The sequence below is a fragment of the Psittacula echo genome (assembly GCF_963264785.1).
Source record: "Psittacula echo genome assembly, chromosome: 3".
In the NCBI taxonomy this organism is placed as follows: Eukaryota; Metazoa; Chordata; class Aves; order Psittaciformes; family Psittacidae; genus Psittacula; species Psittacula echo.
Window position 1 is genome coordinate 50628981 of NC_137736.1, and position 144179 is coordinate 50773159.

At 40.2% G+C, this 144179-nt stretch overlaps 1 protein-coding gene across 1 annotated transcript; it reads left to right on the forward strand.

Annotated features, from left to right (window-relative positions):
* The first annotated feature begins 23035 nt into the window (after positions 1 to 23035).
* On the forward strand, positions 23036 to 87477 carry ARHGAP6 (Rho GTPase activating protein 6). The gene is made up of 12 exons (XM_080612753.1): positions 23036 to 23189; positions 46512 to 46583; positions 56725 to 56981; positions 61184 to 61379; positions 64223 to 64278; positions 67737 to 67887; positions 69031 to 69179; positions 72277 to 72456; positions 77776 to 77873; positions 83956 to 84215; positions 85742 to 85822; positions 86550 to 87477. Exons 1-12 carry the CDS (start codon positions 23051 to 23053, stop codon positions 87254 to 87256), a joined length of 2346 nt encoding a protein of 781 aa, XP_080468879.1. The 5' UTR covers positions 23036 to 23050; the 3' UTR covers positions 87257 to 87477.
* Positions 87478 to 144179: the final 56702 nt, after the last annotated feature.

Here is a 144179-nt window from a genome sequence, read left to right on the forward strand (position 1 = left end):
TCACACTACTCCTTATCTCTCTCCCTGAGCAAAAGAACCTTTTGATCAACTGCCCCTACCAGCAGTGATAAGGCACAGCATTGGGAACATCATGGGAGTGCTGAAGCTTAGCAGATGGCTGAGCTAAGGTAGCTAACCACACATGTGCTCTTTCACTGGCAAATGCTTTCTGCATACAGTCATTTAAACTTTCATCACATTCAGAAGCTAGCACATGGGGTCTTTTGTTAGCTGCAAGTTAACAGTGCTAACACAGTAACTACACTGCTGTTGACGTGCTGTCACTTGTTCAGCTTCATAAGCTTGATCACATACATGCTCCTTGATTCTGGAGACATATGTCTTTTCCCTTTGTGTGCTTAGCTGCTGGAGGCTGCAGCTGTACCACCAGACCATGGTCACATCTTGGCTCCCTTCCAAGGATGCTGGGGCATGGTTTGACTGCACACCTGCCCCCTCCCTGCAAAGAAAGCAAGGAAAGTGGATCAGATAGAGCCTTTGTAAGACCTACCTGCAGCTTCTCCATCAGCACTGTCTGAGTGGGGTGGGTGCTGTGGTGTGTCCCATTAAGTGTAGGAACAACCCTGAGGGTCACACACTTTCTGATAGATATTTATAAAAAATAAGCATCTGTCATTAACATATGTGAAGCTGTGCTTTCTCTTCGGTAAGGATTGGCTCCTGTTTTGGTGACAGTGGGATCTGTCTCTACCAGCTCTCTCAAACCTTCCTAAAGATCTTCAAAATGCAGTGCTGTACAAATAGGAGCAGTTGGGAATATTCACTATCACAGGAGCAAGATGAGGTTAGCTCTTAACCTGCTTGGAAAACACTCCGCCTTGTAAAAGACCATGAAACTACATGGTGCTCTTTATGCTCAGGCTGGGTTGGTACCTTTATATGGAAACTTGTTAAATATGTAGCAAATTAACATAGGTAACAACTTGTTACAATGTGTTCCAAGTTTCAGAAGGTTGTTTTGTTTTGTTTCAGTTGCCTTTGCTAATGTATTAGCTGGGCACCGGAGGAAGTTTGCAGGCTGCTCTAGCTCACCCCCGGGGTATAGGGTAACAGCCTGAGTGGGAAGTGAGGGGCACAGGAGGAGGTTGCAAGGTCTTCATCCTGGTAATAGCCTTTTTTCCCTGCTTCTCAGTCTGTAACAACTGGGTATTCTCATTCTGTTAACGCTATTTTCGATAATGAAATGTTCTAAATGTACAGTATCTTTCTCTGAAACTGGCTTTGCATTGTGGATATGAATATGCATGCACGCACGCACACACACATCTGCTTTCAAATTTTATGTTAATACCCTCACAGCTTCTGCAGAACCCCAGCTGTATCTGTGTGCAACACTGGTTTCCTCTGCATTGTTTTACTGGGGAGGCAGAGTCCAAGATTTAGAAAACAGGTCTAGATCCGACACAGCATAAAAACCCACAGGATAGCTTAGATGAATGATTCTTGGCTTGTGGAGTTTGAGAATCTATGGTAGCTGTCAGCAGAGCCAATAAATTCTCCATCCTTGGCTTTAGGTAGTAACACCGTGCTATTGCTTAGGTAAATGCTCTCTGGAGCTTATTCTCTATCTAGAAGGTACCGTCTATACAAAGAAAAGTCTGTGAGGAGGTGTGTAGGATCACTGAGAGTGAAAGAGCAGATTCTGACTGTGTCTCCATGAGGACAAATGCCAAGTGATTTAGTATGCTTATTAATTCAAACTGGAATGAGCAAATCTAGTGGTAAGGTCAGTGGGAAACAAATACTCAGTGTAATTTTTTACCTTCAAAATGTGGGTCCTAAATTATGAAACAAGATACTTGTTACCACATGGTTTTATCCTGATTAATAATGTTTTCTTCAACAGCAGTGTACTACAAGCTAGCCTTTCAATCATTTTGTTATAAAATATTTTCCTGTATCTATTTCAAGCATAAATGTGCTGATTTTATGCCAGCATAATGTGAAATTAAGCAGCTATAGGTATATAGATAGAAGACTATCAAAAGCTTTTTGTGCATCTTGTGCTAGTAAAGGCAAAGTTTTTTCAGAAACAGGTTTTCATGGTTTTTTTTTTTTGGGGGGGGTAGGGGGAGGTTGGTTGTTTGCTGTTTATTTCTTTAATTATTTTTATTTGGGGGTGTCCTGGGTTCAGCAGAAGCAGTCACACAACACACACACAAGATATAACACAAACCACTACTGCTACCACCAATAATAATAATGATAAGGGAAATAACAAGGGAAGAGAATACAACCACTCACCATTCACCGATACCCAGCCCTACTGAGCAGTGAATTTGCCCTTCAGGGTAACTCTCAGTTTACATCCTGGGCATGATGTGCTGTGGTATGGAATACCTCTTTGGCTAGTTTGGGTCAGGTGTCTTGTATCTGCTTCTTCCTGGCTTCCCTTCCTCCCTGGCAGAGCATAAGACTCACAAAGTCCTTGGTCAGACTAAACATTTGAGCAGTAACTAAAAACATCGGTGTTATCAGCACTGTTCCCAGGCCGAAAGTCAAAACCACAGCACCGCACCAGCTACTAAGGAGAAAAATGACTGCTACTGCTGAACCCAGGACAGGTGGTTGCAAAGGCAGTCTGTGGTGTTGTCTTGAAGAGGTCTGTATGGCTGGCCCAGGGCTACATTACACAGCAAAATAGTCGTCTGGTGAGAGGCTGTGCTATTTGACGACAGAAGTGTTTTGGAGCAGGACAAAGTCATCCCTCTGGGCTAAGTCTTGCCTGGGATGCAGCCTGGACAGCAGTTTTCTAGAGTTGCCTCAAGTAATTCAGCACAGGCAGGTTAAAAGGGAACACACAGCTTAAAAAAGGCGATCATTTTTAAAATCATGCTGCATCTGAAATACCATATGTGCTTGTAATACAAAGAGGTATTTAGCAGAAGTTAAATGACAGTCCTTTTCCTGCCTCATCCCTCTGATTTATTGTTATATTCTTTTGTGATATTAGTAAGTGTTTAGTTTCTCCTTTGCCTTTGTATTGTACAGCAGTTGTTTTCCTTTTGTACAAGTCCTGCAGGGCTGAAGGGGCAGAGGGGCGAGTAGTTACCACAAAGCAGTAGGACCAGAGAAAAGCACTGAAGAAAAATAGGAAAACATGGTTAGAACTGGTGATAACTGAGGCTGACTGTGTGTCATTACAACTTTCCACTCAGCTCACTCCTGAGTCCCAAGGGTGGAGATGAGCATCTCTATAGGGAAGGACAGTGGGTTGAGCTGAAGGCTGTGGCTACAGGCCTACTCTGACAGCTCTCTTTCAGGAGAGGAGCTGTGTGTCTCTTGCAGCGACAGTGTGGTAAGATGGATTGTTAGCTCATTGCTAAGTTCAGTAACATTTATCATATAATAGTTCCTCTTGCAAAAAGTGCAAGGCAAATTTAAATTGGTTGGGTGAGGTGATACAGTTGAAACAATAAGCTAGTTTGGAACATATTCCTGCTATCTTCTCCAGTGAGATAAATGAGCTGGGTCAGTGCCTCTTCCCTCTCCTTTCCTGTTCTTTCTGCCCCTCCTGCCCTCTCTCTCTCCTAGATTTCTGAGAAAGTTTTTGTATAGCTAATCTTAGGTTTTAGAAACTGTTTATCTTGTACAGTCTGAAATGCTTCTTATCCTCTCACACACAGTTCAGTGAAAAAACTAGTAGGTGCATTTTATAAAGGCATCTTTATCAGGAGACATGATGAGTGACTCCTAGAATTACTTCTGTAACTACCAGACAAATTGAAAATAAATGAGAACTTGAGACATGTGGTCACGCTGTAACAGTTGGCATCTTAGTGTTTTACCTAAGAGCTTAAGACTTGGATACAAGAGTTTACTCCTCTCTTATGCAACTATTTGTATAAAACAGCTAATGTAAGTAGAACTTGAGTATCATCAGGAGCAATGCTAGGAAACAGTAAAAGTGCTAGGAAACACTATAAAAATACCCCAAAACAAGCCCCTGGGGCTTTCTAGGTTGGTAGAAAATCTTTACTGTTTTGGAATACTGTACTATAAACTTGGTCCTCATATGTAGACATGTCAGATATCAGAAATTAATATTTCAATGTGCTTTTAAAGACTGCATATTGTTTTATTGTGTGTTTTTTGCACATTCATAGATGACTATGTGGGAAGGAAAGGGTGAAATTAATTTCCAGAGAGAAGTGTTTCAGGATACCGGGCATTTTTCCACTGAACATCTCTGTGGAAATCTGGAAAAAGTGTTATTTCAGTGCTCTACAAGAAAATAGTGCTGTAACTGTACTTCTCTTTCCCACCATCAGTAAACTTGAGAAAATTCTTCTATAATTATTAACTAGTAGAAAAAAAATGAGCTTATTTTGGAAAGCATTTTAGGAGATTATTTGCTTTTAAACATAGTACTCTTGGAAATGTGAACCATGGATGGTATTTGTACTGTTGTCTTCTGGTTTGCTTTCAGATAGAAGGCAGTTTCAGCCTTTTGGAAAAGATGGGGGAGGAGAACAGCATTAACTATATCATTGCCATCTATGGATGCTCTTTGCATTTGTCTTTTTCATGCTTCTCTGTGTAGTCTGCTGCAACCTGAATGGCTTCTGTATAGTAATAACAGAAGTCTCTAATGGACTTGAAAGAGCCCTGGCTCTTTTCCTGTTCTGGGTTATAGGTGGGGTTTTTTGAGAGAAGACAGTAAAAATCAGGGAAGTCTAAGGTCTTGTTAGTTTATATTGTTTCTAATATTCTGTTAGTTACGTAATACCACAAAGCATCGCAATTCTAAGTTCAACACATCACTGTTTATGATGAATATGTTGCTGCTGCTTCTGGCATTCTCTATACTGCAGGGGGAAAACCCAAAACAAAGCATGATCCTACTTTCAGTGAAGTTACTGCAAATCTGCCACTCAGTTTTGTGGGACTTCACATCCTCAGTAACTGAATTTGTTGGGACAACATTCAGGGTGAATTTTTGTAGTGCCGGAAATTGTTCTTTTAGAGGTTGGTACCAAATTAGTTGAAAACCAGTAGTAGTATGATTAAAAAACACACCCGACTGTTGCTTATTTTGTAATAGCACAGCCTGTGCCCAGTTCCTAGGGGAAAAGACTCTTGCAGCAGCTGAGGAATGCAGCCTGTGATCTCCTCCTTCCCAGGGATGCTCCACCCAGCCCCATCGCTATAAATGGCAATTGGACTCCAGGGTATTACAGCAGGCAACGAGCTAAGCAAAAGCAGGTTCATCTGCATCTGACATTTTCACTGCTAGGCATGCAATTAGTAAAATGAAGGATAACCTTGAGCATCGCAAGGGCTGCATCTTCATCTGCAGCACGGTCTGGACTCTGTAAGGATGAGTTGGTGCAATGCATGTAGCTCTGTTTGAACTTGGTCAGAGTCGCTTCTTTTAGAGGACTTATGGAAGTGGCTGCAGCTGAACGAATGCTTGTCCTCAGGAAATTTGTGGCAAGCTTGCCACAAAAGCCCGTGTTTTATCAACCAGCTGTGGAGATGGCCACTGATAAGCATGTTCATCATGTTTCTGTTGCCTTGCTAGCAAAGGTCACATCAGGGGAAACTTAGAGGTGCTCAGTAGGCCAAGGACAATGGTATTTACGGGAGGAATTCAGCTCGTCTCTTACACGTCTGTGCTGGCCACCTTACACTCCCTCCCTGCATGGGAGGAAGTGGGGAAAAAGGCATTTCTGGGCTTTCATTCTTATCTCTGTAAACCAAATGAAATTAATTGCTTCCCTGAAAGTTCCTGTTTCTCACCACTGGTTGGAAGTGCTACTTTGAATGTCTAGATAGATAAAGATGCCTGCATTTCAGAAGCAGTTGCCCTGTAGGTCTGGCCTACCCCACAGCTCATCTGTCAGTTTGAAACGCCCATAATTACTTTGTACTTTTGTCATTGTTGGCTTTAATTACTGTGTCAAATGGAAAGGGTAAAATTTCACGAATTCTAATGGATTCCTCAAGGATAAGCTAATTCGTTGTGTAATGAATGAGGTATGGGTAATAATAAAAAGAGTAATAACACCAGTAACATACTCTTTCATTAATTCTGTGTGAGAAGTCAGAGGAAAAGCATGTTTAACGTTTATTCAATGGAAGGTTTGAATGGAGAAGTATAAGAGAAGTAGCCTTCTGTGGGATAATGAATATAAAGTTACACATTTAGCAGATGATTCATTCTTTATTATTCCCTCAGCTTCCATTTGCAAGCATTATGGGATATTTGTATCCATCTTTACCAAAACATCTCTTGTATACAGTGTATATAATTTATTCAGCCAGACTTATGTGTTTTGTCAGTTGTCAGTCCTGTAAGATACTGAATGCTTCTGTATGACCCAGTGCTGTATTAGGAGAAAATACTACAAGGCAAATTTCCATTTGCATTGTGTGGGTAGCTGGGGACTCAACTGCAGAGGTTCAGATGGGGTGAGAGCAGTCGGGATGGTGTTACCCTAGGTATCTCCCACAAGCAGTAATGTCCCATCTCCATCTTGTCACAGTGCAGTTATCCCTGAGGAAGGAGCAGCTCAAGGAGCTGCCCATGGTTTTCATAATGCCAGGAACTTTAGCTGCATGCTTCCAAGGAAGAACCACTCGGGTCCCAAGAAAAGCAGAGTGAGGAAAATTGCTTTAAAATAATGAGATAGAATTAAAAAGTGCATTTTAATTCTTTTCCTCACATTCTTACCTTTCAAAAGCACAGAAAGCACATCTGCAGGCTTCTTTCTGCAATGGCTGGAGCTTTACATATTCCGTATGTATTCCTTGTGTAAATATGTGCACTGATATGTACCTATACTTTTCACATACCTCCTGAAGATAAAGCTGTAAACCAAATGCCACTAAGTTAACTTGTAAAAATACTGTAAAATGTGAGGGTTACAAATCCTTTTAAACTCAATGTCTTCTTTTAAAAATGTAACAATTTTCAACTCGGCCCCTGGAAAGTTATTCTTGTAGCTGAGGATATTTATTCTATTCCATTTTTTGAATGGGATGCAGCTGTTGAATTCTTCAGACCTTAGTAAAGGCTCTTAAATGGGCTTTATTTATATCAGGGTTTTTTTTCTGTCCTCTGGTTCTGAACAAATAGCCACAATGTCAGCTAGTGGGTCACACTGCAGCTAAGCTTATGAAATTCTGCTGCTTTGCCAGGGTGACTCTTCTGAAGAGCAGAGCCCTTATGTGACAGCATATGTGTAATTATATTGAAATGTATGAGTGTAACTTCCAGGGAAGTTTGGCACATGGTAGACACACCTCTTCAGTGCAGGAGATCTGGACAACAAAAAGCGCAACTAAGGTGATCAACTAAAATTAATCACAGCCTGTTAAAAGCAAGTTGCAATGATACTTAAGTGTATAATCCCTCTTTTTTCAAAATAGAAGCTTATGGCATGAATTTCCCTTGAATATACTCTGTGATTATAAATGACCTGTATCAAATAATCTCCTCTAAGTCATTAAAGGGCATAATGCAGATAAGAACTCCTGTAAACCTCAAAATTAATTTGCTTTCTAGACCTCTGTGTTACCAGAAAGCTTTGGCAGTAAGCTGAAATGCTGTGATATTTTGATGTTGTTAAGAGTTTGATAGAAGTTCAAAAGCAATATGCTGTGTTGCTATGTGTCTGTGAGATGGGAAGCTCTTTGCAGGGCACTAGTATGAGACCCAGCAGCAAATGTAACCTGGCAAGCAGTTGTTGATTTTACAAGGATATTGTAGTGAAAGCTCTCTAACTTCCTGCGTCTGCATGCCTTTTTTTAGCAAGAGCTTCCTACTAGTTCTTAAAACCCATACTTTTGGTTCCTTCTTTTTTTCACTAAGCATTTCCTCAATTGATACTGAAAAGTAAAATTCAAAGAGGTTTATGTGAGTCTTTCAGCTGACTAATACATATTTTAATAAAAGTATTAATAATGTTGATAAAACGATGTGAACAGCTGCTGTGGCCACTTAACACAGATTAAAATAATTGGATTGGGCATGTCTGGTAGATTGCCATTAAAAATTTTGAATAGGAGCAGAGAGCATTTGGCAGCCACCAGCAAAAGCATATAGGTGAGAAGAGAGGGGAAGGGAAGAAATAGAAGAAGGGGGTAAGAAGAGGATGTTGGAAAGCTTTCATGCTGTTCACTCACCTAAAAATGGGTTTTCAGTCTGCCTCTGAGTTTGTTTATGTTTGCCTTTCATTTGAAGACTGTGGATGGAGACGTGTCTTTTCAAATGCTTTGGGAGCTGGACCTGTGCTCTTTAAGCTTTGAGTTTCAGAAACAAGACTTGGAGCCTTGGTTGTGCATGTGGGGAGCTCCTGCCCATGCTGCTTCCTCTGAGGGCTGGATGGGGTCCTTGTTTCACCCTCTTCTCACTGAATTCTCTTCGAATCTCATGCACCATTTTCCAAAACATCATTTGAATCTGTAGTTCTGTGTATCCTCTCTTTTCTGCTGGTGGGAAATCTAAATGTGCCCAAAGATGGGAGTTTGCCGTTGTGATTCAGTGATTGGCGAGATGTGGGCTGTACCTAATGCTGCTTGTCGCATGTAGATTTTAGAACTTTCCTAAAGGGAAACTCCGATGTACAGCTTTTATAAAAGCAAAGCTGTTAAGTGGGGTTTTTGGGACTCAGAATATGTTTGACTGCTTTTGAAAGACTGAGGAAAAAGTAAAGCATACTGTTCTCCTGCTATTCAGAGATTACAGCAGCAGCACAAGCATGTTGTTCCTCCAGGACTGCCTTTCAACTCTCCATCATTTACCAAAATCTCTGCAATTCCTTCCCAGGTTTTCCTTTTCTAGAAACAGGGATGATGATGTATGTTCTCTCTTAATCTATCTCACTGCATGGGCTTTTATTAGAGCCTAATATAACTTTTCAGAGTACTTACGTCATCTCTTTTAGACTCATCAGTTTCTGCTAATAGGTAGCACTTAAGATCATGAGACTAAAAGTGCAAGTTAAATATATTTAGTTGGCTTTTATTTGCCTTCTGCTTTTTAGAGTTTGTGAGGCACAGGGAGACAGTCTCTGGAGCAGATAGGATGTTCTGTGATTACTGGACCAAACAGCTCAGATATTATTAAAGTGCTTTTTTTGCATATACAACTTGCTACTGCTTCTTTATTTTCATGGGTCACATCAAGCGTAAATCTAATAGAGGTTATCAATTATCATTATATCATTAGATCATTATATAATTTATTTTTTGAGTGAACTGTGTCACCTGAGCTTAATGCGTATAACCTTGCATGATTCTGGATGTCCAGTCTCTCTGTTGGCACCCCCAGTATAGTTCAAAAGGAATTCAGGAAAGGCTAAAGTAGTCAGCAGTTTTCTGTTACTTTTCATGGAAATACAAAACTGGAATGTGTTTTTATTCAAAATAGCTCTGTTGTGTCTCCTGGAAGCTATTCTGCAGGGGTTTTGTGTATCCCAGGTTCTTTTTAATGAGCTGTAAGAGACTTCCAGTGAAGTGCCATCCATGAAGGTGGAGGAAGGAGTCTGTCACAGGAGCTCCTGTTCATGACCGGAAAGGTAGCCAAGCACATAAGGCGCTTGAATCACAGCTCCCGTGAGGCACACCAGAGTGATTTGGACTGAAAACATCTCTTCTAGCTGCAGACTTCTTTGAACGTTTTGACCAAGCCATCTTCTTTCTTTATTTTTTTTTTCCACAGAAAACCTATCTTTCATGAATATTTTTTAAGACAAAACCCTGATTTACTTTTTAAAAAAAAAAAAAATAAATTGAGATTTTCAGTCAATTCTGTTTCTGAAGCTATTTTTGACAGTCCCATGAGGCTTTTGTGGCCAGCATTGGTCAGTGATGTAGCAAGAGATCAGTCAGTGGAATTGTCTAATTTGCCTGCTAATTTGGTTCTCTTAATCCTGTGCTCCTCTGGAGTGCGAGTCAAGTCCTTGGAATTTTGCATAATTAGGAAACAAATGAGAAGTCCCATACTGCTTATCTGTGAATGAAGTTAAAATATCAGAATCACTTAACCAGTTTCTCAGTGAAAGTTTAGGCCAAGCTTAGTTTAAGGATTTATGATTAATATTTTGAGTGCTCTGAGAAGGAATTAATTTGAAGTAGACAACAGAAGTTTTGGGGTTTTTTCCCCGTTTCATTGCTGATGAGGGTATATTTTATATAACTTCTCCACAAACTGTGAACATTTTAATATTATAAAATTTCCTCCCAGATAGCATATTTTTTAATATAGAGCTGTACATGACTGAAAAAAGAAGTTTGAAATGGAGAAAAATAATTCCCCAGGTGCACTGGTAGATAATGGAAGTGATAAAAAAATAATATCATCTCCATGTAGAGACAGTGTATCCCAAAGGACACTGAACTTATTTATTTTTTTTTTTAATATTTTTTTTTTCAAATAGCTATCAAATAACCTTAAGAACCCTGGTTCAAAGCAGAACTCAAAAAGCATTGCTAGACTGTTCAGTTTCTGAGAAGGAAACCTTTGCTGTCAACCTATGGTTTTAATAAGTAGGAACTGGAATCTCTATTTTATGATATAGTTCTATTTTTTTTTTTTTTCATCCAAGGTAAAGGAACATAACCGTGTCTGGAGCTCATAAACACAGGGGGACAGGCTAGCTGGCTCTTCACAGCCACTCTATTTTACCTTTCTGCAGGCCACCAAAAAAAGGTTAGTGATTTTTAGATTCTTTGCAGGGCAGCTGCTGTGCAGAGCCTGGAAATGGCAGTTCCTTCATCAGGTGGATATAGAATGAGTGGGTTCATGAAGGGCCATGTCCCTCTTTCCAGTGATATAAATAGCAAAGTTTTGCTTGTTAGGGGAAACTCAAAGGATAACGGCACAAGGAATATGTGGGCTAAAGAAACTTATTTTTGATGAAAGATTGCAAGAACAACAAATTTAAAGCGTAATTAGGAGATGACTAGCAGGCCACTGATCTCTGGCTGCAGCATTTTGACAGGGAATGATAAATCTAGCTTGAGTGTTCTGGGTTTGTGTTGGGATGTAAGCACAATCAGTGACAGTACTTTTCCAAGAGGTTATTCAGCTCTCTTTGCAGCTAAAACAAGACTTTTTCCTTGGAAATCTGGTATGGTAAGATGCTTAGTGCGCAACATGCTGGCTATCCTTAGGACTGCTCAGCCTCAGGGGGTTGTGTGGAAAGAGACTGGAAATGGAGTTGAGGAGGATTTGATGTCCAATCTAAGAAGCACTGAAAATGCTGAGGCCTGTGCATTGATTTCCCTGGGGATTGTATAAGCCTCTGAAGCTAGGGACATGCGATGTCTATGTTTGCTGCTACTGAGCAGGCAGTGGTGGCCAAGGTATCGAGGAAAGGCTGCATGCATTTCTGAGCTGTGAGCACAGGCTCTCATACCCAGCAGGTGGGAGGTCATTCAGCCTACCTCAGTTTCATGGTGCATGAAGCATCTGAGCGGATGTATGAGGAGAAAATTATTTACATAATCTGCCTTGCTGTTCCCATGAACTCTATCCCATGGTTTCTCCTGTTCTGTGAAGCACTAAGTAGTGCCAACTGAGAAACAAAGTTGTCGCTCTGAATGATGACTTGGTGAAATGCCACTTAGGGCAGAGCTGCCATCAGAATCACTGGTGATTCACTGTTTGTTTTTCACAAATTTCCTACGCTCCCTGCCCACGCTGTATAGATGACAGCATTCTGTATGGGGACTGTGAACATGACAGACATTATTTATGAAGCCGGGCTTTTATCAAGGATTGTTTTTCCCCAGCACACTGTGTAAACTGCTCAGTCTCTGTGTTGCTGTTGTCAAAACGATGTTATAAATATAGCTGCCCTGCCTCCTTCAGTAGAAAGCTTTGGAAGTTGTTTTAAAAAGCTTCAACCTAACTGCATGTGAAGGTCAGGCAGAAGCCACAGAGTGCTCCTCACTGTGCTCCAAGGAGTCATGGCAGCTGCATCCAGCACTCTTTCACCTTCTTCTGATAGGGACAGTTTGGGCAGTTACAGTTCATTTAAGCTTGCACAGCCACTGGGGAGAAGGATTTGTGGAGGGGAGGGCTGCCTCTTCCTCACCAATCTTTGCACTGTCTCAGGATATCTACTCTGGAGTAAGAAGCGGGGAACCCAGTCATGACTTGTCTGTGTGACTTGGCTTTCCCCTGGTCTGGGCTTTAGGCTTGCTTTGAAGCAGAGGAAGGAAAAAGATCATTTTTTTTTTCTCCCCCGAAGAATTATGATGTCTGGCAGCAAAAGGTGTCCTGGGAGTCACAGCTGCTCCAGCGGAGCGCTCACTCTGCAGATGCTCACTATGCAGCTTCAGGTCAATGATGCTATTCTTATTCCTGTGTAATGAAACAGTGTGGGTGAATTCAGGTCCTTAATTTAAATCTGGTTTGATCAAATACTAAAGGGCACTGAAGATGCAAGAGAACTTAGTTAATGGCAAGCACACTGAATAATCTTGTATGTAGTGGGATAAAGGTAAGCTGTGATGGAGAGCATAGTGCTGAATGTGGTGCTCACGGTAACATTAGGTGACATAATTTTCCTGCTTTAGCTAAGTTTGAAGAAAAAAGGTAGCTTTGATTCAGTGGGAGAAAAAGCTGGCACTACCAACTATTTACCAGACTCTGGAGATCCATCAACAAACTGAGAGCCCTCAAATACTGTTTATTTTCAGACCAGCTTCATGACCTGGCCTGTTTTCATAGTTGGACTGAGAGGAATGAACCTATGGAATGAGAAGTGGCATTAACATTTTGAAACCAAGCTGCATAATTTAGGCTGATTTTATGTGAGTGGCTTCGTCAGGTGGCTTGCTTTGAAGTCTGCAGTTAAAAGTTTATCCTTTTCTGTACGCTCTGGCCATGAAGGGCATATAACACAGGCAGTTCTGAGCAAAGCATGCTGAGGGTAAATGGTTTTTGAAGGCTTGATAGCATGGCAGCTACACAGGTTCAGTTTGGCAAGTAGCAGTTTCTGTAAGCATCAGGTTTTATGGACATGACTCTGTTATTGTTGCATTTTTTAAGTCAGGTTAGCAGCGTAGAAGAAAGTAGAGACCAAGAGCTGTTCATCTTCTGGCTCAGTCCTTGAGGAGCTTGTAACTCTAGCAATTGTTTCTGTTTTTCATAACAGTGGGAACTTTATGAGCTATTTTTCCCTTTCCCTGTCCAAAGTAAATGTGCTGCATAAAAACAAAGAAGTTGCGGGCTGTCTGGCAGGCACACAGTTTAAACTTGGGGTGCCTTAGATTGGAGGGGCTGTTTACAAAATGTGTATTTCTCTTGAAAATTGATGTTGCAGTGTTTTTGTGTGGATCGATTTTACATTTCTTGCTTTGGAATGCCACATTTTTAATGAGCCTCTGTATCAATAGACAATGGTGACCATCAGGGTGATCTTTAGTGGTCTTTCCAGGTTTGTACCCTGATGCATCAATCTGACCTATAGCTATATATGCATTTGGAGCAGTTTGTATAGTTCCAGTGTAGCTGAGATGGTTTAAAAAAAATTAAAATATTTAAATTCTTGTTTGGTGTTTAAATTAATGTCAGCAGATTCATGTGTGCAAACAAGAGACTTTTCATAAAAAATGCTAAAGTAGGCTTCTCGATAAGCTGATTGTACTTTGCTGTGCATTGCAAGAGAGGACGCACTGTTTCAATACACAGAAAACAGAGGAAAAGTAATTATGTGAATGAAAAGTAATGATAATGCTGATGAGAGCAAAGCCACCTCTTTGTACTTACAGTATTTTCCCTAATTATTAGGCTTTCTGTATTGTCTGAAGTTTTCTGTAGAGAATTGTCTTTGCAGGGTCTTCAGGAAAGTGAGTGTCATCAAAACAGCTGCCATCAAAAAAACAGTGCCATCAAAACAGGTGGAATTTGATATTTGAGATTTTAAAAAAACACCATCAAAACCAACAAAACAAAGCAAGAAACACAGTTCTAATAAGCTGGAGTAGATTGACAGAGCACTGCACCTCAGTGGTACACTTTTCCTGCAGGCAGCCTGGCATCAGTGTGTAAGACAGGGTAGTGTTTGCACACATGAACATAGTGTGAGACAACCAAAATGGAAGTGTGGTATGATTATGCAGCAAATGAAGTGAAAACTTCTAATCCCAAAGAGCTAGTTGCTTACTTGCTGCGTGTTTTAAGTGTTCCCATAGGCATGTGTATCCTGTGTTGCTCTCACCTGCAACACTGCTGGCTGGTGATATAAACTCATAACTCAAAGAAAACTTCCTTAAATGAGAAAGTGCCTCCGATAACCCCTTTATTTCAGCCCAGGTTGTGAAAGAGATGATGTGCGTGAGGGAACACGCACAGTCACAGCACAGAGTCAGTGGGCAGTCACTGCTGGAGGTGTCCCAGATCAGTTCAGAGAGCACCATTTACATAATGAGCTTGCAGTTGTTCTGAAGAGGGCTGACACTCTCTACCAAGGTTTAGTATAGTAGTGGGAGTAGATGTTAGTGGTCAGTAGCCTCCCGATTAGGATATTTGCCAGAGATGGAGTCAAGCACTGGTACAAGCTCTTGCGCTAAGCCAGGTAGTGTACAGTCTTCTTCCCGAGTCCTCTGTGTCCTAGCTGAGTAACTGAGAGCTCTCACTTTGCTTCCAAATGTAAATATTTGGAGAAGTCTTGCATTTTGTTCCTATCAACTAAATCACAGCCACCCCCAGAAGAAGAAAAAAAACCCTAGAACTCTTTTCCAACCAAACCTGGTATGTAAGCAGTCAGAGTGGTGATTTTCTACATCATAGAATCATAGAATAGTTAGGGTTGGATGCACAAAAGATTTCATTTTCCTTAGACCCAAAGCCCTTTTCTGTAAGTAATACCAGTTTATATAAGATACCGATTTTGGACCACTTGAAACAATAGGAATAGAGGTTCAGTTCTTGGAGTTATGTGACTAATTATTTTATTTTACTTCATGATCAGATTCTGATGGTGGGCTCAAGACAGGTATTGTAATCTGCATGCATCTTAAAATCTCAAAATCCAGGTGGTAAACTAAAGTACTCCAATATAGATTTTTAGCCTTGTATATAATACTCAGGCTGATATGGTCTTTGCATGCTTGGAAATGACAGTGTGCATTCTCTCTTTCAAATAGCGGGTCATTTTCTTCTCTCTGAAATGTAATTTCTTCTTTTATACTGAACATAATAAAAAAAGATGCCACTCATAACTGTTTAAAGCATTGACTGCAGTAACATTAATACTTATTATTGTATGCAGAAATCGTTAACTTCTGTGCTGCGCTACTGGAGATCCTTATTGTTTCACTAGGGCATTATGTACTACATCAGTAAAGCTACAAATAGGACATATGATTATATTTGTTTAATCCAAATCGTTTAAATGATTTTAACGTATAGTTTTTTTCTTTCATGTGCTTAACATTAATAACATTGTTAGGCTTAGGAGAAAGAGCATTATTTCATATTTGAAATCTCATTGAAAATCCTGAACATTTACTAAGAGTGTAACAGGAATGGATGGCATTCATGCCATAAATGAATACTGCAGCCAGTAGTATCAAGCAAGGTTGTCCTCAGGATGGAACCCACCTCCTTGACTTGGGGCACAAGAGAACTCAGAGGGCAAATGAGAGGATGTGCCATTCTTCAGTGTATCACAGGCTATGGTTCCTTTTTCAGCTTCAGGAGCAGCTGAGCATTGAGGGCTGTTGGGAGCATGTTTGTGTTGGTCACAGAAGCTGAAGCAGGGTCTATTTAAGGCAGCTTTGCCACTAGAAATAATACTGGTGCAGCTATTATGTTTGATTTTGAGTCAGCTGCTGTTAGCTTAGAGAATTCACGTTATTTCTGCTGAAGGAGGAGACTGCTTTAACACTTGAGAAAAACGTAGCACCAGCCTCTCAAAATACATAGTATAGGAACTGATAAAAGAGATAAGGATTCTCCTCTTAATAAATCCAGGCTATCCCAAATCTCTTATGCTGAGATGGATGAAGCCTCTGACTGTTGTAGCGTAGCCCACTACTGTGGTCTCAGTTTAGTTGCTGCAGTTAAGCCTGTTACTGCATGCTATCATGGTTGTGAGAGTCATGCATGTACTCTCAATCTATGGCAAAATTCAGAGTGTTGCAGCAAAAATACACAGCAATGTGTTCACCTGAAGACTGACAAAATTTCAACTGGAATTTTACAGTTACATCTAGGCTTTTTAAGGTGTTCTGTCTCCATTTTGGCACCTTTAAAAAAGTACTCATCCTTTTCTGGCTCTAATTGTGGTGCTTCTGGATAAATTAATTAAAAAATACTGATATCTGCTGAAGTAAGAAATTCAGAAAATCTGAGCATGTATTTTGGTGCATTTTAATAGAGTTTGCTAGCTTCTGGAAGTTAGTTTTCTAGATGTATAAAAAAAGTTCACTTCAGTACGGAGTGGGTATGTTAGATATGCGCTATATTAGGATGTTTTGCCAAGCAGTACCTTTGTACATAATTCATGTTTATTAATGTCAGAACAGGAATGAAATGCATCTCAGTTACACATCAATATTTTTAAGAGAATGCTTTTTAAATATTCTAAACAAGAAATAGTATCCTGAGGCATTTGGAAAACTTGGAGAGGTTGATTATAGAAGAACAGGAAATATTTTCCCCTTTATTTTAGTAACTTTAATACTGCTGTGAAAGCATGCTCATTCTTCCGCTCCCTGTTTACCCCTAGACTAAAGTTAGAAGTACTTCCACCCCCTGATAAATGGAGATCACCATTGTAATATTCTGAAATGTGTATCTTTACATGCACACGGGTTCGTGCTAGATCGAAGTGTTCCTGCTGTGGGTGTGAATTCTGCCTCCCCTGTAGCGAATACCAGCTTTCCCGTGTCCTGCAGGAGTTGTCTTGTGGTACTGATCTTGAGCACATGGATTTCTAGCGTGGGGAATGAGCCAGGGTGCTAGGGGGGAGAAGTTGAAGTATTGTCTTTGGCAATGCCACGGCTATATTGATTGCCATTAAATAGTTTTGATATCTAAATTGCTATTTTCTAAAGCGTCATCTTTTTTGACAAAACTAATAGCTTTTTTTGTACATACATTACTTCATACACACAAGTACAGTATAGCACAAGATGAGGCAACTTTAGTGCAAGGCTCTGAACTGTAACACAGGATCATATGGATGGTACTTATGCTCTCCTAGTGAAGGCATTATATTAATAATTTTGCTATTGACGTCAGAGGGAACAGGATGTCACCCGAGATAACAACCATAATGAAGTCAGTCTTCTTAATGAAGATTAATTGTTGGGGCCTCATACTTTATGCATCCATGTTCAGATAGCTTCCTCTGAGTGCTTCGATGTCACACAGTAAGTTTTGTGCGTCTTCACATTTAAATGCCATTTCATTAATGTGAAAGACTTGTCATCTTTTGTAATACTAGCAGTCCCTTGGGAGCAGCTCTGTAATGCCAGAGAATCCTAGGTTGCAATACTTTGTAGTGCCAGCTGGAAGCCAGTGGGCTTCCTGTCATGGGCTGTGCTGGCTACGGAGGAGCATCTTGAAATAGGATGGCAGAGAGAGTCAGGCTGTAGCACACTCATACCGTCTAATTGTTTTCTAACTCTTCATTAATCTGCAGGTGGTTATCTAAGATGGATTAGTAAAAGACTTGCCATGCAGTCCTTAATTGCATGTAATGCTAAAATGATATTTAACGTAGTTTATTTACTCCTTCTCCTTAACTTTCATCCTATCTGGGAACACTATTCTGCACATGGATGTCATATGATAGATTATATAGCTGTAGTGAAGTAACTGGCTTTCACTGCAGAACTGGTTTTGATTCATACTAATGCCTGGAAGTGAAGAAGAGAGGAATTACCTATACCAACAGTCAAATTGTGAGAGGTTATGTCTGAGGTGTCTGGAAATAATTTTAGCAAGAGTTGAAATAAGTGACCAAAGTAAGTGAAAAGTTTATAAATGGGCAATGGTATGTAGTTAATGAAGCTTAAAGAAGTAATGAAGCAAACAGAATTTAGACATTGTGATGCTATATTTTCTATGTTATCTGCAATATAATCTTTTTGTGGGCAAAACCACTGAATTCTTTTGCAGTGGAGACCCGTCTAAATAAAAGGTCATAGGTAGGTGTTGCTAGAGTAGGAGACAAACAAGTAGAGATAATTGGTTTTGATCTCAGTGTTTCAAATGGATTTGAGCAAAAGACTAATGAAAAGTAGACAGCTAATCTGATAATGGCATTTACCTAAATGAGTACAGACTAAAGTCATAAACAGTAACAATAATGCAGTACCATAAAAATTGATTTCTCCAGGTTGCATTAAAATTTGTATTATCTAAAACTGCTGTGTGTGTGGGTTCTCAGTTCCCACCCTGTGCATGATCCTTACTACTCACAAAGGCTTAAAATTCTGCAGAGTTCAACAGAGGTCGATCATCACCGTAGATTTACATCTGCATGCAGGATTCCTTGCAGTACTTGTCAACTGGTTTCCATATTGTACAAAGGAAAGAAGATTGAGGCTTCACTAAAAGATATGTGAAGGACTGTGTAGTGGAGGCTCAGGAGAAAGAGGTCAGGTACACCAGAATAGCTTACACATGCTTAAGAGTAATTTAAGCCCATAGAGTTACTTCAGTCGGGATGTACCACTTAATGTTTACTTTGGAGCCACTGAACATCCAAAAAAATTATTAAAAAAAAAAAAAATCTTTGAAGAATATTAGTAAAACTGCTGTCTGCATCTTATTAAGAATGTGCTTATGATTGTGGACAAGAAATATGGGAACAGTGGACAGATTTTTCAAAGGCACAACGTGCAGTTAATCAGTCATCTGCTCTGGTATTTTAGTTACTTACCCGATAAGTGAACTGCTTGGTTGACTGGAGGAAAAATGTTAGATGTTGGTGGGAGGGCCAGGGAGAAAATGGAGCTGAAGCTGGAGAATAGTAAAGGAAAAGAAGTGACTGGCTGGTAGAAGAAACAAGAGAAGCGTTTTAGTCTGGTTAAGGTTTTGTAAAAATCAGTTTCAAAAGCACCCATGCAGTTAGCTGTTTGCATCCTTTCAGGCTGGTCATTTTACCCACCCCCTCCAGCTTCTTGGTGGTGAAAGAGCCATTTGCATGTCATATTCTGATCTATAATCTAAATAATAGAGAAGAAGCTGTGTATGTGTGTCTGAACACATATGCAGGGCATGAACTTTAAAAACCAAGTCACTCTGGGCTTAAAGATCATCTGCTGTCCTTAAGCTTCTGCAAGGAGGTATGTCAGGCTGATGTTGAAGCTGGAGTAGGTTGAAATGTTCCTTCTCATCTGGGGAGAGAAACAGAAAGTATTCTCTGTGTCTGTCCTGTCCTTTCCCTTCCCTCCTTTGGTAGCCTCACAGAGTGGAGAATAGCTTAAGGCAGATGTGACTGATGTAATTGCACCAGCACTCATTCTCCAAGGAAGCTTGACTTTTCTGAATTCTCACGAGCGTGGTTAATTTTGCATTAATTTACAGGCTGTATGTAAAATTGTACAGTGCTTTAGGAGGAAGATGAGACTTTTGATTTACCTTGTATCTTGCAAAGTATAGGAGTCTGAATAGGTTAAGTTGTCAAATACTGTGTTTTGGCTCTTAGAAGACAGTGATGTTTATTTGCCAAATAAAACAGACTTTTCCATTTCTTGAGCCTCTCACTTCTTTAGCAGATTAGGAGACTGCACTGGCTCTAACACATGATTTTCCAAAAATATTTTAATTAATTAGTCATGTGTTCCATTAGCATAGTAAAAACCCATGTTAATGTGACCTAGCAGAGATTTTATCAAACCCACCCTGTGTAAGAGAGGAATGTCTTTTTTCACTGAAGAGCAACTGGACAGAATGATTGTACTTTCTTTATTGCTGTGTGGTGACCTGTCGTGGTGCTGGAAGGTGCAGAGCTTGCATCCTACCACTTTTAGCCGGACAGACCTGACCCAGTCAGCTAAGGGACATACTGTGAGCTTGCAGACTGCCAGAACAAACAACCTGTTTGGAAGGAACGGGCCGTATAATCTTGTTGGGTGCTTTCTTCTTTCCCTTGGTTTTAAACCCTTAACCTCCTATTAAAAAAAATTAATAAAAGTATTAGATGGGGTGCTTCCATATTAAGGTGAAATTAAGGAATCCTACCTAGTAAGCCTGGGTATGATTCCTGAGCCAGTGCTGAGTTGGCTGCTCTGCTCGTATAAAGGAGCATAGCTCTGTGCGAAGAGGTTTATTGGGGTCCCCAAATCAGAATATGAATAGAGGGCTGTACCACAGCTAGCAAGCAATGTCTTTCTGAGTTACAGTGGTTTGGTAGGGCTAATGATTGAGCTGGACATTGCAGTGGTACAGCTCACAGCATGCAGTTACAGAGCTAATGCAGAGATAAAGCTGAGAATGCAGTTACATCCAGAGTTAGATTTGCCGTTGGTAATTTTTATTCCCAAAAAAGAGCAATAATTCATGTCTCCATGCAAAATTTAGTTAAGGAATGTTTATTTGACTTGTGATGATTCCTAAAAGCCCCATGAACCCCTTGTTTTTTGTGCTCTATGGAAAACAGGGCATAGAATCATAGAAAGGTTAGGGTGGGAAAGGACCTTAAGATCATCTAGTTCCAACACCCCTGCCATGTCCTAAACAGGATAAATATTCTGTTAGCTCAACATTTTCTAATGAGTATCCTTTTTGCTTCCCATTCGTGTTTCAAAATTGAATATTTCTGTTTGAAAAATTTTATGGTAGACATGTCAGTGATACTTTTGTTTCTGAAAATACTTATCTTAAAGAAATAGATAAGATAAATTACCCCCAAAGTCTACATAAATACCTATATTTCTCTCTCTCTGTACCGTTTTGACTGTGGAACATTTTTTACATTGTATGTTATGAGGATTGGAATGCGTACTTCTGTACTTGTAAAGTTTCTTTTGCATTATTAGAGTTGGAAAGAAATTGGTTTCTTAGTATACATTGTCTGGTTGTGGATTCTGTTCTCCATCATTTTTATCTATAAATGACAACAGCTTTTTAAAAAATGTAAATGTTTACTTACAGTTTTACAAATAAGGTTTATGTGATTCTTGCTGCTTTGATTTTGTTTGAGTTAAACTAATCAGCTCAGCTTGTAGTCTCCGTGCAAACCTTTAGTTTGAGTTTACTAAATCTAGTTAATCAACAGTAAGGCACTAGAAGAGCAAGAAGAGGTGAAGAGGCAAAAAACAAAGGAACAAATTCCAGTAGTTAATACTGGGCTAGTGCAGAAGTTTGCACATGTGGCCCATGTAGACATAAATATCAAAGATATTGAGCATAGTATGTGCACTGCGTGTACAGATGTGCAGTTGTTCACATTGAAGTAACAGCTTTATCTGTTATGATTGCCTAATGACTTACAAAACCTACTAGGAAAAGAAACTTCCTTGATGAGCTCAAACATACTTCATGCATCATAAGAAACCTTTTTAATGTGTAATTCCTTTGATTTTTATTGCTAGATATGTGCATATTTGTGTGTATTGCATATTTGTGAATTTGTATTGCATATGTATTGCATATTTGTGAATGCTTTTTGGTTTGTATGCATATGTGAATACGCACACACACAGAGCTATGCATATATACATGTATGTATACACAAATGTATATAGAGGTTGTATGTGTGCACTTGTATGTATGCATCCACATATATGCAAAATATATGGAAATGTGTAAAGATGTTTACATACAACAGGGTGTATAGCTGATAAATTAAGTCAAATTTTACTGATTTTAGTAATAACGAGCTTCAGACAATGTCTTTTAAAGTCAATGGATGCCCTTCGACTGCAAGTGTTTGTGCAGAACAAGTGAATTGTAGGTGAATGGTGAAAAAAGCATGCAGTCAAGGTACAGATGTTGAAGTTTAAAACTGAAAATGAGAACTTGAGAGTGAAGTTAGTTAATTGTAAGTCTGTCATGTTGTGAAGAAGGACATGTTGGTGGATTTGTCTTTACAGCTCAGCTGATATACATCGGAGTTGTTCCATTATCTACAGGTTCACCAGGTTACACCTACTGACAAGTTTGTTGTTTATTTTTTAACACAGCTAGAATGAAAAACAAATTTTTCTTTCTTTCTCTGTAGTGCTAAAATGTGCTCTTTGATGCTCTGACTAATTCTGAAAGTCTTGAAGTTAATTGTCATCCTTCCAGCTTGTCTGTGTGCTTGCATTTCTCTTTGATGATTACTTCACTCGCCCAAGCTAAATACTAGCTAAGAATGTGGCTTTTTGTATATGTTATCAACGGTGGGAGATAGAACAGCTAAAGCTTTTGATTTGTTTTCCAAGCATAATTGGTACTTTACAGAGATGTACCATACCTCATGTTGTTTTCCTGCATAAATTTTAACATGTACGTTGTTATTAGGCTTTTCAAGAACATGAAATAGCTTGTGTTTTCGTCAGTCTTGTTCTAAACACTGTATAGTCATAAGGAAAGGATGGGATAAGGAGATGGGGTATGTCAGAAAAGAGAAGGTGGTCTGCCCATGTACTCTCTGAGTACATTTTTGTGGAGTGGAATTAGCAAGTTGAGGGAGATAAGAAGTGGATTGTCCGTGGACCTGGGCAGTGGAGGTCTGCATGTCTGACTGTGTGGGGAAAGGAGTGATGACTGAGTACTGTACAAAGAATGCAAACTGGGAAAAGTAGACAAGGGGGTTTTTTTTCCTGCTTTGTGCTTTTGGTTACTGGAATCCTAATGTTTTTGCAACAATACTTGGTTAAATGGTTTCAGACAGAATTGACTTTTTGTTTTGCATGTCTGTACTCCTTTAAAGGAATTCTGCTTTTAAGAAAACAAAGATATTTGAAAGGTTAGAGATGTCCAAGAAAATGGCCTTTAAGAAAAAAGGACCTGTGTTGTTTTTCCTAGCAGTGGAAGAGATGGTTCTGTTTATTAAACTGTGCATACCATATGATGCATTGTATTTTTCCATTTGATTTCCTGTAGGGTGATTTCACTTGGAACAGCATGTCAGGGCGCAGTGTTCGGCTGAAGTCAGTTCCCGTTCAAAGCCTCTCGGAGCTGGAGCGTGCTCGGCTGCAGGAAGTGGCTTTTTATCAGTTGCAGCAGGACTGTGACCTGGGCTGTCAGATTACCATCCCCAAAGGTAAGGGCTTGATAAACCATCTTTGTTTAGATTGCTAAGCCACTGACTTCGTATCACAGCAATAAAAGGAAAAAAAACAGTAGCTTGTTTATTCCACAGACAATGTCTTCTATTTCATTCTGGCTTAAACATAGTAACTAAGTAAAAATGACTGGTAAAGTTGTTTGTATTCTGTGTCCAACTCAGGCCACCTGGGGTGGGATCATCTGATCACGGACAGATGTCTACAGGGTAGATAATCTAAATCAGACCTGTTCATGCTAGCATGCCTTGATATTCAGTTGAGAGAGAAAGGCTTTTCTTAAACTTCCTGACATCTAAAAGCACACATCTATGTAGCTTGGGTAGATCATGCCTTAGAAGTGGCTTTTTCACTCTGTATTTTATTGTCTCTGGAGGAAACCAAGTATCGCTAGTTCAGACAGACAGTGAAGACATCTGCATCAAATAAGAGGAATCCTACCAAAGTTTCCTAAAGACAGTGGTGCTGAAAGCAAGTTAATTTTCAGCACAAAACATTGAACTCCTAAGGGACAGGAGTTTAATTGAGACAGAGAAGCTCAGTTATCAGAATCCTGATGCAGGAAACATGCACATTGTAGATCTGTGCTTAGGTTTCTGTGGAAGAGATCTAAACCTCGCTAAAGGCCATGTGGAAGGTTCCAGAGTTTCCTGTGGACTGGAGATCAAGCTGTTGTGCAATCTAAAAATCTGTGTTTCCTATTGTTTCTTTCCAGTTGTATACTTATTTAAGGAATAACAAAGGACCACTGAATTCTTACCTTTGGCTATGAGCAGAGGTACTGTGTGGTGTCACATACACAGTGATTCCACCTGAACACTTTTTGTAATTATTCAAAGTTAAACAGAGAAAAGTTGTCCCGTCTGTGAAAATAGTTGTGTGGAAAAGAGCAAATGTGAAAGACATCAGCTTGCACATTCAGCAGCTTTTTATGATCTGCCGAAATCTCCTACCAAAACCAATGAAATCAAACTTACCCGTTACAGGAATCTTATCAGTTTGTCGTGAGGTGGATACAATCAGCATCTTCAAGCCTCACCACAGCTCCCCTGATCCCTCAAAAAATGTTTCATCAATATGAAAACAATTTTACAGGACATTCATGGGAGGAACTGGATCACTAAGGGCATGCAATATTTTCTGGCAGTTTGAGCTGCTTACTGGCAGTTCCAGTAGGAGATGAATATATCTACATGGAGGTAATACCATACCAGACAATAGAGTATACATATGCACATAGAATCATAGAATAGTTTGGGTTGGGAGGGACCTTTAAAAGTCATCTAGTCCAACCCTCCCTGCAATGAGCAGCACCATCTTCAGCTGAATCTGATTGCTCAGAGCCCCATCCAACCTGACCTCAGATATTTCCAGGGATGGGGCATTCAACAGCTTCTCTGAGCAAGCTGTTCCAGTGTTTCACCATCCTCATTGTGAAAGATTTCTTCCTAGTTTAAATCTCCTCTCTTTCAGTTTAAAGCCATTACCCCTCATCCTATCGCAACAGGCCCAGCTAAAAAGTCTTTTCCTATCTTTTTGATAATCCTCCTTTAAGTACTGAAAGGCCACAATGAGGCCCTCCTGGAACCTTTTGTTCGTCAGGCTGATCAACCACAACTCTCTCAGCCTTTCCTGATCGGAGGTGTTCCTGCCCTCTGATATTCATGGCCCTCCTCTGGACCTGTTTCAAAAGGTCCATGTCTGGCTTGTACTGGGGACCTCAGAGCTGAACGCAGTACTCCAGGTGGAGGTCTCATGAGAGCAGAGTAGAGGGGCAGGATCACCTCCTTTGACCTACTGACCACCTTCCTTTTGATGCAGCCCAGCATACGATGGGCTTTCTGGGCTGTGTTTAGCTCATGTTTACCTTTTTGTCTATCAGTATCCACTAGTCCTTCTCCATATGGCTGCTTTCAATCCCTTTATCCCCCAGCCTGTATTGATACCAGGGGTGCCCAACCGAGGTTCAGGACCTTGCACTTGGCCTTATTGAATCTCAGGTTCACTTGGGCCCACTCCTTGAGCTTGTCGAGGTCTCTGTGGACCTCTGTCTATCTTGAGGTGTGCTCTTCAGCTCTCTTCTACTTCAGAGAATGCCACATGAAAATATTGAGGAGCAGAAGTCAGTGGGATAATCCATGTATTAGAAAATACAGAAAACTCTTTGGGATTCTTTGTGCTTCTTTTGACAGCTTTTCAAAACTTGCAAGTGAATGACGTTAGAACAAGTTCATGCCTGCTGGGCATTTGCTTCCTACAGGCATTTGAGTAATTACGTTTACTGGCGTAGGTATTGTGGAAACTAAAAATTAGTTGTTAGGTAATTAAGTGTTTGTGCAAACGTGCTTGCTGGAAGTTAAGTTAGAGTACAGAAGCATCTCCCTTATCTTTACAATCACAATCATGCCGTTATTGGTTGCTTCTTCATAAATGCTTCAGTTCTCCCATGCTTAGAAGCCCCCTTTGTCTCAGCAAGTGCAGTTGGTTAGCACTTTAGGACATAGCTGGCTATTCCCACATTTGTAGAGGAATGCATAGAATGTAGTGCCCCGTATGTAGTCCCTCTTCTCCACTATACTGCAGCCATTGCCTTTAATGAAGTGCATTACTGACATTTGTTAGTTAAATGTCCTGTGGTCACAGAGAGGGGACCACCTCCCACAGGAATTTATTTAACCAGTATGTAATTTAAGATATCCTACAATTGCACTGCAGTAGACAATTAGAAGGAATGCAAGTTGATCAAGAGTTACTATTTTTAGATATGACAGAGTTAATTCAGGTCTGTTTCTTGTTCTCTTGGTTTTTTTATCTCATACCTGTCATTCGGATTCTGTAATCAACATATTTTTCCAGCTCCCATGTTACTCTCCCATCTGCTACCAGCAACTAGACCAAGAACTGTTTATGCTCTCTCTGGGTAATATGTTAAGTTGCAAGAGGCTATCATTTCCGAGCAGAGCATTACACAGTTTCTCTACCAATGCAATTATTCTGTGGAAGGTTTTTATTTTGCTGTCTGACATTCTGAATGGCACAACAGTACAATTCTGGTGACAGTTCTTTACAGCTGCTGTTTAGAACAGACTGTATTTTTCTCATTTCAGGGAAATCAGCCTTCTTGTAATAGGAAAAAAACCCTATGGTGAAATTCACCTTTTGTTTTGATGACTTTCTAATTTTGTGACGTTGCATGTAACTAGCGAGAAAGATGAACCTTTTGCTCATGTCTCTGCAATATATGGTAAGTCAGGTAGCTTTTTCAAGTAAAACAGATTGGAGCAGAAGAGGACTTCATTTTCTTCTGTTCGTAGGCTCCAGGTATCTCTTGAGGAGAGGAGGCATTGGATGAGGTTTCGTCAGATCAGTTTCCTGAACACCTCATGGTTATAACTCTCCTCCTTCGCAGTCCTGTCCCACTTCACTAAGCCTGTGTTGTGAAAAGTAGGGAATTATCTATCAGAAAAGAGAGAAAAATACATAGGTGCCACCAACGTTCAGAGAAGTAGACATGCTGTAGCAGAATTGTTACAAAAGACTTGAATATCCCATTAAAGCCCTTAAAAGTATTATTTGAAATTGGCTTAGCCTATGATTGAGCTCTTCAGACTGTAAACTAGACAAAGACTTGTAAGCAGTGGCTCATGCTAAATGATAGGGCATCTCAGTGAAAATAAGGGCCAAACTTCATACATTTGGCCTGGATTTCTCATATACTAATTTCTTCTTTGAAAACTCATTTGTTGGAAGGGAAGGACAATGCAGGGATGTGGGTGCAGGAGGAACAGGTAGGATCTGTGCATTTGTCCTGGTTTAGCAGTAGCAGTCATTTTTTCTACTGGTGCAGTGCTGTGTTTTGACTTTCGACCTGGGAATAATACTGATAAAGCCGATGTTTTCAGTTGCTGGTCAGAATGTTTACCCTGACCAAGGGCTTTGTGGGTCTCATGCTCTGCCAGGGAGGAGGAGAAGCCGGGAGGAAGCAGGGACAGGACACCTGACCCAAACTAGCCAAAGAGGTATTCCATACCATAGCACGTCATGCCCAGGATGTAGAATGGAGAGGGCCCGGAAGGGCTGGATCACTGGGGGGTGGGGGTGAGGTACCGGTCGGTGAGCAGTTGTATTCTCTTCCTTGTTATTTCCTTTATCATTATTACCATTGGTGGTAGCAGTAGTGATTTGTGTTATACCTTAGTTATTAAACTGTTCTTATCTCAACCCGTGGGAGCTGCATTCTTTTGATTCTCCTCCCCGTCCTTCCAGAAGCAGAGGGAAGAAAGGTGGGGGGGGGAAGTTGACTGCGTGGTTCTGATTTACGCCCTGGGCTTAAACCACGACAGTTCTTTTTGGCACCCAACGTGGGGCTTGAAGGGTTGAGATAACAACAGATCTGACCAAGGCACAATGCTGATTTATTGGCTCTCAAAGTTGCTGCTCTTGATGTCACAGTTTCAGTATGCTGTAGCTTACTTAGAGCCGGTATTTGCTGTGTTAGTGCTTATCAAGTGTGGGCCTTGGGCTAGGGTTCTTGTTTCATTGTATTTTACGGTAATGGCTTGTAACGCGGGCGGGCTCCGGCAGCAGGGCAGGATGGACGTGGCTGTGGACTTGTACCTGGCCGTCCCGCTGCTCTCCACTGTCCTGGCCCTCGTCCTCGCCTCCGTCTTCGTGAGGCTGCGGGGAGCTGAGGGGGAGCGGCCCCGGGAGCCGGCGGCCGCCAAAGCGGCCGGGGAGAGCGGCCCCGGGGACCAAGCGGCGGCGGGAGCGGGGCCGGAGGCCGGGAAGGAGGCGGCTGCCGAGGAGGGGAAGGAGGCGGCTGCCGAGCAGCGGGAGGAGACGGCGGAGGAGCCGAGCCCCACGGCCGAGCCCAGCCCCGCGGCGGCCGAGAGCATCCCCCAGCAGCCGTCTGCCGAGCCCCGTGAGCCTGAGCCGCAGGAGGACGCAGGAGACCACGCAGCGCTTTCCAGCAAGGCAGAGGAGGAAGATCTGAACTCAGAAAAAGTGGAGCTGGTGTTGAGAGAGCCTTCAAGCATAGCAGCTACACCAGCCTCAGTGACAAGTACAGCAGCACCATTTGAGAGTTCTGAAGGTTTTGAATGGCCTTTGGGTACCCTTGGAACCTGCCTGCTGATTGTGATGGGGATCACCATGTTGGCACACACACAGAGTGTGTTTTACCCACGGCCATTTTGTCTGATCCCAAGAGTTAAGCAGAGTCAGGTTTGAGTCTTGTCTGGGTTTAAACAATACAGGGGGACCGAGAGGTTTTCCCCAAGGCTGGACAGCCATGAGTGTCACGGTGTGTGGGACAGCATGGGCGAGTATCTAATCCACTGGGCCCCTCCAGTGCTTTGGAAGCGTCGGAGATGGAAGGCAGCTGTGTGGAGTCCCCGACGACAAGTTGCAGAGACTGCTGCAGGGGAGGGTGAATTATTTTGAGCCTGATGGGCCCATGACACTTCAGGCCATCAGGGCAGAGATGCAACATAGAGATGGACTCATGATCGAGGGGTGGACTTTGCAATGGGCCTCTCCTGCTCTGAAAGACTGTTACAAGAGATGGAGCCCAACATCATGGACCGGATGGACTCAGCAGCTTTATAGGGATTGGTCTGTGCACTAAGATAACAGTGCACTGAGATGAGAGTGAGGGTATATTGAAAATGTGGGATCTGAGCATGGCGTGAATGGTATGGAATAAGGGGTGGATACTGTCCTGGTTTAGCAGTAGCAGTCATTTTTTCTACTGGTGCAGTGCTGTGTTTTGACTTTCGACCTGGGAATAATACTGATAAAGCCGATGTTTTCAGTTGTGGGTCAGAATGTTTACCCTGACCAAGGACTTTGTGAGTCTCATGCTCTGCCAGGGAGGAGGAGAAGCCGGGAGGAAGCAGGGACAGGACACCAAAGAATATGATACCGCTCGCCGGAAAAGAGAGCCCGACCGAAAAGAGGACGTGCCCTTCCGGGTAGCTCCCAGTTACCTCCCCAGGCATGAGTTTCAGGCCCAGTTCCCTACAGTGCTGTGTGTCCTGGGGCTACCACGTGCCACAGAGCCAGCTCCTCCTCACCTCTGTGAAAGATGCCTCTCTGCTGTCATAACAGTGCTGTGATATCCATTGTCTGCCAAGTCCAGCTATCTTTGTTATTCCTATTGGTTGGATGAAATCCTGACTTTTCATCTGCGTTTTGACCCCTCCCGATGTTGATGTTCATGACAGCTACTGCACTTCTGAGGAACTTTTGTTGATCTCAGTAGTGCAGAAGTATAGGGGCATACGTTTGTTTACCTGTACAATGACAAGCAGAAATGTGGCCAATATTTCTAGTAACTCAGATAGAAATAGCATCTTTGCTTCTGATCTTCCTGACAGCAAGTCTTTGACTTCTGATCTTCCTCTGTGTAAAGAAATAGCCTCGTTCAAATCATGTGTCAATGATGTTTTGTGTTTTATGGATTTTCTAATTTGTCATCACTTTGTCCCTTATGACAGCACAAGTGGGACATGTTTTCTTCATAGTATCAACAAAGAATAATGGAAAACGATTGATATTTTCACATGAATAAATCTCTTAGAGTTCCAGAAGTTGGTCAGTTGTATTTCCCGCTGGTAATACTGTACTATGCTGTAGTCACACAGGTAAGGTTCCTGCACAGTAAACATCTTGGTATGATTAGGTAAATTGCATTATTACTGCAATAACAATCCAGCTGCCTGCATAGTCCTGGGATACAAAAGAAACAGGTATGTGTCTGTGCGGCAAAATAGAAAACTCATGTGCTGTTATCACACCACGTGTAATCTCCAAAGCTCTGAGGAAGGGTTGTGGATAGCAGAAGACTGAGCACGTAGACGTCTTGTGGGCTAGGAATTTCCCCCAGGAAGTTTCCATCCCCCTTCCTCTTGCCTCTTCCAGAGCCAAATACAGATGAGGTTCTTGATAAAGGAGGAGCACTGATGACTGAATTCAGATCTGGGAAAACAATCTAGGAAGTGCTGTTGACTACTCAAAAGTGTATATGATATTCTTCTGTTGAATTTCTTTAAAAAGTTATAGACAAACCTGGGGGGATTTCTAGAGAAGTGCCAAAAAACAGCTGTATTCCTACTTATATCTATTTAATACTGCTTTTACTTATATAAAGCAGAGGTGTCACAATAGTGCTTGCTACCACAGCACTGCCCAAAATGGCTTTTGGAAGAAAACATTCCACTTATTCTTGTCCAACCCTATCTGCTAGGGCTGGGAGAGGACATCAGTAGGAACTTCTTGGGAAGAAGGAGTGAAGACATTGGTTCAGTGGGGAAGAAAGAGATCTTAATAGATGATGGGGAAGAAGTAGATAAGATTTTCTTCTTTTACACAAAACCACTGTAACCTATTCTAAGGCTTTATATCTGCATTATAAAAATGATGCTACGTATTGCCACTTGTAATTATTTATTTTGCCTTTTGTGGGTAGGTCATAATTTGTTACTGATTCATGTGCGGCCTCCCACTTTGGGAGCACAGGCTGCCTGCCTCACAGTCTCAGCTTCTGTAGGAAGAAGAAACCAGTAGGTAGGTAATCATCCTGGTAGGTGCCAGCCTTTGTCACACAGAGTTTATGCTATGGTTGAAGCATAGCAAGTGAGAGCACACAGACCAAACTGGTCCCTTTTTCTCTCCCCACCTTTTTAATTGCCCAATGACAATGGTGCATCTGAGAGTTAACAGGCTAAATTAGCAAGGTGTTATAAAGGCATGTTCATTACCATTACCCACGCAGTACAACTTGGACTCAAAACTGAGTCCAGACACTGAAAAGAGAGAACAGGCACACAGAGCATATATCTGCTTGTGTGTTAGCTTTGTTTTGATTTGTTTTGACAAGCTTGGAGCAGCCTATGATTATTCATAAAGACATCAAACAAAAGTTGTGAAGCCTTTTAATATATACCAGCCTGGAGACTACTGTTTTACAGCTGCAGCTAAATATTGCAGCCGCATGTTTGAAATTACCTGCTGGAAAGAAGTACCTTTCATGGGCTGATGATAATAAAAAATAAAAGGAGAAGCACGATTATTTTTTTCTGCTGAAAGGTGGTCATTGCAGCAGTTACAACTAGGACAAGTATCTATGTTTTTATTGCACTCATACATTATAGCTCCAGCTATGAGTCAAGGCTCTGTTTTGATGTACACAACTGTGCAGTGGTTTTGGCCACCAGAACTTATTCTCAGCACAAATCAGGGGCAAGGAAACAGTGAGCAAGACCCAGCATGTGTGTGGATGGGTTAACCACTGAGGGTTTTAGAGAGCTGCACCCTGCCTCACTGATTTGCAGATTTAAATGTCCCCTGAATCCTATAATAAGAATATGGGCTCAAAGAGTGGATCATTTTGTAGCTGTGTTTAATCTTAGTTTAGCAGATCTATCAGTTTAAGGTAGCATCAGCAGATTTGTAGCTTAAGATTGCAGAATTGATGAGCCCTCTTGATATCCTAATGTTCATCCTTAAGTGGATGACACATTCAAAGTAACTTTTGAAGATGGGGAAGGTGAAGATACTGAAAGGACTTGAAGGACCAGAAATCTGAATGGGTTCTTGTGCTGAAGGCAGTTGTAGCACTAGTCAGTTATGAAGCATTGAGGTAGAGGAAAACTACCTAGAAAAAAGTGTTCCGTTATATTCCCGAAAAAGGGAAAGAAATGAAAGTTTATGCTGAATTCTTCTCCCTATTCAAGTTCAGAAAAAATAATATAGTGTGGTTGCAGTAGAATTTGAGTAAGCAAGGGGAATATATTGTCTAGGTTTTAGGCATTTTAGGTATTGCTTTTGTTTTAGGTCTAACCCTTCCCAGAATCTCACTGTTTTCCTTATTAAACAGTTGGTTCTAACCTCCTAAATTATTTCAAAATTTCAGCTGTGAGAAAGTTAACACGGGATCTTTTGTTTGTGTGTGCACTAAGTTAGATTTCAAAGGCTTGGGCTCACTCAGTTTATAAATTCTACTGGGCAAGAACCTTAGAAGTATCTTTTTATTTTTCGTATGTCATTTTTTTCTTATAATTAATAATAATGAATCCCAGTATTAACCATCTTTCAGTAGAGTATTACAGGGATATTATCAAACTTCAGTTTGTATAGGAAGACTATTAACAAAACAGCTCAGCCCACTATTTTCAAATTAACACGGTGAAATATGTTTGTTCAGTCTTATCTTCAAAATACAAGACTGATGTAGCTAAGATTGGATATTGAGGTTATGTGTTGGCCTGGGACTGTTAACAGATCAGATTCAACAGACTGCAGTACGTGCAGTAGGTTGGGGTAAGGCCAGGGAATTCACCTCTGCTGAATTATCTCACTTTTTTTGGCTTGGGTCACAATAGTAAAGTTATGTTGATGTAGTGTTTTGGTTTTAACGTGAAGTATATTTTTGCCTTTGTACAAGTGTTGCATACATTCACTCTGTGCCTTTGGGTTTATTCTAGCGTTTCTGAAATATTTGGAATGAAAATTCTAAGCCGAGACAGAATTTGTCTTTACTTACCAGAACTGGCAATAAACATGTTACCCAGCTATTTTAGCAAGTGTACCAAGTGTAATAAAAGAGATTAACTGCCTTTACTAAGAAGTCTGTTTACTGAGTTGATGCCACCTATGACAAGAATGTATATCCACACAGTTTCTTATTGTTAACAGCAATTAGGTCATACACAGTAGTTTCAGTAATTACAGCAAGTGTTCCAATTTCTGGGCTTTTTTTTTTTAGACTTACTGGGACATCTGTAGAGAGAGAAGGTAATCCTTCATTTTACTGCCAAGTCTTGTTCTCAGTTTGTTCAATTAGTTGTAATGAATATAATCTAAGGTTGGGTTTAGAAACCTAAATGTAGTCCCAGTCATTAAAGGGAAGATATTGCTTATGCTGTTTGAACATGTGCTGTTGTACATCTTGCACGCAAGTTTTGTAGCCAGTTCTACAAGTGTGTGATGCTGTGCATCTGTTCACATGAAGTGAACATTACTTTCCTGTATGACTTACTTTAGTAAGGTGAATTTAAAGGAGTAGGCCTGGATAAGTGTGTGATTACAGACTGAGTACTAGGACAACCTCATCTCTGAAATGGGAGAAACATGCATACTTGGGCTTTCTGAATTTTTGTTGTTCATTGGTGCACTTTGCCACCAATATATTCCAGTTAAGCTTTGAATAAAAATGGGAATTCAGAATTATGCATTCTCTGCTTGTTGCTTATTTTGGCAGAGAACAGTTTTTTGGATGTGTTTTTTGCTTGCATTACTCATCGCTGTATTTCATTACCCATTTTCCTTAACACTGAGGGTGACTGTGATTTTTATCTGGACTTGCATTTTTGTGAGGGCTCCAAACTGCTCATTGTTTTTGATCACTGACCATGTTATATACTTCACAGGCTGTTGTAACAGAAAGCATCTAAGTAAACTGTAGCCTATACTTTGTGGAGCTATGGGACTATAGACTGAATACTTTTGAGTTGGCATCGGTATATCTTTTAAGTGAAAAGGCTTATTATCACCCCTCTTAATGCCAACCTCTGCCAATTCTTTTCTTGAGCCCATGGATTTTCTTTCAATATTGCAGTGTTCATGAAGATTACATTAAAGACAAACAAGACTGTGAGCTAAATTCTGTTCCTTTACACTACATTAGTAAATCTTGGATATACTGTATCAGGCTTGTTGTATCCAACTTGGTCAGAGGTGAAAACTGTATATCTTGCTGATTGTTAGATTGCAGCTTCCCCTCCACCCCTCCAATTCAAATTTTCCATGGAAGTATGGACTTTTCTGAGAATTCTTTTTCCTTCTGGGAAAATAAAAACAAAACCAAAACCTACAATTGACTAAATGTTTTCAGCTAGGAGAAGTCCCAGATGCTGCAGGGTAGAAGTTGGAAGAACATGCAGCCTTGCACTCTGCTACACAGGAGTTTGTCAAAGAGAAGGTGACAGGAGCTTTTCCAGGCAGGGAGATAAGCAAGCCAAAAATATGATTAATTTTTTTTCCTCATAGTAAGAAAAATTGCAGAAATTTCTTTTGATTTTTTTTTTTATTATTTTTTCTCAACGTTGAGACAAGAACAAAATGGAAATACATAAAGCTTGCAAGAATGTAATTTTTCTAATGATAGAAAAGGGGAAATAATTTATTATCTAAACAAAGTTAGTGATGTGTTCCTTTTTAAATTTTGCTATGAGACACTTTTTTATAATAGATTAATGCTCAGCAAATTGATTTCTAGGATTTTCTTGTATCTCATAGCAGGTTTTACATGTCTATTTGCATCAGGAATACTTTATTGAGCATATCCTACCAGAGATAAGCTAATAGCTTTAAAAGCAGGTGTTTTTACTTACTCAAAACTCACTACAAACAAAGTTTTTCTTTTTAATAATTACTTGGGTTTTGATGAATAGCTAGGAGCTTTGATTGAGAAGCACAATGAATTTTCTTCAATACTATATGAATAGAAAATGGAAGTAGAAAATGCAAGGCTTCTTAGTGAAATCAATGGCGCTGTTAATATGAACGTGGAAAAACCAGTGTACAACACAACACTTTTAAAAGAAAGATTCATGGAACTGCCAAGAATCAACCTTTTGTGTAGGTGTGTTTTCTGAAGACAGAGGAAGGGAGTGGGAACAAGGATGGATGTTGAAGGAATGATTTGCTGTGGAGCTCATTGGGCAGGTTTCAGTAGGTATCACAATGAAGGGAAGAGATCTTGCTGAAACTCCGAAGATAAATAGAAAAATATTATGATTCACATTTGTCATGGTTTAAGCCAGTCGGCAAGTCAGCCACACAGTTTCTACTCCCCCCTCCCCCCCCCCCCCCCCCCCAAGGAGGAATGGGGAGGAGAATCGAAAACATGTAACTCCCACAGGTTGAGATAAAAACAGCCCAGTAACTCAGGTATAACACAAATCACTACTGCTATCACCAATAATAGTAATGATAAGAGAAATAACAAGGGAAGAGAATACAATACCACCCACCAAAAATGAGCCCGACTGAGCAGAGAGAATGCCCTTCCGGGTAACTCCCAGTTACATCCCTGGGCATGACGTGCTGTGGTATGGAATACCTCTTTGGCTAGTTTGGGTCAGGTGTCCTGTCCCTGCTTCCCCCCGGCTTCTCCTCCTCCCTGGCAGAGCACGAGACTCACAAAGCCCTTGGTCAGGGTAAACATTCTGACCAGCAACTGCAAACACCGGCTTTATCAGTATTATCCCCAGGTCGAAAGTCAAAACCACAGCGCCGCACCAGGTACTAAGAAGGAGAAAAAGGGACTGCTGCTGCTGAACCCAGGACAGTATCCACCCCTTATTCCATACCATTCACGTCATGCTCAGATCCCACATTTTCAATATACCCTCACTCTCATCTCAGTGCACTGTTATCTTAGTGCATGGACCAATTCCTATAAAGCTGCTGAGTCCATCCGGTCCACGATGGTGGGCTCCATCTCTTGTAACAGTCTTTCAGAGCAGGAGAGGCTGTGCGCAGTGTTGGATCATTGCCTGCTGATGCTGATCGTTCCTTTACCGCAAAACTCTTCTGGTTCTATCAAAGTTCATTCTCTGTTGGGATGATGGTCGGAGGGAAGTCAGGGCCAGTTGCTGGTGCCCTGCAGAATTCTAGTTGATGGGCTATAAAAGTATTACATAGCAGGCAACAGCATACAGTTGAGTTCATTGGCTGTTTTCCCCTAAAATCAAATCCCCTTTAGGTATACACCGGACTTCCCCATCTTCCCGCATTACCCACCAAGTATATCCGCGTCCCTGAGCAAAAGCAATCCCACGAGTGGGTTTGCCTTTACCTGAAGCAGGAATAACCCAGACTGTCTTCCCCAGCAAATTCTTCGTGTGCACCACAGGAACTTTGTCCCCCTCTACAATATGTAAAAGTTTTGACTGGGCTGGGCCAGCCCTGTTGGCAGATCCTCTGGTGTTGACCAACCAGGTGGCCTTTGGTAAGTGTGTATCCCAATGCTTGAAAGTTCCCCCACCCATTGCTCTCAGTGTAGTTTTTAACAGCCCGTTATACCGTTCGATTTTCCCAGAGGCTGGTGCATGGTAGGGGATGTGATATACCCACTCAATGCCATGCTCTTTGGCCCAAGCGTCTATAAGGTTATTCCTGAAATGAGTCCCATTGTCTGACTCAGTTCTCTCTGGGGTGCCTTGTCGCCACAAAATCTGGTTCTCAAGGCCCAGGATAGTGTTCCTGGCAGTGGCATGGGGCACAGCGTATGTTTCCAGCCATCCGGGTGTTGCTTCCACGATGGTAAGCACATGGTGCTTGCCTTGGCGGGTTGGTGGGAGTGTGATATAATCAATCTGCCAGGCCTCCCCATATTTTTACTTCAGCCGTTGTTCTCCATACCAAAGAGGCTTTAACCGTTTGGCTTGTTTAATTGCAGCACGTTTCACACTCATGAATAACCTGGGCAATAGTGTCCGTTGTTAAGTCCACCCCTCGATCATGGACGCATCTATATGTTGCATCTCTGCCCTGATGACCTGAAGTGTCATGGGCCTACCAAGCCAAAAATAATTCACCTTTATGTTGCCAATCCAAGTCCATCTGAGCCACTTCAATCTTAGCAGCTTTATCCACTCGTTGGTTGTTCTGGTGTTACTCAGTGGCCCGACTCTTGGGTACATGGGCGTCTACATGGCATACCTTCACCACCAGGTTCTGCACCCGGGCAGCGATATCTTGCCACAGTGCAGCAGCCCAGATGGGTTTACCTCTGCGTTGCCAGTTGCTCTGCTTCCATTGCTGCAACCACCCCCACAGGGCATTTGCCACCATCCATGAGTCAGTATAGAGATAAAGTACTGGCCACTTTTCTCGTTCAGCAATGTCCAAGGCCAGCTGGATGGCTTTCACCTCGGCAAACTGACTCGATTCACCCTCTCCTTCAGCAGTTTCTGCAACTTGTCATTGAGGATTCCATACGGCTGCCTTCCATCTCCGATGCTTTCCCACAATACAGCAGGACCCATTAGTAAACAAGGCATACTGCCTTTCACTTTCTGACAGTTTATTATATTTATTATTATTTATTATATATATTATATTTATTATATTTATTATTTATTGTATATTATCGGTGGCCTTCTATGATGGGGCTACGAAACTGATGGACGGGGGCAGAGCAGTTGACGTCATCTACCTGGACTTGTGCAAAGCGTTCAACACTGTCCCACACAACATCCTTGTCTCTAAATTGGAGAGACATCAATTTGATGGGTGGACCGCTCGGTGGATAAAGAACTGGCTGGATGGCTGCATGCAAAGAGTCAGTGGCTCGATGTCTGACTGGAGACCGGTAATGAGTGGTGTCCCTCAGGGAGTGGTGTTGGGACTGGTCTTGTTCAACATCCTTTTTGATGACATGGACAGTGGGATTGAGTGCGCCCTCAGCAAGTTTGCCAATGACACCAAGCTGTGTGGTTCGGTTGATACGTCGGAGGGAAGGGATGCCATCCAGAGGGACCTCGACACACTTGTGAGGTGAGCTGATGCCAACCTGATGAAGTTTAACCATGCCAAGTGCAAGGTCCTACACCTGGGTCAGAGCAATCCCAGGCACAGCTACAGGTTGGGCAGAGAAGAGATTCAGAGCAGCCCTGCGGAGAAGGACTTGGGGGTGTTGGTCGATGAGAAAATGAACATGAGCCGGCTTCAGTGTGCGCTCACAGCCCAGAAAGCCAACTGTATCCTGGGCTGCATCAAAAGGAGCGTGACCAGCAGGTCAAAGGAGGTGATCCTGCCCCTCTGCTCTGCTCTCGTGAGACCTCACTTGGAGTATTGTGTGCAGTTCTGGTGTCCTCAACATAAAAAGGACATGGAACTGTTGGAACAAGTCCAGAGGAGGGCCACGAGGATGATCAGGGGAGTGGAGCATCTCCCGTATGAAGATACGTATTATCCCCAGGCCGAAAGTCAAAAACACAGCGCTGCACCAGCTACTAAGAAGGAGAAAAAGTGACTGCTGCTGCTGAACCCAGGACATTTCTGTATACAAATGTCATGAGACATGATTACTGAAATGGCATCGTGACCGGAAGTCTTCATTGTTATTGCAGTTGATTATTTAGATGCTGACTGTTGTGAGTTTAGGGTACTGTTCTTGTCAATCCAGATACAGAGACTGCTGCATGCATTCATTTCGTATGAAGTCCCGTTGAGCTTAGAAGTTACTTCTGAGACACAAAGAAAAATCTTAGCTAATGTAATTTCCTTAATAGTACCCTTGAAATAGTTGACTGTAAGTACATATAAATACATTCACTATTTTGTTTGTATTAGTGTGCCATGTGGAAATCTCAGCATCCATTTTGAAATGTTACTCATGACCATTTGCTGCATTGAAAAGCTCACACACACAGCCTGAGCGAACCAGTGTTAGGAAGCAAAATGCATATACAGAGGTTCTGAAGCACTATGTTTTGCGACATAGTTGTATTTGATTCTTTTTCTTTGTTTTCTAAATCTGTATGAGAACACTAGCATAACAGAGGTATTCTGATTGTACTCAGCCAAATCTGTCTTTAGTACTTGATGCAGTGCTGGCCTTTTGTTGCTGAACAGTAAACCAGGCTGACCTGTGCTTTGCAAATAATCCACGTAAGTGTGTGGTGATTCTATACTGACTTAAGATTTTGTGCTTTATTACAATTCAAAGCCAAAGAATAAATACCAATAAATATATTCCATGTGAAAAGGTTTTGAACCATTATTAATAATACTGACTTCGCAGCCTATTAATATCCATGTTCTACTTGGCAGAGCTTTGCTTCAACATTGTGTTCTTCTGGTATACGTCTTTTAAAAATTTCAGTTGAAAATCAGATTTATTTCTGTTATCTTACGTGTATTGCTCCTTTCAAAAGTGCATTATGGAAGTATGTCTCACGAGGGTTTCTTCTTGCCTTAAGTAGAAGAGGGAGTGCACTGGCCTGAGGCAGGACTGAAAAGCGGCTGCTTCCTGGCTCTTCTTGCAGGGTCGTCTGTGCTGACAGCCCTCTCCCTCTGACTGTGGCTTCTGCAGACCTGACCTTGCTCCAGAGCCTGAATCCTATATACCCTATCTAGTAACATTTGGTTCTCACCCTTCAACTACGTTCCACTGCACTTGCCTACTGGTTAACTCAAGTCCCTCACAACATATAATCGTGGAAGAGTATATTTGAAAACACCAAAGCAGTTATTTTCTTTTAACTTATATACTTGGAGACTCTTTAAAACCTTGTATACACTCAGGAAGATGTAGGCAAGTGGAGCTGAAATGTGTTTTCTTATGATTCCTCTATCCACAGGAATTGAGTAATATTTGATATCTGAATTAGAGCATTGCCTAAAGTAAGCTTGCTCATTTTTTTGTGAAGAAGGGTTTGTACCTATCTTCTTACAGCTATAGTCTCTATCTCTATCCTGCTGCTTTCCAACACGTAACATTTTTTGTTCAACAAGGTGGGACATGACTCTCTCTGATAGAAATAGACCTTGAGAATAAGCTTCAATAGAAATGGTTCATTTTTCACTCTAACAGATTTGATTCTAGTTTGGAGCTACACTTTTTAGATGTGTTTCCCTAAAAGACAGGACAGTTTACTGGTAATGTGCTCAGCTGCTATAAATTGGTATATCACCTCTGTTTTCAGAATTGATGTGCATCATTGAAAATCTATTGATAACTGGAAAGCAAACTGTGTATTACAAAAGGTTATTGTAAAGTGTTATTTGATTAATAAAACTCAGGTGTTTTGAAGCAGGTGAGGTTTCCAACAGTTTTGCCTTCTGGACAAGTTCCGCGGCAACTTACAAATACTTCCTAGATAAATAATTTAATTCATATACCAGCATGACTGAATTCTTACTGTTGTACAGTAAAGAGGTAGTGTGTAACGCAGGATTTAAACTTCCAGCAGCTGCACCACTTAAACCTGCATATTTGGGTTTTGTAATCCCTGCATCCTTCATTTTAACTATCAGTAATGGCTTAGCCCAGAGGGATGGAAGCCTGTATCTGAAGAAGATGCACTAACCCCAGGTCACCAAAGACAGATGAAGAAGAAGAGGACGAAAAGTTCTTTACTGTGACGGTGGAGAGGTACTGGAACAGGCTGCCCAAAGAACTGGCAAATGCTCCATCCCCGGTAGTGTTCAAGGCCAGGTTAGACAGAGAATGGGTGATATGTTGTAGGGTGAGGCATCCCTCACTCTAGACTTTATGGTCTAGAATGAGGCATCCCTGCCCGTGTTAGGGGAGTTGGAACTAGATGATCTTAAGGTCCTTTCCAGCCCAAAACATTCCATGATTCTATGAAAAGCACGCTTTGGTCTGATGGTTGTGAGTTTCCTCAAGTGGTGGTATTGAGTGGTAGGTGTATCAAGGGCAGGCTGGATGGAGCTTTGAGCAACCTGGTCTAGTGGAAAGTGTTCCTGCCTATAGCAGGGGGGTTGGAACTAGGTGATCTTTAAGGTCCCTTCCAACCGAAACCATTCTATGATTGTATATGCTGTATTGCAGAGAATGTAATTTCCTGTGCAGTCAGTTTTCCCCACACCTCACCCATTTTCTTACTGTTGCCCTTAAAAGAGTTTCCAACGACTGTTCGGTCAAAATGGCTGAGGCTCAGCCATTCTGTTTGCATATTGCTTTCTTTGCCAAAATCTACAGCTCCTGGTTCTCTGGTTGAAATTGTTTACTCTCCATCTGTGCTGCAGCTGGCAGTGCTTTGGAAGTTACTGCATGAGGACAGGGCATTTCAACAAGTTAATCTAAATAAATATTCCAAGATGGACATTTATAGTCGCAGAAATGGCTAAGTAAAACCAGCACCCTCCTCAGGAGAGTAGCTCCAAATGTACATTCAGAAACAAATTTGCTTTGTATAGTGACCCGAAGAAGCGACATCAACCACAAACACTGCACTACTGTAAGTGAATGAAGCACAGTCTTGTCTTTGCTGTGCTCTGTCAACAGAATTTAGCAATGTTTTCTGAGTGAAGAGTCTCTATTACTTGCAGTATTACTGGCATAGGCAAGAGAGACTGTTGCTTGGCATTCAGCTCTCAGGCTGAGTGCAGGAGGCTGACACTTGGGAAATGGGTTGTTCTCAACGAGTGAGGTGAACCGACAAGTTCTTAAGAGGAGTTCAACTTGGTGCTTTGTGGTGCCATTGGCAGTGATTTTCAAGACTGAATGGATTATGTTTTAGAAAATACTTTTTTTTTTTTTCTTGAAATGCAATTAGATCCATTACTAATGCTATTAAAGTGGCCATGAATATATCTACTATGAAGAAGTATTTTAGAAATCTCAGTGTCAACTTTTTAATCCATTTCTGTTTTGATAAATGAGCTACACATATTATATTCACCTCTTGCATAACTACTCTCTTTATACAGTGTGAAAATAACCCATAATTGTAGAACATAATTTTTTTTTTCCAAATGGATAATAAACACCATTCTCATAAGCAAAGGAAGTTGCTAATAGATGGGAAGTTCTGTTTACTCAGAAACCCTGTAAGCAACAAAAGATCTCTTTTTTCAAAAGCCCACTGAATTAAATTAGCTTAAAATCTCTGTATAAATTTATGAATTATATTTTTGATTAGCAAAAATGTGTCCTTGCGTGTAAGTAACATAAAAGGATCATCCATTCTTATAGGTAATCACAAGCCCGTGCATAACGAAAGAAAGTGCTGAAAAATCCTATTTTTGTTACAGGCTCATTTCAACCTTATTTACAGGGTACTGTCCGTGATTTGAAGCCTAATACTAGTGTAAACTACTAATAGTGTCATAAAACAGGCTTAGAAAGCTGAGGTGCTGTTGTAATTTTTACTGCATATAATATTAATTATGAAAAACATTGGATTAGGGCTTCACAGCATGGTGACTATTAAGTGACATAATATGAAACTGATGGTCAAGAGTTCCTGAATGTTAACTCCAGGTAAGCCATGCAAATTGAACAAATCCCCTATACCTACTTTGTGATACTTTTGCTTATGCTAAGCAACACCCGTACGTACCAAATAGACTTGTTGATTTCTGTAAGCGTAAAGTAGAGTATCGCAATGCTGGAAGTAAATAATAGTAGCAGGATTAGCCTGCACTCTCTCTCTTCAAGTCATACATGATGTTGCTAAGTGGTCTTGTGCAAAGCAACAGAGCAATGTCAAAAAAAATACAAAGTTCTCTTTCCTTTTTTTAATTTAAAGCTGTAATTTACATATCCTCAGCATGAAAATTACTTCTTATTACCTAGTTGTTAGAACCATGGTCTCACTTAGAGTGAAATTTAGGCTGTGAAATGTGCTATATAAAATCTGGGATGTGAGATTGTATATGGTAATTAAGTGGTGTTACTGATGATACTGCAGCTGAATTTCAGCTTTATCCCAAAATTTCAAAAATTAGACCCTCAAAAGTAAAGCTTCTCAATCCTTGTCCAAAGTCAGTATATCAGTGCAAATACTCTTGTAATCCGTAGGCTGTGGTTCACTGACAGAGTCATAAAAAGATGACCTAATTTTTCAAATAGAAAAGTCTTTGTGGCATTAACTGAACCTGGAAGTGCTCATGCCTTTGGAAAAACAGGCCATGTAGCAATTTAATATGCACTCAGGAGTTTGATTCTAGGCTCTTGGGCTTTTAAATATTCATCGTACTAGTCTTAATATATAGATGCTTAGAGAGTGATGTATGCATTGCAGTGAAAAATGCAACAGACATATAAATTAATAAGCATTGTTCAAACCAAGGTTATTTCTGGGAAAAAAAATAAATCCCAACCCCAACTCCCCCCCCCCCAAAATAAAAGAAAATCAAGTAACACCCCCTTCCAAAAAAAAAACCACCCAACAAAACAACAAAAAACAACCAAACACCCAAATAAAAAAACAAGCAAACAAGCAAAAAAACCCCACCAACAAGCAAACAAACAAAAACAAAAAAAACCCCAAAACAACAAACCACAGAAAAACCCTAATCTGCACAGCTGCCTGGGTGGGTGTTCTTCAGAAAAAAAATGTAGCTTCTGTCACTTTGACAGTTGTTGTCTTTTCAGTATGTCTGTTGTCTTGCTAATATTCTTGAGTGGAACTGTTGGAGGAGCAGTGAATTGTTAATCTATAGAAAGAAGACATTAAGTGATAATTATATACGCAAAAGGCTGGATAAAAGCCCAACAGCATTTATGACTTTGTGGTTTAAACATTCCCAAAATGCAAATTAAAGTAGCAGTCCATATTTAATAGCACTTTGACCTGATACAGTACTGTTTTAGCTGATAATGTTTTGCCTGTTTTGCAAGAGTGCTTTGAATATTAATTATATTCTCAAAACACACTGCAGATAGTATTTAGCATTATTATTATGAATTGTGTTCATAATAATTTAAGATTTTACATTGCTAGAGTTGCATAAGTCTTTAAGCACGTTATGAATATTTCAGCAGTGTTCATGCCTGATATAACCTGAATCAACAGTTATTTCAAAACATTTATTTTTACAGAACATAGACTGTAATTAATCACATCTTTTGTTGGGGGTGAGGAGAACTGGAACTGACCTCGTACTTCTTGGCAGATCCCCTAAGTTTTAGCTTTTCACTGAGATTCCTCTCAGTCTTATTTTCATATGCAACTCTCTTTGTCTTGACAGTGGGGTCAACTTTGAGTGTAAATGGTCATAGCTCCACTGCCTTCAGTGGAACTGCACCCATTTGCCCAAGGTCTCTCTCTTCTGTCACTCTGTGATTTCTTTCTTTGCTCTGTATTTTCTGGTTTGTCCATCTTCAGAACTGTTTCCTGCTTCTTATATTCCTTTGGACCTGAATATCTCTTGTATCCAAAATTCAGGGTTTGCAGAGCCAAATGCACAAGTGTTGTCTGTCTGTAATTTACTGAGGAATTACTTCATTGTTGGAGTGCACAGAACCACAGGTTCGTGAGAAAGCATTGATAGTTTGTCCCTAGGAGTTGTTAACTTATTTTCCACATGGATATGAATGCCATTTTTTCCTATGTTCAGTATTGAATATCATTCATTTTTCCAGTATTTCTATTTAGTTTGAATATGCAGCACTCAAACACTCAAGAAGTTGCTGTTGTCTAGGTAATAATAGCAAAACACTGTATTTTCCATCCAATTTTGACTTTGGTTCTCATTTTTAAATCTTGGTAGACTTCAATGAAATGTCAAAGCGATAAATGGCTCTTTGGAGATCCATTTATATTCATTTATAAGGTTTTAAGACTCCAAAGGAATGTGAGTCATTTATCGAAAGGCTATATATGAAGCAGTATTTAATGAATAATAATTTAGAAATTATTTTATAATATATGAAATATCTATAAAATCTTAAAACATCTATATAATATAGAAAAATGATATAGAAATTATATAAATATAAATATGTAAAATCAGAACACAATGGTAGTAGAGAATCCTATAAAAACAAGCAGTACTTTCAGGTGTATGGAAGCAGGCTACCAACTATTCATATTGCCAAAAGGTGAAAGAATTTCTGTAATAAAATCAGTCTTATCAAATGGAAATGTCAGAAGGTGTGAAAAGCCTGGGCATATTAATCAGTCAAAGTATGTCTTTGAGTTATAAACTTGTCATATAGCTACGAAAAAGGAAAATCTAGTCACAGACCGTATCAGGCTCTGAATTACCACCATTATATTGCTGAACTCTCATGAAGAATACCATAGCTATTCTAGTCAGCCTTACTTCAGAGAGATGAATTCTCACTGGGGCAGGTGTGGAAAAAGGGGAATTAACCGGAAAATGACAATCTACCTCAAAAGGCAGAAAGTGAGTGTCATAGCTAAGTGAGCGCTGGGAGTAGATATGCTCTAAATAAATACAGGTCACAAGCGTGCGAGTGGAGTTGGTCAAACCATATTTACATAAGGTAGAAAGAAATGTTAATTTAAAAATAAAAGGATATTGACTGGCTATGAAAAAGTCAGAATTTTTCCAGTTGTCTGTTGAGTAATATTCTGGGCACAACTTTCAATTGGAGATGAGGTAAAACTTTGGGGAAACAGCTTGTTCTCTTGCGACCTGCAGTTACAAAGATAAGTGTTAATCTGTGAAGATCCACTTCACTCCTTTGTGGTATGTTCCCTACAGTAAAAGACCACATAAGACACTGCTTACCTAACTACAAAAACATGTTGAGACAGAGCATTTGGTGACCTTCTCGCTTGAAAAGTGGAATATAGATATGATGTGTTCATTTTTGAGTTTTTGCCATATTACAAAACTAGTAAGGCAAAGGTACATGTTCATTAACCTTTAGTTAGAGTGGTGCCTGTGTTACCGTTAGCATTAGTCCCTACGTTAGACCCTTTCTATTGCTTTGGAATTTAAAAATTTCAAAAGGTACAAGTTAAAGCAGGCCCATGCCTTAATCCCAGTGGTATTTGTTGAGACCTAATAAATAAAATGCAGTTTTGTTGACTTTTCGTTATTAAAGATGCTGCTGGAGGAAATAATGATAGCCAGCCTTTTGACGTAATCGTTTCAAGAATGAACCTGCCTATGTGTTGTTTAAAATCTGTGGTCCCTAATACCTCAGTGAAAACTTGGATTAAATATAGGGTGTCAGAACAATAATTTCTCTGAGACTCTAATCCATCTAAACCAATCTAGACATGCTGTACCAAACAACAAGCTCCCAGTGTGAGTTCAGATCAGATGGGTCATGTGAAAGTGGTCAGCTATCACCCAACTGGTGTGACTGATATGCAGAATTTATCCTGGAGGTTAGTAATCCTCTTTCTCCAAATAATACCTTCAGCTCCACACCTGAATCACACTCTTGTGACTATGGATGAGGGCTAACCAGTACCTTTTATGGTACTTGTTATCAAGAGCATCCAGCAACAAACCTCCATTGTTAAGCCTTCAAAATCAGCTTTCCATTCTGCTACATGGGCTGTGTGACCACACATGTGCAGGTGTGCCCCAGCAGCAGGCAGAGGGTTACGTTTTGGTTCCCCAGTACAACCTTGTCATTCAGGTGAACAGCGCACACTCCCTTGTGCTGAAGCACTTGTGAGAGTCCCTAGCCTTTGTGAAATGTACCCCACACCCTTCCTGACTCCAGGTGCCATGTCCATTTCATTCCATGTTCCTACAGCTTGTACAGCAGTTTGTTCAGCATTCTTTTGCTTCACTTCCCTTTTCTTTTTTGTTATTTCCCCCTCTTACAGATGGACAAAAGAGGAAGAAATCGTTAAGAAAGAAACTGGACTCTTTAGGAAAGGAGAAGAACAGAGACAAAGGTAATATAAAATGAGTACATATTTACTGCTCGAGTATTTAATTTTGCATATGAGACTTCTTTAGTCTTAAATGTGTACTTTCTGGAAAAGAAAATGTTACTGAGCTGATGTACTGCCTAGGTATTTATTTCAAAGTTGAAAAACATGTTTTATTGTCTCTGTTTGTCATTAGTATAACCCAGATCTTTTCAACTGAGAGGTTATTTCCTGGGAGAAAAGGAGGAGTTAAAGGACTGCATCTTTTCTTCATTGTTCTTTCTCCCCAGTGCAGAATGTGGGATCCGGTTGTTTACCAGCATTTGCACTCTCCTCGTTCAGTTTGCAAAGCACATAAACTCAGCCCTAATCAAGCAAGTCAGTTGGTTTGCATTGCTTTTTTTAACCTTAGGAAAATAGCCCATGTTTAAAATATATAAATGCTTCAGTGCTACTGATCAGTTGGGTTTCAATAGACTCCATGTGACGTGGATTTACAGGTATGGTTGTACTCTTTTGTTTAGACACTAATCAGCTTTATGGGCTGGGTCCTAATCCATTGGATTTGGCCTGTAATTTGCAGCCAATTAAACTAAGTCTAGATATTGAGACCTGGAAAGTGCTGCTGAAATTGTGGTTTTCTGCATGTAAGTAGTTGTGCATCTAACTTTGTGTTCCATCCTGGAAAAGAAGTTCTGAAAAGTATTAGTAAAACACAGTTTCATGAACACACACCCACAAACATACAAACTTATAACGGGAGAATTGTTTTGGTTATTCTGATGTTAGTGCTTGTAATCAAGTTTGGCAGGATGGGACTTTGAAATTCCATTGGAAAAATGAACATGGCCATTTGAAAGTTACTTTAGATACTTGTCAGGAAGAAAATGTTTTCCTTTTAGTTTTTGTTTGGTGACTTCATACATGGGATTATTATTTTCTTGGTTTAAAAATGGCTATGGAAAATATTTGCATTAACTTTTCTAAAGCTGTAAGTCCCCTGACATATTTGTTTGGATAAATCCAGTGGCCTCCCTTGCGGCATTGCTTATATCAAATCTTTCATTTGTTATGAGAATTACTTGATGTACGACTGAGCCCACATGCAGAAGGAATCTTTTAGGAAGAGGTTTACTGATCTTATAGGATTTCTACCTTTGAGAAAGCTCTATCTTGTACTGCTCCTGTAAATGCATTGCATTTGGCAGTAACATAATGAATTAGTCATTATGTTGCTTAATTTTCTCCTTGGTTTTGTTTTTGTTTTTGTTTTTGTTTTTTTCCCATAGTCTTCCACACAGTTAAAAGTGCAAAGCAGCATAGTTCTGTGTAAAACCTTCCTCGCTTTTCATTGCATTTGCCAGATACTTATTTTCATGGCACTCTGTGGGTTTCTCTGCTGTATCACTTCTTGCTTTTTTTTTTTTTTTTTTAAATGTTCTGTCTCTCACAATTTTTTGATGCTCTGAGGGCTTTTATCTTTTTATCTACCCCCTTTTGTGGTATAACTTTGATAATATCCTTTGAAAGTTTCTATTTAGAAACTCTTTTGAGAGTTTAAATACATTGTTGTTTTGTTCTCACTTTTTTCATTGCAGTAGCAGTTCTTTTAGCAATAATAAACTGATTTGATAATTCATCAAAGACCAAATTTTGCTGTGTCACGCAAACCTGGTGGATCTTTGCAATTGCACTTCCAGAACTCTTCAAATGCCTCTTTGGTGCCTTGAGAAGTGATAGTTTACTTTAGTGGTGCAAATGCTTAACTCGGAGTTGTGCTTTATTTCTCTAAATTCTCTGTTGCTGAAGACGTTTCAAACAATAAATTTTCTAGCATTGCCTTGTATTGTTTTGTGAATTCCTTGTAGCCTCATTTTGTTTCAGCTGACCTCTGTTTCTGATAATTGCACAACTGCACTGGCTGAGTACTTACAGATAACATTATTTTCTGCTACTACATTCCTGTTCAGAGACTTTTTTGTGTGTCCACCTTGTATGATAGCACATATACTTCATTTAGTTAGTATCTTTGGGGATATACTTTCTGGTTTTATTACAATGGGTTTTCTGAGTGAACTTTTCCATTTAGGACTCAGTAGTTGCCCACAGCAAAGGTCATCAATTTTATAATTACTCATCCCTGTATATATTTATCTACTTCCTGTTTTCCAGCATTGCTCCTATCTTCTGGTTAACTATACCCAAGCATTTTTGAAAACCACTGTGCTGATTCTCTTAATTTTAATTCCTGTTTTTTTGGTTTTGGTTTTTTTTTTCACTTCTTTTCACTTCAGGCATTTCAAACATCTACCCATTTGCTTTTATCCTCCTTCTCTCCTCTTCCACTGTCTTATTCTCATTTATAAAGATGGCTTACATACTCTTTCCATATATAAAATGTTATAGGACTAACTCTTGAGGGGAGGAGAACCCAAAACTACGCAAACAGCAGAATCTATATTTCTGTCTTTCCTTCAAGATGTCTGCATTGACATGGGCATCAGGTTGGTCAGCAAGGTTACAAAGCACCAGGAAATTGGAAGGAATCAGGTTCCCACCATGTTGTGTCAGCAGAGTGAAAAGAAACCCATGCCAGCTCTTATTTGTTTCCAACAGCAAACACATTAGGCAAAAATAACCCAGATAGCAGCTGCATATGGCCCCTGGCTTCTCAGGGTTTCTGTCCATGGTTTTTTCTGGTGTGCACTTCTTTGTCCTTCTCAGTTACTAAAGATCATCTGCCCCACAGATACTTGCTGAGCAGACTCTTGATCCATGATGGTAGAGGGGATGAGCAACCAGGCAAGTTGCTGCGTTGTGCCTTGTGGGACATTAGCCTGGCACAGTTGGTGAAAGGCAGCTGTTCTCCTATAGGAAGCAGCAGCACCAGCATCTCTCCCAGCCTCAGGAGTTAGAAGGGAAAGTTGCCCAGCTTTCAGGTGAGAAGCTGGATCTGGAAAGTAAAATGTAAGGCCTCATGCTGCAGGTATCCATAAGGATGAGCCTGCCATGCTCACATCGTGGCCAAGCCCCACCACTTTTTCTGAGCAGTGATCTCCATGTCACCCAAAGTCAGAGTTTGACCTCCACTTGGTGCGTGCGTGTCACAGTGAGCTGGAAGTATCATCCTGGTTCATGGCATGGTGTTTTTTTAACAAGCCTTTCTACCATTTATTTTATAAAGAGTATCTTCCATTTCTAGGCAATCAGTCCAAAGCAAAGACTCCACACTGTGAATGTGTGTGCAGTCACACAAAAGGCTAGGAGGATTTATTTACCCACCTGGGCAGGTCCCTAGTCCTTATGTCCGAAAAGGATGTCTTCCTTCTGTTTATTTTGTGGTTTGCAGTATTTTTTCAGTTGATTTTTCTGGGGTTTTTTGGTGGTTTTTTTGTGGGATTTGGTTGGTTTTTTTTTTTTGTTGGTGTTTTGGTTTTTTTTTTTTTTTGTTGTTGGTTGGGGTTTTTAGGGGGGTGGTTTTGTTTGGTTTTTTTTTGGTAGCCAGTCTAGATGAGAAAGAAACAGTGACACCAAGCTGCAGGACACCAGAGGGGAAGTAGGGAAGGCAATTTCACAGTGCTTTATAGGGATGAGTTGCCTTAAGTCAAAGAGTATTTTTATCCCTTCAGCATCACTTCTGTAAGCACAGTTGCAGTTTGAAGAGTATGTAGTTTATTCCAAACATTTTGCCTGGGAGACCCCACATAGCAGGACAAGTAACAACTGAGGGGGCCATGTTAGGTCTTGTCTGGAGTACATCCTACCTGAAAAGTTGTTTTTTAATAGATAGGCTCCTAAAGGTTAATCCTGATGATCACACAGCAGTGTGTGATTCTGTGTGTGGGTTGCAGGCAAAGATCACTGAGATGTGCCTGACACAGGAAGCCAAAGAGCTGGAAAAAAGGCCACTGCGCTGATCATGAGGGAAGCGTAATGAAGGCCTTGCTGCAGGATGCATGAGGCATGAGCAGTTCTTGAGAAAGAGCAGGAAGTACTTGCGTGCTTGGTCTTGCCTGAGAAACCTTCTCCTTTAGCGCTGACATGCACTGAACTACCTTAGGGTGTAGACTTCTGGAGTTACTCTCTCTGGAGAGGTACCACCTTGCTGCAATTTGTGCCCAAGACTGTTCTTCATCGCACCCCACCAGCTGGCTGCACTTAAGCATAACCAAAAGGATATGGTACTCATTTCTTCTAGGACTGTTTGGAGATGTAATCTCGTATTTTAGGGCTCAGTCTAATCCCTGGAGTTCTTACTCTCCTAACATGACATTTTATTTAGATGGATCAATCAATCGACCTATCTGTTAAGTGTTAGTTTCCACAAACTGTTATACTTTTGAAGGCCAAAAAAGGCACTGAAGTAGAACTGAATGTACTTTAAATGAGATTCATATTTTTATTTTGCCCTTTTTGACAAGTACATCCATTGTCATCTCATTAAAAGGGGAAAAATTCTAAACTAAGTGTGTTTTTCAATTGCTTTTACATCACTGACTCACCAGAGCATGATATAGCAAAACTTGCTGGATGTAAATAGACAAAACAGGAGAGCAGACACTACACCCAGATATTTAAGTAGTATTTTCAGCTTCCATCATTCAGTGTCTTTGCTTTTTTCTACTCAGCCTCTTTGTTATTAATGGCTATCATGACGCTCAATCGTGCTGTCTACGTATGTCTCTAAACATTTGCTTTAGCTGCTGAGAAACAGTACTCAGGCTGGAGGAGCAGTAAAACGTCAGTGCTGCTTAGAATAAGAAATTCTCAGGATGCTCTGCATGCTGGCAGCTGGGTACTGTTTCCTTACAAATCCACTTCTAATTTTGATGGCAGCAGAAGAGGAGACTTTTGTCTGTCTTCTGCCAGTGATACGGGGGTCAGCATAAGCATGCCTGCTTGGAAAGTACACACAGGCATTCCTGAGAGAGACACCTCCCAGAAAGTATATCTCCTAGAAGATTTTGTCGGTAAACCAGCTCCATTTTGCCTTGGTTCCAGTAAAACCTACAGGTGAGCTAACAGACATGCTCAGAAATAATAATCACTTGTTATGTGATTTGTTGAGCAACTGAGAAGCATCCATTTTGCTGATGTTTCTATGCGGAATGTAAATACTTGACAGGTTCATCTGTGAGGCCTTAGCAGAGCTGCTGTGTAAGCTGGAGTTCCTGAGAAAAGGCCTTCCTCTGTGGTCTTTCCATATACTCTCTGGTATATGGAGATCCCGCAATAGGCGTTTGATTTTTCTTTAGTTCAGAATTCTTGAAAACATCCTCCGTGTTTACTTCCCAGCCATGCTCAGTAAATTTAGAGGTATTTTTCAGTGCTTTCATTTGTTCTTCAGCAATTCAGCCTATCATGATGTCAGTGTGCCTTGGCGCATCCTAAGGGGAGAGCTCAGTGAATGAAGTATTTTTTTTTTACAGTTTATCAGAAATGTGCTGCTTTTTTCCCAAGCCTTTCCAGCACCCCACTGTGCTTTGTAAAAAACTTTGAAAATGTTTCTCATGCTCTCTACACATACAAAAGGTGTTTTTAAGCAACACTGTCATATTTTGAAGTCAACTAAAGTGCTGAAGAACCTCTTAATTTTTAAAAAACAAAAACCAAAGACATACCGACAGAAAATGCTTAAGTTATTGGGAAGGCCTTATATCAATCCTTGAAGGTCAGTGAGCTCCAAATAGCTGGGGTAGAGAGTTTCAGCCGTAGAACTGATCCTGAGAACATCGTGTTATCTTGAGGCAGCGCAGGGGTTTTGATGAGCTGTCAGATGGAAGGAGTTTTGCTATTTCCATTATGGATCAAGGTTTCTGTTTTCCTTATTTTCTTTCTTTCATCATTCTCTATGGTCCCAAAGTAATTAATTTCCATTAACAAAACAGTTGCCCAGTCTGGCTGGCTGGAGAGTTTGGTTTAAAGACCCCTCCCTACTTAAATATTTCTTTTAAATCATATTATTGTCTGAGCTGTCTTCCATTCTGTTCCTGTCATTTAAATGGAGGTAGTACAAAGGCCTCAGTAGATCTTGGTCACAAGGTTCTAACAGCATAAAACCAGCACTTAAAGTGCTAAGGAGACTATCCAAAGTTGCTATAGTGTATGCTGTTCACTTTGTCAGCATTGCAAGCCTCATTAGGATCTAGAGAATACACCTCACTGGTTCTTAATAGACCATTATGGTTTGTGGGATAGAAACCAGAATTTTCACCAGCTGAAACTTCAGAGAAGTCTTTGAAACTATACTTAGATGGGGTGGCATGAGGCCAAGTAAACAAACTGTATGGGTCAATGTCCTGGATGTCTTATTTGATTAGAAGAAAAGGATTTCTGATCACTGCAACTCTTATTCAGTCTGGCTGGGAGTTATTCTGTGGTATGCTGCTTTTTATTAGAAAATGCTGATTTACCACTACAGAAAGATTTCTTAGGAACATACCAGTTTTGATCAAAATTTTTGTTAAGAAACTTGCCTCAGCAGCAAGATGGACTTTCTGGTAAGAGAAATGATGAACTTCTCCAAAATAGCAACTTGTATCCTTTGCCAGTAAACACTAAAATCCAGAATGGATCAGAAGTCAAGTCCTTATGTGCTGCCGGCCCAGGGTATGAGTCTGTTCCCAAGCTGATTGCGCAGCCTGCCAGGTTATTTCATATTTTTATATGGTGCTTTCTACAAAATTTCTTTTTAAACTGCCCACTCTTCTAATTCAGTAAGTGATCAAATTTTTTTTGGTCTCCAGAAAGTAACTAACTCAGTAGCTTTGGCATGCAATGGGTATATATACAACAGACCAAAGTTTGAGCCTCTGCTCTAAAGAACATTTCTTCATGCAAATGAAACCTCTCTAGCAGAGGTGAACCCCAGTCTACAGCAGTAAATAGTCAGTTGATGCTTTTACCTTAATTATGAGATCAGAGCCTCAAACCTACATGTCTGAGTCAGTGCCTTTTCTCTCCATCAGTGAGTTGCTAAATTCATTGCACAATTACAACTCCTTTGTTTTGGGGTTTTGGTTTGTTTTGGGGTTTTCTTGGTTTTGCTTGTTTTGTTTTGTTTTTTTTTTGTGAATCTGAAATATCAAAAGAGCTAGCATTCACTTTAATGGACATGAGATTACTTGTCCAAAAAGGAAATTGTTGGGATTGAATACTTCTGAAGAGTGGTGGTCAAAACATGTTCACCACCACCACCCATAGGCACACTAGATTTGGTGGGAACTTAAGGCTGTAGCCAGTCTGCAGAGGGTGCAACCAATTCTTTTAATTTCAACAAAAGAGCAATTGGTTTTGCAATTTTTTGCAAAAAAAAATTACTGGTTTTGCCAATACTTTAACGTAATTAGCACTGCCAACCAGCATCACTTCCATCTGTATTTAGTCTGAAAATCAGCCAGTTGGTTTTCATCCAGTTCCTCATCTCTCTGCCAGACATTGAGATATTGGGGAAGTGCTTCATGTCCTCTGAGAAGGAGGCCTACAGCAAAGCAGCCTAGAGTAGAGGCTCAGGGTCCTTTCACTGCTCAACAGGCACATTGAGCAAGAGCAATTAAAAACCTGGCATCCCACACCTGAGAGCTTTCAAGGAGGAGCAACAGCTACCTCAAAATACCAGCCTTTACATAATGAAGTCAGAGAGAAGGTCATTGTAATGGAATTATTTCAGTGAAGCAGTGTTGAGATCCTACTGTAAGATCAATGGCATCAGCATTCTGTTGGCCATCACTGGCCTACATACTGCTGTCCTATCACAATTGGACGTATGAGTGGCTGTGGGACAAAATCAGAGAAATATTTAATGTTCAGGATTTAATTTGGCTCAGTGGCTTTTCTTAGGAAATGTTGTGGAAGGACAGTTAAATAGGGGTGCTGGAGGTATAATAAAGTACGCAGATAGAACAACAGAAGGGGGAGACATGTTGCCTATGTGTGTTTCAAGTTTGTGGTCTTAAATGTTCATTGGGAAGATAATTCAGAACAGTAAAATATTAAATACTAATATTCTCATAATTCTATAGACACACTCTGCTAGGTACATGAGGGACGGGTCTAACTCTGGACTCCTGGAACTGGCAATCCCTGCATTGCTTGATACCCATATGATGATGTTCTTTCTTGTCCTAAATTAAATGCATATGGTTTTAGGTGTCATTCTACTCACAGGTTGCTTCCAGACTTGCTTGATATGTGAGGCTCTGCTTCCTGATTTAGTTTTGTTCAGCCACCGAAGATAGTTCATGTCTAACATTTCATACTTATAAAGAGCAGCAATTTTACTCACCAAATCAGAACAACAGGCCCTTGTCTCTTTAGTGCGATAGGCTAGAAGTGTCTTCATTCAAGATTCATAAAATATACTCTTGCTTTCAATGTCTTGCTTTAATCTTAGCGGTAATGCAAGTCGAGGTAAAATTTGAAAGTGTCATCAAAGCTGTAGTCAGACTTTAAGTCCCTAGAGGAGCTTCAGCCTTTAATCATTTACTCTATTGTCTAAAAATAAGGAATTTTTATTTCTTTGCATTTTTTTCCGTTTTTTTTTTTAAATTCTTTTTTTGATACATTAAAGAAAAAGCTGCTTTTAATATCTGATGCTTTATTTATTCCTGATACAGTCGGGTCTGAAGCTGGAACCTAGTAGAACTTGCAGCTGTTTTCACCAGGGTTAATAGAGTTAATAGCTGGTTTTTCATTCCATTTGAGCACAAAAAGTTCTAGTTGGCAGTCTGGCCCAATGGCTTTGGTTCTTCTAATCTCAGATAGGTCTAGATTTGAAACTTCAGTGTTAGTTGTTGTTGGCTGATAGAGCATTTTTCTTGTTTTGTATAATATTTGAGCATTTTACTTTGAGACCAGAAGCGTGTGCTGGTTTTGTACGTTACAGCTATATTGATGTGGGATGGGATGATGTTCTTTTTGTTAATTGAGAGAAACCTGTATTCTCACATATTTTTGTATATCTATATATTTATATTTGTACTGTTACCAAGGACCTTTATACTGATATACCACTATTAAACTAGTTTAATCTTACCAGTATGTTAAAGCAGTATAGTTCTTATATATTATTTATATTTATGCCCAGCTGGCAACCCAGAACCATGCAGCTGCTCGCTCACTCCCCCACCTTCCTCCCCCCGCTCCCGGAGGAATGGGGAGGAGAATCAAAAGAATGTAACTCCCATGGGTTGAGATAAGAACAGTCCAGTAACTAAGGTATAACATAAATCACTACTGCTACCACCAATAATAATAATGATAAGGGAAATAACAAGGGAAGAGAATACAACCGCTCACCACCAGCCGACCGATACCCAGCCCAACCTGGGCAGTGAGCTAGCCCTTCCGGGTAACTGCCCCCAGTTTACATACTGAGCATGACGTGCTGTGGTATGGAATATCTCTTTTGCTAGTTTGGGTCAGGTGTCCTGTCTCTGCTTTCTCTGGGCTTCCCCTCCCCCCTGGCAGAGCATGAGACTCACAAAGTCCTTGGTCAGGGTAAGCATTACTGAGCAGCAACTAAAAACATTGGTGTTATCAGCGTTATTCTCAGGCTGAAAGTCAAAAACACGGCACTGCACCAGCTACTAAGAAGGAGAAAAATGACTGCTACTGCTGAACCCAAGACATACATATTTAAACCCATATCCTTGGAGGCTTAGTCTGAATAGTGTATGTGTTTACAAGATCCCTGTACAGGTAGATGCATACCTTCCTGACCTGTAACGAGGTCCATGCATGTTCTTGTACCTCTTGACTCTGGTGCCCTGCAGCATTTCTGAAAAAGAAATCTGGTGAAGTGGTCTGAAACATGAGAGATATAGCCAAAGGTGCTTGACTTGCAGTTGCTATCAGTAGAAGTTAAGATCTTAGATCTGCTCCCAAGTGATTTTTCCAAGATTATGTGTGGTATATCTTGCATGATCCAACTGGAAAAAGGATTAAGATGCCATGGGCTACAATTACCTGGCACATTTCCACTATTATTTTATTATAATTTGAATATTATTGTTATTATTGTTATGCAGTCCAGTACCTCCTTGGAATTATTATATATTTAAAGGGACTTTGGATTGTTTTTCTGTTTAACAGCTTAATACTCAATTCTTTTTGTGCTAAATAAATATCAGATGTTCAGTAAATATTAATTTTGTTGTTGTTGCAGAATTTGTTCCCCAGGCTTTTGGAATGCCCTTGTCCCAAGTGATTGCTAATGACCGGGCCTACAAGCTCAAGCAAGACTCTCAGAAAGAAGAGCAAAAAGATGTCTCAGATTTTGTGGCCTTTCTCTTGCCATTTGGAACTAAAAGGCAGAACAAAGAACTTTCAAGCAGTAACTCATCTCTTAGCTCAACCTCAGAAACACCAAATGAATCCACTTCTCCAAACACACCCGAGCCAGCGCCACGAGCAAGGAGGCGTGTAAGTAAACCTATCATGTTATGGTGCATGCCAGTAGATCCAAAGGCTCTAGCTGTAGCAGGGAAAATCCCTGTTGTATCTGTGGGCTGTGGAGTATTTCTTCTGTCATGTTCAAACAGTGATTTCTTTTTTCAGGTGGAGTCTAGCCTGGTCAATACCAGAAAATTCTAACTGTCGTAGGAATCTTTCTCTGGTGCTGCTGGGAAAAGATCATATGATCTGTCCAAGTCTGTAACAGATAGCAAGGTGGTAAAAAGATTTTTTAGAAGTCTTCCTATTCACTTCCTTTATCTACATCCAGTCTAGGTCTTTTAGAGGTAACAAATTCCATCCATCTTCAGCCTAATTTTTTCAGCTGGGTAACAAATAAACCTATACGATTGATATTTATATGTATGTTTCTGTTAATCTACTTTACAAACTTGGAAATAAATCTAACTATTAATCCCTGTCCTAGTATTAATAAAAATCCCCATGGTCTAATTCTGATCATGTCCTTGGTGGTGAGTAAGAAGTTGTCAGAGTAAATTTGTACCAGGCTCTTTGAAGGATGTTTCTGTGTACAGGGTATGAGGATGCTTTTGGCAGCACAGTGTCATGGTTTGGGTTGAATGTTAATCCTGCATGTAAGATAGGTACCTGGCAGACCATTTGTTTGCAGTATTCTGTATGCTCTGAGCTTTCCAGTTTTCCAGCACTGCAGCTACTAACAGTAGTAGATTTTTTTTTGTTACCATGGGATAAAGATTCTAGAATTACTGCTTTTTAATTTCATTTGCAATGAATGTCAAGTAATCTAAGAAAAAATTTGGGGTACAAGAACAGACCTTGGAAAATAAAATATTTTCTTAGAATCTTCACCTTCTTTCATCCTAGGATAAAACCTGCTTCAGAGGCATGCTATGTAGGGCCTTTCAAGCCAGGGTGCTAAGATGGGTAGAACTGGAGTAAATTGCAAATTAAGAGAAGATTGAAGAGCCTCATGACCTGCCTTCTTTCCCTCTGGTTGTCAGCTGAAGTTTGAAATGTCTTCATTCTGTCAGCAAATAGCTGAGGGCATGATACTTGAAGATGTTTGCATTCTTACATATGCGTAACACACAGCTGTTGACCTGTCCAGAACAGGAAGTTGTTTTCAAATAAAAGTGCAAAGTACACTTGAATGTAAACATGAAGGGTAACCGGCCAACTTCTTTCAGAAGATAGTGACAAAAAAGAGAAATTCGCCCTAGATACCCATTGGCTTCAGAACCTGTTTTCATATGAGGGAAAGGTAACTCATGTGTCCAGATATGGGTCATCTGATGTTCTTTTCAAGCGTGTTAAAATCTCTGACATGCATTTGACCAGCCAGGAAGCAGAAGGAACCTGGACCCTTTTTTATATCCAAGGGCTCAAGCTCCACCAGGACCAAGTTCTTTGATGCCTGGGAAGGGGTTTTGCTTGTTTGTTTTGGGTGTATTTTTGGCGACACTAGTACTGCAGCTTTTAGGGTGTTGAATTTGAACCTTTAGTCCATACTCATGAGGATGCAGTAGCACATGGTTCACCTACAGAAAAATGAGTAGGCGAAGGTGGGCAGTGTGACATGGGGGGGATCTGGCATTTTCTCTTGGAAGTGAACCTCAGTCATTCAGTGATGTACTTCATGAATTGTCAATTATTTAACATTAATATTAACTCACATCCCATATCTTGTCTGGTTTTGGCCTTTATACTTCTGCTTATCAGTGTACTTACTCTACTCCCTTGAGTTTTTTAGGGGATCATAAGGAAGCTTGCACTTATCTTTTATCTCTTGGGCAATGTTTCACTGTTTATTTTCAACTATACCACAGTAAATGGTTAAAAAAAAAAGTAAATACATGGAACTGATACAACCAGTTTCTCACACAAATGCTGCATAGATAACTGGAGTGCAGTCCTCTTGAATTGGAGGGATTGTTTATCACTACCATTTGCTTCTTTGCAGCTGCACCATTCACTTTTGTATATTCCAGTGAATCTTCAAACACTCAGCTGAGGCTTTCAGTTAGGGACTGGTATCCGTTATGTGCAGAGGTAATGCCTAGTAGATGGAACTAGATTTTTATTTGGTTGCTGGGCATCACAGTCCGTGGTAGCACTATGTCTGTGTTAATAGTCCTGGAGTAGTGGGCAACAATGTGCAATCATATAGGTCTGGCTGAGCCTAAATTAATAGGTCTGGCTGAGTTTGAACTGGATCCATGGAGTATGTTGGTATTGTTTTCCTCTGCACTTTGAAATTTAAAATCAAAGCTGGCCTGGACTTGGTATTGCCAAGCAGTGCGGTACTTTAGCCACTGAACTCAAGGTCACTCTTCCTAAAGCCAGCTCAGTGTGCCAGTTAATCCACAACTTTGATAAAGTGCCCAAGGATAACGGTGAACTGACTACATTTACATCTATTTTGGGGATCTGAATCCGACTTAAGTGACTGTGATAATAATGATTCATGAGGTGAGGATGTTCTACAGGAAGGGAAGGACCAGTAAAGGCAGAGTATAAAGGTCGGCACCTGTTGTACAGGAACTGCCTGGGAGCTGCAGCAGTGAGGATGGTGTTATGGATTTCAGTGTCAGTCAACTAATTTTGATGCCTGAAACCCCAAACTTGTAGAATAAAAAAATTTTACAGTTGGAATTATACACACATGGATCACAGCCAGAGATTCTTGTTTGATTTTTTTTTTTTTGTTTTGTTTTGTTTTGTTTTTATTTGTTTCCTTTTGGCAGGAAATGATAAGGGGAATCAAGCAAATGTACTTCTGAGACACATCAGAAATCCACATCAAAGATACATTCTTAAGGGTCTAGTAACTGTTTTGAGATGTGGGTCCAAAAAAATCTAAATACTTCACTGGGTTTTACTTATAAGTGTTCCATAAGTTCTAAGAAACAGAAATCTACCTGATAAATTAGATGCTTTTTTTCTATTAAAAAAATAAAAATATATTCTGAGCTAAATTTTTTCTGTGAAATCTCAGTGGATTTTTTATGAGTTGCCTATGAGTTGGAAATCTCTGTAAAGTTCAGTTGTCTACACTGATGGAAGAAAATACTTCTAGAGCATGAAATTCTCCAGCAACTGTGCAGTTCTCATTTAACAGACATAGAGATCTCACCAGCAGTCTGTGAAATAGCTGTCAGTGGAGCAATGTGCTTTTAAGAAATTAGATTTGTCAGCAAAGTTTTGAATGGGAATATATATTCTCTTAGGATGACGTGCTGGATCCCTTTGCAGTGTATTTTATGTTATAATAAAATGTATCCATTGTTTCAGAAAGAAAGAAAATAATTTATAGTAGATATTTTAAATGAGAATTACAATTTTTTTTTTTTAATTTTAGCTTTATTAATATTTAATATTCTTGATGCCCTCTAAATTTTTTTTGCCTGGTAAGTGAAATAAAAATTAAGGAAAACGGTCATTTTGAAGTGACAGTAATCTTGAGGTTTGAAAAACAAATCTTGTTTTTGTAGACTGAACACTGAAACATGCCGTAAACCTGCTGCTGCTTTATCCTTTACAGATTGCTTGAACTTCTGTGCCTTGCTGTAATACAAACACAGTTTTTAATGATTCTAAAATACTAAGATACCTGAAGTAGAATTATCTATAAAATATTAGCCCTCTACTTCTCTGGTCTGTCTTTGGTCTGTGATAACGTGGGGATTATTTCAATCTCTGCATTCGTATGTATTTGTGTTATTAGTTAACTGTGTATGGTGTATGGTTTAAATCTATTTGCATCATTTTCACTGATACAATCTCCCAAGCTACAGACGAGGGAGGGATTCAGGTTTAAAAATGTGTATATATATCCCCATGTGCATAAATATTGTGCTGCTGAGGTGCACGTGGACCATGGTTCATCCTTGTCCTGCAGTATGTGCAAGCTTACAACAATGAAAAAGTGTGCCGAGTAAGAAAGCATTTAGTTTTTTCAGTATCTAATTTGTATTTCTTGTAGTATGGTAATAATAGCATTGGTACCACAGTGATTTTCTCATCCATTACGCTGATATTATAACTTACTTTACAAAACCTGTGTAGCAAACTGTATTTTTTATATTAGGTTGTTTAAAATGCAGGTAGGCAAAAGTCTTTGTTAGATAAAGTCCTGTGATGTTTATATATCTTCAGACCTAATGATTGTTCTATGTGTGTGTATTTTACAGGGTGCGATGTCTGTGGACTCTATTACAGATCTTGATGACAATCAGTCACGATTGTTAGAGGCTTTACAGCTCTCTTTGCCTGCAGAAGCACAGAGCAAGAAAGAAAAGGCAAGAGATAAGAAACTAAGCCTGAACCCTATTTACAGACAGGTTCCCCGGCTTGTAGATAGTTGCTGTCAGCACTTGGAAAAGCATGGTAAGAATATTTCATTTTCCCAAGAGTGGCAGATATACTTTTACTATCATATAAATAAGTGCACATTTTGAGAAGCGAGCATATGCTTACAATTGCGAGGACATCTTTGGAAGTGAATTGCTTTCCTTCGTAATTTTCCTCCTAATTCACTTTTGCTAAATATATTGTCTCACAAATAATCACATAGATGACACCTTCCCAAACTAATGATCTATGCTACAAGCTTGCAAACTGGCCCATACAGCATGAGGGAAGAGACATTTCTTAGAGGTTGTTCATCTCGAACTGGAATGCTCAGTTCTGCAGGAACAGCTCTTCATACCCCACAGGTTTACCCATACCTTGAGTATGAAAGTCTAAAATGTGCCAGTCAGCCTGGAGTCATTCTTCACAAACAAGTGGATATTAAGATGTAAGAGTTAATTTAACTGCTTATACTACAGTCCAAGACATAACTGGAAGCATCATTTGAAGATAAAAGCTCAGAGAAAGAAAAAAATCCTATGCTGAATTACATTAAGCTCCAAGAAGGTTTTTCCTGTTCTCTACAAGGCTCGTGGGCTGGCTATGGAGTTTGTCCTGGCTGAGTCCTCCTGACCAGCCTCAGGATCAGGCCTGCTCTCTCCAAAGGGAAATACAAGCTTCTGCCAATATTCTTCTCATGTCTTCATGATCGTCTAGACACAAACCTCCCACCAGCTTTATGTAATTCAGAAACAATAGTTAATCAAGGTATCTGTTCAACATCCCTCCCAATGTATCTTAGTCTTGTAAAGATTTTTAATGAGAATTGAAATAACTTGACTAGAGGAAGACAGAGCTATTACGTGGCCAGATAATAAATAAACCATTAGGTAATGGTGATTGCGACACCAGATGATGCATTTGACGCCTAATTTGATCAGAAAGAAATCATTTACTGACTGAATGAAAAAACTTTTGCGGATGAGGACTGCAATTTAAACAACAATGCAAAGCTTTTACAATACATAATTGAAAACCATATTACATACAAATGTATAAATGAACTCTACGAAAAGAGTCATTGTTAGCCTTTTACAGAGATAAAATACCATAGCTGACAAGTGATTGTGTGGATGAGTAAATTGAGATGAATTACTTCCTTTAAGCAAGGGTAGCTGAGTTTGGAGAACATAAAAGTGTCTAAGTCAGCCAAAAAAAGCTATCCAGCTGAATATCCTTTGGATACTGTGATTTTATGTCACTTGATCATCTAGTTTTTGCCCAATATGAATATCTCCATCTCAGTTGTTTCCCTGCCAATGTTCCTGAGTTTACTAAATGTTATTTCGTCAGCAGAATTTTCTCTTAACCAAAGATAGAAGAATATTTGAAGGGAGTTGTTATGTTGAGACTGAAGGACATAATCTTACCTGATCGTCTGTGATGAGTATCTGCAACTCCAAGCACTATTGTGAAGCTACACATCTCTAACAAGCAAGTGTAGCCTTGTTGCCTACAAAAGGCATTTGTTTTGCAAGGTTATTTTATATCTTGCATGTAAGTAGAGAAAATGAATGTTGCAGAGTGGCCTTCATTAGACCATAAACTTTTCAATTTATAGACAATTTCATTCTTTTTGCAAAAAATGTGTAACTGTGTAAAATGGTATTAGATGCACAATTGCTTGAGTCCCTTAGCATTTCCACTCACCTTCTCATTGCTAAAAACCATGTCACCTCTAAGGTGACATTTACTCTGAAATTTTTTAGTTTCTGTTACTTGGCAAAGTGTGTCCACTCAACAACCGTGTTAGCATTTATTTGATATTCTGGTATCTCCATAGGGCTAGAAGAAAGTTTGAACTGATTGCTTATGGAATATCAGGCAACAGCCATTTCCAGTATCTAAATGACACAAGATGCACTTTGTCTGAAGTACAACAGTAGTTCTTTATAAGCCATTATAGGATTATATAATGGCTGTTCCTATCCTGTAAACTGCACATAACTCCCAAGTGGAGCTCTTCCCTCTTGTAATCAGCCTGAGTGCCCTACTTATGTGCCTTTGAAGGAAGCTCTCAGCTTTGTCTTTACAGGCACTGCAGAGCAAGTGGGTAACCCCCAAAACCAACTGCTTCCTGTATCCAAAGACATAGCTCAGTGTGCCAGATTATTTAGTCATTTTATTGCCTGTTTCCTTTGGTGTCAGTCCTACAAGTGCCATCCCCAGTGTAGAACAGTGCCTTGCTCTCTGCACACCTCAGTCCCTCGCAGAGTAGCAGTAACACTACCAAAATGGCATCTCAAGAATCATAGAATAGAGTTGGAAAGGATCTAAAGATCATCTAATTCCAACCCCCTGCCATGGGCAGGGACACCTCACACTAGACTATGTCACGCAAGACTCTTCAACCTGGCCTTGAATACTGCCAGGAATGGAGCATTTACCACTTCTTTGGGCAAGTTGTTCCAGTACCTCACAACCCTCACAGTAAAGAACTTCTTCCTTACATCCAGCCTGAACTTCCCCTGTTTATGTTTGAACCCTTTACCCCTTCTCCAATCACTACAATCCCTGATGAAGAGTCTGTCTCCAGCATCCTTGTAGGCCCCCTTCAGATACTCGAAGGCTGCTATGAGGTCATGGAGATGTCATTTTGCAAGGTTAGGCGGTAGGAGGCCCTTAAAAACTGCAGTGAATAGTTTCTTATTTCAAGACAACTGAGTTTTGCCTCAGCATTGTATATACAGGTTTGTAGATAAATACAATGTGAGATTTTTATTCTTTTAAATACACATAGCCCAGACTGATTTGGTTCAATGCAATTTTCAGCAGAAAACTAAACAATAAAACAGTTGTCTGATGTGCTACACTTGCAGGTCTCCAGACAGTAGGAATATTCAGAGTTGGAAGCTCAAAAAAGAGAGTACGACAGGTGAGTGAATACACTTTTTACTCATTAGCTATGATACCAAAACAAACATGATTCTTTCTGTTAAGTAGTTTCCTTCCTGTCTTTCACCTGGTGAAATTCAGGCTTTCTGGGTCAGTGACTTTATTGGGGTTTTCTTGATGGTGAATAACAGGACATCTTTTACATCTGGTGAAATACTTGTCAGATTCTCAGCAGGTTAACAGTCTCTGTATGTTTTGCTTTGAAGTAGCACAGGGTTGGAGATCCAAATAGACTACAGTGATGAAATTTTCCAAAGGTTACACCGTAGGGAAAAAAAACACCAAACTTGGCTGCTAGTCTCATCTCAGCTGAAGCTCCCAAAGTAAACCTAAACTGTAATTCTTTTTTGGAAAGCTCACCGTATGAGGAAATATGCAAGTACAGAACAATCTCTTTGACCCTCAGATTGCTGCTCCCAAATATCACCTTTCTTTCACCCCTGTTAAATTTGAAGGTCAGAGCAGACCCATCCAAGTGCTAGTCTCAGCCAAATGCTGAAAAACAAAGAGAGTGTACGGTTAGGCTCCAGAGAAAAAGTCAGAAGTTGGTGTTTTCTCAGCCCTAGATATGACGTCGTTATTCCCATAAGTTGGAATACACGTTGAATTAGAGCAGTAGAGAATAGTGCTTAATGGTTGCGTGTTGCTTAGGGACGGAATAAAACGTTACAGGAAAATACCCCTGCCAGGAAGAACAAAAAGATCAAATGGAAAAAAGCAAAAGAAAGCTTAAATTCGTCTGATCCCAGAAATAATAGTATTTGTTGCGAAGACTATACAGTATGATGTTTGGTGCTCTGAAAGGTTAACTTGAGTATCTAAACTGACCTGATTCTGGCTGGTAGGACACCATAGCCTACTGTTTTGTAGCTTATTCTTCAGCTGAGTGGCTGGTGTTCCACAAAGCTAAAAACATTCATGGTCTGCAGAGGCAGTTGTTAGATCAACACTGAACTAGATAAAGTATTAAAAAGTAAGTTGCCTGCTGTTTGCATTATAAGCTTCAATGTCAAAATATATAGTATCATTCAAGGGTGAGTACAATTGCGTCATACCTCTGGGGAAAAAGGAGAGGGCTTGTATCATTTATTTGTAAACTAAGCCTTACTTTGAACATCAATAACTTTCATCAGCTTTTCTTTTACTGTGTTTTCAAAAGCTGAGGAAATCAAGAGATTGGGTATTCATATATTCTGTTACATAGACTAATATATTTCATTAAACAACATGGAAGCATCAGCTTGGACCTTGCAGTTACAGTAATAAATGCTGTCAACATGAACACAAGGGGAAAGTCTGGATCCAATTAAAATTCCACTCATTTTCTGAACCATGGAAAGCCAAACCCAGTACTCAGATTTTGGTGTACTTTTGCAGCTGTTCATTAGTTTTTCTTGTGTAGAAAGTAGGCATAGTTTTGTTTCCTTTCCTTCCCTAGTTAGAAAATGTCCTATTTCAACTATAGTTTGTTGCAATAAATATATAAGTAAATGCATGTGCCAGTGGGAAGAGAAAATGTAGAACAAGTTTGTCTATTAGAAAATGCCTCCTTAACATTCAGTGGGGTGTAGAACAAAGCAACCTCCAGACCTTGAGGTTGAAAAGTGACATGGCTGGAGCTCTGCACTCCCATCCCCTCTCCCAACACGGATGTCCTCAGCTCTCACGTCTTGAGCACCCGTGGATGCTTGAGGTGTATTTTCCAAAAGTCAGAAAGTATTCCCTATGAGTGAAGTTTGAGATACCTAAAGTTTAAACTCAGAAATGTACGGTTTTTAACAGCTGTGATACCTGGGCCTGAAATGTGGCCATGTTTCACCCATGATTATCTGATATTGTGCTAATTAGGACATCTCAGTAGGCCTCACAGTATATCAGATCAGAAGTGCCATATTCAGTCTGTATCGGCAATTTATGATTTAGACAGCTATTTGGGAAGTCCAGATTTCTGTTCCCTCAGATGCTTTTGGGCAGTAAGTGCAGAAGCAGCCTTCTGGATAGAGGTGATTTATGGTGCTCTGCAGGGATGCTCTGCATTTGCTACCAGTCTGAAGAGCAGAATTGAGCTGGGAGTGGAATCCCCTAGTTGGCACTGGAAAAACCTTTGACCACAAATCAGCAGGGGGAAGCATAATGCTAAAGAACAAATTCTGGTCTTCAGAGCATAATTATTCATTATTAGTAATGACTAATATTACTGATGTTAAAAGCATTCTTAATAGATTAGAAGGGAGGCTGTAGTTTTTACAAAATACCTTTCACGCCTGCCATGAAAGCACAATTTCAGCTGAAAATATGGGATTTTCTGCAGTCCTCCACACTATACACACTCAAGATAGATTTGCCTGTGATGAAGATTTGCCACAGATTATCACAGACACATAGTTTCCTCGCAATTTACCTTCTTTCTTCTTTTTGATATGTCTGTAATAATCCGGGTAGGAAAGCTGATACCTCAGATTTCCTCTTGTTTAGTGAGATTAGATATAATTAATCTCTGAGAAGATATATGTGATCATGATACCTCATAATTTTAGCAAAGATACAAAATTTTCGTAGGAAGTAGTTTTAAAACATCTTGACTGTTTTCAAAATGAAAGAAAGTAAAAGGTGGAGCTCTCAGCCTGAAGAACTTATTCTTCTCTTGGTGCTGGGAAATCTCTCCAGAAAGACAGACTTTTTTCTTTTTTTTTTTTTTTTTTTTTATAATCTTTTCATGAGGCATATCAGACGTGGAACAAAGATTTCTTCTGCCTTTGAGAAGTGTGATGCCTTTGAATTGTACAGAATTTGTCTGAGGACTGTAGCTGCAAAAAGTAGTCATACCTCATAATGGTGTTAGCTTGCTTTTTGTTAACACCCTAACTGAAATAGGAAGGCAGAACAAGATGTGTGTGGAGAAATGCCATGAAGCCTTAGTGAACTTAGCTGCTTACTGCTTATGCTTAAGTACTGTCCTAAATCATGAGAGAAACATGATTTTGGTGAATATTAACATTATCTTATTTTTCATACGAAAAAGTAAATGTTGCAAAATATAATTTTAGTTTTTCTAAAATCTAGGGATAATGCAGGAAAGTGGTACTAGAAAGCCTTTTCTTGCAGTTTTCCTTGTTTGTCTGGTTTCTGCCTTTGATATTAATCTTAGAGTTCTGCAAAAAATTATATTTACTTGGGCATATTTTTTCATAAAGGAGTTCCATATATTTTCTGGAAAAAAAGGATTGTATTTTATTACAGTCAGTAGAAACCTTAAGTTATGTATCATGGATTAAGCAGCAATTAGACATTACTTATATCTTTGACCTGACTGAAAACTAGTCATATCCAAGCCTGAAAGTGAAAATGAACAGATCTACATCTGAAAAGATTTTCTGTGTTGGGATGTGCTAATTGGGACAATAAGTGACTGTGTCTTTGTGTCATGATCTCTTTCAGTTACGTGAAGAGTTTGACCGGGGCATAGATGTTGTATTAGACGAAGAGCACAGCATTCATGATGTTGCTGCTTTGTTAAAAGAATTTCTGCGTGACATGCCTGACCCGCTTCTCACCAGAGAACTTTACACACCTTTCATCAACACTCTCTGTGAGCTCTACAGCATCTTGATTTGCTGATTCTTCAAAAGCTTACTTGTTTAAATTCTTTGATCTCTACTAACCATATTTCTATTCTTCTGTACATTTAATACTCTAGCTTTTATTTGCTCCAAATATTTGTGTAGTATAAATTTGCTGAAATCTTTCCTTGGTTTTCTTACTGGTTAAGTATAGCCCAGAAAACTAGAACAAGAAAGATTTAACTTATTATACGTATTTTTGCATTTGTATATAGGATATGATTTGTACTATCTTTTAAATCCTGACCTTTTCATTGGCTCAGCAGTAGCAGGTGACAGACTCACATTTGAATCCTGCTATCTTAGCACCATTAATGCTTTTAAGTTTTAAAGCTGTTCACTGACCAAAATTCCAGTCTGTCTGCAAAAACTAGTTTCAAAAGCTGAAGTTTCATCATAGTTAATGGTCCTTAAAGCCACCTTATGAAATACTCCCAAATGTGTTGCCTGAGACCTGAGTGTAGGCTATCACAGGTCTGGGAAAAAGTAAAGTTGGACTCTTGCAAGCTTAATCTGCTGCCTGGTATGTGTTCTTCAGATTCTTTCTAGCCCTCATGTCTGAGATCCTGCCTTTGTCCCACCTTTGTCACTGGCTGCCATTGCATTTTAGATGGCTAAAGTGATGGTGGCTGCAGAACATCCTTCGTATCTCTAGTTGCTTTTCCAGTCTCCCTATTACTTCTGCAAGATGTGAAATTGTAAGAAAACCCATTTAAAATGGCTAAGGCATAAACCTGACTGCAATACTTCCCAACAGTGTCCAATATATACCTGTAGCTCTACCTAAATGAATTTAGTAAGTAGATAATTAAGCAGAATTCTTGCGTGCAGTGACAATGATGGAGTGTGCAACATGGATTTTTCTCTCTGAGAAAAGTTCCTATGAACCTGTGAGCAAAAAAGTTGACCAGCCAAGGCAAAAATCCCGTTAACAGTATTTGTTACACTTTTGATATGTCCTTAGAGTTTTCTCTTTTTCTTCTGACTTTATCAGTGAAGATCCTTAAACAAAGCTATTCTTGCACCTTTCTTTGGGCTGGTAACAGTATATTTGTTCTGCTTTTAGGCTAGTTGGAGTGATTTCTTAGAATCCAATTTTTTTCCCCTCTTAGTATTAGAGCCAGATGAACAGCTAAGCACCTTACAGCTTCTCATTTATCTTCTACCTCCGTGTAACTGCGATACCCTGCACCGGCTGCTGCAGTTCCTTTCCACAGTGGCTGGTCATGCAGAAGACACCACAGACAAAGATGGCCAAGAGGTAAGTCCTGGTCACTTGTGTCCTTTGACTTTGCTTAATTCATGATCTGAAATGAGATATTTAAAGCTGTGATACAAACGCAGTGGTGGCATACCCTTGAAAAATGGAACAGATTTCATTATTGCTGGCAGATTTGCCTTTTAGTTGTTTACTGTGTTCTGAGGGATGTGAAAGTGTAATTTTCATATGACTTAATCAGTGAAGCATCTACCACTTCCTTTGGGAGATTCACAGCATCATAGACCTTGTTGTTAACTTCTAACGTTATTTGTCCTTCCCCACTACTCCCTCTTCTTTTACCCTATTGTATTCTATGGACAAAAACCAGCAAAAAGTTGCAGGCGGTCAAGAGTACGCATTTTCATTCTCTTTTCTTTCTCTCATGTTGTTTTCTTATATAACCTTTAGACTTAGCAGTTCACTTCTTGGCTCCCTTTAGCTTCACTGTGTGAACTGGGTTGTGAAGAATGAAAAATAAGGGACAGGAACTCCAGCTGTGTCCTTGCAACTGGCAGACCTAATCACTAGTTGGAGTCAGGGTCCATCTTTGCTGTGTTCTTCTGTTGCTTTTGGGACAAATTCAGTGAGAGGTTGGAGTGACCCACCCTGCAGAGACAAGAACACCCATAGCTTGGTGGCTGAGATGTACTTCTGAACATTCGTGCATCTGCACCATTCACACTAGAGAAGATGAGAAAATCCAGGCTTCCGGTTTTCCACTGGAAAAATGCTTGAACTAGTAGGCTGCTTTGCCAGAGGTGGCGAATCTCTTAGCTTTGAGTGAGATGGATACAGTCTGTTGCTGCTTGGAAAAATTGTACCAGTTTATCTGTGGAAAAGACTTCTCTGTCATCTGAACAGCAGTAAAGACTACTTCTGAGCTTTCTTTTCTCAAGTCCTAACTTCCAATGTGACTTCAAGGCCTATTTCACTTTTAAATCCATTTTAAATGCTTTTCTTTCTGCCTCAACAAGGAGTTGATTAAACACCTACATCACTGTAATAAAGGTATTTTTAAAAAGCAGCTCATAACAATTTTACTGTGCTTAAAAACATGTATAAGACAGCTAAGGTCGTGGTCCCTGTGATCCTGCGAAGAGTTCTGTGTTGGTTCAGGAATATACCCAAAAGGATCTTATTGCAGAGCTAGAGAATGCTGCTTGAAAGAGTTGGTTTGGCCCAACAGTTGTATTAAAGGCATTTTCGTTCCCCTTAACAGTGCATCAGCTCTGCTACAGGTATTTTGGCAAGCCAAATTTATGTAACCTGTCTTGGCAGTATTCTAAGCATCAGGAATATTATGTGCAATTGGATACCTTTTATAGATAATACAGTATTCTGCTTGCAATTATTTAAGCTATTCATGAATAATTAAGTGAATAAAGGCATACAGAGCAGGAGAAAGTGCCTTATCAGACTGTTTGCTATCACTGGAAGGAAAACAGCCAGGGCTTTGGCACACAGGCCCTCTTCACAATTTCTTTCAAAAGCCCTTCTGTCACAAAGATGAAGATGGATGACTAACTTTATTAATATGTTTACAACATTTTTTTCAGGGATGCCCCGAGGCTGCCCTTAAGAAAAGACTCGCTGTTTGTACAAAGAGCCTGCACATGCAGATCCAGGCACAGCCGGAGGCTGCCCCTGGCACACTTGAGGCACTGCGTGCCTGTGCCTCGTTGGTGGCTCATTACTCTTACAGTGTTTAAAAAGCAGCTCACCCAAAAAACAGCCAGGTGTGCAGTGGTGCACAAATAAGGGAGCGCGCCGTACTTACGGTCATGCTAAGATGAATCTCTAAACAAAGAACCCACACGTTTTTTATGAGTGCCCATGCACCTACATAGTGCACATGTCTGTCCAAGATTACCCAGTAGTCCCACCAATAAAAGAAGCTCCTTTTACTGTCACCTCTATGCTGTCTAGTTGAGCTCTTTAAAAAACAAACCAGGTGCTGTCAGTGCACAGTCGTAAGCTTGGCTAGAGTATTTGGTAAATCTCCAAATAAAAAATAAATAAATACTACTTTGAAAAGGTTAGTTTTTTTCTTTTTATCCACTCATTTCTTCAAATGCTGATTTTACTGCCTCTTTTTGGTGCCTCTTTCTGTCCTTTTTAAAAATTAATTAATTCCAAGGTAACTGAAACAAATGAAAAGCAACTCTCATATTTTTTGAAAAGCCTGCAAGAAATACTGCATCAACAGCTGAAATTGACTTACAGTCTTATATAGTCAAACTGCTGGCATCTTCTTCTGCATTCCCAGAATAGCAACAAAGTGGAGACACAGACAGGAAGCACATGATCCCTGCTTTTTGCTCTGTTAAAAGAATAGAGGGAGAAAAGAGTAGTCTAATCACAAATATGAGGATGACAATTTTCATTTAATAACCTGTATGACATTTTTCAGATATTTTCTGACTAGTCTAATATCTATTCCTAGCCTTCTACTTCCTCCAAAATCAGGTCACTGTTATTTCTTTGAGCAGAGTTATAAAAGTAGGAAAATAGTAAAAAAAAAAAAAAAAACCAAAACAAAAATCCACCCAACAGGTAAACATTCGGTATGTCCTAGGAAACAGGCAAAAAGGCAGGAAAATACTAACGAAAATAACAAGCATGATGCTTATTATCTAAACTGTTTAAACATGGAACAGTATGTTTTCCCTCACCATATCTTTTTCAGATCATGTGTGCTACTGGAGAAAGCTAACAGTTTTCAGTATTTGTTCCTAAAAGACAGTAATATGCTGAGGTGGAGAAGTAGGTTTCCCTGAGTTCAGAAGTATATCCCTGCCAAATTTCTGGAGAATTAAGGGCAGGCAGCACTTCCACCCTCTACTCTTCCAATCCACTCGAAAATGTGTCCAGAAAATCACAGTGCTTATTGCAGAGATGTCCAAACAGAGTGTTTCAACATTTCTAAGAATTGTTCATTTTTTATTTGACTAACGCTCTGGTTTTGATGAATGAAGCATCTGCCAAATCGGGGAAGAGAGAATGAGAGTGTGTGTGCATGTGTGTAGATACGTGTATATGCATATTTGTATACATTAGACCCTGGAAGACCCCACCTCATTCGTATTCTGTTTTCTAGATTACTGGGAACAAAATGACATCACTTAACCTGGCTACCATCTTTGGCCCTAACTTGTTGCACAAGCAAAAATCTACAGACAAAGAATTCTCAGTTCAGAGCTCTGCTCGAGCTGAAGAGAGTACTGCTATCATAGCTGTCGTACAGAAGATGATTGAAAACTATGAAGCCCTTTTCATGGTAGGTGGATGTTTCTTCACATTACTCCTATGCATTTTTAAGTTAAATGGGGAAATAGCTGCTTGGTATTAAAGTAGACTAGGAGGAAGTAAACTGAGGAAACTGCATTAAATTAGGGTCATAGAACCATAGAATGTTTGTGTCGGAAGGGACCTTAAAGATCATCCAGTTCCAACCCCCTTTCCATGGGCAGGGACACCTTCCACTAGATCAGGTGTTCAAAGCCCCATCCAGCCTGGCCTTGAACACTGCCAGGGATGGGGAGCCACAACTTCTTTGGGCAACCTGTGCCAGTGCCTCACCACTCTGACAGTGAAGAATTTTTATCCTAAAATAATTAGGAATAATTGGTAGAAATATTATTTGGTCAATTATTATTAGTAGAAAAAGCAATCTGTTGTCAAGGAGAATGCTTGACAACATGTGTTGTCAAAGAATGCTTGACTTAAAAATGTGTTGCCTGGAACGGTTTCTATATAGAGTATCTTCCTTAGAAGATTTCTGTCTGTAGAAATGATGGGGTTGGCTCTTCACTTGTACACTGAACAATGTACCATCGTTGCTCATTAGTTTTGAAGACAAGACTGAAAATAAACTTTTCACCTCTTGGTTTTGGAAGTCAGAGAGACAGTTTTTCTGCAGGGAGTAAGAGATCCTTGGTTAAGGAGCAGCCTCCCATACTGAAGACTTTCTTGTTGGTTGGATGGGGAGGAAGGACAAAGCTTTCTTGTTTGTCAGTTGGATAAGAGGAGTAAAATATGAATCTGGGTTGTTCCTCAGTTCCTTTCTGTTCTCTTGCTGAGGTGAGGAAGTTCATAAAAAGGATGATGACTTTGGATTTGCACATGTTGTTTGCTTAAGATGTGGCTTAGTTAAATTGCATTCGCTGTGCCTAGAAGTTAACTGAACAGTTCATTCTGTGGCTTTACTTTTTCCTCTTTTTGTCTACAGAATTATAGGTCAGCTCAGTATGACTTGTTCCCGAGAGAGCCCTGCTCTCAGGTAGCAGAGGCCAGTTAGACCTAGTGATGGGCGCTGTTCTGTCTTCATTTTAGGAGGCATACGTGTCTTAACCAGTAGTCTAGAAAAGGTGAAAATAGCTTTGTTTGTTATGTCTTGAAAGTAAGCATCACTGTACGATACACTGAGGAGATCAGTTCCCAGAGCAAGAGGAAGAATACTGTGAAACTTCTTTAGTGCTTCAGCAAAGCTGGGTGCTGGATGTCGTGATGGGAGAAGGTGGTCAAGCCTGGACTGTGGGCATGTGGGATTAATGGCCACATAGTACTGTAAGGGGAAGGTGTCCACCAGGTTCTAACAGGGAAAAGAGCATGAGAAAGCAGTCACAAGCTCTGCCTATCAGTCTTAGCCCCAGATGAACTTCTTTGTGGTTTTTCCATCACACTGTATTACCTTTCATTGTACCCTTTGCTTCATTTTTATTCTTGTTCCAGTGAGACACTCAGCAGTATTTATTTATTTATCATTATTATTTATTTTTTTTAATGCTTTTCACAGTTCAGGGGAATGTCAGGTGCTAATTTTCCTTCCACAGCAGGAAAAGAAAGGAACAGAGCTACTCTTGTGCGAATGTCTGCTGGCCCACAGTGTGGGTGACACCAGGAAGTTCAAAATAATGCTTGAAGTTTTCTTATTGTTGTTTCTCTTTAAGAACATTTTACAGTACAACCACATCTCAGCACATAATACTTAAGCACACATTCTGACTTTCAGTGTGGAACAGGTGGGGCTTAGGGTTAGTCTAACCTACATATAGTCTCTTTTAACTGTGATGGATTTTTTCCTTTATTCCTTTATCTCTTCAGTGCTTGCATTTTCATTGGAAAGTTAAACAAAAGGGGAGGGGGGGAGGGGGGAAGGAGGGGTTTTTTTGTTTTCCAGAGTAGCATTTTAGATTGTGGAAGAAGATTAGAATCAGATTCCAAAATGAGAGGCTAGCTGCGTGTAAGAGAAGGACAAACCTATCACAGACACTTTCCTGAAAGCTAAAATGCATTCATGTGAAATGTATAGAAATGTCTACCAGTTGAGGGTCTCTGGGTGCTTTCCCTCATCCCATTGACATAGTTTAACAAACAACATGGTAAGTTCTGCCTGTTTTCTGGAGTAGTGTGTAGATTCACGTATGATATTTGATCTGTAGTATTGTGTCAAATTGCTCATAGTTCATGTTTTACAAAGGTTCTACCAGGGTCTACTTTCATCTTTTTCATGTTTTCATTGGCAGCACAGAGAGACTCTTTGTATTCTGAAGATAATTAGCCCAGTGCATCATTTGGTAATAGATGCATCAAAAGGAAAAGACTTGTACATGTAATTGTAGTAAAATTTACTCTGATCATTTGGAATCACACGGCAGCAGTTTGTTTTCCAAACCCATAGGAGTGGTGCCAAACCAGAATTGCTGTTTGTACTTGACATTTATGCTACTTACAAAAGGAAAACATCTGGACTCAAGCATTCAGCTGTAGCTATAACATACAGTGTATTGCTGCTAAGGTGGTTTTGTGTTTGGGTTTTGTTTTTTGGTTTTTTTTCCCTGTTACTTTTGTGTATGAGGAGGTTATAAAACCGATTGGCTTCAGCACTGAAACCAGAACACTTATGAAATAAAACCTAGGAGACCAGGATGTGTTGTGGCTCCAAGACCACAATATCACAATGATTCTGATGCATTGATGGATTAGGAAGGTTCTGTTTGTCAGGACAACCCGGGACTGGTTTTATTAAGCAATTATTATTGACATCAGTTATATGCAAACACGTGGATTTCATATAGAAGATGGATTTTGATCTTGCTTCATTGAGGTTAAGGCCTTTCATATCCAATTCTTGTCTATTTCAGTGAGTCTTAGGGATACATGAAAACATTTTATGGGAATGTACAAAGGACTGTTCTTTGCCAGTCTCTGAACTGTGCCCAATAGCTGAATGTGGGGAGGCACAACTCAACCCCACTTTGTCTCATTGCCTTTGACTTGGCCTGGAAGATAGAGGAGAGCAGCTTGATCATGCATTTTCATCTACAAGCACCCAAATCCAGGCCTGCTTCAAAGAAGCACTGCAATTCTTATTTTTACTGTTAAAAGCTACCTTGGCCTCCCCATTGCAGAGGCTGTCACATGCTGCCTCTGTGTCACATCAGTAGCAAGAGTCAGCACAAAGGAGGCACTTCAAGTGTCTCTCCACCCTTCCGTATCTCAATAGATATGACTTATTTAACACCCAGCCTCAAAATCTCAGAATGTGTACTACTCTACTGCAGTCTTGACAACCCCAGAGGCTTCTGATCTGTCCCAGTATGTGCTCAACAGCTGTTATTTCAGCAGTGCCTTCACTTCCCTTCTGTCACTGAATTTCAAGTTCTCATCCATCTACTCAGCCACAACTGCCGGTTAAAAAATTAATTCAATAATAGTTATTAGAACTCTGTAACATCTTTCTGAGATACCAGTAGTTCTCTAAGTGTAAGTTTATAATTACATGCATAAGATTTCTACATTTGCAAGTTAGCTGCCTAAACTGAAGTAAATTGCTGCACAGGAGGAAATCCAAAACCCAGTAGATATCTAGCAAGGAAACCATCAGTACAAACCAAGTTAAGTATCATAGATTAATGTAGATTATTCTTTCAGATAAAAGTCCAATATCTCAATAGGACTGCTAGGTTTGGGTTTTCCAGATGCTTTCAGTTGGAACTGAACTTCCTGATGGAACTTTTTTGGATTCCTTTCTATGCAATGAAAGACTGATATATATATATATATATATATATATTTTAATAATGGCAAATACAGTTTTATTTTTCTGACAAAGTCTTCTCAGTAGATTCTTACAAGTTTATCAACTTAATACAAAGCTGAATAGAAATACAGAAAGACATGGATTCTGCTTTACCCCCAAAGTTTATGTGGAGTTTATGATGCTGTACAGAAGGACTGTCCAAACAGAGAAGCTGCAGCACACCAGGTTTCCAAATATGTACTCCTATGAAGATAATTTATTTAAACACAGGTATATAAATGAGCATCAGTAAGATATTTTTCCAGCTTAAGGTTAAATGCAATTTTCAAAAAAGGAATATATGGTCATACAAGTTTTTCATAGAGATTTTGGATCCATTTGAGCTAAATTATGCATATCTTCAGTTATTTTCAAATTATTTCTGTTCTTAAGCAAATATACCTTTCCTGTAACTTGACTCCCTAAATACCTCCCAAACTGAGGTATTCCCCTGAGGAATCTATTAGTAATTCTTTTTGTATTTCCCAGGAAGTGTCAGGGAGAACAAATGGCCCATGCAGTGTGACCTGAAGGTCAAGAGATTCAGGCTCTGACAAATTGCATCCAGAAGCATATTGTACAGTTGATGACCCCTTGCTGGGATTGTCTTGCCTCCAGCTCCATCTGTCATGAGCGAACCTGGACTATTAGTTCAAGTTTCTGAGATGGCTGTATCCTGCAGCAACTTAAGTTATCAAGTGTTTTGAAGGTTCATCTCCATCTAAAGTGCACGAGAGAGAGTTTGCAAATCAGAAGGCCAAAATGAGACAAATTCTGGCTAAGCCTGTGACTACTATCCGAAGTCCAGAGTGGGCAGAGATCCATCAGGACCCACTTGTAAACCTGAGTTATAGACGAATTACTCAGGTTCTGAATGAGTGTAAGCAGGAATTTAAATGCTTTTAGATCCCAGAATTTGGCCATGTGGATACCTGAACATTAATTGTTTATAAGGCATCGTTTAGAAAAATGTTAACCTTTGACAGCTTTACTGAAATGAAGCAATTTAAGAACTTCATAGATAGAACAATTACCATGAAACTTCCGTATGAGAAGGATATAAGTAAGTCAAATGCCACAGAATATATGAAGAAACATTCTTTTTCCTGTGTAATTACATTTCACGTTATTTCAAAATAAGGAAGGACAGTTGCTTGGAATAGAAATTTGTAAATATTCCCACATTTTTGAATGGGGATGTGAGGTGAGGAACTTAACTGAAGCTTTTTAGATCATGATACGCGAGTAATACTACTGTTGCTATCAAACTTGATACCCAACTGGATACCAACAGGTTATTCAAGAGTAATCAGCATTTGACATTGTACACAGTGATCTTTAGTTCTACTTCACCTGTTGTAACATGAAATTTCTCTTTTGAAGTGGAAGCTTCTGAATAATTTTTTTTTTATACTATCCATAAATGTGCTTGTACTTGGTCTTTTAGATTAAGCGTTGTATCAAAATTCATGTATGTGAAAGGTTATTAATCTCTATTTTCTGTTGTCTTCATAGGTTTCACCTGACCTTCAGAATGAAGTGCTTATTAGCCTATTAGAGACTGATCCAGATGTTGTAGACTATTTGTTGAGGAGGAAAGCTTCCCAGTCATCGTGAGTAATCTGTTTTTTCCCTGTTTCTGCTGGGAATTTCTGTCTCCCACTGGAAGTGTTCAAAAGGTTCTAGTTTTCCACAGCTCTTCTGCACTGTCTACAGTGGAGTAGAAATATCCTCCCCATTACACAGACTCTGCCAAAGAAATTATGACTCTTGTACAGTGTTTTCTAAAGAAAAATCATTTCCCGATTCAGAGGAAAGATTGTGTTCTGCTGCAGAGAACAGAATGACATGTATTAAAAATATTCAATGCACTATTTTCTGACAGGATGTATTCTAGTGATCTGCTGGTTCATGTCTTGGATTTGTTGTAGTCTTCAGTAACAGGAGGAGTGTATTACACTATCCTTGAAACACACCCTAGAGTGCCTTAACACAATCACAGCTAGCCCTTTGACCAGTTCTTTGGTTTTTTCCTATTGTATGCACATAGGACATTGTAAACAAGTAAACTACCACAACACAGAGTTATGGAGACTCTTTGGATATTATTTAATTGTATGCTTTGTGGAAGACCTGAAGACAAAAAAAAGTCACACTGGTCACTGTTGCAGTTATGATTCATAACATAGTCCAACTTTATGTAGATGTATATATGCCTACACCTGTGTGCCTTAACACTGAGAATTTGTACATTAGGATTAACAGGATTCCTGGCTTTCTTAGGGGACGCACAGTCATAGCATTTATTCTAGTGAATCCCAATGTCAAATCCCAAAATCACAAAATTTGAGAAGCTTGCTTTAAGTCATTCGTAAGAGGCTTCCTAGACTCTAAACTCTCTGGGACAGATTGGACTTTATCTTCCTGTGTGTGTGGAAATTGCCTAGTGCATTTGGAACATAATTGAAATGAATCTGTACAGTCAGCTATGATTTTATTTTTTTTTCTCTCCCTATGAACATTGTATAGTTGAAGGTAATGTAATAGTGTGCCTGGCTTTAAAGGAAGAGTTATAAAAGAAGTAGTATGATTAACACATGGAGGAAAAATCTTTCTTCGGTTATAAAAAATCAAAAATATGTGCAGAATATATAATGTGTTGTAAAGGATTTTATTAGTTTGACTTAACCACATAAGCTCATAACATGCAGTAGCAAATTATCACAGATCATCTGATTTGTGGTAATTGTCTGTGTGTTTTCTTAGTATACCACAGACATGAGATAACTTCGGTTAGTTTGTCTGACAAGGAGCCATGTGTATGTTTAGATCTCACAACAAATGCAGGATAATTAGAGGTACATTAGCTGCCTTTTACACTTGTTTCACATTTGCCATTAGCAAAGACCACAATGAGGAGAGAAACTGCAATTCACATGGCATATGGTAGTCTGTAGAGACTTCTTTCTTTAAGCTCTCAGTTTGGAATGACCATATTATTTCTAACTGAAGCTAATAAAAACTGTCATGTTAGATTGCAGTGTCTATATAATGTAAAAACATAAAATTGTATCTCACATGTGGCTACACATATCAATTGAGCATAAATTTGTCACAGATCATTGTGTATGTAACAGATTATTGTTAGATCCTGTTTCCCCTAAATTAATTGATCTTTCCTTGAGCTTCCTTACTTTTCAGCCAGCGTGCACACCTACGGGAGAAAATGGATCTTTTGTGCAAAGCTGGTTCCAACTGACAAAAAAGGTTTTGTAAGAAAAGATTACAAAATCAGATAGGAAACATATAGCTACACTAGTACCAATTTATTGTATTTTCAGTAATGGGCAGGTGAAGCATCACTGAGTTAGGAAAACCTTACTATGTCATTTTTCTTCTGCTCTACTGCCATGTAAGTGATTTATTCTTAATGTTAATGAGATATCTTTTTCACTGTGATTGCAACTTCTTGGTTAAGATATTCCAGGCAATTAGAGGCAATGTTGCTTCGTGTTATTGCTAGGAGTGTGATGCTTTTAAGAGATGTATCTATTTCAGAACATAATCTCAATTTTGAGGCTACATATTTGTTTGTTATTTTTCCTGTAAGAAATGTGAGGCTGCAGACAACAAAGAGATGTTTGTCTTGATTTGATAAAAATGAGCTTCCAAAATAAATCCTTACTACTCTTGGAAATTTCCTGGTCACACGCTCAAGATCCAAATTTGGATCTGTGAAACAGAAAACTATATATTCTTGAGACAATCTTCATCACAAAAGCTAGTTACATAGAGTATGGAATCAACTTCAAGACTAATGTCGTTTTAATTGCTCTGAAGGTCTTGCTTCTGAAATTGCCCTCACATTTCTGCTTTTGATGTCATTACAAATACTTTCTTCACTCTCATCTAACAGAGAAAACACAATCTCTTTTCCTCCCCAGAGGAGCACAAGTCAGATGTTTCTCATCTTTCAGTTCTCTTAAGAGCTGAGCATTGTGGATGGTGTGTCAGGGAGCTTATAGAAGTTGTTCATGGTAAAGCACTAATTACTGTTGGCAGCAATTATGAAGTGTGCTTTTGTGGATGACTTCCCAAATTTTTTGTATGTTGGCTTGATGACAGTGGAATTTGGAGTTTCCAGCTGTAAGATGAAGCATCTTTAACACAAAAATAAAATTGTTTCTTATGTTTATGTCATGGGTTAGTAGTCCTTTTAGAGTAAATGAGTTTCAAAGTTACAGAATTTTTTCATGTTTTTGCATGGTGATGGTGGGGTTTAATCCATTGTAACCTGTGGTGTGAAGGTGAAGCCATGCACTAGGCCATCCAGTATGCGTAAATGCAGTTTTCAAAGTGGCAGAGGCTTCCTGAATCATTGAGTCCTTTGCCCTATTACAGTAGCAACCGTATCATAATAATCTGTTTTGTTGGTGGCACCTGTGTTACTCAGATATGTGTGGAAATTATTACTGCATGCTGCCAAACCATTGCACTCTGTATGATTTGCCTCTTGTAAGACGTAGTTGTTTTCTTACTCAGAGGCTTTAACGTATAACAGAAAAGGATTTCTGCCAAAAAACAGAAAGGGATTTCCTGTTTTGATGACCTTGATAAAGAAAAGTAGGAATATCCCCAGTAGAAGTAATAATTATTCTTAACATTTTTCCAGCTCACCCATGCAAGTACACTGGTGGATAATATCAGTTCAGAAGAATGCCAGTTAAAAAGGAAAGCCCAAGACACCTTTGCAGTGTAGTTGATTTTTGTTTTGGAATCTGAAAATGTATTTTTGAACACATAGCATAGGTTCATTTTTGCAGCTTTCAAATCTTTCCTTTTGTACATAACCACTTTTTAAATCTTTTCCTTAACACAGTTCATGACCACTAGAAAATACTTTACTTGCCTTGTCATTTCTCACACTTGTTAGTACATGATCTTCTATTATACTTTGTGGAGACCATAATCTGCCCTTATTCATAGCCTGCATATGTAGGTGAGCACTTATGTTGCACAATATTTACATTTGCCTCCCACTTTAATTTTTCCTCAATGTGTGGGTAGAGAATTTTACAGGTATCCTGGGAAAGATGAATTTTGAATTTTAGTAAATATCCATCTGCTACTGAATTCAAGCCACAAAGCAAACAGATACAGAAGTTTTGTTTTGAAGAATAATATGTGAGAATTCATTCTTTATTTGGAAAGAAGCAAGCCAAAGTGTTTTGCAACTTGTGGGTTTTTTGTTCATGAAGAGCATGGTAAAGCTGCAAATGTATGAAATCGATACTTGCAAACCTATAAGATCAGTTTCCAGAAGTATGCAATCCATTTTGGTAGTCTCTTGTAGTAAGATTGACAGAATCCACAGGCATTTTCTTTTCTTTTTAAAACTATTTTTTCTAAATAAATTTGAAATATTTTATATACAATTGCATCAGCTTACTAGCAGAAACTGTAAAAGAGTTTAGAAACTTGAATATTTGGATCTTTCCAAAAACTTGACAGTTTCCATTCAGGTAAATTTTTATCAGAAGCTCTGTCTTGAGAAGAGATAGACTATAACAGATCATTCAAGGTAAGACATGAAATCAGTGTTTCACAAATTTCAAGTTTATGTTCCCATATTCTTTCATTTCCATCTCCCTTTCCACTATTCCTTGTGTTACCTTGCCATGACTAGTTGTTGGTACACCTCTTTCTTTCTCCTGTGGAACACAGTTAAGTTTTGGTCCTACAAAGGCTTATGAGCGGTAAGCCTTATTGGTGTCACCGTTAGCGCCAAGCGTGTCTGTATGCTAACAGGGTGAGGTTTAGATGAGATTCAGTCTAGAAAGCTGGAGAGAAAGACAGGCATTTGATGATAGGAAGCCTACCAACATTTCTGCCTTTCTCAAGCCTTTCTGGTTTTTCTAAAATTCCCATCTCATCTTAACTCACACTCACTGCACAAGCTTTTTTGGAACGTAGAAGGGCAGAAAGGAAGGACTAAGGGACAAAAAAGATTTGTTGATGGTATTGTGCATACTTAAAAGACAATAATAATGTGTGTGGCTGTTTAGAGTTTAGTTTACATTGGTCTCAGCTTCAGATGAGAAGCTGGTATGGGAAATTACATAATTGAGTCATGATTTACCCTTTCTTTTTCCTAATGACTCCCCAGCATTACCATACCAACTACACTGGGAATCCTGGGATACTGCTACTTTGCCAAATGGCAGCTTTGGTTTTGAACTGGCCCTCATTAAGGTTCAGGATCAATTCAGTGATGGATTTCTTGCTGAGAGTTACAAAGGAGTAAACTTGGTTAAGTTTGTTCACAAGAGCTTATGACTGCTTTTATACTGTGGGGGGGGAAAAAACCCCAGACCACTGACTAACATAATAATCATGATGTTGAGTGTATATATTTTATGTTTTGGGACATGCAATATGTAAAACAGCCAGGAAAAAAAAAAAAAACAAAACCACAAAAGCTTGAAGGTGGTGCTGAGTTTTATCATTATTTCTGTATTATGTAATAATATTAGTGTGCTGCAGCGAACCTGGTTTATCACTGCGTATTTTCTTTATTTTCTTTCTTCAGTTTTATTTCATTTGTCTGGAAAAGAGGGTTATTGTTCCATAACAAGTAATGAGATTTGGCTGCTCACTCAGTTCAAGCTGTCTTTGGATTTGACTCTGAGAATGGCTGATCACAAGTACACATTTACAAGAATGAGCCTCTGTCGTATCACATTCAGTGATACATTCAGTGAAGTCACTGACGGAAGTGTTTAACTCCAGAAGCAAAAGATAAGCATCTAAGAAACAAAGATCAAGATGCATAGGAACAGAACATGAGTAACAGAAATATAAATCAGGGAAGTCTAATAGGAAAAAGTTGTTTGTTTACAAAGTATTTCTATGTGTTCTGTGGGAGGTTCAGTGATTCACGGACTTCCTCCTATCTGCGTAGTAAACTGTAACAGGTCAGGAAATCTTCCTCAGTGTTCCCAACACATTTCAAAAGTGAGGCTTGTCTCAAGCACAGCCTTGGTTGTACTTTGGTGGTGGGTGTGTGTATTTGCCCTTTTTGCTTAGTCAAAATTAAAAGCAAGCCATGCTATTGGTGATTTAAAGGTGAAAGGGTAAAAGTTTTAGAAGTTATCAACAGAGCCAGTTGTTTGTTGTCCTCATGAGAAGTATGATAGATGCATCTGCTTGTCCCCCATTTACCTTCTGATGTCTCCAGAAGAGCATCCTTTTCACTTCCCGAGAGGCGAGCCAATGTTTTGATATCCCTGACTGTGTAGTACTTCAGAGTGGAAGAAGTGATTTTAGCATCAAACTAATCTTCCCTATCATGCCCTCAGATTTACTGTTGCAAGAAGCTAAATTGTCAAGGTAACATAAGGAATTGATTCACTAATTTCCTGTGGTGAACTGTACAGTTGTGTCGTTTTGGTTTTGTTGGGTTTTTTTTCATGACAGCAACATCTTTTGATTTTTAGTGGCCCCTGCTGGCCACTTCATGGCAAAAGTTTTACTCATGAAAAATTCACATGTGTAGTGCTTCTGAAGTGTTTTAATTTCAGCAGCTGTGATCATACTCATGCATTAGATTTTATTTGTCTGATGTCAAACTGCACCTGTAGCTGTGAGCATAAGGCATTTTTCATTAACAGTAGTTTGTTTATCAAAATTTCTCAGGAGCCCTGAGATGCTGCGGTCGGAAGGTTCCTACTCTACAGGGGGAAGACATTCTTCCACAGACTCCAACAAAGCTTCAAGCGGAGATGTCTCCCCGTACGACAACAACTCCCCGGTACTGTCTGAGCGCCCGCTGATGGCAATGCATGAAGTTGCCCGCAGCCCAGATAAGCTGTACAAGGTACCTGAGCAGTACATGCTGGTTGGACATTTGCAGCCTAAGACAAAGGAGAATTCTTCTGCATCACAGGCCGGAAAAGGTAGAGTACATCCTGCTTGTGTTCCTCCTCCTCAGTGACTGATGGTGGTTTCTGAATTGAAAAGTTTCAATTTTCATCATCAAATACCAGGATTTGAGGAGCAATAGTGTAAATAAACTTATGAAAAATGGCTGACCAGCGTCCCTGTTTTGTGTTGAGCCTGAAGGGTCTGTGCTCAGTCCTCCTCCTTAGCTCTGCCAGCTGTCAGGGATGCTCTTGATATGGCATTTCTCAAAACTTGAACCTATTTAGGAAAATAGAGCTATGTGTCTCTTGCTTTTCAGCCTGTCTGTGACAGCATGGCGAAGACTGATTTCTTAGTCCTGCTCCATAGGACTGTAATACCTGCAAGATTATGGTCCTGACTTTGGAAAAATGTGAGGCTTTAAGATGCAAAGCTACAAATTTTCTACAGTTGAAAAGAATGACCTCAACACCCTCCCACTGGAGAACACAGCTGAGCTGTACAGCTTTACATCTGCCACCAATTACATACCTGGCCGTACCAGTGCAGGGATCTATAATTTCCATAGCTACCTAGGGAGTGCACACCTGAATGATTTCTTCTATAAAGAACTGTGGTTTAAACTGATAGCTCATCAGCACTTCATTTTAAAAATAGTGAAAAAAAACCCCATCCCAACCTTATATTCTTGAAACGCATATTTAGTGAGACAAACTTTAAGAACTTAATGCGTGGGGATGAAGTTAACTGTTTGATGGTATTTTTAAAACCGTTTCATTTCAGAGGTACTGGTTAGGCACTTAATTCCCTTTGAAATTAATAGGATTTAGACTATTATCTCAACTATATGCTTTATAAATGCCAATGGGCATTTAACTTCTGTATTCAGTGTCTAAATCTCTGAATAGGCTTCAAAATTTGGTCAGACTTCTATTATGAACAGGAAATTACATTAAGTTTTATCATACTAAACCATCCTAAACCATCTTATGGACTTTAATATGCATCACAGTGATACTGGACCATGACAAATTATGAAATTCCTTTACTGCCAGGTGGAATCAAAAAAAGACATGAAACAGTTATAATCCAGCTGAGATGTGCGCATTTCATTAGATCCCTATTCTGTGACTTCACTTCTGTATAAGACCTGCAGCATCGCTTGGATTGGTAGAGCATGCCTTACAGTGACCCGAGTCTACCTAAGGGAGCTTTGCCATTTGGTCAACCTTCAGTTGCCCAAATCCTTCCGTTCTTGTGCAAATTCTCCCAACTGACTTCAGTAGTGCAGAGCACTTAAAGGAAATTCCACATTCCCTGCAGACTCAGGTGTTCTACCCATCCAGAGCTTACTGAATCCGTCACAGGATCCGAGCCTGAAACAGCAAGTAACTGTGAACAAATAGGTTTGAGGTGTTCATGTTAGGTGCTAGTAAGTCAGATGCTAGTGTATGTTAACAACTCTGATACCTTACGTAGGGTTTTACCATTCTGTTTGTATGTTTCTAAATAATGGCTTTAAGAGACTCATAATTTTCTTCCTGCTCTTACTGCTATTTAGATGTTTCTGAAGATCATTTTGATATCTGGGGTACCTGGCATTCAACGCTGAAAAGTGGCTGCAAAGATTCAGCAATGACAGGTCAGTTATTTCTCAAGTTTTAAACCCAAATCTAGCAAAGACATAAACAATTCTTTGGTTTTGAGAAATCACAGTGAAAACAGTAGGAAAATTCACATTGTCCAGAGTTGGACTTTTAAAAGAAAAGTGACTAGCCCTAACCATTCTGTGATTCTACGGTTATGCAAATGTGGCAACATTTCAAACTGTCACAATTTAATTTAAAAAAGTAGGTTTAAAATTACTTTTAAAATAGTTTTATATTTTTCTAGGAGTTATTGGAAGGGGATTTGAGGGTGGCTGCTGCAGTGGCACAAGCACAGGCTGTGAGGTTGTCAGTCCTGGGTGCTGACCCTGCCACTGGCCAACATGGTCCTGGCAAGTCCCTGACTCATTCTGCCTTTGTTTTTCTCCCATCTTCATCTACCTCCCAGAGAAACTAGGAGACTAAAACACACCCCTACTTTTCAAGCATTTGAAAGACATTAAGTGCTGCAAGGCTTTATGTCAGTGCAAAGTATTAGTCACTAGGTAATATATTAGGTATGGTTTAGATAGATATAGGGCTGCTGCTCTGTATCCCCAGGGTTGGCCAGTGGTGAGGCTGATACACCTTCAGTCACATAACCTAATGATAAAAGTCCCCATCCCTTTTCTACAGTGTGATGCAGGGCAAAAGCACTAACTTATTAAATGCCACGTAAATGATTACACAGTCTGATATTGTCTTTCTGATTCTGGTCCCCAGGTTCTTATGGAAACATCTATGAAAGCAGCTTGTTGCGACCCGGACAGTGCTCTCTTTCTTATGGGAACCTAGCCGCGTGTTCTCCTCGGTGGCAGGGTAGCTCCTCTGAATTGGACACCAGCAGGCAGGTCATGCGAAGGAGCCAGACAACTGCAGCCATTCCTGAGTGTCAGCTTCATCCCACGGTGTCTCGGGTGTGCAGTAATCCACAAATCGAAGTCGGCAGTAGGAGTTCAGACCTGTCGCATTCGAAGTCGGAACAGCACTTGACTTTAAGCAGCGTGGAGGACCTCACTGAGCGTGACTCAAATGTGGTTTGTTCACAAAGCACAGCCAAGCCCTCCTACAGAAAAGAGCGGCCACCACCCCCTTACCCAGGTGCAGCAAAACCAAGCTCCGTGTTCTCACAGCGATCAAGCGTTTCTTCAACATTGCACAATTTGTGGAGACTTCAACGCCAAGAAAAAAGTTCAGGGACAAGAGCGGCTGGAGGACCACCAGCCAAAGCTCCTGACCAGGTCACCTCCAGGCAGGAGCGGCCGGCCCCACACACCCAAACGGGTCACATCTATTCCACAGCACATCACAGTCAGAACAGTAAAAATGCGTCAGAGGCGGACTGGCACGATTGGCAAAAGGAAAGGTGGCAAATTTGGGAGCTATTATCAGCCGATAACCCTGATGCCCTGCCAGAAACTCTTGTATGATCAGACTCTGCAGAACTGTCCCAGTACCCGGATCCCCCAGTCTCATAGGAAAACAACAGTGACATTGGAAAATGGGGAGGGCTTCTTTGTTTTATACCAACTGAATTGCATATACTTTTTTTAAACTTTGTTCACTTTATTTTCTTAACAGCACTGTCAAGCAGTCCATTTACAAATGCAGTATGTTCCTGTTTTTCAGCAAGCTTTTGAGATAAAACCATGAAAAGATGAAAATTTTAGTCCAATAACTCTGCTGTGTATAAGATAAAACCGTTGCTTTGATGTTGCTAAAATGTATTTATATATCTGCAGTTCTGATGATTGTATATTCTGTAATGGGTATTGTATGATAATCATGTATTATGTTTTCATATACAGATGTCAATCAGTCATGACTGCTTTTTTTAAAAAGTCACTGCACTTACATTACCGTGATATGCATTGGAATTCTATAGAAAGTGCACAAGCTGGTTTCTGTGCTTATATAAAAAAAAACCTGTTAAAGGGAGAAGTTGTCCTCCTTTTCACTGCCTATTGAAAAACACTAAAATAGAGTGGAACATGAAAAGCCATATATTTTATAAGGGTAGTAGTGAGCTTAGAGGGAAAAATACCAAATATTTTTTTTCTTATATTTGCAAACAAAATTAAAATTTGATACAAGATTGTAAAAATGTGTTGGGTTTTTTTATTTTCAGATTCTGATAGGAAGCAGCTCAGAGAATCAACTAAGAGCAAGGCCGTGCCTAAACCAACTAAGGATGTAGTGCGAAGGTCTGCCCTTCCATTCTAGAGGAAAACCAATGTTATGTATACAGGATATAATATATATATTTATAAATGTATGATTTTATGTATTGTTCTACAACAATAAACTGGAATCCAAATTTTAGAAAACCAAACCAAATAAATTGAGGCATGGAACAACTGAGGAAGAATATGGCTTTTCCTTTGCAATAGCAAAGCTTCAGCACTGAGAAAGAGAAAAAAAAGAAAGACCAATAAAAGGGAGTCACACAGAGTTTCAGAAAATAACGTGACGTTTGGAGAAGTTCACAGCTGCATTTCAATAAATATTGTGCCAAATTCTGGGTCAACAGTACTTCCTCGGTAATTGTATGTTGCATTGTTAAATGTTGCCGTTTCATACACGCTCTGGTGGTTTTAAATTGCAAAATTGTTTGTGGCCAGCAGGTGGCAATGTACTTCAGTATTTCCAGAGAAAAATCTTTTTATCACTTGATAAGGGAAAGTGTATCATAGCAAAGTAATTTTATAAAACGTATTAGTCTTAATTTTAATGAAGTTGAAGACTTATTCAGCGATGTTGTCTTTAAGTTCTATCTTGTGCCAAACTGATGGAATAAAATGTTAAGCAAAATAATGAGCATAATTTTTGCTCCTCTTTTTTGAAGTAAGGTTTATGTAAAAATTGATGCGGTTTTATTACATTCTTGAGTATCTCTGTCAAAACCAGCCAAAACGCTTAGGAGCTTAAGAACCACTTTTAAATACAACTTAAATATATAAGATCAGAGGTTTTACTTGAGTCTTAGGCTTAAAATCCATCATATAAAGAATCTGCCCAGCATATCTCCATTTCCAAGGAAAGGTGTAAGAGAAAAACACCAACCCAAGTAGAAAGGGGCAGGGTTTGGCCTTTGACTGTTGTAGTATTGTCAGGCCAGGCAGCAATTCTTATGAATACTGCACCAGAATAAATCTCAGTTCTCTTCTGGTGCTTGCAAGGCTTTCCCACATATTATCTTTATATGAAAAATGGTAGGAAAAGGTTCTTGCATGTTGCAGCAGCTCTGTGTCAATTTATTACCAAAAAAAAAAAAAGCCCACCAAAAACCTACTCTACCCCAAATTAAGAAAATAGTGGAATATAAGGACAGAACTAAGCTCTCAAAAAAGATCTTCACTCTTGTCTCAATATTGTCCCACGCTTGATATGGAATTGCTGCAGGGAATTAAATCTGCGTAATAGTTCTCAAAACCAGGCATAGTGTAAATCCCATGGCAGAAGATACTTCGTTCACTAGATGTCCGTCTCTGCATTGTAAGTCCCTTTCTAAATACAGAAGCACCTGCGTGCTTTCAACTTTTTGAGTGAAAGATCTCTAATGGTTATTCAGCCTCATAAAGAGCTTGCTTTTTGCCAGTATCTTTCTCTGTATATCTGTGTATATGTGTGTATATTACCATCTATAGAGAATTTATGTGAAAACAGAGAACAAAACCCAAGACCACTGCTGGAGGACAACTGTGTCTGCACAGGTTTCAATATACAGTTGCTTGGAAGAAAAGAGATATAGAATAAATTCCGATGAATTAAAGTAACACTTGGCAAGACTACATCATTTCTGTCTGTTCTTTTCATTTGAACAGGACAGAGAAAAATTATCATGAGCAGGTTAAGGATGATGTAATCCTTAGTTGTACCTCTTTCCAGGCTGAGGTGAGTGACAGTTTCTTTTGATGTCTTTTTCATATTTCACAAGACATGTAGCTGTGAAAGCTTGTTTCTGGTTTTATTTTAGCTGTTAGATCTGTGTGGATTATTCAATTTTAGATCTCTGTGATGTTTTTCTTCCTATGACACATGCTGTTGTACAGCCATAATATTCCTCTTACAGGGAAAGTCCACAGCATGGGGATATCAAAGCTTTTTCTCTGACTCTTTCCCCTTGGAACAGGTTTCCTGTCATAGCCAAAGGGTCATGGGCTTCTGCTTCAGTGAGGAGCTCCTCATGGTGGAGAAAGTCTCCTCCGGAGGTCTCGAGGCCTCAGGACAAACTCATGCAGTTCAGTTCCCTCACATCACTTCTTATCGCACCAGGCTGGTTCATTCCTAGGATTAAAAAAAACCATCTTTCCCCTGAGGGTCTTCATTACCTTCTCTCAAGGGTGTCTTCCAGCTGGGAGAAAGGGTGTGCTGCACTCACAGGTGGGCCCAGGAGAGAGCAGATGTGGGTGTCCCAAGGACAGGGTGCTGCAGGGAGCAGCTCTTCTCTTTTCTGTTGCAGAAATGAGAAAATTAGAGGAATTGGTGCAGCTTTAGATACAAGCCAAACGTGGTAGGGGACCTCTGAGCCAAGGGGAAAAATGAAAAGCTCAGACCTGTAAATATTACTTTAAAAATTACTGTTGCTGCTGTTATTTACAACAAGACATGGTTACGCAACTGACTCACCCATTTGAAGACCATGCTCCGCCGCTGAGGGGTAAGTCACACCTTCTCCCTCTTCCTCAGACTCCTACTCCCTCCCTTAACCAGCTCTTAGAGTTGTGGGAGCAATCCTGGGGCTTGTTGCTCTGGCTGAAACATGCCCTGTACAAGGAACATATAATTTGGGTAGCTCAGGGGCTTTCACAAGTGCTACGCGTGGGAGGAGAAGGGACAGGGTCACAGGTAGCAGAAAGGAGGAGGTTGGGACTGGCCACCCATCTGGCAGCAGCCTCCGTTTAGCCCTGTTCAATCTACTTACACAACCACAGGGCCTGCTGCTTCAGTGTGTAGGCAAAAGCCAGGCCAAGCACTTGAGAGTGGCTCTGTGTTACAAGCCTAAACCAATTCAACCGCTAGCTTGGGTGCTTGGAACCTCTCAAGTGGCCTGCTGTCTACATCGGAAACCTAGGCTGCTACCATGGCATAGATTAATGCTTTGGAGAACTTCTCTGCTGTTGAAATGGTGTGGTTCAGTGGGCTGGAATTTGTGGTTGTATGGTCTGGGGAGTATTTTGTAACTGGTTGAAGTAAAAAAACCTCAATTCCAGCCTTCCTGGAGCACCATCTTGTTCTGTGGTGCTCATCTGGCAGAGGGTCAAGGAATTCTGTCTCCTCTGGTAAACACACGGGATGTCTGAGCCTCACTTTGCTCCCTCTCTCTGCCTGTCTCTTTCCTTTCTCTTTGCATTCATATCAAAAAAAAAAAAAAAAAAAAAAAAAAAAGAGAGAAGAGTAGCTCCATTGTGTGATGCTGTAACCTCACAGAACCGCAAAGTGGTGGAAATGGTTCTCAGTCGCATTAAGGAGTATCTTGACATCAGTAAGCGCTTTTACAATGTTGCTGAGAATAGCGAACTACTGCTGTGGTTCAGTTGCTTTAGGGGAAGGCATCTAGGCATCCAGACAGTGCTGCAGAGACTGCAGAGCTATTTAAGGCATGTAGATGCCCAGAGTGCTGGGTCATAAAATGCACTGTCTCTGAGAATAGCATTCATCTAATTTTCCTGAAGTTTAAAGCATCTCCAAGGGTGGTATCTATATCTGGAAAAGTCCCTCACGACTTCCCTTTTTATTCAGTGCAGAGAGACAGGTATTTCTGTGCTACCATCCATACAGCCTCCTGAGTTTGTCTTTGAAGGATGGTCCCCTTTGAAGGGCTAGACACTAGAAAAGCCCCTTCCTTTCCACTGCCTGTACAAGGGAAGCCTAAATAAGTTGCCCAAATACAGATCTATCTAGAATAGCCTTCCAAGTTTGGTTGAACAAATCCCATCCTAAAGGTTTGATATAACACAAAATGGATGGCAATCCCTGCAACACTAAGAAGGAGCATTTAATAGCTTCATTGTCTAACACTAACAAATGATTACAGCCAGGAAAAAGGAAAGCAAGATGTTCAGCACACCTTCCATCTGGGAAAAGCAAAACTTATCCAGAGTCCTCTGTTGTGCTATTCTCTGGGCTGTTGGGTGAACCTGGGGCTGGCAGAGACAATGCCGCTCCTGGAGGCCTGAGGAGGTGGACAGCAGAAGGAGATGGCATGCTCAGCTCTGCTGGGTGTTGTAAGAAATCCAGGCCTTCTGAAAAGTGACGGAGAGACACTGCCCAGTCTGGAATCGCACTCTTTGTTGTTGTTTTGAGCTTTTTTATTGTTGTTGGGGTTTTTTTTAATTGGGATTTGTTTAATGACTGAAAACTCTGGTTTCAGCTGATCTAAAAGTGTTCATGAACAGGACCGGGATTTAATTAATTTCTTGCAGTGAATTAAAAGATGAATACGGGATTTATGAAAGCAACCCCATTTGAGCATTTTAGAAATGTAAGGGAAAGGGAGGTTCTGCTGAATCCCAAGCAGCACTAGCAAATGAAGACAGGCAGATAAAATCTTCCTCGTGAAAGACAAGGGTTAATCCTCTTTCCTTTGTTGCTGAGTAAGCAAGTGTCTTTGCCACTGGAGTTTTAGGGTCACAGAGGGAGGGAGGGAAGAGGAGAGCTGTCTTTATCCACTTCTCTCCAGAACTGTGTTTGGTAGGGGGTGAAAAAGCATGTTAGAGCAGGAGAGAGCAGAGTCTCCAGCTGGGTGGTTGCCGGACTCTCTGGCTGAGGACTTGAGCCCAGACTCTGGACGCTCTTCTAATGATTATTTAAACATTCAAATAAAACAGAACAACTTTTTAACAATGCCTCTGTTAAACAAAGGAGACATGAGGGGATGCCTCAGATCACCATTTCCTTTTGCTGGGCTTGCTCTATTCCATTTCCCTATATCCCGTTCCAACCATAGCTATGAGCTCTAATAATAAAATAAAATAGATTTAAAAGGGCCTGGAAAACAAAAGCATTTGCTTCGAAATCTGGGGTGGAAAAAAAAAATCAGATCTGGGAAAAAGATCAGAAAAAAATCTAACCTCATCCTACTAAACGACGAGCAGCCTCTTCCTCCTCCGTGTGCATGTGTGCTGGGGGGGCTGAATGCTGCTCACCAGAAGGGAGCGAGTCTGTATAGTGGCTTCATCAGCCATGTGAAGGTGTTCATCATGAGCGAGTCTGTACAGGGTGTTCATCAGCCATGGGGCTTCACGCTCAGGTGCCAGGAGGACAGAAGGGTGAGCGTGGATGTGCACAGGGCCACCCAGGCACTGGGCAAGGCACCATGACCAGTCCCAGCTGCCTGTGCCTGGCAGGTGAAGCCCTCCTTGCTGTCAGGGCATGGGAACATCTCCACTGCTCAGGCCAGATGGGACCCTGCAGAGCTGAACCACCTCTGCTCAGACCAAGTGGCTCATAGGCACAGAAATCACAACTGCTATTCAGTAATCACTGACAGACTGTTCCCTGCTCAGGTGCTTTGCCTCCCTGGCCAGGAAGGAAGATTTCTTACTGCATCATCTTAATAAAATTCCAAATTTGGTCTGCTTTGCAAAAGGGCTACCAAAAACTCAGAGCTTCCTTTAGAATTGAAAAACTCTGCAGTCAAGAAAAGATCCCCTGAGCCCTGGTTACTCTTTTCAGCCTCACAGAGGTAAGTGTCCATCCAAAAAGAAAGAGTGAAAGAGAGAAAAAGAGACAAAAAAAAGAAAAGAAAGAGAGGGAGGGAGGGAGGGAGGCAGGAAGGAAGGAAGGAAGGAAGGAAGGAAGGAAGGAAGGAAGGAAGGAGAAAAAAAAAGAAAGGAAAGAAAAAAGTTTGGACTGAAAAGCACTTTATTATGCAGAAAATAACAAATGTGTGCAGTAGCCTGCCAAGTAGGGTTACTGAAGTAAAAACACACTGTTCACTTGAGGACAAGAATCATATGATCACTTTGGGAGATTGAGTGTTGAATATGGAAGCGTTATCTGGCTTTTCTCCTAAAAAAAGGTTTAAAAGGGTGAGATGCTGAACAAACTCTTCCTTACACCCGCAGGCTATTTCTGTAGCTCCCAGTAGCCAGCTAAATGTTACCAACTATGCTTTTGCCCAGGGTGGTATCGACATCATGTAGCTGTGGCCTGATTTCTGATAGCAGGGAGAGATGGAGCTCCAAAAGAGATCAGAGCTGTAAGGAGAATCTTCTAAAATCCTCCTAAAAAGCCCATAAAGGCCCAGCTCCTGTGTTATCAGCTACTTGTAGTCTGTGGAAAAAAGCAGTGAGGTTATAAAAAAAAAAAAACAAACCCAAAGAAGAGCTCTGGAGTAGCATCCCTGTCCCACTGGGGCTATCAGTGGGCGAAGGTTGGTTTAGAAGAACCTATTGCTGCTGACTTTGTGGGCTGACAGCGATAAATGATTATTAGTAACTGGGCACAAGCACGACTTCCCTGTAAAAGGAACAATGCCCCTAACATAAAAATTAAGAAAGAAAGAAGGAGAGAGAAAGTTTGCAACAGAGAACAAGTGCTGTTTTCCCAAGATTACCACTGACAGACCAGTTGCTAAACCTTCAGGCTATCCCATCCTTGATGAGCCAAGATTTGCAGCTAGAAGCATCCAGGATTTGCGTGTGTGATGGAGTACAGTGGGATCTGGGAGCAGAGCACTAGAGTGAACCCAGGTGGGGTGGTGAGGCCCTGCTAACTGGTGGTCTTGTCTCTTTATGACACTACAAGTAATTTTGCCTTATTCATGGTGCTGGTGAGAGTGTCTGTGAGCTTTGAGTTTTGCTGCAATGGTATTGCTACACAAGTGCTGGGACAGTCATACTGCCTTTTGTTCTGCTTTTCTTCTGGCCTTATGTCTCCTGCATTCTTTCCAATGCTGTAGCCAGGACTGAAGAAGTGATCTTCAATATACCTTCCCTCCCAGTATTTCCCTGTCCTCTGTTGATTTGAACAATACTCCTGGGATACACTAGAGGTATTTAAGCTCAGGGTGTCTACCACATAGTTCTCCCATTCCCCTGCTTAATAAAGGGGACCAAGGGCAGTGCAGCAGCTGCACATCATTCATCAATGAACTACATGCAGCTTTCAGGTCCTGCCTTCCTCAGTTCTCTCCCATTGTCTTTTATCCATTCACCTGAGCAGGGGATGCTCAGGCTGGATTATGCAGTGGGAGGCCTGTGCAGTTTATATCTGCCCAGAGAGTTATGGAGCAGGGTTTCTGAGGCTGCAAGGCTATGCTGTTGGTAATAGTTTTTCTCTAGCTGCAGTGGTTGGCTAAGGAGCTAAACCTGTTAGAGTCAGTGTCTGCATCTGCTTGGGGCTTAGAGGTTGGGGCAGCAGCAGTCCTATGCTGCCTGGAGCCTGGCTGCTGGACTGATTTCTGCAGGGAGGGGATGTGTGCACATCTGTCCCCCAGGCCATGACAGCTGAGGTTAACTGGGAAGCTAGTGCTGTTCCCCAAGGAGATGGTGCTGCCCAATACTCAGCATCTTCACTGAGCCCTCTGTGCCCTGGGACAGTTGCTCAGTGCTGGAGATTAGGTTGCCTGAGCTGTTTTGGCTTGTGAAACACTGAAACACCAAAGCCCAAAAGGTTAGGATGTGTGGGCATGGCTCACAGTGATTTAAGGCACAGGGAGCTTGAAGCTTGAGGTTCCAACAACAAAATTTGTGCTTGGAGTAATAGGAAGCATCAGGCTCTGGAGCTGATCACTGGACACCTTCAGACTCACCTTCGCACACCAAACAAGGGTCTCCCCTGAAAGACAGACAAGGTGAGTCTTGGGAAGACAGCACTGTTGCCCCTAGAAAATAAACCCTTGCTAGAGGGTAGCTGAAGGTTCTGTTTCACTCTTATTGCAGGAATAATGGGAAAGTGCCATGAAGACAATGGGAAGAGGCTGAAAACGAAGGATTCCAGAAAAATACTTGTGTTTGTAAGTGAAATTCCTCGCTCCTGCTACTTCCCATGAGGAGACACCCAATTGTCACTGCAGGTAAGCCCCAAGCAACAGTTACTCCCATGTCATGCTGGGATGGGGCAAGGCAGCGCTCAGCTCCTTTGCCTGAGGTGTGTGTTGTATATGTGGTTGTTGTAGGGGTTTTGGTTTTATGTAATTTTTCTCTGCTCTGCCTCTCGGACCCACTGATCTTCATATGCACGTGGATCATTGGATCTGCCATGAGTATGAAAGAGAGAACAGAAGTTTGTACACCCCTGTGAGGAGAGCTGTTCAGCAGCTTTTTGTTTTAATACTCATACTAGTCTCAGGCAATTTTCCACTCCACATTTTAGTGAATGAGAAAGGAAAACATGTAGTTGTCTTATCCTCTGATAGCAAGGGATTAGCTTAAGCACATGGATAAAGAACATCAGGGATGCAGATGGCAACGGAAGAACAAAAGTAACCAGAAGAGATTGGGAAGACAGAAAGCACCACTGTTCCTTTTCATAGAAAATAATAATAATTAAAAAATATTATATGACCATTCTTCCTTCAAACAAGTAAGTAATACCCAGCGTCAAGTGTGACCAGTCCACACCCAGTGGGCTGGGACAGAACTGAGTGCAGTATAAGACAAGGAAAGAAATTTGGGCACCAAAGACTATAAAGCCGTGTTATTAATTTAGCACAGCTTTGCAATCAGAGGTTTGTTTTCTACGCTGTGCTGTACCGAAGCTCATTTTGTAATTGTGAAATGTAGATGACTTCTCCCTGGTTGCAGAGTGTCACAACACACACATTAAACCACTGTGATCCTCTCAAAGCTAAGAGGAGCTAGATAAGATCAGAGTTTTCAGGACATGAGTTGTATTTACAGCTTAATAGTGCGTTCCACCTCCCCCCCCTTTTTTTTTCTTTTATTTTTTAAAAATACTTAGTGTTACTATTAACTTGTTTAGGCACAGCAAGGAGGGCATTTCTCTGCAATGCTGGATATTAGAAAAGGGTAACAGAGTCTATCACGGGGCTTCAAAGCCTTCAAAGCAGCGAACACCTCTCAATCTTTCATAGCATAAGGAGCACACCTAACTTACAAGCTGATGGCAGCTGTCAATGTCAGCCACGCACAGCTGTGTGTGGCTGCAGGAGTGATACTGACCCTCCTGCAGGGTCCTGGGGCTCCATGCTGTCTCCATGCCCTGGGTCTCCATCTCTCCATGCTCTAGTACCCTCTACAAAACATCCCTCACCAAGTTTTGCACAGGACAAGACAGTAGGAGAAAGTGGGTGGGCAGGGTGCGAGCCCCAGGAGTTTTCCATCCACAGCCCAGTGCTAGGTGGGATCTCAGGATGGCCATGCACACAGCTCTCACTGCCAATCCACAAGCTTCACTGTGTAACCATGTCAGATACGGTGGTTGGAGGAGTCTTTGTAGAGCAGAGATTATACCATAAGGATTAGCATTGTATACCCAGAACTTTTTACACTTGTTTCCAATCACCCAGCAAGAGATGTTGTTTATTTGGCAGGCACATGCAAACACGCTAGCAGGGCAACTGAAGCAGACCTTTCCACTTAGAAAGTTTCTGCTCACTGCACCACTTTGTTAATGTAAATCCGTTATAATTGGATCAACAAGAGCCACACTGAATGCCTTGATTCTTCCACCCAGCAAACAGGCTGCTGGGCTGAGTTCTTCATGGCCAAAACCCAAGCCCTACCAACCTTGTCCCATTTGAAATAGATATTCAGTGAGGGGGGAGACAGGGAGAAAAGACTTCTCTTAAATATATCCATATGAGCTTTGCCTTTCAGCTTTTTAGTTTTATTCAGTAAACTAAGACACAGTCATGTAGCTAGGCCAGCTGAAAACTCAAGTATCTGTTGCATGTCGGAGCTTGTGGACATTTTCTTTAAAGTATGATAGTTTTGGGCCACGTTCCCACAAAGGGATTAACCAGAGAAAGAGTCTTATTGCCCAGCTCTCTCTACGAGTCTGGGTGCTAAGCCGTCTTTCATGTTTTCTGAGCGTTTCTGAGCACTATACTGTTGTAGATACCCCAGGACAGACATAAAACTAGCTTTGTTTGTGGGACCTTTTCTAAGGGTGTTAAGTTCTGCTTCAGTTTTTCTGCTTGTTGTTGTCACATGTTTAACACCAGGGCACACTGAAGTGAGCATTGAATGATTGGGCTGCCAAAGAAAGTCCATTTAGAGAGTTATGTTAACAGGATGGCATTGCAAACCAGATCAGATTCACCTTATATTGACCCTTTAATTTGACTGAATGCAATATTTGGAGAACTGAAATTGCAGCTGTCAGAAGAACAGATGTAAAGCAACTGTGTGAGCTGTGAGAGAAACACTACCAATATCTTTGTATGCTCTTCAGGTAATATCTGAAGCACTTGGTGGCTTTATAAGTACAACGTTCCAAGAAGCACCCTCATGGCTCACACCTAAGGTAAACTGCACCCATTAAATAACTTTATTTTAAGCATCAGTTCCTCGAGTTTATAGATGGCATGTAAGAATATTGCATGTATTATTACAAGGCAAAGCCTTGCACAGCCCCAGGTGTGGCTGAGATCCTTTCCCTGTGATGGAAAACATCAACAGGGGAAAAGCAGCACTGGAGCCCTCCTTTCACCTCTTCTTTCATTCCAAGCACAAGGTGAATCCCTTCTTAATGCCTGTTCTCAGAGGCAGGGGCAATCCTAAAAAATTTCTCAGTATTCACTTTAGTATTGCATATTAGGTGCTCAATGGAGTGAATGACTTAGGCTCAGATGAAGTCCCTGTGGTGTGATGAAGTAATTTAGAAAGGTCTTCTTACGATGTACTGTGGAGTTCCATGAAGCATGAAACAAAAGTTCACATAATCTACTTTTGGAATTATTATTAACTGTCATCACTGCACTAGGTACCCAAAATGCTCTGGTTTTACCTTATTTTTCTCACAAGACAAACTTTTTTATAAATAAAATCCCCAGCTTTGGTAGCACCCCAGTTCTGCTGCTATCCCTAAGTGCAGCATGATGCTTTGGGCATTACCTGGGTAGCTCCGTTGCACACTGCCAACTTGTCTCATGGTCTGTGGAGGCCACCGCATCTGGAGCACATCCATGCAGTTCCCACAGTCTCTCATTTGGGAAGGCTCTGGCTGGAAAGGGCGACTTGGTTGCTATTCTTCATTAGTGCTTCCTGAGACCTCCACTACTATGGGAAATGAGCATGATGGGAGTATTTGTGGCACAGCAGAAGGTTCAGCTGCAGCCTTGCACAAGTGATCCCATCACCTTCTGTCTCAGCCAAATAGGATATTGCCTTGTCTGTTTTGCAATGTAAAACATCAAGATGAATATTCCGAAGCAGCCCATTGCTATGTCAGGAAGATCTAGTATTTTAAAACTGAGAAAGTTGGGGCTGTTCAGCCTGGAGAAGAGAAGGCTGCGTGGAGACCTCATAGCAGACTTCCAGTATCTGAACGGGGCATATAGGGATGCTGAGGAGGGACCCTTCTTTAGGGACTGTAGTGATAGGACAAGGGGTAACGGGTTAAAACTTAAACAGGGGAAGTTCAGGTTAGATATAAGGAAGAAATTCTTTACTGTGAGGGTGGTGAGGCTCTGGAATGGGTTGCCCAGGGAAGTTGTGAATGCTCCATTCCTGGCGGTGTTCAAGACCAAGTTGGACAGAGCCTTGGGTGACATGGTTTAGTGTGAGGTGTCCCTGCCCATGGCAGGGGGGTTGGAACTAGGTAACCTTAAGGTCCTTTCCAACCCTAACTATTCTATGGTTCTATGATTCTATGATGTTCTATGGCTTTCAGTCAGGCTGTAATTTCATTCAGGTTTTGTGTTAGCCAGCAAAACCACATCAAAAAGAATGAAGCCTTGAAGGCTTTTGAGTGGTCTGTTGGTACTGCTTAGAGAGAATTCAGCAGAACATGCAAATATTAATCACAGCTAGGTTTCAGCTGGGATAAAAGAAGGAAAAGAGATTGCCAGTAAGCAGCTCAAATCCTGGCAATTTTAGGGGGAGCTCCCAGGCAATGTTAGGTTTTCTGAGCATACAGAGGGATGAACAAATCTAAGCAGTTCTTCAGTAACACTTGAGGTCTGGCTAGGCAAGGCATGGCCTCTGCTGCTTCATCTGTGCCTTGGATGCAAAGAGTTGTGCAAGCAGGAATTTCAGGACTTCTCCTACAGGAGAGTCATTAGTTGTCATGTACATGTGAAGGACTCTATCTAGAGTGGTTGCGATCTGTGCAGACACAACTGCTGTGGGGCTGAGATGGTTACATGACAGATGCAGTCATACTTTTCTGGTTTTGCTGTGATGAAAAGGGAGAATTGAATTGATAAGGAGTACAGTGTGACCTTGAGGGACTGCTGGTAAGAAATGAGGCTGGAGAGTGCCTTGGTTCACCATGTAAACTCAAGCTTCACCTTACGTGTCTGGATTTACAAAGTGCTATGCCTGAAGCATAATTCATAACTTCAGGACCCTCACTTTGTGCAGAACTGTGAGGGGAGAGTGTGGCCTTGGTCATTCTTGGCTGGTGCTTGGGATTTAGCAAACTAAACTTCATCTCTCACAGGCTGACTGCAACTTAAGTGCTAAAATACTACAAGCAGTATGACAGACCAGTGTGTAACTGGGTGAATAATGCACTGTCCATCCAGGAGGAGCTATGCTGTGTGAGAATAGAGGGGAGAGAGGAGGTCAGTACCAAGGGACCTCCATCTCATCCAAGCCCATGCTCAAAGCAGGGCCAGATTCACAGTTTGATCAGCTTGCTCAGGGCTATGTCCCATCTGTTTCTGAGACAGGGATTTCAAAACTTCTCTGGACAACATGTTCCAGTGCTTGACCACTGTCACAGTGGAAAAGTTTGTTCATTTTTTTCTTTTATCTTGTCAGGATTTCCTTTACTACAGCTCGTGACCATTTGTATCCTGTTGCTGTGCATCTATGAGAAGAATCAAGCTCTGTGTGATCATCCATACCCCCGCACTGCCAAGCAATATAAGGGAATTGCAGCTGAGCAGTCACCCCCTCCAAAAATGAAGGTAGGTGCAAGTCACAGAAATTCTATGTTATGAGCCATTGCTGCTTGTTCAGGCCTTGTGACTGTGTGATCAAAAATGACCACTCCTCCTTCTGCTTGTAGATGCTCAGAACCAATACTCATACTGCACTGAATGTGTATATATATATATGTATTTTTTCTCTCCAGTAATTGCCTGTATCTTGTGACCCTCTAGCACTCCAAGCACTGTCTGAGGTGATCACCACAAACTGTAGTTATGGGACACTAAGAACACAAAAAAAAAAGAATTCCATGATCAGCTGTGTCCTGATCTTTCTTCAGGTCTTTGTTTATCCAAACTTTTTCAACATAACACTTTACCGGTAGTTCTCCCTAAGAAGCTGGTTTTTAAATGGGGTTTATAGGGCTCATAAAGCAGGAGGTGATTCTAGGAGACCTCATTAGGGATACTTAGGATGTTTCCAGATTATGAAATGGAGAACTGGGAAAAGACTCACAAGCTAAATGGTTTATTTGTAGATCTACAAGACAGAGCATAGTTTTGTGTGGAAATACTAGATCAGGAACAGCTGTTAACAATTCTGGCATATTGTCAGGGACAACGTAAGAAGCTTTGCTTCTTTAATCAGATGATTAAAATCTACTGTGCTCATAAAGTGCTGTGATGGGGTAGCTATATTGCTTCTAGTTCAACAGCCAACTACAGTACTTTGGAGATTTTTGCACTGAATCCCCTTTTGTGCCATGAGCATACCTATGCTTTACCTGCCTGGAAAAATTACCATTTTATTTTCTTTCAAAGCCCATCTCTATCAAGGGAATCTTTGTTTGCCCTCTTCCATCCTGTGAACTTTTTCTCTCTAAAATGTCTCTAGGACTCCCACCCAGAAACTGGGTATCAGTGCTTAACATCATGCAGCAGCTGAAGGCCTCCTGTATTGTGTTGTCTGGCTTCACCAGGCATGGCTTAAGGATAATCCAGTGACTGCTTGCTGCCCTGACTGACGGTGGGACATGTGTCCATGACAGGGAGTCTCAGCAGTATCCATTGAGGTAGCCAGACACAGGAGTGATACCCAAAACATTTAATTGTGGAAGTCCAGTCCTTCCAGAAGACCACTCATTTCCACACTAAGTTGCAGAGGAAGCTGCTTGGCAAGTGGTGATTCATTTGCTCTCATCCTATTGTGTTCCTGAACTACTCCTCTTGGGACTGGAGTGATAGGCAATTGCTTCCATCCCTGCGACCCCATCACATTGTACCAAGGACATTTGCTGCAGTCTTTGTCTAGCATTTCCATCCATCTGTTCTTCTCACAAAACTGTTTCTGAATAATTTCTTCATTCTCTGCTCTCTGTGTTCCATACATATTTGTTTTCCTGTTGTGTCCTCTTGTACACTTCATGCTTTCCACAACTCTCTACATTTCTTGGCCATGAACTCCGCAGAAGCTTTCAGACTGCTCAGAGTGGAGTTGTCCTTTGGGGCCATCCTATGCTCAGCAGAGTGAAATAAGGATGGTGAGATGGAAGGTAAGGATTTTATCTGAGACAGGAGCTACAGTGCACGAATGTGTCACTGCTATGAGGGACAGGAAAGGAATATGAATGTTCCCCTCTGCTCAGGGACCAGTCAGGGATTGCTGTGTCAGAGAGAAGCAGAACTAACTTCCCCCCTACCCCTTCCTTTTGCCTCTTAGAACTGCTCCTCTATGCACTCATTTTAAGATATCCTACCCACAGGGTTTATATTGTCTTTCTTACACTCCAAAGCCATGCACTAGATTGACTTGCCAAGATCAGTAACACTCTCAAACCAAAGATATTAGTTGCAGGTTTATTTTTCTGGAACTGTATCAAAAGTTCTTGTTAGAGATATTAACTATGAATTGTTGTTCTTTATTAAGACTAAGAAATACTTTATTTACTAGATGGAAAACTATTCTGACTCAAGAGATAAATGTTCTTACGGAGTACTGCTTTTGTATAGGCAAGCCTGGAGGGATGGGCTGGCAGATTCTTTTTAATCCCTTTGGAAGTGGGGTTGTGGAGAGGGATTATTTCTTCAAGGAAAAATGCAGATTTGGCATCCTAAAGCTATTTGTCTGAACTTGCTGGGTAGCATGCATTCTGTTGTTTTATGCTAGATGAATAGAAAGGAATCAGGCATCTCTGTAACTTACTCAATAGCCAGTCCAGCAGGAATGTGGAAGACCCAGTTTTGAAAACTTTCTCTTCTTGAGAAGGGTTTTCATCTCCTTTCCCCCCCCCTCTCCTCCCAGCTCCTCTAAGGACAAGGTACGAACTACAAGGCTAAAGGGTATTTGCAGGCAGACCTTCCTCTGGGTGAGTTGGTGGTGCTGTGCCATCTATTATTAATATTAATATGAATATTATTAATATTAATAGCAAAAAGTATGCGACAGAACATGCACTGAGAGGTGAGACATGCTGAGAGTAGGAGATGTAATCCAACTCCTCCTCACTGCAACAGCTCAGTGTTTTCCACAAAGCTCTGTGCTGTGAACAAGGGAGGGAGGAACTGTGTCTGGCCAACCCTTATCACTTGAAGAGGAAGGCATGCAAAAGGCAGATGACAAAAATGAAATAACTTTACATGGAGTTTGCATTTGAACCTAAATTTTCCAGAGCTTGGGTAAAGGTCCTCACCATTTGACTGAAGGAGTGTGTGTTTGGGGGAGCGAGCACCAGTACTGACTGAAATGTTTGGTTTAGGGCCTGCCAAGTTTTTGCTTGATTTGGAATGAAATGTGGAATTTTTTCCAAGAAAACAAAACCAAAATTTCCAGTGATCCACTCTTTATTTATTTAGGCCAGCTCCTGAACAGAAAATATCCACGTCAGGACACATGATGCACCTAAAAGTGAAGTGCTCACACAGATTCAAGCTAGAAAAAAGCAGTAATACAGGTCTTCAGGTTGCTGTGCCAGTGTTTCCCAGGTATCTTCAGGAGGATAGAGATGCTTTTTATGCCTTGCACGAGAAATAAGTTCTTGGAAGTAAAGAAAAATTGTTTCCTCTCTCTTTCTTCTCCTCATCTCGATGTTTTGGACCATGCTGAAATAGGGCTTGTTCCTATAGGCATAGTCATCTATTCCAGTGAATTTTGATTTGGTTCCTTGCTAAATAATCTGAAATAATTCAAGAAATCAGAAAAGCATGACCATAGGCAAATGAAGAGACTGTATTCCTCTTGCTCGTTCTCATGGTCACTTGCTGCAGAAAATGATTCAAAATGTACATAATTTATTTTGTGTGCTTGGCTTGCTGCGTTTATTGTGATGTCTGAAGATTCATACATACTATGTAAGAAATCTTTCTTTTCTTTCTTTCTTTCTTTCTTTCTTTCTTTCTTTCTTTCTTTCTTTCTTTCTTTCTTTCTTTCTTTCTTTCTTTCTTTCTTTCTTTCTCTCTCTCTCTCCCTCTCTCTACATCTTTACCTATCTCTCTCTTTCTCAATATTTCTCTCTTTCTTTATTTCTTTCTGACTTTCTTTCTTATTCTCTTTCTATCATTCCCTTTCCTTCCTTCCTTCCTTCCTTCCTTCCTTCCTTCCTTCCTTCCTTCCTTCCTTCCTTCCTTCCTTCCTTCCTTCCTTCCTTCCTTCCTTCCTTCCTTCCTTCCCTCCCTCCCTCCCTCCCTCCCTCCTTTCATCCATCCTTCCCTCCCTCCATCCTTCCCTCCATCCATCCCTACCTCCCTCCTTCCCTCCCTCCCTACCTCCATCCCTACCTCCCTCCCTACCTTCATCCCTACCTCCCTCCCTCCCTCCCTCCCTCCCTCCCTCCCTACCTCCATCCCTACCTCCCTCCCTACCTTCATCCCTCCCTCCCTCCCTCCCTCCCTCCCTCCCTCCCTCCCTCCATCCTTCCCTCCATCCATCCCTCCCTCCCTCCCTACCTCCATCCTTCCCTCCCTCCATCCCTCCCTCCCTCTCTGAATACTAACCATAACCCTAATTTTATGATATCCTGGAGCTAAGGCTGATGTCCTGCACCAGGATAGAAGTCCCTGATGAGAAAGGTGTTGAAGGAGCAATGTCGGTGCAGTGAGTGCTCCCCTTAGCATGCCTTTGGCAGCTGCAGTATCTCTGGAGCTGTAGGCTTTGTGGCTCTCTGAATACTAACCCTAACCATAACCCTAAATTTTATGATATCCTGGAGCTGAGGCTGGTATCCTGCAGCAGGATGTGTCCCTCAGATGTGAAAGGTGTTGGAAGGAGTAATGTTGGTGCAGTGCAATGCTCCACTTGGCATGCCTTTGGCAGCTGCAGAATCTCTGGAGCTGTAGGCTTTGTATCTCTCTGAATACTAACCCTAACCATAACCCTAATTTTTATGATATCCTGGAGTTTCGGCTTACATCCTGCACCAGCATGAGCGTCCCATATGTGAAACACATTGAAGAAGCAACGTTGGTGCAGTACCGTGCTCCCCTTAGCATGCCTTTGGCAGCCGCAGTATCTCTGAATCTAAAGATTTGTGGCTCTCTGAATCCTAACCCTAAACTTAACCCTAGTTTTTATGAAACCCTGTAGCTGAGGATGACGTTGTTCCACAATGGATGTCTCATATGTGAAAGGTGTTGAAGGAACAACGTTGGTGCAGTGAGTGCTCCCCTTGGCATGCCTTTGGCAGCTGCAGTATCTCTGGAGCTGTAGGTTTGTGACTCTCTGAATTCTAACCCTAACCATAACCCTAAATTTTATGATATCCTGGAGCTGAGGCTGATGTCCTGCAGCAGGATGGGTGTCCCAGATGTGAAAGGTGTTGAAGGAGTAATGTTGGTGCAGTGCAATGCTCCACTTGGCATGCCTTTGGCAGCTGCAGTATCTCTGGAGCTGTAGGCTTCGTGGTTCTCTGAAGCCTAACCCTAACCTTAACCCTAATTTTTATGATATCTTGGAGCACAGGATGATGTCCTGCAGCAGGATGTGTCCCATATATGTGAAAGGTGTAAAAGCAGCAATGTTGGTGGAGTGCCGTGCTCCCTTTGGCATGCCTTTCTTAGCCACAGTATCTCTGGAGCTGTAGGCTTTGCTGCTCTCTGAGTACTAACCCTAACCATAATCCTAATTTTATGATATCCTGGAGCTTGGGCTGATGTTCTGCAGCAGAATGGGAGTCCCATATTTAAAAGGTGTTGAAGGAGGAATGTTGGTGCAGTACCGTGCTCCCCATAGCATGCCTTTGGCAGCCACAGTATCTCTGGAAATGTAGGCTTCGTGGTTCTCTGAATCTTAACCCTAAACTTAACCCTAATTTTTATGATATCCTGGAGCACAGGATGATGTCCTGCAGCAGGACGCTTGTCCTAGATGTGAAAGGTGCTGAAGGAGAAATGTTGGTGCAGTGCTGTTCTTTCTTTCTTCATGATATCTTTAAATTTAGGGTTATTAGGATTACCAGAAAGAAAGGAAGAAAAACATAGAACTAAGGAAAAAAAGACAGAAAGAAAGCCAGAAAGCAAGCAAGAAATAAAGACAGACCGAAAAACAAGGAAGAGAGATTGTTTCTTCCTCTCTTTCATGCTTGCTTGCTTTTGTTCTTTTTTTCTTTCATTTTTCTTTCTTTTCAAAGAAGCAAAATAGTTTGCTTCTTTGGAGTGGAAGCAACTGAGCTCTCTCTGGGATTTTTGAAACAAGGCCACGTGAAACACTAGGCTTTTATTTGCATAGTTGGCCATGTAAATTTCTGCTGAAAACTGAGACTTTCTTCCAGGTGTGTCTTTAACCTGTCATTCTATTGTAACATTAAAATCTGGCCCTCACAAGCTTCTTCCATTATGGCACTAGAACAATTGTTAAGAAATTTATACTCACAGAAAACATACAAGACACGGGGTATATTCAGTCCTTGCAGCAAACTTGCCTGCCTTCAGAGATATGAGCACTGTTGTGAAAGCAGCTGAGGGCACCTATATATGTAGGGAAGTCATATAAAAATCATTAGTGGTCCTTGACAGTATACGCTTTATATAACACAACTTTAGCAGAAAAAAATCTGGTCCATCAAGGGTGGGAAATAACTGGCATTTGCAAGAGAAAGGTTTCAAATGTGATTAATGTGATTGTAGTCTGGAGTACATGTGCATGTAGGGGTAGACTGGGGTAGGAGGGAGGGTATTGCCAAAGAATCCACTCTCTAACCTGAGGAGATTTTGTTTTATTCTGTGGATGTTTCAGCTGATTTAAAATATTATTGTCCTGATTTTAAAGCCCTTGGGAACAGGTTTGTGTGTGCATTTCTGGAAGCCCTACTGAACATCCTCCGCATTGTCAAGGATGAAGGTTCAGTTTAAATGATCAACTTCATTCCTTATCTGCACCAAATGATGTAAAAATCTCAAAATATGTCTTTTCACATTGGTAGTTTTGCCTTGGTAGTTAGCCTGAGCATCTGATCTTTCCTTACCTCCATGTAGCATAGTTCATGCACTGTTCAACCCTTTCTTCACAAAAATAGCAATGCTTCAAGTGTGCTTGTGTGAAACCTGTCTGCACTCATGCCCGCACTCTCACCCACTGGGGAAAACCTGCTGTTTCATACCTGGAATAATTGGTTTCAGTTCATTAGCTAAGTAAAACAAGTGGAGACTGCTCCAGAGCCTGTGTCCTGCCTACCCAGGGACCTTGTGTCTGCTCCTGTCAGCCAGGAGGTTTAATCCTCCTCCTCTGAGAAACTTTATGGATTTCTGACTTGGAAAAAGCCTTTTTTTTCTCCTTTTTCTTCAGCTCATGCTGATGGTACAGCTAGTTACACTGAACATTCTGTGGCTTTGGCTTATGAGACACAAGAGCCTTAACCAACTAATGTATATTTTATACTGCATTTCTTGTCATAGATGTATCTTGTCTATGATTCACTTATACTTTGTAGTGAATATACAGGTACAATACAAAATATATAGACTCAATTTAAAGAGATGCATTTTTTTCATCATAATGCTACCAGAATACTGTCACAATCAGCATTAGGTGCTTTCTCCCACAAGGACTTAAAATTCTTCTGAAGTTCTGCTTCTGCATGTTTTTTTTCCCCTCTTAGGTCACTAAGTACAGACTGCAAGAGTTTTCTTTACTAGAAGATAAATACAGGAATAATCCAATTTCTCTCTCTTTAGTTACAGACTGCATTTCTAAACTGAAATGATTGGAAATGTCCCAGCAACTGAGGATTTGTTCAGTGAATTAGGAAAACACTTTGAATTCAGGAATACATACATCTACTGAAGGATCTATTAATTTACCCTGTCAGGAAAATTTGGGCAGAATGGGCAGAATTTTGCAGAGCAGATGCTAGGACAGCTCCCCAGAGTAAACCTCTCCGATACCCACAATAACCGTGGGTTACTACTACCCTTACTGCGTATGCACAAAGCATGACACCTCCTCTTCCCCTACCCTTCTGCTGTATGCACCCCTCCAGCCTGAATCTCTGGAGGGTCCTTCTCTGCAGCCCCAGGCCTCACACCACTCTACCCCAGGGCTGGCTGTCCCCTCAGCAGGTGAACCATGGCCCCCTTTGCCTTGTTGCACCCCACAGCTGTTTGCAGCTGGATTGTGACCTTATGGGACTGGAACACCAGTTGGTGAGCCTCTCATTTAAAGGAAATCTGTGCAGTGCTTGCTTAGCCTGACAGGACATGGTGGTTTTTAGATGTTGTCTAAAGAGGGTGTAGAGGAGGGCTGATGTGAAGGGATGATCTAGGGGAGTTTTAGAATCATAGAATGGTTTGGGTTGGAAGGCACCTTAAAGATCATCTAGTTCCAAACCCCTGCCACAGACAGAGATACCTTCCACTAGACCAGGTTGATCAAAACCCCATGCAATCTGGCCTGGAACACTTCCAGGGATGGGGCATCCACAGCTTCTCTGGGCAACCCTCTCCAGTGTCTCATGGCCCTCTGAGTAAAGAATTTCTTCCTAATACCTAAACTAAATCTCCCCTCTTTCAGTTTAAAGCCATTCCCCCTTGTCATGTCACTACATGCCCTTGTAAAAAATCCCTCTTCATCTTTCTTGTAGGCTCCTTTAGGTACTGGGAGGCTGCTCTAAGGTAGAGCTGTTCTCATGTCCTTCTCAGTACTGTGGGGCTGGAACTCTGTTCTTTGGTAACACTGCCTTGCTACCCTCTTATCTGACTCCTCTTATCTGAGGGTTTTCATACTTGTATAAGAAACCTGAGGTCCTTGAACACAGCTGAGCTCACCTACCAGTGTGCTCAGAGAAAGGATATGTGCTCAGAGGTGTGCTTGATCGCTGCATAAAGCTTCTTTCTCTGAGGACTGATGCTAGCTGAAGTGATGGTAGTGGAAGGAAAGGAAAAGAAGAAAACAGTAAGGGCCACCTATGTGTGTGCTTTGCTGAAGTGGAAGGTGTCTGCAACGGAAGTCTAGCTCCACTGCTAAAATGATTCCATGTGGAACTGTCTGGTTTCTCCCCATATGCAAAGATCAGGTGTATGCTTGCTTTTTGATGGGCAAAAATCACATTAAGGCTTTAAAGTTAAAAAAAAAAAAAAAAAAAAGGGTTATGTTGCTTTGTGCAGTGATATTAATAATATAGATTAATTGAAACAAACTTGCTGAGAAGCTCTGTCAGTTATATACATATTTTTTCCCCTGTGGAGAAATCTTTGTTCCAAGAATGAGTCTCAAGGAAAAAAAATAAAATAAAATCACACTTATCAGTGGGAACAAATCTCTGTTTCTTATGGCTCTACTAAAAACTTCTGAGTTTTGGCTCCCAGACTGTTCACATGTTATTTCACTGCTGGACTGCTCTGCGGTAGAGGAATTTTTCAGATGTATGTTTAGGCTTTGGGAGTCTTTTGCTCCCCTTTGTAAGCATCTCTTCCTTTGCCCGGGACATGACCCCCCGAGACCCCGGCTACGGGCGGCGGGCAGCAGGCGGCAGCCGGCGCTCAGGGTTCTCCGTGGCGGCGCGGCGCGGGGCTGATCGGCTCGGCTCGGCTGGGTACACACAGGAGGGGAATAGGTCGAAGTCCTGGGCTGCTATATGCGGTACTCACAGCTTTTGACGTTCGCATCCTTGCACCTAATGTAACTGCTAAAGTCTGACCTGCAATATTACTGTTGTCTAAAGAGAGGAGAGGAGAGGAGAGGAGAGGAGAGGAGAGGAGAGGAGAGGAGAGGAGAGGAGAGGAGAGGAGAGGAGAGGAGAGGAGAGGAGAGGAGAGGAGAGGAGAGGAGAGGAGAGGAGGGGAGAGGAGGGGAGAGGAGGGGAGAGGAGGGGAGAGGAGAGGAGGGGAGGGGAGGGGAGGGGAGGGGAGGGGAGGGGAGGGGAGGGGAGGGGAGGGGAGGGGAGGGGAGGGGAGAGGAGGGGAGGGGAGGGGAGGGGAGAGGAGAGGAGAGGAGAGGAGAGGAGAGGAGAGGAGAGGAGAGGAGAGGAGAGGAGGGGAGGGGAGGGGAGGGGAGGAGAAAGAAGAGAAGAAGAGAAGAGGAGAAGAGAAGAGAAGAGAAGAGAAGAGAAGAGAAGAGAAGAGAAGAGAAGAGAAGAGAAGAGAAGAGAAGAGAAGAGAAGAGAAGAGAAGAGAAGAGAAGAAGGAAAGGGAAGGGGAAAGGAAAGCGGAGGGAAAGGGAAGGGAAAGGAAAGCGGAAGGAAAGGAAAGCAGAAGGAAAGGGAAAGGAAAGGAAAGGAAAGGAAAGAGGAAGGAAAGAAAAGGAAAGAAAAGAAAAGAAAAGAAAAGAAAAGAAAAGAAAAGAAAAGAAAAGAAAAGAAAAGAAAAGAAAAGAAAAGAAAAAAAGAAAAGAGAAAAAGACTACACCAAAACCAAGCACTGCTTGTTTTCTGCCCGAAAGCTTTCTGTGGCAGCCCTCAGGACCTTGTCATAGGCTGAGGGAGCAGTTACAACCAGTGTCCAACAGGATTTTTCAAGGTGTCTCTTGTTCTTATGGAAATCAGCAATGAAATTTCAGATTTCAGACAAGTGTGATCTTACTTATTCCTGCTTTTCCCCTTTTTTGACTGCTAACCCTTCATGCTTATGAGGGTTTTGAGTTAAATCTTTCATAAGCAGTCAGAGTATATCTCCTTCTAGCAGAGTATCTCTTTTCTAGCACAGTATCTCTTCTTCATGCTGTACACTTGCCTTGGGAAAGACTTCTACCTTTTTTCATCTTTTTTTAAGGACACAGTCAGTGTTATGTCACCGGGGCTACATGCCAATAACAACAAATACAGAGATAGTAAAAGACATTATTCTGTGTCACAAAAAGAAGTGTTGCTGTAAAACACAGTGCCACAGAAAACTATATGCTCTGTGCTGAGATAATTGAATGGACCCTAAGTATAATCCTATTAAGAAATTGATTGCAAAAATCTGAATTGAAATTGCAAACAAGGCTTTCTGTATGACATATCTTGTCCCATCCAGATGAAGGACCAGATGACTCCTACAACCAATTTAGAAAAAAGCAACTGCAAAGCCCTACAGAAGATAACTGCATATTCTGTTTGCAGTTTAAATTAAAGATTGAGACCTAGTCATGCAGACAGGCATAAGCAAATTCTTGGAGCTGATACGAGTTATTCTGCTGAATTACTTTATCTGGAGGATTATATAGATTATTTATTCTATGGATTTTTGCACTGGTTTGGCTCTACTACAATAACAGACTTGAGTGTTTAATTTGAATTTAAGTATCTATATTTCATTTGTTAAGCAAACATAGCATAGCTTCTGCTTTGTAACCTTGTGTCGTTTTGTATTTCTATATATACACATGGCGCTGAAGAAGCCAATTTACCTTTGGAATCCATGTATGAGGGAACTTCAGTATTTTATTCACTAAATGTGGTCCATTCATTTTTCAAGATCCATTCAATTTTTTTCTATTTTTTTTTTTTCCATAGACAATTTGCAAGTGGTGATAATACTCAATCCAGCTGAACTTTTGGAAGGCATGAAATGAGGATGCAAGTGGTCTCTGTGAGCCTACTTTCTATGCCGAGTGTTTAGGGGTATAGAATTGATAGGAAAAAGACACAAATAAGCCTTAAAGAGTGTGTGTAATTAAACATATTTTTCCTTTTTTTTTTTCCTACAGTGTGCAAATTTTGTATGTAATGCCATTTGTCCCTTGCTATGTTTTGGAGTTTCTAAAGCTTTCATTTCTACTTCCTCATGTAAGGTCTAGGTGAAGTCTAGATATCTGTTTGGTTGTTCTGGCACACCTGAACACACACACACAGTGGGCCAGGTCTTGGCATGGTTTGGTGTGTTCAACAAGAGCAGAAAATGAAGATTCAGGTTTATCCAAACACTGCTATGTGACCCAAGTCACACAGAGCTCTGTTTGCTGAGCTTTGGTTCAGGTTTCCATAATCATTTGCTTAATAAGTTTGTCCTTGGGTTTAATTAAGTTATCTCCAGCCTGTGAGAAATCATGGGGAGCTCAGAGCATGGGGGACAAGGTCCATCTTGGAGCTTTTACAGATATAAGCTACTGCTTCTTCCTTCCTGCAGGGATGTTGAACTTGCACTGAAACATCTGGGAATTATGCACAGTGGTAGGAGACAGAAAGGCTTTTCTCTCTAAAATCTTTTTATTGTTTCCAGTTTGCCTGCTCCAAGTGGTGAAGAGAGGGAAGGACTGTGGTAGTGACTTTCAGGGGATTTGTATAAGAGCCAGAGATATGTTGCCATCATGTTACAAATCCTGAAAATCTACAGGCAAAAATATCAGTGCAGGCTTTGACCAACTATTCCCTCCGTTTTGAGGGGCATTATTGCCCCTCGCAGCAGAGGAGCCATGTTATACTAATCAGAACCACAATAGGCAAGCATTTCCTTTCTCTGAGCAAGACAAAAAGCAAGAGACATCTTTTTTAACATCCTGGCAGTTATACTGCCAGGTTCCTAAGTGAAAGCAAAACAAACTCCTGGGGCCAATTCTTTCAGAGCATCACCAATTTTCTACAACAACCTCAAATTCAGAATTTAAGTAATGCTTAGAATGATGCAACAGAAGCTACACATCAGTCGTCTTTCACTTTCTATAGCATCCTTGCTGTACATACTTGTACCACACAGAGTCCAACTGCTATTCTAAGTACCATAAAAATAGATGGATGGATGGATATATAGATAGATAGACAGACAGACAGAAAAGTCTCTGCTCCATACAGATTATATCAAAGGCTGGGCTACATTAAAACTAAATTTCCTCTATTTATAGAATGCCACAGGGAGGAAATAAGACGGCAGACATGGTCATACAGAAACCTGAAATAATCCAGCTGAAACATGGCATGCTACAGACCATTTACAGCAGTAAAAATATTTAAATTTTTACCTTTAAAAACTCTCATATCTTTAAGTTTAATTTGGGCAAAAACTTTCAGATAAAGTTTTAAAAGGAGAAGTTTTAGAATGGCATTTTAGAACAGCTCATAATAAAAAATAATTTACATGTAACTTTGTTTCTAATGTGCTTTTATTACTGTATTTCTGTTCTGCTTTTATTACTGGGCAGTAGCAGATTCTTGAGATTTCTGTAAAATTGGAGTAGTCTTGTCAGGCATCAATAAATTCTTTTGTTCTTTGAACAGAGAAATTCAGCAGTAGCTAACATCTTCAGAACATGGCTAGTTTTTTCCAGTAGGATGTGCATACTCATGATGGTGCTGTAAGTGGTATAAGAAATACATGCTATCTTTGCATGTCAGTCAAACCTCTGAAATGCCATAGTTCGCACCTCAGCCACAGGTGAATGTGTTAGGTATAATGAAAACTGCCTCAGGGTCTATAACAGAGTGAAAGATCAACCAGAAATTGTTAATGATTAAAAATAAAAAGCATTTGCACTTTAATTCTTCTCTGATATTAAGAATGCTTAAAAATCTCCAGAGAGTTTGCTTTTGATAAGGTTTTATTGCCCCATAAGCAGACTGGTTTTTATTCCATACAGATTTCTCAAATTGACCAAACTTTTCAGGGATTAATGAGACCTAAAAAACTTCTGACCTGCTTGAGGATCACTCATGAGAGAGCTGCCTCTCTTTATACCAAGCTGACACTGGCTAGGTATAATGCCAGAGAGAAAACAAGACACATGGTTAGTTGTCTAACGATGGAGAAGTGCTGGGGAAAAGGATGACCCACCTGTGAGAGCCAGAAGGAAGCCTGCTGGAACCTTGCAAGCCTGTGCCCTCAAGTGCTTTACATTTAATTGCTGTTCCTCATACCTACCTGCCTAAGAGAGTGTCAGAAATTGTCACTCACCAGTTTTAGCAAAAACCTTTGACTTTAAACATTCTGGGTTTTATTATATTATTAGAGTACCTTAAAGAACTTGAAGCACTCATTGGCTGACTATGGCTAAAATTTGCTCAATAGTTTCAATAGGAAAATATTAATTGCTTTGAAGTGCGAAGTAATTTTGAGCAAAAGTTGTGACTATTTTAACACCCAGCATATGTGACTGTTGTTCCCACTCAGTCCTTGAGCTCCTTGCAAGTTCAAGTAACTGCAAAATAAGTGTGTACAGTCACTGTCACCTATGTGAGGTCCACGCTTGTATCTGCTCTGTTACAGCATACCAGCCTTTGGAAGAAGGAGTGCTGAAAACAATAGCCAAAGCTCATGCCAAAAATACTTTTGATAGAAAGTGATTTTTTGAAGCGTTAAGCTGGCTTTGAAGCCTGTGGTTTGATTTTTTTTAAGAGCGTTCTGCTAGAAATGGCACTTGAGGAAAAAACACCTTTACTTAAGCCACTCTCCCCTTACAGCTATGAGTGAGTTCAGTTCTTTGACTTAATGTATGCTACTCTTAATCACTTTTTTTTTTGTAAACTAGCCTGGAAAAGGAGAGGGAATGAAGGGAGGATCGTTTGCTTCTGAGCCCTAGTGTCTGCTAGAAATTATAAATGTTTGTTTCACAACAGGGTGTGAATTACTTGGTTGCAGTCAACCATTGTTTGGAAATAAATTTTGGAATGTTTCCTTTATGAAAGGTTTTTATTTGGTTAGGACCCACGATTCTATTTCTTTCAGCTGTTCACATGTTCTGTTGCTACAGTATTGCTCACTTTTATAGTAATGGGTTCAACTAATAACCAGACATGTTTCAAACTACGTCTTGGATCATGGTGAAAATCTAACTCCTGAAAGCTGTATTAAACCAGGATTTCATACGTTGTGCATTCTGCTAACAGTGGTCCTGGGATTTAACTTTTAATAGAAATCTTCCATTATTTCCTGGAAATAATTTAATAAAAGGTGGTCCTAAATTTTTGCAAGTGTGGTGAACACATTTTCAAATGTGATGATTGGGATTGAACTGTTTTGAATCTTTTTAATATGTTGGAAGACAGCAGTTGTTTTTTCCATTTTGTCTGACCATACATGAATAGCTACATAAAATGGATCAGAGTTCATTAGTGCTGGATCATCTGGGAGACTAAGGCTAACTTTTGGCAGAAAGCGGGGTTTTCTTTTAATAGGGTTGATTAGAACTGGATCACTTCCAGACGGATCAGTTTAATCCAAATATTGCCACCACCCCCCCCCAATTTGTCAGAGGGAGGAATGTGCCTGTGGGAAGCACACAAAGGTAGTTGAAGTGGTGCAAGCATGAGAGTGTGAGTGCCTTTCTCACACAGTGTCAAGATTTGAAGGACCAAGCTGAACACCAAAATTCAGGCTTAGGCTTCTGGCTTAATGTTATGGTGCTGGGTACCCAGAAAGTTCTGCTAATGGGACTGTATTTGTGATATGGTAAGCACTTCTGAAGACAAATTTTGACTTTGGGACTTAATGAATTTTGGTATTCTGGAAAACTAGGATCATGGATGGAAATTAAACTTTCCCAAACATGTAACTGGTTTTGATAAAAATTTTGATGTTTAAGATTCTTAAAAAAATATCACTGCTGGTTTGCAGGAATTTCCTTACCTTATTTCCTTCCGGATCTACTTTATTTACTTACTTGCAAGTGAGCAGGTCACCTCAGCAGAAAAATCTGGGAAGTTGTGATATGCGGCATTTGTGTTACAGCTGTCATCTTTCATTGTGTTCATTACGTGGAGACATACAGACATGGCTTGGAAAAGACCTCCTGAATCCTCCTAGCCCAACCCATTGCTAACCTAGATGGCCATATAATCTACATGGGAGAAATTTGCCTTTAGAGACTTGAGTTCTAGTCCCCCTACTCTTTCTGAAAGGCTGCTCCACAGCTTTGTTTTGTAGATGATTTCAGGCCTTTCTCCAATTATATGTGAGCATTCTCAGACAGAATTGACCTTGCAATTGGTTTGCAGCATCTGTAGCTTCTCACACCTGTGAAGAAGAGGCTATTTTTCTGATCTGAAAGCTCTTTATACCCTTTAGGTTCAATATAAATGCCTGCTTCAGACAAGTGCAGCTGCAAAATGGCATCTAGATTTGCTTTCTTCTTTCACCATTTTTCAGCTTGCTGCTTTCTATGTTCTTCCTATAACAAGTAAAATGAGTTAGGGCTGACGTATGCCAGGAGGCTATTCCCGGCTATTCCCGTAGAAGAGTTTGTAATTTTTCCCCTTGCTGTTTCTTGTTTGGAAATTATTTATCTTCAGTTTCTTTTTCATTATGTTTTTCCTCAGGTTTATTTTTGTCCTTGTTCTGGAAGGTAAGTGTAGACCTTTTGTGTCTGCAGTTTTAGTAAAGGTTATAGTAGACCACTGGAGTACCACAGTAAGAGAACACAGTACTTCATTTCTTGTTTATATCCTGCTCTTCAAACTGGAAGTCTTGCTCTCCTTCCTCTCACCTTTCCACACTCTCAAGCAGAGCAGATGAATCAGGAATAAGCAGGATTGTTGCATTCCTCTGACTGGTCTATTATTTTAACTACACTGAGTGGTTCCTTTAGCAAATACTGTCTTGTTTTTGCTGCAAGTCATTCTATTTATCCTATCATGAAATTCAGTGCAGAAGACAAACCTAGGTAGTTCTAATATCCTATACGTTCCTCAGGCACTTGACTCATCTGTCAGGGCTCCTGTGTGTTCTGAAGTACTGTGGCTTACTTTCCCTTCAGCTGCCTTCTCCACTCAGTTGCCCAAGGTGATTGTTTTCTCTCCAAAGGAATCCTCCTCTATAGTATTTTGCATCTCCCATATGTGATTTTATTTTATTACTTTGCTTCGTAGTCTGATGCATGTGAGATGTCCAGAGACTAAACAGAAGAGTGTCATGTGTCTCTTTTCCTTCTTCCTGTGATGATAATCTCTAATAGAGGGAATTTTAGTTGCTGCTACTGTGACAGTGCAGGACGAATGGCTTCTTATTAGAAATGAAATTGGATTCAGAGTTTACAGTTGTACTTCCAGTTTTTGTTTAAGGGAAACCCTTTAAAAAGAACTTCTATTCTGTAGGAAAAAGTCATTCTCAGTAATACTTTGTTTTCTGATCCTGGCACGTTTTACATTGTATGTAATTCGGGACTGTTTACATATACATAGAATTGCCAGGACTCAATTGAAAATGATATTTTAGAAGCATGGAGAGAACTGGCAGGCATCAGATGCTACAAATCTTACATGTACAGCGTTTCTCAGTTTTCCTTCAAACATTGTTTTGCTGCCTGGTGATACTGCATTTTTATACCAATAACCGCTGTGAAATAAATACAGTTTTGCTTATGCCTGTGGGTTTTAGTGAGTGTATATTCGATAGATGTTTTTTCTGAAAGACCTGATTCTGTTACTTTTGAAGTCAGTTGGAATTTCACATTTTGTGCCCAAATATACAGCATGCTTACCTTGTCAGTCAGTGAGTTACTCTCTGCTGAACTAAGGTGCAGATTTGATTAGTACTTTTTTTTTTTTTCCCAATTGGACATTATCTATTCCAATTTTCTCTGACACCGTAACATAAATTGATTTTTCTTTTTTTCAGAGTTCTTCTGGAAGCAGTTTAAAATGAAATTGGAAGTTGATTCCATCAATGATGAGAAAAGCAGCGCTAATCGACATCGTGCATACCCAGCTACTCAGCTGCTATCCTGCTTCCTTTCCAGGCTTTGGGATGCCTCAGGGGGTATCAGATTGGAGTTTAATGTCTTCTTTTTTTTTTTTTTTTCTTTCCTCCTGTTTATCATCATTTAGCAAAGTAATTTTTACCAGATACCTAAAGCAGTGGAGGAAGGAACCATCAGCTGACAATGGTCTCATGATTTTCCTGCATAGATGCAGATGACAGCGTTCTTGAGGCCAAATTAATTGGGATCATTTCCTGCTGGTGTCCCTGGGGTAAAATGGAGCTGGGTGTGCTCTGAAATCATTCCCTTCCAAACACCCCCTCCCCGCAGGCAATGGTTGGGAAGAAAGGGAGCTGATTTAATGGGCACTGGAGTTATTTCTCCTTAGGAGGCAAACTTAAACAGTAAGATTTTGGAATGAACTGTGTGTTATTTGGACTGTTCAAAGTTGTTAAACAAGAGAGAAAAACAGCTAATTACACCTCCCCCATTTTTTATATGATGGGATCAGCTTTTAGAGAAGAAAACGGATGTGAGTGCCCTACACTGTAATCACTGGATATAAGTACCAACAGGACCCCTAGAATTTCAGTCTCTCTGGGTGTTCAGAAATAGAGGTGAGTAAGGAAGGCTAACCTCAACAGACAGCAGTAGTGTCTTGATTTTCATAACCTTTCTTTAATAAAGACAAAATTCAGGTATATCCAGTTTGTCAATTAGGGCACTGACACTTAGATATCTACATGTAGGTGTCCACAGGTGGGCACAGTGTCCCCAATAGAGATTAGAGAACTGTTCAGGAGAACAACTATAGCTCCACACTTTTAGATGAGATGGTTTGAGCATGGTGGGATGGACCTGAAACTCCAAGCTTACATGGGAACACCTACATTTAATCAAATGTAGGTGAATTTAGCTGAATCCTTCTTTTTTTTTTTTTTTTTTTTTTTTTGGTCTGTTTCACTGTTTGGTTTGCTTTGTTCATTTTTTTTTTTTTTGGTTGTTGTTGTTTGTTTTTTTTTTTATTTATTTAGGACAGCAATGCTCTTATTCTCCCATCAGAAATTGAAAAGGACCCCAGCAACGCCACAGGTGACAGCACCATATCCTTGCAGCAGCTCGTTTAAAAGGCAGTGGTACTGCCTATCTACCTCTTGCCATCCTGGCAAAGGCAGATGGACTCGTCATGTTCCTTGAAGAACCTGGGCTCCTGGAGTAAACTGGTGGTGGTGTTGGAAGAAGAGCAAAGGCACCAGCTGCTTCCAAAGCCAAAGCTTAGCACAAGAAAAGCAGAAGGGTAGCTGATGCCATCTCTCCAAAGAGGCTGACATCTATCCACCTGTATGAAGATAAGCTGCTTCCTGTGTTTCTAATTATTCAGAAGTAACTGCCTTTAATAGTATTCTTTCTAAAGCAAGATTTAATCTGGAAAAAAGTCCTTTCATCTGTACAGCTGATGTTAATGAACATGCATGTTTTGGCTCAGGGCTGGTGTCGGGCAAGTGAGATGAACTGAGTCAATATCCGTACCGGTGAAATTAATCCAATAACATTTAGATCAGATGTTTTTTCCCTCACTCCCCTTTGCATTCAGGCAATGTTTCACCAGTGTACTGTACTTGGCACCTGAATAAACACTTGCAAATATTTATAATTCCCCACCTTCTCATAGGAGGCTTTCTGAGATCTTTCCCACAACTCTCCCATATAAAACAGTTGAATCCTTCTTCTTTCTTAATATAAACATGGAGGTAATGTGCCCCTTGTCACAGCAGACATGTTATATATATAGTAGTTATTCTGTAGCTTACAGATTAATCATTGTGCTCCACCTCGGTTTGCATTGCAAATTACAATGATTCCTTGAAGAGACAGAAGACAGGTTTGTTCTTTGTATTATTAATAAACTCTAAATCACTCCCATATTCATAACTCCCATTTTATGTTATTTGTTTCATTCTTCAGATGACAAATATTGGCTGCTAAAGACACTTTACTAAGATGGGGTTTGCTAATTGCCATGGTTGAAGCTTGAATTGAACATTAATTAACTATTTCTGTAAAGGGCTCATCATAGCAAAACCTTCTGCACTTGTGTAAATCTGTATTTAACATCCCATGACAAATGCATGCCTTTCAACAACTGGTTTGCAGCTCTTGACAAATGTTTCTATTTCATTCTGTAAGTTATGAGTTCAGTCACTGCATCAGAAATAGCTATGGTTTAGATTTGCATTAAGACGAATTACTCTTGAAGTGCATTTCCAGTCTTTTGGGAATCAGCATGCTTTCTCTAAAATGAGGCTCTTCCTCTCATTTTTTCTGAATGTATATGTTTTTATATAACAAAAGAATTAAAAATATCCAAGAGGGCACTGCAATAATTCATATGTAGGGGGGGGTGTATGTGATGCAGTTCAGGAATTTGTTCCAAACCAGTGTCTCTCTGTGCTTTTTTTGGATTAGGCTTACAGTTTCCATAATTAAAAAAATAATCATTTGCACTTGGGATCCATTCTTGCATTGCCACCCTCCAAAGCCTTTTGGTATGGAGAGCCTGGGGGAATGCAGGGTAAACCCTTTTGTGACTGCCTTTATCGTCAATTTTATTCTTTAGGGTGGAATTTGATGTTCCAAATACAATTCTAAAGAGATCTATTTTAGCCAATGGCATTACCTTGATGACAAATCACCAGAATGAAGAGTTGATCTGGTCTCTTGGTCTTCCTCCTTTCTCCAGCAGTACCAATAGGAAACCTTGCAAAGGGCAGTGTTCATGCAAGACATAGGTGTAAATAGCAGAGATCCTCACTGTTTATAACCATTCTCTCTGGGTGCTCTGAAAAGTGAGCTGGCTCCTGCATTTGCTTGGATCATGCGACAAAGGCTGCTTCTCTATGGCTCATTGTATTGTGCAGTCTCCTACTATACATGAGGACTTGAGTTTCCATACTTTTAGGCAAGTGGTTCCTTCTGCAAATATTTGAGAGCTAAGCTGGAAGTTGTGGTGAGCACTCCACCCAACTTCTGGTATGCAGCTAAACAACATCTTAAGCTATTTTGATGTTGAATAAATGCTAGGAGGACAATGCATCCATCTAGCAGAAGTGTGAAAAGACTGAAAATGAAATTACAGCTACCCATGAAATCAAATATTATGGGTGAGTTCTTTCTTTGCTTTTCACAGCATAGCTTTTTTTAAAGTCTTGACTTTAGAACAAAGAAGCTTAGCTTGGAAATAAGAATTCACACATGTTTTCCAGGAGATAGCTCTAGAGTATTCCTTTTAATATATATGTATATATATATGTATGCTTTTTATTTTTTTTTATATAAGATTTGTTTGACAATTATTTTCCCTTTGCATTTGGTTTGCATTACAGTATGTGCTTAAGCAATTGTTCTTGGAGAAGAGTTGTGCAAATATATATCAATTTAATCTATTTGTGCTAATAGAAACTATTCTTTGGATTTTCTTGGTCCTTTTGAGCCTATGCTGTGTACATGCAGCCTACTTTACACTTTCCAGTATTATCCATGGTTTATCTTCATTAGTCTCAGGTTTTGCAATTTTTCTCCTTCATATGGCTTGAATTTTGTGCAAAGCCTGGGACTGCTTACATTGGGAATAGTCTGGAATTCAGGAGAGGCAGAGTTGCTTTTCTTCTATATGATTTTGAGCCTTTATGACTCCAGGCAAGTCCTTCAGTGCTTCCGAGTCCTCCTGCGTTTTTACCTTGTTAGAATCTGAGAGTGAGCTCTCCAGAGACTCTGGCTTTGTGCCCACAGGGTGACTTGAAAAATCTATCTGTGAGTGTCTAGGTGCTGCCATTGTTCCCAAAACGTGTATGCCTTTTAATCAGAAATGTTCATCAAAAATATGAGGATATATTTTTAGTGCTTTTTCATGACCTGCTAAATCCATCTACAGGTTTGTGGTATGGCCACAAATTTTTTTGCTACTACACAGATGGAAAGATGCATCCCCCCTCCAGGAATGGGGTCCCACATAGACTTCAGGGGAATGTGTATGCTTCTTTTCCTCCAGGGCTGTCCCACTTGTCTGTGGTTGTTTGTAAGTAAACCTTGCAGAGACTGACTACTCTTATGGATGGAGGAAACTACAGCCAGCACAATTTGCCTTGAGGTCTGCAAAGTGGCAGGTTTGGGTTGGTCAGCACTATCTTCATTAGCTTGATCAAATGGGTCTTTAACTACAAGATCATGCTGCCCAACAACTGAAACAACTTTGCAATTGGTTGTTAATCCTGTAGATTACACTCCCATTATCACTGGGCTGTTTAACCCAACACCTGTAACCTTGTGTGTTAGGCTGGCTGAAGCCAACGATTAATTCCTCTGCTGGGCTCAGCTCTCGTGTGATGAAAAGATGGGTGAGGTTGGTTACTCCTGTTCATGCTATGAAATTATGCATCAGCTCATTAGGTAAAATTTTTGGTGCTGTTGCTTGGCTGTCTGGTGGCAGAGAAGGCTGCCTTGAATGTGCAGTGATTTGTAAACACAGGCTGACAGATGCATTCAGTTAAAGTCTAATTCCAGGCTTGTGGCTTACCCTTGAAAGGCTTTATTCCATCTAGCAGCAGCAGCTCTGAATTCTCATCCAGACTGAAGCTTCATCAGCTGTCTGTCTTCCAGGTACTTATTTTCTGAAGTGCTGAAACATCTTATGAGTTTTGCTGACTTCTGTGTCATGGGAACCCCAGTAAAAGTAAATGGCTGGAGGAGAGCTTGCTTTTCTAGCATTTCCAGGCATGGCAATGAAACAAGCTTATGGAAGAAAACTCCACCCTGGCCTATTAAACATTAAGATGCTGTTGCAACCATTGGCTCAGGAAGTCCTAGATTATGCAGTACCAGGAACTGGTAGAATATACAAAGGAAATACCTCTGTCTGCTTTCTCTTGTCTTTTACTCTGTTCCAAAGTATTCACTACTTTGAAATCAGCCTCTGAATTAAATGGTCTTCGGTGTGGTCCTCTAGAGCTGGACTCCTTAACTTCTTAAAGTGTTTCTCATATATTTGAAAGCATTGTGTGGTCTCCACAGAAAGTTGGCAAGGGACCCAAATCACAAGCTTGACAAAATATATGCGTTGTATGACATTGTGTGAGTGTTTTAGTAATCTCTAGTGGACCAAAACAGCAATCCAGACTGGGTGGAGGCAGTCAGCCAGCAGGACTAAGGAGAATAGGAGAGAGTCTTTAAACACATAAACTGACCAGTCCCATCAGTGTTCTTGTTTAGATCACGTGTTCTTGGGTAGCTGTGTGCAAACTGGGGTTGAAGAAATCTTGCTGAATAGTCAGAAAAATGGAGCTGGATAGATTGTCAAGGGACACTTGAATCAGCAGGAAAATCTGAGTCTAGAATATAGGAGGCTGTTCGGGAGGTAGGAATGTCTCTAAATTCAGGGTCCTAGGACCTACAGCAAGGAGAAGCTAGATAGGAATTCTTTCAGAGTGGAGCTGAAACGCTCAGGTACGAGCTTCCTTAAGTATGGCTGAGGATCTCCTTTGAGGTATGATTTGATTTACTGATTTATCTTCCCCTTCTGAGCTTGTACTTAAACCCCTTCTTTAAATCTTGTGAAGTAGACAGTCCTGCTAAAAATGCCAATGTGTTTGTTATTAAACCTGAATTGAAGTGAGTCAAGGTGGTGCTCGTAAGCAAGCTTAGCGCACGCAGTTTCTATGTTGGCAAATCAGAGTAAAGAAGTGTATAGTATATAAAGAGCTTGCTAAAGAAATTCAGGGCTTATAGTCTGCTTCCACTAAATAAAAAATAAGGGCTCAGTTCTGACATGCTCCTTTCTCTTTCAAGAAAGAGAAGTAGTGGGGGGGAATCCAAGACCATCCTGGAGTAAAGAGTCTTTTCACTGAGGAGAAGAGGTGCCATTAGCATCTTGCAGAATCCAGAATCTATACTAAGGCAGCATTTCTTATAGATTCTGGATCATGCTGTGCCTTAAGATACAGCACAAGTAACAAATATAGGGCAAATCAGTTAATTTCTTGACCATCCCTATGTGTAATAAGGAGCAGAATTATATTCTTGACCAACAGCAAGCTAGAAATATGCTAAAATGGGATGATCTGATCAGAGAAGAACGGCAACAACAGCAGTAGAATGATTTTAGCTAATTATAGAGGAAAAACAAACAAACAAACAAAAAAACCCCAAACTGAAAGTAACGTAAGGTTTCATCCTACTCTTTGGCTCTGAGGCATAATTCAGTCCTCCTTCACTTCTGTCATTTGAGGAGCTGTAGGCCTGACTGATCAACCAGCAGTAATTCATGGTTGTCAGAATGGATCAAATTGATTGTTAATTAAAAAACCAACAATTTGGTGTTATAGTCCTATTCATTATTGTTTGCTGCTATTTTTTAAATAAAAAAATCCCACATAGTTGTTAATCTTGGCAACAGTTTTATCTTTTTAGTGTGCAGAGTACACTCCAGTACTACACTGCAGTGTGTACTTAGTTGTAACACTTAGTAATATATTGTGGTAATAAAAGGAAGATTTTCAATAATATCACTTCACATACTGAATAGTCCAGTTGAATGCATGGGCATGAATTGTTAAGTTACCATTAAATGTGAGTAGCAGTCAGTGGCAGACTCTGCCTCTGAGATACTGAGCATTTTCGTTAAGTAGTTGATATTACTGAATGCTTGACAGTTCCACTATATGATAGTCTTCATGCATTTCCTGCCTTTGAAATTCCAAATGGGCCACTTCAATCTCCACAGAGACATTAATTTTACATATGCTTTCTTTTCGCCTTAGAGCTGAATTTTTTAATTAACACTAAATAAATAATCTTTACAAACTGTTATAAACAATAACCATGAAATCCAATGGGTAACTGGTTTGAACCTCAGCTGTCTATTTCCTTTTTACATCACTGGAGGCAACCTTGTCTGTGCTTTGTCGGGTATGACCTCTTCCGCCCACCCCCTCTTCTCACATATACCCTTCCCCTCTCATTCAGATCATCCTGATTCCAGCTGAATAGCAGTCTATTAGGTCCCAATATTTCAAAGCATACGGTAATTTCCCATCAACATCAAAGCAAATTACTCTGGTTTAGTTTATCTTTAGAAAAGGAAGCATTCCTTTATTTCCCCATTGGAACCCGTTCATCCTTGCTAAGTGCTGCTGCAGATATTGTTCCCTCCTTTCAACTTCCTTTTTTAAGTTTGTTTCCTTGAGAGTTGTGAATTTCAGTCTGGCAGTTTATTTGTTATTTTAAAGGAATGTATTATGTCATTGCAGCTCCCACTTTTGTACTTTTCTAATGTAATTGGAATAAATTAATTTGGCTGCACACAGCATGGTTTTATAAATTAGCTTTGAAAAATTGGAAGGGCCATGACAGAGCAAACAAATAAATTTATCATATTTTGAAGCATTAAGCTCTCGCTTTCACATCAAAACATATAGCTTCCGGAACACCCATCTCAGAGCTTTAAATTAATCTCTGGTTTTGTATGCTTCAGTTGAATTTCTTCAGGGCAAATTTCTCCTTTAATACATTTCTAGACATGAATTCACAGACTTCAAATGCCAGTAACTAGTACGGGAAGTGTGTATTTGGAAGTTTTCATAGAAGGAAAAAGGTCACAAAAATATCGTATAAAAATATATCTCTTTTAAGACTTGAGCTGAAAGTTGAGCTTTCTACAAATTTATAAAACGTATTTCCAAGATTTCTAGATAATTCTTAAAATAGGAGAGAAAAAGTGAAACATTTGAAGAGTAATTGTCAAATTCTTTAGAAATAACTGAAAATTGAAAAAATAATTTCCTTCATGTAATATTGCATTTTCATCTGTTTTTTTTTTTTTTTTTTCCCTTATTCAAGATCATGCTTTCAAAACTTCCTTAACTGTGTTTCTTGTCTGGGTTTGGAAAGAAGAGATTTAATGCTGTAAAATGGCTGATGATTTGATGTTAATCATCATCATCATCATTTGTTTACCCCAATTTCATAGGCATTAACGTCTAATTGTGAAAGCTACCCAACTTGACTGGAAACTTATTCAAATTACCCTTTTGCATGGCCTGATGCTAATCTGGTAGATACTGATGCAAAATGTGAGTTCAAAGTACAGGTTTAGATGTAAATTGATAATTTCCAAAGTTTAGGTCACCAGCGTTTTCTAAGGAGCTAATACCAAGGCCCAGTGTGGGAATTTGGACTTGCTTTAACTACAGGTGAGGACTTACTTGGCCTATGGTCTTGGCTTGGGCCTATACCCAGCAAAGATGGGAATGAGAGACCTTGAAATGTACTTTCAATCCACTTCTTCAAAAATTTCTGAAAAAACCTAATTGATGTGTGTTTCTGTGTTTGGGCCGAAGAGCTTCTAACAGATTTCTATGTAGATTTGTCTTTAGTGTTTTAAATCAATTTTATCTCCCAGATCCTTTCAATAAAATCTAAGTGCAAGAGTATTCACTGTGGTTTTGCTTATACTCTGTTTTAATAAACAGCAATGTAAACCTGGGAAGTGACAGAGAGCGAAACAGTTGGTTTGTTCTTTTCTTCATACCTGATGTTGCAGGCTGAAAATAAAAGCTATCAGGAAAGAATTCAAGATTCCAGCTTGGTTCTCTTTTCTTTTTTTTCAGTGTGCATGACCAGTTGATTATTTTTAAAGGTAAATATATGTTTGGCAGCTTCTATTTCATTTATTAGCTAAATTTTCCAATATAAGTAGGCTATCTACTGCATTTAAGAATTAGAAAGATTAATAATAATGAAGTATTTCTCACCTTCATTATTTTGAAATAATATCTCAAAGTAACAAGTTGTCAGGTAATTAGTAAAAAAAAGATTAAGTTTTTAGCCAGGAATAATACACTGCATGGTTAAAACTGACATCACAGTTCAGCTAGGTTTATTTTTTTTAACTGACTCATCGGGATGTACAGAGGTCTCCTGCACTCCCGTACCTGCACAGCAGCTAGCTGTGGGGTTTTTGCTGGCTGTTCCCAGGCTCACAGAGACCAGCAAGTAGAGGCTCAAGCAGTGTGAGAAAGGACACATAGAAAGCCCTTGCAAAGCTCTTTGCAGATAACAACCTTTTTTTTTTTTAATTTATAGTTAAATAGTCTGATTTGGGTAGTATTGGTCTTGTTAATGAATAATATTTATTGAATTTCAGTGTGAAAGGCAAACAACACTCCACAATTCTAAGTTATTTTTTTACTATTACTGCTGGAAGAGTTGAATTGCTTACATAGGACAGCACGAACTGTTGGGATTTCTTCGTGTAACTATTACATGATTTGGGATACACCTTTTAATTTCTGCTCCAGAAGGAAAGACTAGAAAATCTAGTCTAGTGGGAGCTAACAAGGTGTAGAGCAAATCATCCCTTGTCACTCTGTGTCCCTGTCCCTTCCTTCTGCCACTGTCACTCCCTCTCAGTTGGATATCATGGCTAACGTACCAGCTTCCAGTCCAAGCTCAGGGAAGATGCCTGGTCTTAAATGATGGTGATCATGCCTTTCCCCCCATGATCTTAGGGACAGTCTGCTTGCCTAAACAGAGAAGTAATATTCCTCCTGCTGATATAGAGTACCCACCCTTGCTTTTTGCTGGCTTTATAATATACACTGTGCACCTGTAATTCCGTGTTGCAATTTGTAGGAGAGTAATAACAGTTTAGAATAGCTATTCCGTCAGAGACCCCACAATGCTTAGATACATGCTGAAAAGGACTTGAAGAACTGCAAGTCACAGACAGCTCTGCTTCTGTTTTGTGGTGCTGGGCAGGGTTTAACAGCTGACCCCAGCACCCAGCGCCAGCCACAAGGGAGTTGGGACTTTGGGTGTTTATTAGGGTATACTGATACTGGAAACTGTTCCACCAGCAGCTGTAGCATGTCTGTGTGAGATGTGCTGCCTCTCTTCTCACAGTAGGATCAGACAAGTTATACCGAGGGCAAAGACTTGGAGAGAGTGGTTTATATGCCCAGATGGAGCCACTGTGATAATCTGGTATGAGCTTCCAGATAATTTAATAAGAATTGGCAAGAGCAGGATGTCAGATCCTTGGTTTTTTTTGATGAGGGGAGAGAGTGGTGAGGTGTTAATTAAGAGGGAATTAGATCTCGTTAGCTCTGGATATGCATTCTTAATGATGTGCTTTTCTTTCTTTGTTCTAGACAGAGAGCATTGTGCTAGAATCCTACTGACCTCTGGTAACTATTTAAGACACTGAAAGCCAGAAAAGGAAAGCAGATGCCTGGGTATCCGTGTCAGTGGTGCAGGCAGTCCATCTAGGTTTGCTCACTGGAAAACTCGGTCTTGCTGGCTGACCCCTGGGCAGTAACGGAGTAACAGCTCAACACCACAGAGTGCTGAGGCAACTGTGTTAATGAGCCTGGTGTCTTCTATTTTGGATCCTGGTAAAGCTGATAAGGTTTAAATAGGAAGTCACGGTACAAGTGTCTGGGGCATGCTAGGACTAGCTTTTTTAAATAGATGTCCACAGCTGAAACACAGTGCTAACCTCTTTCAAATCTCTTTTTGGGGCCCAATCATAACCATGGCAAGTATTCTTCCTCCAGTCTGCGACTGCATATATATACAGGGAGTGCCAGAGTGATGAGAGCTCAAACTGAAGAAAATGAGGGCAGGTAAAGGTCAATGAGGGTTTGATGGGTAAAAGCAGATTCCTCAGCTCCTTATTGAGGGGCTTACTGCAGGAACAAGGCTGTTCCACCCTAGCGCAGGGACTGCCAGGGAGAAACACTCAAAGAAGGCACCTTTCTTCAGGCATTACCAAAAATTATGAGAAAAACTAGCAAACATCTGGAAGAGGAGCAGTCTGAGAATTTGCTTCCTTTTAATAAAATTTTCTCTTCATCCGTGTACACATTTCTGTAAGACTGCCATCACTTTGCAGAGCAGTCAGCTAAATGATGAGTTGAATATCCACTTGCTCACACAGCACTCATACTCTGAAAAGCATGGTGGAAATACTTAGTTTTCTCTTACTTAACTACTGAGCCAGTTTAAAGTAGTAAAACTCTTCAATATTTTTTTTGTTTGGTAAAATGGTGGTCATATAAAATTATCAAAATTACAATAATTAGCAAATTGCAGAGAAATGTCTTTAGGATTTAAAACTCCAAAGTGTAGGCAATAGAACTGTAATTTACAGGCTGACACACCAGTCCAGCTATAGGCAACTCCAGCAGTTGCTTTGCTACTTGTTAAAATAAGTGCACAGCTCTCAGACTAATTATAGCATGCTATGTAGAAAACTGAATCCAGACAGTGAGACAGAATACCTTCTGACAGATGTAGATCTATAGCCCACTGCAGCCTGGAATTCATTCTTCATTTTAACCTGTTGTCTCCCTAGACATGTTTGCAATGTTGTTTATTTTGTACAGCTCCCTTTTGTTCTCTCTCCCCTGCCCCATATCCCTCAAACATGTCATTGTGTCTTAAAAGAGGAGATCACAAAGGTGCCTGGGATGCGGCAGCTGTTGCTTTTGTTTTTTGCTCTTGAGGAATGCAGATCCATCCTGGTGAATCCTGCCTTTTTATTATTAGAGCATGGATTTCAGCAGCTGCCTGACCAGGCGAGGACAAAAAAAAGAAAGGACTACTATTTTCTTCCTCATGCCCTTTGTTAAATGGAAAGACTGGATCCCGTTTCAGATATTTGCTGCTGCGTGATTAGGGCTATGGTAATGTGTCAAACTGTTTTAGGTGAATAGATGACTCAGGCTTTCTTGGAAATGTCAGGTTTTGTGACCAATGTCTGACTTTTCTTGCAGGTCTGTGAGTTAATTAGTCTGCCTACCTGTGCTTGTGTTCATATTCCTGCAAATAGAGGTCAAGTACTACTGCTCATTTTAACTAAGCATGTATATAAAATATCCAACAGTTTTGTCTCAAGGCCCTTTTTGATTAATGAGGCTTAACAAATCTTTGGGGAAAAATGTTGTATTTTATTGCCTTATGGCAGTCAGTGTGAGGCAGACAGACTTGGTGGGCCTTGATCTGCAGTAAGGCGGGTCCTTAGCTTCAGCCTAGGCAGCAGCAAGTCACTTTGTTCTTCAGGCGGGTGGTACATATTCTGTGTTCAGAGAGATTTCTTCTGAGAAAGGAAGGAAGCTGGCCTTTGGCTTCCCTCTGTAATGATGGGCTGCAAGCATTTTCTAGCATGTGCTCACATCTTGGCTCTTAGCCGAGTACCACACAAGCGTCCTTACCTCAAGATGGAAGCTAGGCTTGCTAAATTTTGGAGTCTTAACCTGAACATCACTGCCTTCAGCTACCTCTTAAACATATCTTGATTTGTATGTTTTCTTAGAGAAGACATTTCAAAAGATAAAACAGATTTGGCAGCAAGAGGGGAAAAAAAAAATAGAGAAAAGCCCTAAGATCATGCATCTGGAAAAAGCTTTCTAATCCATCTTGACACATCTGTTGCTTTAGAAGAAAAAAATCTTAGGCTGCACTAGGGCCCTGCAGCTATGTGTGTTGGGGGCCTGGCTGTATAATTTGTGGAGCGCAGTAATTCTATAATTATATTGCTAATTGCATGCTACCACTTTTTTATAATAACAGAGTGAAGTGATTTATAACTTAACAGTTTTACAGGAGCTTAGACAGACTGTTAACTGAAAATGAGCACTCACAATATAGCTCCTAATAACTGCTATTGTTAAGGGCACACTACAAGCTGCGCGAATGCTTTGCTGGAAGGCATAGCCTTGCAGAAGTATTTCAGGCTCAGAACCTACCAGTACAGTGCCTTTGTAGTCTTGCCTGTAGATATGTGAATAATAACAGGAGGGAGGATGGTGGAAAGGTTGAAAGTAAGAGAAAACTAAGTCTAAGAAATATCCAAATAGAACTCAGAGATACTGCAAATGGTAGGAAGAATGCGAATTTCAAAACGGAAGAGGTGTTTGTAGTGATAAGTTCCAGAGGAACTGTATTTTGTGGGAGGCTGAAGTACTTTTCAGTTCTCTAATGAGGAGGACCTGGCAGTCTGGGAATTAGACAGGACCTTCTCTCGCAATACTTAGAAGAGCTAGAAATTATGAGCTGGTTTGCAGAGGCAAGACATTTACCTTCTTTTCACTGTTGCTTTTGGTTGTTGGGTTTTCTTAGCTGAATTGTGTTTGGGAAGCCACAGTTGCTTTCTTTGTCCGCACGTATAGTATAATTGGGTGCTGCTAAAGCTACTTCTGCTTCCTGAGGTTGCTTTACCTTAGCTGCAACAGAAAGGAGTAGCTGCACTGAATTGTTCAGGCAACACATGGTATTGGTGTGTTTTTCTTTCCAGATGTTATAAGACAGAAGCATGCAGCATTTTACAGAAATAAAGTGGTAAAAGAAGAAAAAAAAATGGTGCTCAATGACATAAAAATTCTACACATAAAAAGCATAAAATGAAACGTAGGTTAGCCTTTTTTTAAAGAAAAACAACTTCCCCCCAAAATATAATATTCAGTTATCTGAGCTGATGTGTTAAGTGCATAACAGTAACTACCTGTTGGGACTTTTGACCACAGACTGCTTGCTTTGGGAGTATTTTAACTGTCAAAAGACAAGTTGCAGTGTGAAAAGAGCAAGTCTTCTTTCAGCTCAAGGTATTAAAAATGAATAAACATCCTATATTCTTCCCTCATTCCCTTAAGTGTTGTTTTATGGCAATAGTTCATTCAGGATTTCAGATTTTGGAGCTGACAATTTATGACCTTTAGCTTGATTTTTACTGCTTGCAAAGCTGATTATACAGGCTCGTTATCATTTCAGATATAACGTGACCTAGGTTATGAGATTGTTATGAAAGATTCTTTACTAGAAATCGTACAAGATTCATAGAATTATTTTATTTCAAGGGTGCTTTTTTTCTGCCTTTTTTTTTGTTTGTTTTTTTTCTTCTCATCATTTCTCCCTGGAGAAATTTTCAAGCCTGTTGGTTCTGATATGATATAAAATATATACAGTATTAATTTTGAACTCAGATTTGGTTGACATAAAGACATAAAGATCAGTCAATTAAATGGGAAATGCTTTGGGGGAGAAATACTGAATTTGAATTAAAGTGAATATATCTCAAAAAATAGCTCGCAGTCTGTGTGTGACTACATGTATAATTTAAGTGTTCTGCAAAATATGATACCAGACACATTATCTAACTCAATCTGTATGAATCGTTTTGACGTGTTCAAAATTTACCTAATAGACTGAAGTCAATAGATAAGAATTGCTTGTTCGGCATGTCCAGACAAAGCAGTTATGAAAAAAAGGAGAAGAATTAGAGCAGCGGAATATTTTAAGTAAAGGGACAGGAATCTGGAATAGGAGAGGTGAAACAGAATACGTGAATATAAGTGATAGCAGTATTAGTTCTTTTTATTGTTCCAGTTAAAACAGTTGAGGTCTGCTTCTGATTCTCTCAAAATCTGTGGCAAGGTCTCTGTTTTCATTAGTAGGCCATAAGTGTACAATTTCTAGTATAACTGTACAGCCTATCAATAGTTATTTTTTCTTTTTCAGAGTGATGGAGCTATTGACTTTGGGCTTTCACTTGTGAGAATTGCACAGTCTGTGATGAGCATGTGCTATTACTATTACTTGGAAAGAAAGTTCTGCTGATAGGGCAGTAGATGATTTTCTGCTAAGTATAGATTTTGATTTTGTCATTTCACTTACTGATCAAAATTCTAAGATAAGTACAGCCTTCTGGAGCTCCAGTTAAGTGCACTGCACTAATTCAAAGCATTTGCCTTAGCTTCTCATACATAGGATATAGTTATCCTGCTAATAATCAAAACTTCCTTCAAAGCTTGTCTCCTGCAGTGTTCCCTTGCACAGTTTAAAGTACAGCTTCCATTCATAATCTTCACTTTTTCACATTATTTAATCTGCTTTAATATTTGACTTCACTGTACGCTGTTCTGTAGAACTTACAGCTACAGATTGAAGTACATATCCAAGCTGAAAGACGGACAGGTAATAAAAAAGCTATGAATATAGGCTGATTCTCCTCCTTGCTTATCCATTTCTCCGCCTGTGAAATGGATGTGCTACTACTTGCTTTGGATCTCTGGGTGAAATTATATATTATTATTTATATATTCCAATCTTAGAATATATAAATTTGATATGAGCATTCAGAAGAGACTTGGTGAGAAAGTAATTCCTGAGAGATTATAAAAGTATTAAGGAAATTAAATTCCATTTCTTTCTTGAGGTGAATTCTACAGAAATGCATTTATCAATATTGAATTACCACAACAAACCCACCCGCAACAATACTGTACCTGTACCCTTCCCACAGATTCATACACAACCTGAGCATGTATGGTCCTGCACAAACACCATCTTAAATACTGCAAGACATATGGATCTTCTTTTGCAAAGACACAAGTTTTCCTTAGCTTAGTCAATAGGCTAGGCTTCCTTAGCCTAACAATGATTGTAGCAGCAACCACTGCACAGTTAACCACCTGCTGCAAACAAATGCCACACTCTTCGGTAACTGAACCTATAGTCAGCAAAGGGGTGCAGGACCTGAAGTTAGCTTTGAGGAAAAATTCCCATACTTTGGGCTGGACTGCCTTTCATCCACAATACCAGAGTCTTAAACTCAGGCACTCTGGGTGAAGGCTGACCAGTTTTAGTCCATCATATCAGTGGCTAACCTTTCCCAATTGCTGAGTGTCCTACAGATATGTGAATATCTTCCAGATCACACCCTCACCACTCTCAGAAAGGTGCTCAGTTGTGCAGTACTATGCATGCATGTGGCATATGAGCCCGGTTTCCTATGTGCGTTATTTAAAATCTGATGAATCTACACATTTGTGTAAACTCTGGGATACTTTGGAAAAATACATATGAAAAGTTCTTTTGCATAGGTATACTGAATATACAATTTCAGTAGCATTCAAAAATACTTTATGCGGGTATCAATCAACCTCGGTAACATGTCACAGCAGGCAGCTGGAGTTTCTGAAGTAATTTTTAGAGTTGTTTTCAAAATATAACCCTTCTCCAGTGCACAGACCTTTTAAAATACTTAGTCAGCAGAACTGTAGCTGCCTGTCAGACATCAGGGATGTTGGACTGTTGCAGATAACTAGGATTAGCTCCTGTCTTTCTCAGTAGTCAAACTTCTAATGCTGATTAAAAAGTGTGTTTTCACAACTTACTTAGTAATTTTAAACTAGCAAATATGGCCACAAAACTGGACACTGGATAAATTTAGTCCTTTGAATATGCTCATTGCACCTTAATAAAATATATCAGACTGAGTTAATAATTACTATTTTTATACTGTGTTATTTTATGGGAAGTACCTGTCACCAGAAGGAAAGTACAAAGACTTCTGGGAATCACTAGGGTATAATGAAAGTTGTCAAAAATGTAAAGTAATACAGATTTTCTTATGAGCCATGAAAATATTATGTTCAAACTAAGACCATAACCTTTAACCTTTGTATGAGAACAGCAAAAAGATATGAACAGGGATTTAAAAAAAAAAAAAATTGTGTCTCTGTAGACATCTGAGGCTTATTTTTGTATTGAATAAATAGGGCCTGATACCTCAGATGTCTAGAAAATACCAGCCAACTAAACTAACATCAGAAGATCAAGGAATGATCTCTGAATAAGTGGAAAAACTTTAGTTTGGTTAAATCTGCAAAAAGAATCTGAACAGTGAGGTCCCCTCTTTTTGCTTCTCAAGTGCCTTAGCGTGCATTTAATTACAGCAAGGTACCTTTTCACTTCCATAAGGGCATTTTTCTGAGATTTTTCCATTCTGGTCTTACTTCCTCCTCCACTGTGTGAGTCAACAGACTTCAACCAACGTACTCAGCAGTATTTTGATAAAAAAAGTGATCTACCCAGTAAGCAACACCCAGCAACGCACTATCAGGACAAAAGAAGTATTTCTTCTTAAGAGACAAAAATACTAAGTTCCCAGGATGCTACTTGCTAGGAAGTCAGTGTTGAAGTATGCCAGGAGAGCATTTCAACTTCTTAGACTGAAGATCAGCTGTAAGGGTGTGCAGTCAAACCAGGAAGATTATGAAGAATGAAGACAATAAAAAAGAGAGATCTTTTCAGTTTTGTTTTTGGTTTGGTTTAGTTTGGTTTTCCTAGATAAATATAGTTGTGGATCAATCGAAATCATTTACTGAATCCATATTAACAATCAATTTTAGGAACACCATGAGAAGCAAAATTAGTTTTCTCATTTTGAAGTTTAACCAAAACAAAGAACCATTTTTGAGGATCTAACACAAAATCCAGAACATGGTTGAATATCTAAAAACCAGAATGGTGTGAGTTCTCTATGGCAAAAGTTGTTTCCCTTTCAGAACAGAACAATGTTTTTTTCTGTTCGTTGTTTTTTTTGTTTGCCTTTCTTTTTCTTCCTAAAGAGAATACAAGGGTTAAATGACTTGAAAGAAGAAAAGGATGAAATGAATGTTCTGCCTGACCCTAAGCATTTTTTTTATGGCTTTGGTTCAATATCCTGACTAAAATATCCCTTGTTAACACAATTCTAAGTACAAGGTGCCTTAACAACAATTCTCAGGAGATGTTGTAACACCTTTGTGAAATTCAGTTTAATGTCAAAACAGCTGAGAACACGTTCATTCTATGAAAAAAAGGAGGTATTTCAACATTTCCATCCTAATTTTGGAAGAAAACAAATGTTGAAATATTAGAATTTCCCTCAGGATGAAAATTCTAATATTTTGCTCGGCTCTAGTTTCCAATAACTCTTATACTTTAATTTTGTAATATTTAACTTAATGTTTCCCATGTGAGTATTATAGCACTAGTGGGTAAAACTTTAGTCACCTCACAGATTAGGCATGCAAAGGAAAACAGTTCGTGTATGTAGAGGGACAGATTTCTTCCTTCACAAGTGCCTTCCTCTTGTTTCCCCTGCTGATGAAATGTCAGTTTATTACAGACTTGATGAATGGAGTTTCCTTTCTCAGGAAACAGTAGTCAGGCCTATGGAAGCATTTATGTAACAGCATATGTTCCCTCCGTGGAAGTTTCCTTATTATCCTTTCCCTTGGCTATGTTGGATCACAGTCACAGACAACCTGAAGGGAAATTGTGAAGTGTGGCTGCTGGGGCATTTGTGGGAAGCAAAACTTAGCAGTCCTGGCCCTGAGAGTTGTGAAGCCACAATCGACCTCTGCTTGCACCTCTGTGGAAGTGCTGAGTGAGGTATCTTGTGTGCAGTCAATCAGAAAGTTGGATGTAGCCTGCTTTGCATGCCTGGGTAGGGCAACCTTACATGCATGTGCACTGAGCCTGATTTCACTGCATCCATCTTCTCTCTTTAGGGCATGATATTTCTTCCTACCAGGCTGGGTCCCAAACAGCCCAGCTCTACAGTTGCTTCTGATACTAGGCACCTTCAAACCAAACCAACCAAAATAATTGCAACACGAACTAGATTCAGTTCCCAACCAAAGTCTGCGCAAGATACCAGCTTCTCCATAGCATACGCTTCCACAGATCTCAAAATAATTTACAGAGTAGTTTGATCTAACTATCTCAGTTTTATAGAATGGAAAACTGAGGTGTTGACATGGTTGCAGTTACCAAATCACCCATCATGTTCTGCAGCAGAATTAAGCCTGAAGCTTGTGACATGAAACTCTAGGTCTTACACTTCATTGTTTAACCGTGGTCATCAACAAGTATTATATGGGATGTGTGTCAGCAGGTATTGGTCTTATTTCTGTTTTGTTCTCTTAAATAAAGAAAATCAGTGCTTGTCTCTTGCTGCTTCTGGAGCAGCTCTCCACTGCTGCTTGGGTGTCTTTCCTGGTAGGTTCTTCCACCATTATTTTTGAATGAGGGTGTCTCTTCAACTTGGTAGAAAAGAAAGGGAGAAAGAGAAATGAATGAACTGAAATAAACCTTTACTGCATGACAGGTTAGTTGCCTCAAGATTAGCCAGTAATAAATCCTCTCTCTTTCTGCCTTTATGACAGCTAAACCAAAGGAGAATACCTGGTTTAATCCTTTCAAGGGTATAAACTCCAACTAGTATATACAATGTTTTCTGCTGGTTGTTGTGGGTTTGTCGTCTTTCAAGTCAGATTTCTTGTTTCTATACTTGAACTTGGTTCATTGAGACTTTCTGATAGCAAGTACTGTGCTAGATCAAAACACTGCAGCTAGATGCAGTCAACTTTTTGAAGAGTTATGCTGGCAACCTGTTATGTTTGTTTCTTGTCCTCCCTTTCCCAGCAAAGCCTAAGGAAATGCTTTATGATATTACCTTCTCATGTATTTTTATTTTGGCAGGTTTCAGAATTATCACATCCTTTGTTCTGTCCCTCATCTACTTACTTCTTCATGAGCTGCTGCTCCTGCGGGTAGAGTAGTACCCTCTAGCTCTCAATCCTGGTAACTTTGCTGTGATGTACTGCTTTGACTGACACTGGTTGTGATAAAGAAGGAGACTAACACAGATGTTGTTTGCTCATGAAAGTTGTCCTGGGTTCAGCAGTAGCAGTCATTTTTCTCCTTCTTAGTAGCTGGTGCAGTGCTGTGTTTTTGACTTTCATCCTGGGAAGAGCACTGATAACACCGATGTTTTTAGTGGTTGCTCAGTGATGTTTACTCTGACCAAGGACTTTCTGAGTCTCATGCTCTGCCAGGGAGGAGGGGAAGCCCAGAGGAAGCAGAGACAGGACACCTGACCAAAACTAGCCAAAGAGGTATTCCATACCACAGCATGTCATGCCCAGTATATAAACTGGGGGCAGTTACCCGGAAGGGCTAGATCTCTACTCAGGTCGGGCTGGGTATCGGTCGGCGACTGGTGAGCGGTTGTATTCTCTTCCCTTGTTATTTCTCTTATCATTATTATTATTGGTGGTAGCAGCAGTGTTTTGTGTTATACCTTAGTTACTGGACTGTTCTTATCTCAACCCATGGGAGTTACATTCTTTCAATTCTCCTCCCATTCCTCCGGGAGCGGGGGAGAGGAAGCAGCAGGAGTGAGAGAGCAGCTGTGTAGTTCTGGGTTGACAGCTGGGCTTAAACCATGACAAGAGTACAAAAATGAGGAGAAATATACTTTATTACTCTTTCTTCTTCTACCTGTCTGTCTAACAAACAATTTATTTCCTTGTACCCACCTGTCTCCATTTATTGGCATAGTCTTAAGACTAAACGCTTGAAAGTAGCTTTTCATTACCAGGATCTATTTTAGAAATTTTACTAAAAAAAACCAAACCAAACCTTTCTCTTTTCTTCATTGGTTAGAAGGTCTGAATTTTATTTAATTGCATAGGTTTGTTATTATTAGCTTTTTTTTATAAAATACATGACCTTTGCTGGTATCTATGATAGCTGAGCACCTGATATGTTCCTCCGCTAGTGATAAATAGATAGTTTGAATGAAAAATAGTGAAAAGGAAATGCCTTACACTGATTTTCTTGTTCTCTTCTTGCCTGTTCTCATTTGGTTTGGAGTGTGTTTGTTCCTGTTTTTTTAAGTCTTTTTAATGTGTGTGCTATCCTTAGCTTACTCTCTCAGTGACTCATGAGAAGCCTTTTCAGGATCATTTCCTGAAAGGTGACCCCATGTATTTATGATATGTTAAGCCTTACTGATCATTTCACTCCTCCTTGTTCAAACCAGCACCTGTATGTTATCAGTTAATCTATATATGCAAACACACCAGCATAAACTGTCAAAAGGAACAATTAAAGATGAGTACTATTGTTCGTGGCTCTGGTGCCTGGTATTCATATAATTTAATTGGCTTTTTTTGCACTTTGGGAATGCTTGTGTGTTTTGAATTAATAAACTATTAGATTAAAATATGTAAACAACTTGTAGAAGCGGTATTGTGATCCAAAACTCCTCCCTGTCAAAGGTCAGTCCCCCTGCTGCTGGACTGCAGAATCATGGTAGTCTTTTTTGTTGGATCTCTGCTTGCCTGATACATGCCTTTTATCCTGGTCTATGTGAAGGCTGGAAACTCTGTCTGTCTCTCTCCCCAGCCAAGGAATGTCTGGTTATGACTGTCCTTGGCAAAAATGAGCTGTGGCTTAAAAGCCTCAAATGAAGAAATGCTCTAACCATGTCTTGCAAAGAGTTAGACACCACTACTGCTGACTTTATTACAATAATTGAAGTATTTTGAAGGGGTAAGTCAATGCTCCCATGCCCAAATACGTGTTCTGGAGGAGCTCAGTTCTTGCTGACATTTCAATCTGTAGTCCTATACATGCATGAGACTTCAGAAAGGTCTACTTCCACATCATGTTGGCTTTGTGAATATTGCTTTTGAGCACCAATTTCTTCCTCCTTCCTTTAGATCCTAAATACCTAGCTCAGCTTTGTCAGACGTAGCCTAGGAACCAGCACTACAGATGTGGTATGGTCTCAGGTGACTCTTGTATGGATATGAACCTCAGCTTCCACATAGACCATTCTTATAAGAACACTCTTTACTGTCACTGTTAATAATGAGAGTCTTATGAAGCAGTTAGATTAAATTCAACTTAAAGTAGTGGCAATTAAAAAAAATAAGAAACCCCTCAGATATACAAGCTTGGGTACAGTTAATGATTACTCATTACCTGGATAAAACTGCTGAAGGTAGGTGTTGAAATACATACTGCACTTATACAAACAAATGTGTGCATGATAATATATATTATGTGATATGATGCAATGATGGAACTAATATAAAAAACTGTCATAACAAACTCACAAATATCTTTAAACTTTTATAACCAAAACAGAAAATTATGTCATTGTTGGTTAAATGTTCCTTAATTTTCAAATTATTCTTCAAGAGCTTTATGATCCTTGGCAAATGTAGCCAAAGAGACAGATCCAAGAAGTTCAGGTTTCTAAGAATATAATAAATGATGAGTTTTTCCATTCTCCCAGCATTCAACTCAGCAAAGTACTTTTCAGGAAAATATTCCCATGGCACACATAGTCAGGAAGGACTCTAAACTGATGCTGGCAGTAAAGCAGAGTGAAGGTTGTGTCCATGCTTTTAATGCACACTTCTAAGTAGTTCAGGTTTATCTTATCTCATCTCAGAACTTCCCACGTATCCTACTAACATCTCTTCAATTCCTACTCAGTTTTTGCTCTCAAAAAGTGCTTTGCCTACAAGTTCATTACCTGTGCATCATGCATCTTCAGCTTTTTGTCTTTTGTCTCTAGTACACTTTATCACAATTCACCTATCAAATATGATTCTTGAAATACTAAACCATTCCTAAGAAGAACTTTATGTATTGAAAACGCATCTTTTGTTTCTGTTTTCTAAACAGCAAATGCAGCTAAGTTGATCTCTAAGATAATTCTGTGTGAAAATCAAAGCCTTCCACATGATACTTTTGCTTTTTACAGGTTGCTGTTGAAGAAAAAAATAAGCGGAGGCATAGGAACAAACAAAAAAAAAAATTTTTTTTCTTCTTAATGGCTTGATATTAGGCAGCTTTATGAGTGCTTTTGATAAAATCTGGAAAATGTATTTCGAATCAGTCAAGATGTTAAAGTTGCACAAATCCCTAAAAGAGATTTTTTTTTTCTCCAAGTTTTCTTGTAAAAGATGAATTCTCAATTTCCCTATTCCATTGTATGTGTCATGTAGCATCGTCACAGTCAGCTCATGAAGCTGTCAGTTGAAGTCTCTTGAGACTTCTTTTATGGTGTCAAGATGATGGCAGAGGGAATATCTTTGCAAGTTCAGCTGCTATAGGTAAAGCAAATAAAGTTTGCATTAATTCTATCTTGTTTGAAACAAACTATCCATAGCAAGAAAATTCCGGGTTAATGCCTCTAGAACCCAGCCTGGCTCTACTTAGCCCATTATGAAGAACTATTACATCCCATTACTATGACAACAGGAGCTGAAACTTATGAATCTCTGACTTTGCTATAACTTATTAAAGGCTACAATGAGGCATTTTTTCTGCTTTCTTATATGTCAAATAAGGAAAAGAAGCTGCATAAATGCAAGACAGCAATATGTGTTTCTTAAGTGTTAGGTAGTAAATACTGTAAAATTAAAAATTAAATATCACAGCTGTGATAACATAGAATGTTAATCTACACTGAATAAAATATTTGTTCCTTCCTGAGTCAAAGAAGGCAAAGGCTGGATGAATATATTATATATGTCTTGTCAAATTTATGTAACCTCATCTCAGGAGTTATAGTGATAGAATTCTCTGATCTTCCTCAGGCAATGTTTCACAAATGCTCCACGGTACCAACCATCCAACCCAAACCTCATTTGCTTTAGTTTCAAACCTTTTGCTTCTGGTTTTGTGCATGATAAACTTGCTGAACAGATTTTTTTTTTAAGGTGTCATCAGCCTTTAATGAAGAAGATTCTTACATTTTGTAGACTGATTAGAAATTTCAAACATTGTTTGCATTAATTATAGCTGTCACACATCTGCCAGTTTTGTCATTTTGAACGAGTTTATGTAGAACAATCTTCATTAAAATTTTGCAGTTTGTTTCTTCTGTATGATTTAGTAATACAGGTTTCAGAATTATCTTTTTTATTATTAAGCTTAGCATTGCTAGAACGAAGATAAAAGTTTATGCAAAAAGGTTAGTGCTCTATTTTACTTGGGAGGTGATGTGTGATGAATGACCAATCCTATAGAAAGATGTTCATAATCACTGGCTAAATTCCGAAATCTTTCTCTTCTTTACACTTGAATGCTTCATTTCAGACATTCAGCATCACACACATTGTGGAATACCGTGTTTTTGAGGAGAGGATTTCTGAGAAGGCCTCTTTCACTGATAGCATTCAGGCTCAGGAATTCAATATTGACCCAGTCAATATGAGTGTGCTGAATTGCTTTACAATCATGAGCATAAATTCCATCTGTTCCTCCTTTGTGGTAGGAATGATAATATTCAAAATAAAAATATTGCTGTAGTCAGGACTGGACTGCTTAAAAAAAAAAAAAAGAAAGAAAAAAAGAAAAAGTCATCCCATTTAATTCCTCATTCTGAGGACTGGAACCCGTGGTTTTTGCTCTGACTCTGGATTCCCTATACAGCTTGACAAAGGCTTTCTTTGAATTTTACTGAAAGTAGGAGCTGGCTTGTTTGCAGTTTAACTCTTCAGGAGGCACACAGCAGGGGTAAGCAAACAGGGCTGTAGGGATTGATTTAGACAGAGGTACCTCCAGACATCCACTGCTTTTTCCTGAAAGATAAAAACCAAGAGATTACAGATCAACAGTAAACTTCCTTAAGGTGAGGCCCGCGGTTTAATGACTCTTTTTGTTTTACAAAGCCCAGGGTATGTTTGTAAAGGGAAACTATTAAGACAGCTGAAGTTTGGTGATATATTGTATTTGGTGCCCATATGGGACAAAGGGATCCTTTGATTCCTGCTCCAATCTATCCCCTCAGTCACGTTGGAGGGGCCGTGCTACTAACTCATTAAAGAACCAGATGTACTTAAACCCCTTTGCAAACGGTTTTGTTGTTGTTGTTTTTGCTGCTGCATCTTAAAAGCTGGGTCAGTTCTGAGGCCCCCAAGCAGCAGTTTGGCTCAGCTAGGGAGGCTCGAGCTTATGGTGGCTGGGTGGTCAGGGGCTCAGCAAGCTGCTGCAAAAAGGAGTAGGTGGAAGGGAAACTGTAGAACTCCCTAAATGATGAGTTGTGCCAGTGCTGCTGGAAATGCAGGGGTGTAGGAAGGGATGGTGTGAAGGGTGACCACAGAAGAAGGTGGGGCTATTACTGGAAAAAGGAAGTGCTTTCTTTGCTGAGGATCATCCGATGGTGAGGAGGAAGAGAGGGACGGAATGAGGATGTCTAATAAGTATAGGGAGGTACGGATAGTCTAATTATGGTATAAAGGTCTTTCTGGCCATGGTAGGGGCTAAAGGCTGTCACTGTGCTGTAGTAAAGATGAATATTTTATTGGATGTTTGGGCTGGCAGACAGGAAAGAGAGATGGAGGTGCCTGTCCCCAGTATTTACCACTACCGGTAAACTTCCTTTTCCCCCCCTGAATACCCACTAATAGTGCCCTGTCTCCCATCTCACACAGCCCTACTGATATTTCCCACTGCTATTCAATGATACAGATTCTTGTGAGGAGCTTCCAGCAGCTCCAGACCAGTTGTTCCTCTGTCTGCCAGGCTGACACACATTTAGCTTTGCTGGCCAAGTGGAAAATGAAGGAAAATACTCCTACTCCATGTGAAGGAGCTGTATATTTCAGTTTGGTCCCCATACCGTGGGACTCCTCAATGCAGCATTTGTCTTCAGACAGGTCTTGTAAAGCACAATTGGGCAGGAGTAGGGCCAGGTTGGAAACATTCTTTGGGAGCCTAGGAAGTAGGGATGCTCAGCATGCTCCCCGGTGTGGATGGGGATATATCAGCCCCTTCCCGTCTCTCCTGTGATCACTTTGACCACATTGCCTAGCTCAATATCTCACTAACACATCCTAGCTAACTGCTGGGCTCTGCTGAAATGTACACATGGAAACACATGGCTGTCCATCCTATGCCCTCTTTACAATCATCCAAAAGTTGCTGTGACAGATGCAGCCCATTTGTCATCTGTATTGTATTGTGCAGAGCTGGTGTTGCACAGAGAAAGATTTAGAAGGAAAGATACCTATGTATTTTGTTTTGACCCTTTGACCTGTATCACAACCTTGCAGCTTTTTTCATGCCTAAACAAGTTGGGAAACTGCTGTTTCAAGAAAATACATGGGTGATCCTTGTGCTGAGCATTTAAGGCAGGTGTGCTCAGTGTGTGCTAATGCGGTGATGTGCAGCAATATTTGCACTAGCGTGGCATGGGCACTACAAGCAGCAAAGCTATGCTGGCAGCTTTGTAGTGTGTAGATAGCAAATAAAACCAAATGTGGTAATGTGTGCTAATGAATCCAGACACCAACTGTCCAGTCCAGAGCCTGCTCAAGTGCATATGGTTAACACTGCATCATGCCATGGAAGTACCCTTGTACTTTCGCAAAGAAGGGTGAATTGAAAAAAAAGGGGGTTTATAAGTAGTAGAACAGAATCTTAAAGAAAAATTTGGACAAGAATAGAAAAATATAAACATAAATGGTAAGCAAAGAAGAGAAAAGATACAGAAAATTTATAAAAGTATCGAGAATACAGATTAACATGGAGACTGAAATGCCCAAAAGGAGGACAAAGACGTTCTTTAGACATCCTGCAGCTTAGACTATGTGAAACAAGATAGGACATATAACTGATTTCTAGCATA

What these genes read in the sequence shown, in the direction of transcription:
- ARHGAP6 (XM_080612753.1), top strand. Translation starts at nt 23,051, where the DNA reads ATGTCAGGGCGCAGTGTTCGGCTGAAGTCAGTTCCCGTTCAAAGCCTC. An exon ending in TCAGATTACCATCCCCAAAG is followed by an intron (nt 23,190 to 46,511) that starts GTAAGGGCTTGA and finishes CCCCTCTTACAG; the next exon opens with ATGGACAAAAGAGGAAGAAA. An exon ending in GGAGAAGAACAGAGACAAAG is followed by an intron (nt 46,584 to 56,724) that starts GTAATATAAAAT and finishes TTGTTGTTGCAG; the next exon opens with AATTTGTTCCCCAGGCTTTT.